At 41.9% G+C, this 117,216-nt stretch overlaps 2 protein-coding genes across 5 annotated transcripts; one reads left to right on the top strand and one right to left on the bottom strand.

The window, feature by feature from the left end:
* Window positions 1–4,448: 4,448 nt before the first annotated feature.
* UBE2K (ubiquitin conjugating enzyme E2 K) lies at window positions 4,449–47,903 on the bottom strand. The gene is made up of 7 exons (XM_064149158.1): window positions 47,668–47,903; window positions 29,667–29,760; window positions 23,295–23,353; window positions 20,869–20,951; window positions 10,674–10,773; window positions 7,160–7,288; window positions 4,449–5,996 (listed from the first exon to the last, which is right to left on the bottom strand). The coding sequence occupies exons 1-7, from the start codon at window positions 47,728–47,730 to the stop codon at window positions 5,922–5,924; spliced, it is 603 nt and encodes a 200-aa protein (XP_064005228.1). The 5' UTR covers window positions 47,731–47,903; the 3' UTR covers window positions 4,449–5,921.
* Window positions 47,904–47,990: 87 nt separating this feature from the next.
* SMIM14 (small integral membrane protein 14) lies at window positions 47,991–116,860 on the top strand. Of its 4 annotated transcripts, XM_064149160.1 has the most exons (6): window positions 47,991–48,286; window positions 48,623–48,696; window positions 80,713–80,823; window positions 105,500–105,548; window positions 112,612–112,760; window positions 113,715–116,860. In XM_064149160.1, exons 3-6 carry the CDS (start codon window positions 80,749–80,751, stop codon window positions 113,745–113,747), a joined length of 306 nt encoding a protein of 101 aa, XP_064005230.1. In that variant the 5' UTR covers window positions 47,991–48,286; window positions 48,623–48,696; window positions 80,713–80,748; the 3' UTR covers window positions 113,748–116,860. The 4 variants fall into 4 exon arrangements, with proteins under 4 accessions (XP_064005230.1, XP_064005231.1, XP_064005229.1 ...); XM_064149161.1 differs by lacking the exon at window positions 47,991–48,286 and having other exon boundaries at window positions 48,590–48,696; XM_064149159.1 differs by lacking the exons at window positions 47,991–48,286; window positions 48,623–48,696 and adding an exon at window positions 62,819–62,973.
* The last annotated feature ends 356 nt before the right edge of the window (window positions 116,861–117,216 follow it).

The following is a 117,216-nucleotide window of genomic DNA, read 5'->3' as shown; positions in this document are numbered from 1 at the left end:
CCCGACCTGGCTACAACCTCCTTTCAGGTAGTTCTAGACAGCAGTAAGGTCCCCCCCGACCCTCCTCTCTTTCAGGCCACAGGACAGACTTCCAAACTGTTCCACTCCACTCAACAGCAGTTAAAAAGCCAGAGAAATGAAGAGCAAGTCCTGGTGCCAAACAACTCCACTGCTGTCACCTCTTCTAGGTTCTACAGCTGAGAAGCAGCGCAGCATTAGCACCCAACAGGCTGCCACCCCCCTGCCCCGAGGTAAGAGCTGTTCCAACATTGTTTCTTCAGCCACAGCCCTTGAAAGGAGCCACAAGACTCTGCCCATGCAGACTGAGCATTCTGAGGCTACCAGAGGAGGCAGCTGTAGCTGAACTCGCTCACACTCCCATTGCACAGCTCAAATTTACACCCTTTCCTCCTTCACAAACTGCTGATGTGCATCCAGAGTGCTCCCCATCCCCCTCTCTCTCCTCACTGACCCGGAGGCAGCGCATCCTCTAACCTCAGCACCTCTCCCAGGTACCAGAAATAAAATGAAAAGCTGTTTTCAGGGAAACATGCATTTATTTCTTAAGCATTCCCAGTGAAAATCAACATATTTTTTAATGTGTTTATTTAAAAAATCATTTGTGTACAAAAGTGTTTGTGGAGGTTTTATTTTTCAAGACCAAAAAAAAGAAAAAAGAAAAAAAAGGAAGGGGAAAAAAAAAAGTCAAACCAAAAACCCACCCCCACCCCTTGCTGCTGCATTTCCAGCCCACCCCTGCATCCTGCACATGAAGTTTGATGCTCAGGAACCAACCTCCTGCAGTATTTTAATTGGTAAATATATATACTCAATTAGAAAAGTCAGGGTTTAGGATGGAAAAGGTAAATGAAAGGCAGGGTTCTCCAGCAGTTGACACCAGTATGATGATGGCAGCAGCCTCCTTCAGCCACCACAACAGAGCACCAGCAGTTGCTGCAAAGGGTTGAACTGGACCACTACAGCATTTTCACAGTACGTTTCCTCATGGCTTGAGTCATGGATCTGAACTTTACATCAGTGACAAATGGCTCAGCACCAGAAGCCACCAGCTAGCTATTTAGATGCCTACGAAGCAGGTAACAGCAGAGAAGGAACATCACAGTACAGTGCAAATGGCCTGCAAGAGTTTGCTTTGTGCAGCAAGAACAAATCTGGAGTGGCTGCCTGCAGAGCACTGCAGCTGGAGCAGCTGAACAAGGAGCAAGAGGTGTGAGTTGTGGTTGGTCTTGTCTCCTGATGGATTGGCTGCTAGCACCAACCACAGAGGGGAAGAGCAAGCTCCATGAGTTACTGCTGGGCTGGCAGTAGAGCTGAACACTATCAAGCAAGCAGTGATTGCACCTTTGCCTGGCCCCAGCAGAAAGCAAAGGGAGGACAGCCACAGTGGCAGAACCATTTTGGTTGGGAAAGATCATAGAATCATATTGAGTCCAACCACTATCTAACTCTGCCAAGTCTGGAGCTAAACCACGTCCCTTGGTATCCTATCTCCCTGGCTTTTGAACACCTCCAAGGATGGAGATGTTAAATAAAGACCATCTCTAAGGTCTTCTCAGAAAGCACTTCAGGCAGCCAAGGAACATCTTCCATGCCTTAGTTCTGTGGTGCAACACGGTATGGTGAGACATGCTTCTGCTACCTATTGAGCTTACTGCCATGCTCAGCAAGATGCTCCTCATCAACTCTACCAGCAGAACCCAGCAGGAAAGGACACCTCATCTACTCCCTGTTTGCTCATCAGCTGACACTGTCCAACCAGCTTTCACTGCGAAATTAGTTGACATGGGCAAGCCTGCAAGTCTAAGGCTAGCTTTCAGGGGGGCACAGGCATGCAGTTAAGTTCCCCCCCCGAGTTGGGAATGGAACACTTCACCTTCACAGTGCATGACCAATGTAGTAAACAAAAACTCCTGCTTGAAGCTGTATTTTGATTGCCCTCCCACCTCCCCAATCCAGTAAGCCACCCACATGCTCTGAAGTGCTGCTCTGATTGATTCACAGCTCCTCAGCTTCCATTTGCATAGTTTCAGAGTTTCTGGTACCCACACCATGTAATGCAGGTTTGGCCTTACAAAGGTAAGCTCCTTCCTGGCTAATTCCTCCTTTCAGACAACCACAGAAAAAAAAATAATTAAAAACAAAAGTCCTGTATTCTTTATGTCAGTGTTACAATACTAATTTACTTGGAAAATAGTTAAATACAATGGTAATTAACAAAGAAACCAAGACATTCCTACAGCGTTAGTACCCAATGGCTCGGATAAATACTGCTGAACCAGTTAGAGTCAAGGCCCCATGGACTCTGTACAGAAGAAACAGGAAGAGTTTGGAAAGCAAAGTGACCAACACCAAGTGCCCACCTGTCCAGAAAGAGATGTCCCCAAGTTTTGTCTCCCAAATAGTCCAGGTTGCCACACAGCCTGCAACCAGAGGAAGCGGTGAGTTTGGGGAGAGCGGGGGCGGGCTGCAGTCAGGGCTTTTGGCACTGGTGGGGAGGCTTTTGGCAAGCAACAGGAAGGGCATTTCTCTGCCTTTTTGAACAAAGCCATTTTGCTCTTTGAGGAGAAGGAGGAGAGAGCAGGGGTTTTGTTCCCCACCACAAAGCAAAGAAGGGAGGCAGGGCTTTGCTGGGTGCACACTGAGCGTTCAGCAGGGAGCTGCGATTGCCGCTCTGGCAATCGGCACCCATCATCTCCAACAGCTCGCTCAGAAAAATGGGGCCATTTAGACTGCAAAAGTCACCCTTTTAAGCTGCTGTCTTGAGTGACAGAGGAGGAGAATGCAGGATTCGTTTGTACTTAACACGTGGGTGCAGTTGCTTTTAATGTTCTTGTCAGGCAGCTGGAGAGGGCTGCGTGGCAACTCCAGGTGTGAGAGTGCACAGGGCCCTGAATATAGTGGGGGGTCAGTCACACAGAAACAGAACTTCATTTGGTACCTACAAACTCACACTGATAACTGAACACCAACAGCAAAGTCCCCAGGGCTCAGCCCCAGCTGCAGTTAAACTAACCTCGTACGACAGCATCCCGATACTCGCCTCTGATCATTAACCAAGAATACAAAAACATTCCTTATAAAGGACTCACATGTCAAAATCCAGAGGGACTTCAGACCACAGATGTTTACTTCATGCTGGGTCGTGTTTCCTTCCCAGCTCGCTTCTTGAGAAGCTTCCCTCCTGCCAGCACCTGAGCTGGCACCGAGCTGTCTTTGCTACCAAGCACATGGATAGAGGGCAAACCCCAGTATTCAACATCTATACACAAAGGGAAAGGGGAAGATGAGTGTTTTGCAGTAGAGAAGAAAATGAGGTAACTCCATGAGAAGTAGAACCTAACAGGGCATTGTTTCAGAGGTGACCAGGCTCACCATTTCCTCTCTTCTCCCCCTCCCCCCTTTGCTGGCTTCCTTTGTCCCTTTACACACTGTTGGAGAAACCTGCTGTTCTTGGAGACGTTTTGTGTCCTCAACAGTGATTTCCAAGTTCTTTCTTTGATTAAATAGCAGCGACGAACAAGGGAAAGTAGTCAGCAAATTCTAGTTACCACCAGGGTAAAAAAAATTAAACAGCAAAGCAGGTGTGATGTAATCAAGAAGTCCTTAGCCTGTAGAACAGAAACGACAGCGACTTGAGATGAACACCAAGTGGCATTTTGCCACGGTTTCCTACCGTCCCTGGTTGTCACCTGGCAAACCAGCTGAACAGTAGCAGCTTCTGGTCACAGAAATAAATAAATAGAAAGGAAAGAAAAAAAACAACTCATTTCCTTTGGCATCACTGCAAATGATTTACACCAACTCAAGAAAGCTGATCACTGACTACACCTTCAAAAGCACTACCTATTAAAAGACTAAGCAAATGCATTTAGTATTGCACTGATATGAGTTCAAAGTGTTTACTGTCCAGGCTCTGAACTACTTTTAAGCTTGGACACATCAGACAGAGCAATACAGGGAACATCCCTGAAGTAGCAAGGTCTTCACAGCTCTGTTTTCTGGTTCTGTTCCCTTACCACTGTGTTCCACATAATGAACTGATAAAACAATGTTCCTGATTTCCTTGAGTATGATTTAGAAACAGACTTGTCTATGAAGTGTGAAACTGTTTCAACTTCATAGCTCCAGAACAACACAGAAAACAAACAAACAAACAAACCACCAACCAAACAACAAACAGGTAGACAAAAGACATGGATTCACCCACCCCATTAAGCCAGAGTTTAGGAGAAAAACAAAAAGTCATGGAAAAAATTACTTCTACAGTACACTGTTTATCCAGTCCCCACGCTCTAGTCACAGGGACTGCTCTGAATTTGTCAGCTGTATTCTCAAAAAGGTTAGCGTCATATTCACAGAGACAATTCCAGCTCTCTTTAAATAGATGTACTAGTGGTGAAAACTGCCAAAACTAATAATGTTCAAGCTTTTGCACTCAAGGATGAAATGTCATTTTAATACGAATTAAAAAGACTGACTGTATGTACAAGCCAAGGGAAGAGTTCAGTTCTTGTTTATCAGAAACATCAAGCCAAAAAAGAAAGCTAACTTGAGAACACACTTCTACTTCTAGCTGCATTTGAAGTATGTACAGGAGATGAAAAAAAAACCCAACACCAACACAGCCTCCATGTGTCAAGTAGAGAAAAAACAAGAGCAAGGATGACTTTCAAAGTACCTGGTAAGCAATCCTTCAACTGAGGCCCCAAAATAAAGCTAGGAAATTGCTGCCAAAAACAGCTGATTGCATCACATCAAGTACTCAAAAGAAAAACTGGCTTCAATTCTCACTACAGCAGAGAATCAGTTTGGGGTGGGGTTTTTTATGTCCTTCAAACCCAGCCAAATCGTATCACCCAGAAGGTACTGAAGAATGTTTTATGTCTATGTAAAACCACCCCCCCTCCAAAAAGAAAGAAAGAAAAAACCAGCTCCATCTCTCTGTGCTGCATGGAGGCAAACTCCTTAGGAGATCATGTAGAAAACAATAATGCATGAAAATCATTATTGAGAACTCAAAAAATACTTTTTTTCCTTTTTCTTATTTTTCCCTACAGGGGAAACTAAACTACTTGCAAATGTCAATGGCACACGTAATACCCAGAGGACGAAACGGAATTCAGCAAGGGTTTTCAGCTGTATGATGTAAAGGAAAGGAGAATCAGGTTTCCCCCAATTAATAAGCCAGAAAGAAACCAGTTTTGAGCAGGTCACCATTTGGAACTTTGGGTTTTGAAAGTCATTTTGGGAGAAAAGGTACAAGAACACTCAAGTATTTCAGCGGTGCTCTCTTCAGCGACCCTACCCTAATATGTCTATTAAGTACAAGCATGCAAATATAGGGCAATCCACAGGCACATAGGATCCAGGTTAAAAACAGTTAAGATAGCTGTGATGAGTGGCACCAACAACTTTTTTTTTCTTTTGATGACTTAACACTCAAAAATGTTTGCTTTCTGAATTACCTAATCAAAATCCTGAAGCAAGTTCCTGCTAGTCTTCGTCACACTGCTAAACACTAAAGTAGGCATGTTTGTTGTTTCTTTTTTTCCACACATCCCCCCCCCTGTTATTTTAGCTGAGCTCAAAGAAAAATTTGGGTTTGTTTTTTTTTACAATATTTAGTAAGAAAAAAAAAACCATAAAATTAAAGTATTTCCCCTTTTTAAATTTACACAGACGTTTAATTAGCTTTATTTACAGAGCGTGTTGGGGGGTTTTTGTCGGTTTGTTTCGGTTTTGTTTTTGTTTCTTTCAGTCTCCAATAGTGCCTAGATAGCATCATCAGGCAAGAGTGCCAGTTTTGAAAGAGAATCTATAGAGAATCCTAGAAATAACAGATGGTGATGCTTCTCCAGAAGGGACAAGCTGGACTACTGAAGCAGCTCTCTCTACATGGCTCAGTTACTCAGGAGTAATTCTGTTGCAGTCTCTACATCCCAAGATTTTGAAGACAAGGCCACTATTACTGCATTCTGCAACGAGAGAAAACAAAAGGCAACAGCATTTTTAGTGCGTGAAGCTGCAGCTCTGAGAAGTGGAATTCACAGGTTAATCACAACACATTAGCTTAAACATTGTTAAATCCCAAATAATCACTGATAGAAAGTTCTTCACGGTGAGGGTGGTAAAATACTGGAACAGGTTTCCCCAGGGATTTGAGGCCCCATCCCTGGAGACATTCAAGATTAGGCTTCATGGGGCCCTAGCTAGCTTGATCATAGAATCATAGAATCAACCAGGTTGGAAGAGACCTCCAAGATCATCCAGTCCAACCTAGCACCCAGCCCTATCCAATCAACTAGACCATGGCACTGAGTGCCTCATCCAGGCTTTTCTTGAAGACCCCCAGGGACGGTGCCTCCACCACCTCCCTGGGCAGCCCATTCCAATGCCAATCCCTCTCTCTGTGAAGAACTTCTTCCTAATATCCAGCCTATACCTACCCTGGCACAACTTGAGACTGTGTCCCCTTGTTCTATTGCTGGTTGCCTGGGAGAAGAGGCCACCCCCCCACCTGGCTACAATGCCCCTTCAGGTAGTTGTAGACAGTAATAAGATCACCCCTGAGCCTCCTCTTCTCCAGGCTAAACAGGCCCAGCTCCCTCAACCTCTCCTCATAGGATTTGTGCTCCAGGCCCCTAACCAGCTTTGTTGCCCTTCTCTGGACATGTTCCAGCACCTCAACATCTTTCTTGAATTGAGGGGCCCAGAACTGGACACAGTACTCAAGGTGTGGCCTGACCAGTGCTGAGTACAGGGGAAGAATAACCTCCCTTGTTCTACTGGCCACACTGTTCCTGATGCAGGCCAGGATGCCATTGGCTCTCTTGGCCACCTGGGCACACTGCTGATCTAGTTGGAGGTGTCCCTGCTTAATGCAGGAGGGTTGGACACCATGAGGGTCCCTTCCAACACGATGCAGTCTGTGAAAAATTGTTTGCAAAAAGGCAGGGGACACTTTAAAAAAGATACTTTAAAACTCCAATTCTTAAAAATAATAAGCAACAGAGAATGATTTGACTTACAAAAGGTCATATGGAAGTAGTGAGTCTACTTCCTTATACTGCTGCCTGCCTGTATTTACACCCAGGAATGTAGCCCTGCTGTAGAGGAGATGTAAGTTTTGAGTACTTACCCTATCAAAGCCCATAGCACAAAGGTTTTCTATTTTTTTGGTGTATTCTGGACTAGAAACTGGTGCTCCAGCATACACATGTGCCCAAAGCCGAGCTGTCTGTTTAAACATTTCTGGATTTTGTTTGTACTACACAAAAGAGAGAGGAGAGGGGGAGAAGGGCAAAGTTAAATCAGCTCAGCAATCCAACCACAAAGCGAGATGATACCACAGCTTTCAAGTCTTCATTCATTCTACAGTCTCTTAATACTGACCCTGCTGCTGGTTTGGAAGTGCACTTGGGAGGTGAGGATTACAGAGAGAATGAACTCGGACAAGCATCTGGTTAAGTGCATTTGGCTTTAGGTTGAATCATGCCTTTTAGCTATTTCGTGTGTACCATCAGGTGCTGCTCCCCACTGCACTGAACAGCAAAGCTATATTTAGCACAGCCACTGAACATTTATATTCAGTGTGTCAGAGCACAGATGATCCCCATGTTAACATCTCCAGAGTGTACATACTGAATCTTACTCTAATCTAGTTCTCTAATCACTTTAAAATATGCCTGGTTTTATACACTGCAAGTTTTTCAGTCAGGGCTGACATTTCACTAGCAGGCTTCCTCCTGAGAATAAGGATATTGATAGCATTTGTGACAAAAGAGGGGCTGAAAAATGGGTGTGTGCCAAACCCAGGAAGCTGCACATCTTTTCATGCATGCTATTAGCCAGCAGAAGAAAAACACCCACCACAAGTAGCATTTTGCCCCAATCTCTTCACTAACAAGTTCTCTAATGAACAACAGAATGGGCCTTATCAGAGAGTCCTCAGCCTGCACCGAGAACTCCAAAGCCAGGAAAGTGGGTCAGCTGTCAGACACTGTACTCAGAAAAGCAAGATGAGTTTCCTGTAATACCAAGTTTAAGGTTTCTGTATTTAAAATAAAGACTTTTCCCTTAACCATTACTCTTTAAGAGAGACAATAAAATTTGGCACAAAATAAGACGACAGAATATTGGGAAAAGCATTAATCATTTAGATGCATTTTAAGGACAGAGAGATAGCTGATTGTCATTAAAAGCATTTTATTCATCCCTGAAAGCAATCATTAAGCCTATAAAGCACTGTCAGAGAGAACACAATACCTTTCACTGCTGTACATTTCATTTTAGCTCTCCTACAGCAACACACACCCACTGCACTGCATTGCATTGTGTGCTCTGTGCAACTCTCACTCACTCTGCTCCGTGTGAAGCAATTTGTGTATCTACTAGCTGATTATTAAGGCATTAAAACGAGTCTGGGAAACAATCTAGCACTGGAAATAACTCACTGTTAAAAATACAGTGGTCGGTAATAAATTTCTTTGGTTGTAAAGACTAGAAAACAGGAAGGATTAAGTCAAGCATCAGCAGCATCTTGAATTACAGTGTTGTTCTGCTCCTAAGAGATCTTTCCCTTACTTATTTTTCACTCTTTTTTACTATTTTGGAGTAAGCCAAGCCTAGAAAGCAACTAGCTCAAGTGTGAAGGATTAGTCATAAGTGCATTTTATTCAGAACTAGTTCTCAGTGTTCTATAAATAAAGTTTCTTTACTTAGATCACCATAACTAATCTAGCTCCACAATGAATTGAGAAAAGCCTGAAGGCACCTTTTGCTGATGCCTCTCTATCAGAAACTTCAGGCAGTCGCTGTGCTTAAAAAAACAACCAGCAACTAGCTGAAAGAGTTTTGACACCAGCCAGCCAGTGTCTGCAAACACCGCCAAATACACTGTCCTCCCTGCCACTCAGCTCAAGAGCTGGCAGGACACTGCCATTTACCTGGACACTGCCATTTACCTGGACAGCTCAGCAGTCTAGCACATAGTTTAAGAAATTACCATGTGTGAAGGGTAACCAATTCCTTTGTGTGTTAGAAGGCAAACTAAGAAAGACACCACCACCGAATAACACCACTTGAAGGAAGTGGGTGTATGCTACCATCTCTCTCAAAGAGGTTATAAGCACTTTCTCCTTCCATATACACAGCTTGTAAGCCAAGGCCAAACCCTGGTGTAATTTTCATGCAGGTATTTGCAGGGAACAGGAGAAACCGAATCCTCCTTGCCATGGTCCCACAACCACCTGAAAGCCAGCCTGAGAATTTGCTCTTCAGAATCAAGGAAGTTTCAAGAAGTCTTTTTGCATGAGAGAAAAGAACAACAAAATACCCCTAACTCATTCCAGCACAAGTGCAGCTGTGAGACTGCTACGATTCCCACATGAAATTCCACCACTGAGGTCAGAAAGGGAAACACCATCCTTGTTCATTACAAAAAGGAAGAAGTAGAATTGTGTATTAAAGAGAGAGTGTGACAGCAGGGGTATGCAGCCAGCAAGAAATGCCAGCACAGGGACACGCCTGGTGGCCTTTGCAATTCTCCCTGCACGCAGCGATCCAGTCTGACAGAACATTTGCTCAGAGCAGCCTTACAGCACTGCAGCACCCCACAAGCAAGCCTTCTGCACTTAGCAGAGCAGTAGCCAGCAGCTCTCCCCCACCTAGCAGTGCAACGGGCTACTTCTTATCTCCATGTTTCCCTCCAAATCCTAACAGATTTGATAGACTCCTAATCTATCATCCTGCACAGATCTTCGGAGGCAAGGAGGGCACACTCTGCCCCTACCCTGGAGGGATATAGATGAGATTGATGACAGGAGAACTTTCTATTTGCTTTGTTCTTTTGTACTGAAATAGACTCTTACTGCCAGTTACTGGGGAAGCCAGGCCAGGTCTGTCTGTCTCTCCCTCCTCCCAGAGTAAAAAGGAAAGCAACACACAGATACTACAGTTACAGAATGGCTGTTCTTATCGTTCCTCAATACTTTGAACAGAGCCATGTAAGCCCTGGTATGGCCCAAGAGCCAACTGACATTTTATTGTTACTACTTTTTATCAGCTATTGCTACTGTCTGAAAAGGAACAAATCCTGCTGATTACAGAATTCCACCGACAGAAGTTTAACTGGTGACTGAAACAGTTATCCCAAGTACCTGCAAAGGCAAAATGCACAGGGTGCTTCATCCAGATAAACTGCTCCTCAGGATTAAATGCAACAGGAATTAATCTATTCATAAAGTACTGACATCAAAGAAGACATTCACACAACATTCATATTAATCTAGAAGAGGAGGTAGGTACCAAGCCAAATCCCATGAACAACATCAAGTTAAAATTCATTTTAAGCATTGCTTTCCTTAGAATTTAAAAGGCAAGTTATACTGGAATTCATTTAACTGTGCTGTTACCTCCTGGTATTTCTGACAAGCTAAATAAGGAACAAAACTAAGAAAATAAACCTCCTGACACTGTAAAATTATTACTGCTTACTCTGGAACTCAAAGAGTAAAGAGCACAAAACAGTGAAGTATCTCACACTTACTGGCAGCTTTCCACCAAATTCTTTATCTCCCCCCCAAGTCTGAGACCTGACCTGAGTTAGTAAAGGGTACAACATTGCTGCAAGTTCAGTCAAGTGAGTATCTTACCTGGTTTGCCACTACTGCATCCTGTGGATCATCTGGTTCTGCAGCTGCCAACAACGCTTGCAGCGATAACAACACCGTTCTTAGAGTCATTGCTGCTGCCCTAAAAGCAAAGATTGCAAAGTGACTTCTCCAGATCCCATGCCTGTGCTCACCTTTGCTGCTGCACTAGTGTCAGAGAAGGCAGGAGAGCACAGACACAGATCCTATGCCAAAAATTGTGATTTTCAACTGCTGCAGCTGTGTGAAGACCATTCTATACATGCATTTAAATAGAGCTTTAAATGTGGGCTTTCTTATTGGCAATGCTTCCTTAAGCTTCCAGAGAATGCAGTCCTTCACCTACACATTTGACCATGCCTATTTAAAAGGACCGATGGAGCAAAAGTCTCTTTGGGGTTTGTCTTGTCCTTCCTTCCTACCGGTAGCAGCACCTCGTGTAAGGGTACTGAACTGGCAGCCCCTCTGTGCTCCCTCTGCTGGCACTCGGCAGAGCCAAGGAGCACACACAGGAGAGTGACCCGGATTTGAAATACTTCCAACAGGTAAAGAATCCTCTGCAGGGCACTGCAACAGCTCTAAATGGCATTTTCAATCCAGTTTAATGATTTACACAGTGAATTACTGCTGCAATCATAAAGCTTGTCTGTTACAAAACAGGGAAAGGAGAAGGCTCTGGGGAAACCTGAAAACCTACATTTCAATACCTGACAGGGACCTGCAGGAAGGCTGGGGAAGGGCTGTTCAGAAGGGCTTACAGTTACAGGATGAGGGGCAATGGTTTGAAACCAGAGCAGGGTACATTTAGGTTGAACATCAGGAGGAAGTTCTTCACAGTAAGAGTGGTAAAATACTGGAACAGGTTTTCCAGGGATGTGTTTGAGGCCCCATTCCTGGAGACATTCAAGATCAGACTTGATGTGGCCCTGGGCAGTCTGACCTAGGTGGAGGTGTCCCTACTGACTGCAGGGGGGTTGGACAAGATGACCTTTGATGGTCTCTTCTAACCCAATCCAATCTGCAAGTGTGTGTGTCAATCTCGGGTTCCTCTCATTTCAACCTGACAACTGCTGGAAGCAGGAAAACTTTCTGGAGTCAGGATGTGCTGTGAAGTTACTCTTTTGCCCCTGTTAAATCAACCCCAGTGAAGGTAGCACAGGTCTGAGAGTCAGAACTTCTAAGTTCTCAGCTTTTATCTTGATCTCAAAGTATATTTAGAAGCAGCAACTTCAATAATTTAGTAAGGGGAAAAACAAGTCTGTTCAGAAATGTCAATAAACAAAAGTAGAAGGGAAAACAAAGGCTGAGGATGCCCCTGCTTACTGCAGAAGAGGTTGGTCTAGATGACCTTTGGAGGTTCCTTCCAACCTAGACCATTCTGTGATTCCATAAGCCTCTGTACTTGTTACACCTTTAAACCTGGCACATTTGAAACATGGTTTAATTATATTTTGATCATGATCATCATCTCTACCATTTCAGCTCTCACACACCAGAAAACAAATAGAACCCCATAGAGCCTGTTTAAGTTCAGCATTTCAGCAGATTCAAGTAGTTTCAGCAGAGTTTGAATTGCTGTGGTGAAGCCAACACACAAATCTGCTTACTCTCCTTAAGTATGAGTACGAAGGTAAGTAGGGAAAATGCAACATCTTAGATTTGATCAAAATGGTCATGGCACATAAAATGCCAGAGGAAAGTTGTGAAATGCAGGCAGCTGATGCCTTACAGAAAACTGTTCAGTTTTCCATCAGCAGAAAAGAATGTCTTCTTTCCAGAAGGCTAAAAGTCAACACACAGGGTTGTGTGGGTGGGTGGGAAGAGTTTTGACCTGATGGTCCAGATACAAAGGAGAGTTAAAAATCTATTTCCAGTCTCAGATTCCAGACATTTCTAACTTCTGAGTAAGAAGCAAGAGGTACCCTAGCAGAGTATACTCTGAACACAGAACTGGTGCTGGTGGTACACAGGAGGTACATTTGTGGCACCAAACACCACATTCATTGAGAGCTGATGTTTTCTGCTCTGCCACTCGCCATTCAAATATGGCATTCCTCTTCCCTAAATCTTCCTACTTTCCAATGATTTTTCCTAGAAAATTCTTTCTTTTTTTTTTTTCAGCTTGATAATCAGGACTGAGCTTTCACAGTGCAGTGCTCTACATGAAAACTCAAGTGAGAAGCATCTCAAGTGACAGCGATTTTAATTAGCACATATTGTCTCATTCCAACTGCCACATCAGCTTGAAGTCCCTCAAGCTGAACTTAGCAGATTTAAATCTTATAAAGAACCTCGTGCTTTTCCATCTGAATTCTCACAGATCACAAAACCTTCACACCATGCAATTCTCTTTTTCCAAATCTATTCCTTTGTCACTTTTTTCCCCCCAGAATCTCACATTCCCTTCCAGTTTAAGTATTTTAGGTTCCCAGTTGAATGTTTCTTCCAAGCCAAAGGATATTGCTTTAAATTGCAAAGAAAGATGAGGATTAACTACTAAGATTATATTTAATCAGATAGTAGCTACTGAAACTCATGCAGTGGTGTGATGAGAGCTATTTAAGAGTAAACTTAAGAGCACAAAGCACCTTGTTTTTCCACACCTAAATCCCACATACAAAACCTCAGTGAAAGAACAGAGAAAGAGTTCTGCTGGTTTATTCTTGTCATTTCCTGTTCTTTGTGCACTCCACTGGTTTACACTGTCTTGAAAGACACCTCATGTACCAAATGATGAGGCAATTCACAGAATGGCTTAGGCTGGAGAGGACCTCACAGATCATCTACTGCCACCTCCCTGCATTGGGCAAAGAGGCCTCTCAGCTAGAGTCATCTGCTGAAGGCCTCATCTACCCTGACTCGACCCCAGGGAGGAGGCATCCACAACCTCCCTGGGCAGCCTATTCCAGAGTCTCATCACCCTCACACCAAAGAACTTCTTCATAAGATCCAGTCTAAACCTACTCTCCCTCAGCTTAAAACTATTTCCCCTTGTCCTGTCACTAGACACCCTTATAAAAAGTCCTTTTCCAGCCTTCCTGTAGGTGCACCCTTTAGGTACTGGAAGGCAGCTCTAAGGTCCCCCTGGAGTCTTCTCCAGGCTGAACAACCCCAACTCCTTAAGCCTATCCTCTTTGCAGAGGTGCTCCAGCCCTTAGATCATCTTTGTGGCCCTATTCAGAGTGATCTCTGCTTGAATGAAATTGAGGGGCACTCTGTGCTGGGTTAAGAACTGGCTGGAGGCCCAAGCCCAGAGAGTGGTGGTGAACAGAGTCACATGTAGTTGGTGGTCAGTCACTAGTGGTGTGCCCCAGGGATCAGTGCTGGGCCCAGACCTGTTCAATATCTTCACTGATGATCTAGATGAGAGGATTGAGTCCAGCATCAGTAAGGCTGCAGAAGACACCAAGTTGGGAGCATGATCTCAAAGGTCTTTTCCAACCTGGTTAATTCAGTGGTTCTGTGACCACATTTACTATTCTAGTGTCATCAAGTGTTCTAGGCCTTACCATGCTTGTATGGAACTAACCAGTTTGAGTTTCATGCAGTGAATTTTAGGAACTGCCACATCCACCAGACATGCTCTAAAGCCTAACATATTTCCCCAGTGCAGTCACTGTACCATGCCAGTTAGTGTCCTTCTAAAGGCAGCCTCACCATGAACTATCTATCAGCTGTAACTGACACAGTAGTTATTTCACTGAATAAAAGCTGTGCTGCACTTTACAGAAACCTTTCTACTTCAGAGCCATCTGAAAGCACTGCCATTATTTAGAGGAGAGAAGATGACATGAAAGGGGTCATGGCCACTTTGGCCACTTTTATATGCAATTTGCTTCCATTTGCACCATACCTTCCAGGAGAGGAACGTAACGTTGGGGAGCAGGAGGCATTACCAAGGACCAGAGATGCTATGGGCTCCTAGATCACATAATCTGCGCTGGCTCCAGCTGCCTCTGGCTTTAAAGACTGCCAGACCCTTTCTGCCCTTGCTCATCTTTTATGTTTGTAGATTTCTATGTAAACCATGCTGGGGCTTGAACTTCTGTTCTGATATTCCCCTTTCAAAATGGGTAATAAACACCTCATGTATCTGGATACACAGCTGGCTGCATGCTCAGAGAACTCAAGCTCTAAAATACTAAGCCTATAGACAAGACTAGTTTGGCTACATATGTAATAAGGCTTAAAAACATATTTTACAACTTATTCTTAAGTCTCATGACTTGAAATGGCATTGAGGCCATATACCTCAAGTATTGTGTTCAGTTTTGGGCACCTCAATACAAGAGGGATGTGGAGGTGCTGGAGCAAGTACAGAGGAGGGCAATGAAGCTGGGAAAGGGCCTGGAGAAGAAATCTAATCAAGAGTGGATGAAGGAGCTGGGGCTGATTAGTTTGAAAAAGAGGAGGGTGAGAGGACATCTCATTACTATCTACAGCTACCTGAAAGGAGATTGTGGAGAGGTTGGTGCTGGTCTCTACTCACAGGTAATTAGTGATAGAACATGAGGGAATGGCCTCAAGCTGCAACTGGGTAGATTTAGACTAGATATTAGGAAAAAAAAATCCTAGCAAGAGTGGTCAGGCATTGGAAAGGGCTGCTCAGGGAGGTGGCTGAGTCACCAACCCTGGATGTGTTTAAAAGTCGTTTGCACGTGGCACTTGAGGATATGGTTTAGGGTGCACCTTGTAGAGTAGGGTTGTTGGTTGGACTTGGTGATCCTGAGGGGCTTTCCCAACCCGAATTTTCTGTGATTCACACCTCATGCATAAGATGGCAAAGTCTTCACTGGATGCAGATGTTTAAAGAAGTATCTTTAAATCACAGAAGAAAACCTTTATAGACTTTCAGCTGCTGGATTTTAAAAAGGGGAACTGAAGCTTGTGATGAAAGGTAAGAAAATCTGGTGCATTTCATGTAACTATTATGTACTCATGTAACGTCTTCTTCCTTTAGGACACCAATTAACTTTCCTGATCAAAGAAATTGGAAGTGTCTCTTTATTTTCTATACAGCTTCATCTTAAACTTTTCAGACATAAATTAAGATTCCCAGAAGAAACTGGAAGGACAGCTAAAAATAGCTTTTCATTTCCCAAGTACCCTAAAAAGCTCTTCTTCTTTCCCATTACCTTCTCTTGGGAAGATTAAAGTAAATGAAGATGACTGCTGAGAACTACATTTGCAGACACCATTAAGTTAGGACCTGCTCCTCATCAGCAAAGAGAAAAAAAAATCTCATCATCAGCACTGGGGGCAAATCTATGACTGATAATGGTACAACACCAAAAAACTCAAAGCAATGCACAACTCCCCCAGAGAACAGCTCTAGAAGCTAGAGAACATGCTGCAAAAAAGAGCTGTATTTCCCTTGAAACAAACTTCCACTGGAAAGATGCATTTCATCTGCATTTTCCAGTGCCCCTCAAGGATTTGGGTTTTTTCCAAATTAGGATCCTGAAAAAAAAATTACTTCCAGCTCTCCTCACACTTTATTTCCAGGTGTGGAATTATGCACAACACTTCATGGAGTTCAGGCAATATCCTTTAGTGACTCCACTAGCTGCATGCTCGGGGGTTAGGTTTTTTCTCTCCTCCTTGCCAAAGGCAAGGTTTAGTATTGGCTCCTGACAGACTGCTGTCTAATCTGATCTTATCTGGAGCCTCACAAGTCTCTTGGAAAATCTGTATTTCAGTGCTTCACCCATACTTTATAAATCTGCAGGCTAAAACTGCTTTTCCAGTCTTTCATCATAGGTTGCATTTGCTCAGACCATCACCTTTGTTACTTTGGACGTTTCCATCCCACCTTCCTTGGAACACAATACTCAAAGTGACTACACTACTCTCACATAAGCCTCATCAATCATAAATAAAAGCCAGACAGAAGTAAAACCTACTATCATCCCAGTATTGCATTCAGCCAGCACATGACGTCACGCTGCCTTTGTCCCATGGCATCACAGGCTCTGTTTTCTCCTAACCTTTACAAGAACCCTTGGCCCCCATCCCCATCCCAAAACGCTTGCAGCCTTGCAAGTTTGGCACCTACAGAATGAAAGGAAAGGCCAATAACATCCACTGATGAGCTGCAGAGAGCTCCCTACAGGGAAGGACTGTCCCTCTGAGAACTTCCAATGAAAAGCTTCCACTCCAAATCCCAGGCTTTCTACTGGAAGTGCAGTTGTTCCAACAGCAAGGCAAAGCTGGGATGCCTCAGAACAAAGACAGCTGATATTTCACTCACACTTTTTGCAGAGGTAGTATCTTTGGGCATTTCCATGAGAAAAAGCATCCCCCAGTTTGGGTGAATGCTGTGGTGAGATCAAAAAGCAGGGCAAGCCAGCTGTGCCCAGCATGCCTGAGGGAAGAAATCTCTTACCTTTCCATCAGCTGAAACAGTCCTAAGAGGATTATGAAACACTGCCAGATTTACTTTTACTTCTTCATTTTTAAAAGGCTAAGTAATTTTCCATTTAGGAAGGTTTTATTTATGTTCTGTACATTCCTCTCTGGAATCAGTCTCTAGTTACTCTGAGATGTAACCCAGCAGAACAACAGCAACAGCTGCAGCCAGCAGATTGCTGCTCCACTCTGTCAGCCAAACGTGGCTACTGGAAACAACTTTTTTTTTTTCCTTTTTAAGTAATATTTATTCTATTTGTGAAATAATTAAGCTTGTTAATCAAGGAGAAAAGCTCTGGGAACTTGTATCAAGGGTCTGTGGAATCTGGAAGGAGGGAGGAAATGAATAAGGCCTTTGAGTGGAAGCTTGTTGGGCAGTCACTATTTACAGCAGAAATACAAGACTGGGCACCCACTAGGGAAAATAAAGAAACAGAAGAAAATAGTTTTGCCACAGTGCAGGGGGCAGGAGGGGGAATAGAGCCTGCTGGCTGAAGAGCTCCCTCTGACAATGCTCATATTCCCTGTGTTTTTCTCAAGACTTTAGAAGAGGCTCAGTGCTCATCAAACACTCTGAACAAACCCCCACACTTTTAGGTGATTACTACAAGCTGGCTGTTGATTACCTATAAAAATTACATTATCTCTTACAATGATGATTTCTGCATCCAACTAAAACTCAAATGTGAATCCCTCCAGTACAGTTGCTTTGAGGAAAAAAAAAAATACTCATTTTTATTTTGGCTGCTAAAACCACAACAGCCAAGAGGGGTTTTGTAGCCATACACACAGCCACAACACATTCTCTTGATAATCACTGCTCAGGGGATTTATGCAGAACAGCTTTCAAGTAATTTACTTCTCAGGTTTCAATGAACAATATTAGATACATCATATATTTAAGAATAAAATTTTGAGACAGAATATTAGAGCCTGGAAGATAAATATAGGCTCCAGTAAGTGAAACCACCTAACAGAAGTCAGATCAGATCAGCATAACAGTATTCCTTTTCCAAAATCATATCCCTATTTTAATTCTACCAGCAAACAGTTGCTGTTTTGCAAACAAACTGGCATAACAGGTATTTACAAATCAAACACGATGAAAATCCACAGCTGCAAACAATTTCAGCACCGAGCATATACTGTGGAGAAAGAATTTCATTAAACTCATTAAAAAATCATTTCAAGACATTGCATTGCAAACTGATTAAACCTCCTGCCAATATGCACAACAATATCTCAACTATGCTCATTAGAATAGAAAATCATCATCATGGGATGGGTGAATAGGGAAGAGAATTCTTTTTAACTATGCAAACACATTAATATCTTTGTATTTGTATTCATATGTAAGTATTTTACCAGTTTATTAACTCTTTAGGAAAGCCTACTAAGTCCCACAGGCCTAAATTCTGTCCTTCAACTCCCACTGACCTCAGTGAAAAACACAGATAGGCACTGGAACTGGAGACTTAACATTCAAACACAGCAACAAGAAGAGCATTATTCAGCTAAGAGCATTACAAATCAACGAAGTGGCACTTCAGTAACAGAGCTTGTTACTAAAAGATGTGAGAAGAGAGACTGAGGAGCTAAATGTATTTTCTAGAATATAGCCATTAGAGTATTTCAGAACTGAATTTGTCCCATTTACCTTTGGCTACCTGGTGAAATCAATTAACTATTAAATTATCAAGGCTGGGGGCTGTTGCTTAGGGCTTTTTTTGTTTCTAATGAAGCTATCATTTTATGTAAAGCATTCTTCAAACCACACATGCAGAAAAATTAAACATGGTCATGTGGCTGTTTCCCAGTTTAAACAGGTAAAACAGTACCTACTGAAGGGCCATAAATAACTTATTAAAACAACATTAACCATTCATATGGGTTAGGAAGGTTTAGGAATTTACTCAGTAAAAAGAGGCTTTTCTATCATAACACTGAAATCCTTCCAATAAGAAAGGCTGGAGGTTGTCACAGGCTTCTTCTTCTCCCAAAGGATGAGAAGCTTTGACAAGCACCTGAAGAATGCTCAAGTGACATGCATTTAGCATTGTATGATGAAAACCTCAAAACTTCCAAACAGCACCACTAGAAAGTGAAAGCATCAGTGCATTAAGATATAAAGAAGTAGCAAAAGGTGGAAGGAAAAGAAATCCAAAACCTGAGCTTAAACTTTGGATAAATTCTTCCTAAGAGAGTATTAGTGATGCTGGGATAGAGTTTCACTTCAAGCATCTCTGCTGCTAGACACAGAAGTTTTGCCTTCCTATATCCTATTTAAACCTTATCCTCAGTGAAATAAGCCTAGCTGGGAGAGATGGCTTTATGTACTCCAGTTCAAAGCACTGAAGCTCATTAAAAACATCCTCCAAAACCTGCTTTGCAAAAAAAAAACACCCAACCCAAACCACACCAAAACAACAACAAAAAACCCCAAGCAAAATCATGACAATGATAACAATAAAAAATAATAAGCCTAGGACAAACCAGCCAACCCCATGACCATTGACTAATCTGGTTTAATCTCTCAGCAAAGCGTAATTGTACAGTGAGAGCAAGTATTCTCCAAAGTAATTGTAGAGTGGAGTGAATATCTAGGTGTAGGAACAATAGGGCACAGATTTGACTGATAGAAAAGTTGTACTATGCACCACAGCATGTATGTTGAAAGATTCTACTGCCTGGAAGAACAGTGAGTGCTCTACAACTTTAAGGGGAGAGATGCAGATTCAGAAGTCATTACTATGATCCTGTGCCACAGGATTTGCATCACCATCTCGCTCTGCAGAAGATGAACACACACAGTGGGTATGTTGCCTGCAAGACCTCAAATCCAAGCAGTGTTATCCAGTGTTTCTCTTTCAAACCCAAATGACATCTGCTTGGTCAACAGCAGTCCTGATAAAGCTGCTGAATTTAGAAGAATTTGAGTGTGTATGGATTAGATATTACTACTGCCTTGGTGCTGTTCTTTCAGAGCAGGCACAGGGAGAAGTAACAAAGATTCATTCCACTCGTGTTAGGCATCCCACAACTGGTGCATGCCCATTATCAAACCACATCAAACATACCGCTTGGAAAAGCAAATGAACAATAGGTTCAGCTGCTATGGTTTGGACTCTTACAGGTCTATTCCAAAGATTTTGGCTGTTAAAACTTTTTTTCAGTATCATTAAGCAATCAAAAGGGAGAAACTAAACAGCAGAAGGTTTACAGAGGTGCAAATCCTAGATATTATCAGTGATAACTGAGACAGAACCAACAGTCAGTCTCCTATTCTCCCTTTCCTGTTGTTGACCTGCTACACTCCCAGGCTAACTAACTTCATACCTTGTTTTAGCTCTATCTGAACTAATTTTCATTTGGAAGTCAAGATTCAGAATGAAGATAAGCACTTGGCTTTTTTTCTGCTTACACCTCAGGTGCCTGAAAGGACAAGATTCAGGAGGCAATAGGTGGTATCTCTTAAACGAACTAACAAAACAATGCAAAGAATTAAACTGCTACAAAATCATCAACAAAAACAAAATGTTTGCCCTAACCCTAGTGTGAGAGTTTTTGGAAGCTGCTGTATGTATGTAATATCTGCTTAGTAGTTTCTAAAATTACCAGCCAATCATTTCATTTGCATCTTTTCAACTCAAAAACACTACACTAAATTACTGTATGCTTTAAGAACACATTGGATTACAAATAGAAAGTGAAAAGCAATATGAGCTGCTGGCTCCCATCCAGGAGAGTGACACATTTCATTTTATACATTTAAATCCACATGAAATCTTACCATTGATCCTTCAGAATATCCAAACAAATGGCCCCAGTAACTGAGCTAATATTAGGATGCCATATTTTGGTGATAAACCGCACCTAGAAGACAAAGACAATGTTTAAAAGCAAAAAAGGGTTGTTAAATTCAGTATATTAAAGACTTTAAATGCACCACATCTAATAATATTATAAAGAAATACTAATTTAGGAAAAATCCAGCTGAAAAAACAGAACTAAGACATGTGACACCACTTATTTCAGGTTTCAAGGCATGAGGTTTCCATGGCCATCTGTTAAACACAGCCTTGTTTCATTCCAAAATAGATTACTGCCCATTTAAGGACTCCCAAACTGATCCCTAACTGCTTTCCCACACACTGTCAGGTGTGCACATCCCTGCATCACACCAAGCCCTCTAGAAACATCCTTCAGCAGTATGATGTGAGCAGGTGGTCAAACACAGACTTCCAACACTGTAAATGCTATAAAGTCCACTTTTAATGGAGGGAAACAAATCCTTTAACTCTTACCCTAAACATTAATTCTCACTGTTTAGCTGAATTGTTGGTAGCTACAGGAGCATTATAAATATTTCCTTGATGAATGCTACTACTGCACCATCCAGTCTCATTACCCACATGCAGAAAGCTCTTCAACCAACAAAAACCTAACTAGATTACAATTCTTTTCCTTTGCTGTTGAAAGGATGCAGTCCCAGCAATCATTCATGTGTTGATCATGTCCACATTTATACACTGAAGTTTATTCTTGCTTTGAGAGCATGAAAACAACTAGTTCAGTTTTGGTTTTGGAGGGCTTTATGTTTTGTTGCTGGGGTCTGTTTTGTGGTTTGTTTTTTAACAAAAGGAAGTCAAAAGCAGCATTTTCTTTTGGAGGTCTCAAAACCCAAAGCTGTCCTCTGACAGGAATATATACACACCTTTAAAAATTCTTTCATTTTCTTGAAGCTTCTTATTTCTGGTTGCATTTTTTTACTTTCATTGACTTTGCCCTGTCCCTCTGTTTTCTCACCATCTACTTCCTCACCCCAAAATCCCGAGTAATTTTACATACAGCATGGATCTTTCAATTTGTGATCTGTAAATCAGTGCAGAGAGCACATCATCTGTCAGGCACTACAGCAAAAGGCTGCACACAAAGGGCCATAATAAAATCAGTGCAATCATGCTGTACAAATAGACAAGACCATAACAGTTCTGCTTTTCAGGACACAAAACAAGAGATCATGTCAGCTGAGCCACTTATTAAACTAGCTCAATTCTCTCAATCACTTTGAAAATGTAAAAAGCCATGTAAATACTAGGTAATTTCTCACAGTGAGTGATGGCTAACAATGGCTGTCAAAGCACATACTGAACAAAATAAAGCAATCTTTCAGCTGAAAGGCAGGGCTACACACAAATAAAAGACCTCCAATTCAAGACCACAGGCTCCAGAATAAGCAGTACTATGCTAGAGTGCAGCAAGCTTCTAACAGCTGTCTATAAGCTTTGGAAATGGAAACCATCAAGCCCTACAGCAGCAATTAAACCATGGTCAACAGACTCATCTTTCAGTCTCTATGACCTGCTTCAGCTCTCCTTAGTTTGAATCCTGAAACCAAGAGATGTTTCATTCAGACTTGGTGTCTTTCAGTCCAGCCTTAAGGAAGTCAAATGGCAAGAGTCATGGAGCTATGAGCTACTGACACTCCTTCCATTTTTCCTCTTCTCTAGTTCCCTTCCAGTGCTACATACAACTGTGAAAACAACCAGGATCTAGGACGTATTCTTAGTTCAAAGACATCTTTTAGACAAAGAGAAAACAAATCAAGAAGCTGAGTCAGACAACTCAGAAGTCTGCTGATTCATCAGAAGCCACTGAAGCAGGGATTAAATCAGGGCACAGGAACGCACAGTTGCAGCTGCATGTGGCTGGAGAGAGCAGTATTCAGACTGATCAGTTTAGGAAGGAAGCTGAATCACAAATTTGAAGTGCTAGAAAGATACACTACAGCTGATAGGGTGGCAAGTTGTGAGAACTGTTTGAGTAGACTCATGTAGCCAAGGATACTGAGTAATTCATTTCACTTTTTTAATGATACTGAGGAGAGAAGAGAGTCATATTCTCTACATCAAGTAAGATATCTGAAAATTGTATTAACTTGCCAAAAATACATCCCATGAGAGTCAATAAAGCACAAGCTCCTCCCCAGAATTCACCAGGAATAATCGTTCTACTCCTGATGGTGTGCAGTTATACATCTTGCATTATCTCTAAAGAGGACAGCTCCAATGCTTGTCTAGAAGAGAATAAATTAATAAAAAAGGAAGATGGGAACTACAAGAGACTACATCCACAAACAATAACTGAGAATACTCAAGGCCAACTTGTTAGCCAAGTTATTTTAAATAACTAACTAAATAAAAGTGTTTACAGTACCTTAGGAGGGTTGAATGGATATGTTTCTGGAATTTTTATCTCTAGTTGATATCTTCCACCTTCAAAAGACAAGAATAAGTTACAAATCAGAACAAGACAACGTTACTCATGACAGTAAAGGTTACATTGCTAGATGGACAAGTCAACTCACAAGTATTAGCTAAAAGATACTTCTACATTCATCTGTTTTATCAATAAAAGTATGTAAGATAGATCTAATAGTCATGGTTGCTTATACAAATCAGAATCTGTATTTCTTCAGTATATTTAAAGGTGTACATCCTTCCCCAGTTTCTTGTTTCCAATGTTCAGTAAAACAGACCAAAGAGATGAAACAATATACCAGAGGAATGCTAAGGATGAATGGGATATTACATTATTTTGACTCTTCTGATCTCTCATACTCTTAAATTTTCTTCAAATTAACTTCAAAATAATTTTTAACTTTCTGGAACTGAAGAACCAAACTAGTTTCACATTACATTTTGGGAAAGAACACAATAAAGAAGACTCCAATGTTACTTCCATTATGTTGTGCATTACTGTCTGAATTATTTACTTCTATTCCAGTTCTGCAGCTTGACAAATTTGGTGGCTTTCTATGATATCACAGCACCAGTGGATAAGGGAAGTGCAGGTGATGTCATCTTCCTGAACTTGTGCAAAGCATTCAACGTGGTCCCAAGTAACATCCTGGTCTCCGAGTTGGAAAGACACAGATCTGATAAGGAATTGGACAGATGGCCACTCTCAAAGAGCTGGGATCAATGGCTCGGTGTCCAAATGGAGACCTGTGATGAGGGATCAGCGCTGGGACCACTGCTATTTAATGTATTTGCTGGTGATATGGACAGTGGGATTGAGGCACTCTCACCAAGTCTGTGGGTAACACCAAGCTGCGTGGTCTGACCGACACACTGGAGAGAAGTGATAGCATCCAGAGGGACTTGGACAAGCTTAAGAGGTAGGCCCAAGCCAACATTACTATGTTCAACAAGGTCAAGTGCAAGGTCCTACACCTGGGTCAGGGGAATGCCAAGCACAAACACAGGGTGGACAAGAAGTGGAATGAGAGCAGATCTGCAGAGAAGGACTTGAGGGTGCTGTTTGATGAGGTGCTTGACATGGGTTGTAAATGTGCACTGGCAGCCCAAAAACCCCCATGTCTTGTGCTGCATCAAAAAATGTGTGGCCAGCAGGTCAACGGAGGTGACTCTGCCTGTGCTGGTTTGAGGCTAATTGGAGTATTTTAATGAGAGAAATTAGAGCATTGACAGTGAAAAGAAAAACAACAGTGACATCTGTATCAATTATAGATTCTGCTGAGAGATATAAACCCCAGAAACATAAACAAAGTCAGTTTGTGTCTCTGGCTGCTGCATTAACCTGTGTGACTCAAACTAATCATTCTTCTCCTAACTCCCTATCTGGCAATCTCACCCCTGCACGTAAGCCTGCTGACATAATGGAGGAGGTGGGAAAAGGAGGGGAGTAGGCTCAGAGCCCTCCTGGGCAGCTTCTGCTGTTTGGGAGGGGTTTTGAATGTCTCTATTACTTTTAATTTGTATATAATTATATATAGCTGTAAATATCTGTATATATTGTATATACATGCTTGTAAATTTGGGCTATGATATAAATATAGCTTCATTCCTTAACTTCAAGCTGGCTGAGCTAGACTAGTGATCGGGGGCCAGGGGGAGGGAAACTCCCCAACTACCACACTGCCCCTCTACTCGGCTACTGAGAGACCCCACCTGGAGTACTGCATCCAGCTCAGTTGCCCACAACACAAAAGGAGGACATGAATCTGTTGGAGAGGGTTCAGAGAAGGGTCACAAAGATAATCAGAGTGTTGGAGCACCTCTTCTATGAGAACAGGCTGCAAAAGCTGGGTCTGTTCAGGCTGGAGAAGGCCTTTTTGTAAGGACCCACGGTGACAAGACAAAGGGCAATAGTTTTAAACTAGAGCACGGTAAATTTAATTTGACATTTGGAAGAAGTTCTTTACAATGAGGATGGTGAGACACTGGAACAGGCTGCCTAGAGAAGTTGTGGATGCCTCTTCCCTGGAAGTGTTCAAGACTGGGATGGATAAGGCCTTGAGCAGTCTGGTCTAGTGGGAGGTGTCCCTGCCCATGACAGGGGCTTGGAACTGGATGATCTTTAAGGACCCTTCCAATTCAAGCCATTCTATGATGCTTCTATAAATACAGTTTGCAGGATTACAGCAGGCAGTACAGGACAGCATGAGCTCAGTGGACAGAAACCACCTTCTACTGGCCTTTTATAAACAATTCTCACTTTTCTCTCCCTGTTACAGCATCACTACCTATGTCTATTTCAGTTACAGTCTTATTAACATCCAAGTTTACCATCAATGCTTGTCTCCTGGAGCAATTTCAAACCATCTCTGCTTGCCCACAGAAGATCATTTGCCAGGCAGCAGTTTAATGACAAAAAGAAGAGAGCACAGCAAATCACACACACCAATTTAGATATTCTGTTTTTATAGAAACTGAAAGTATCTCTTTTCACTTGCATTTTTTTTCCTCAGCCTACTGCTGTTCTTTCAGAAATAAGCCTCTTCCCTCCCTCACTATACGTTGTTACAGTACAGAAATTTCCCTGAATTAAAGCTGAAGTATCTGCAATCTATCTCCTTTGGGATTTCAGGAGTGCTTTTCTCTGTTGCAAAATCACTCCACACAAAACCAATTCTCAAGTAGTCTCAATACAGGCAGCAAGATTCACAGGAAGAAAACCTCAAAGGAATTCTCTCAGCAGTTATATAGTCTGTGGCACCTTTTTATCTGTGCCAAAAATGCATGTTAGCAGCTACTAACACCTCTCACTTTTAAAATGTCCTTCAGTCTAATACACTACATCTGAAACTGATTAGTATCAATTTGTATCTTATACTACATTGTACATCAGTGTTTTTCCCAAAACTGCAGTAACTTGAGAAGATTTAACAGCAAATACAATGGAAGAAAGCTCAATAAACTTATAATAGGTAATGTCTGAGTTGATCATTTGTCTGCCCACAGGACAGTACAGGCAGAGTATTTTGAAGACACATACACCAAAGATATACCATTAAGTTTGCTTCTGAAACCACAGAATCATTTTGGTTGGAAAAGAACTTTAAGATCATTGAGTCCAACATTATTTAACTCTATCAGGTCTGGTGCTAAATCACATCCCTCAGTACCACATCTCTGTGGCTTTTAAGTACCTCGGGGATGAGGCCTCATCTACCTCCCTGGAAGTTCTGTTTCAGTGTTTGAGAACCCTTTCAGCCAGGAAGTTTCCTTTTAATATCCAAACTAAACCTCTCCTGGTGCAACTTTTGCTTTTGTCTGAATTGAAGTGTAATTCAGCAGCATGTTTTCCTAAGAAACAGAACAATCACACTGTTCCTGAGCTGCAAAATTTATGAGTCTCTGTACTATTTTACTGCCACTCTATAAGGTAATAGAAAACTTTCCTTAGACATTATCATTTCCTCTGCTTGCCCTTAAAAGGCAGGCTGTTAGAGCCTTCTGCATTAACAGGCTATTCAAACACCAATTTTTCCACCTAGAATGTGCAAGTCCAAAAGATTTTAAAACTGCCTGCAGTAATGAGTTGTTACTCATTATTTATATAGTCTTGCTGTCATACATGGAAGTTTATGGTGTAAAATACAGGTTTGAACATCTAAAACTGAACAAATATGGGTATTAACTTCTGCAATACTGCAATTAAAATGCAAGTGATTCATAGTAACTTTTCCATGACAGTATTTCTGTGGAATGTTTTTTAAAAGGAGTATGCATATGTAAGGCTTTTTCATAGCTGTTCAACGCTTGAGATTGCATTAAACATTAATGCCAGAGTATTCCTTCTGTACTACTGCAGCATATGTCTCACAACAAGAGTTACAGCAAGTTTTACTACTTGAAGAAATGGACTGAAATCATGCCAGGGGAGGTTTAAGTTGGAAATTAGGAAAGAATTTCTTTTCTGAAAGAGCAGTCAGACACTGGAACAGGCTGCCCAGGGAGGTTCTGGAGTTACTGTCTCTGGAGGTGTTCCAAGAAACATGTGGACATGGCACTTTGGGACGTGGTGGAACGTAGCTGTGGTGGCATTAGGTTGAAGGTTGAATCTGATGATCTTAAAGGTCTCTTCCTACCAAATTAGTTCTATGAAATATCCTATTATAAATGTTGCAGTTACTTCGGTTCTCTTGTGAACTTGGCTTGAGATTAATACCACAGCTACACAGGGTTTAAAACAAAACAGCCAAAACCAAACCTACTAATATAACTGTTGAAAAACTCTAAAGTAAAAGCCAGCAGCCATTAATTTAGACTTTCAAAGTTCCTCCCTCCAAACAGACACGTTTTAACACGGGATGCAAACACGTTTCAATTGGAAGTTATGCCCTGTCTGATAACTGATCAATGTGTGTCGATACTGAAACCAAAATAAAAGCTGAAAACTTTGGCAACAACAAATGGCATCCCTCCACTCAGTCATACTTAAAACCAGTGTCTTGACATCACCTTGAAAAGAATTTTGCAGTAGCAGTTTGTTCTCAGATGCCTCACCAACTGCTGTCAACGGTATCACCGTTCTTTCACCTCACAATGGTCCTAGAATTCCCTCCTGTATCATGGAATTGTCTGGCCTGAACTACTGCATTCATTTGCCTTTCCTCACAGACCATTTCTTGCAGTGCCATTGCTCAGACTTTAGATGACAGTGATCAGTCAGTAACTGTGCAGCATGCATTACTGCCCCAGTCATAAATGTACACTACACACACTGGCATGCCCTTCATCACTGCACGAGGGAATAAATGCATAAAGCTATGTTACAAGAATATTAAATTACTCAAGTGCCAGGAAATGCCAAAAATTGGGCTGCCAGTAAAATTTTTATTTTGCTTCTTGGCCATATGCCTTCTAGATTAAAGGAAGTAATCACATTACTTACTAGATCCTCATCATTAAATGTACTCATATGTAGCTAAGTATGCATGCATTTCACATCAACAAGTTCTACACTGAACAAACATTGCTCATTTTCATTAGCTAGAAATGCTGAGTCTATGAATGCACAGCACTCAGGTTTTGAAACTTTGGTCTAGCTGAGTTAGATATCTAACATTACACAGAATGCAGTTCTTCAGGCAGGCATTCATTTAATTTATTTTTCTACCCTTTTCATTTCAAATAACTCTTGATATATTCTCTAAAAATGGCCAGATTTATAAGCAGAGATAATCCTGACCTAAAGGGGAAAAAAAAAAAGGAAGGCAACTTACCACAGGAGGATTAATTCTGTTTGAATGGAAAAAAATTCCAAACACCAATATCAACACCCACCGCTCAGATGCTTCCCAGTATCCAATTACTTAATTTTGCAACATGTGAAACCTTTCTTCTATGCAGATGTGAAAATGACCAAATGCATTTGCTCAAGAACAAAACAGAATTACCCACTTCCAAAGAGGTCACCAGCATGACCATGTATTTAGGTCCACAGCATGCTCTCCTTCACACTGAAGGCATCAGGGAGGAAGGGAGGGAACTGCCATTATTTTCTAGGCAGCAGAAGAACCTCACAGCTCAAGTTCTGGAGGGGAGCGTCTTTAGCCATTACAGATGCTTCTACCTTTCTACTCCATCCTTTCCAGACTCATTTCCTTTCTCTTCAGCTTCTGACATCTTTCTAGCCCTACCCAATATTTTCTGTTGTGAACCTGTGTCAGGTTTTTCCCTCATTCTTTATCTGCCTGAAGGGGCATTGTAGCCAGGTGGGGGGTGGCCTCTTCTCCCAGGTAACCAGCAATAGAACAAGGGGACACAGTCTCAAATTGTGCCAGGGTAGGTCTAGGCTGGATATTAAGAAGAAGTTCTTCACAGAGAGAGTGATTTCCCATTGGAATGGGCTGCCCAGGGAGGTGGTGGAGGCACCGTCCCTGGGGGTCTTCAAGAAAAGCCTGGATGAGGCACTTAGTGCCATGGTCTAGTTGACTGGATAGGGCTGGGTGATAGGTTGGACTGGATGATCTTGGAGGTCTCTTCCAACCTGCTTGATTCTATGATTCTATGCCCTGGACAGTCAGAATTATACAAATCACACTGCACAGCTTACACCTGCAAATGAACTTTTGACATGGGACAGTCTGTGCCACCAGAGCAGACCTGTCTTCAGGCGTAACAGAAGTTCACCTGAAATATTCTTCAAGCTTAGAATTAGTATTTTCTTTTAAAAACAGCTCTACATTTTCATGTTGCACGTTAATCTGACAAACAAAGCATCTCAAGACATGATTAGAAGTGTACAAAGACTGCATACACAAAAAACATTACTTGCCTTCATACGGTGTGTCCGGAGGTCCTGCAATTTCTCCTCTTAATTCTGTAAAATTCTCATCTACAAGATCTACTTTAATTTGATTTTTGCTCGTCTTAAAAATAAACAGAGAAACAAAGAATCGTAAGTAAGCATTTCACATACAGATTTCCCCCAAAATATGGCATTTTAATTAGAATAGTCATTTTAAAAACTCTAATTAAAACATGAAAAAGAGAGCAACCTAAACTAATCAGCAATCTTCCAGCTGGAAATATACTTCATTAAAAGCAGACTATTTGTGAAGCATCAGAAAATTCAGTAATGCAATTTGTACTGCCACTAAAATAAGCAAAGCAACCCAATGATACAAGATCTACAAAGTTGTATTTTTTATTACATTTTAAAAGTTCCTTTGAAGCATTCATCCTACATACCTTAAGCTACAAAAATATATTGACTTAGGAGTTATTTTTTTCCCCTCTTGTTTAGAGCAATTTAATTAATAATAGGTGATTAGTCTGGTGTCCCCATCATAAAGACACAGAACTGTTGGAACAAGTCCAGAAGACAGCAACAAAAATGAACCAAGGGCTGGGACACCTCTGCTATGAGGATAGGCTCAGGGAACTGTGGTTGCTCAGGCTGGAGAGGAGAAGACTCCAGGGGGACCTTAGAGATGCCTTCCAATATCTGAAGGGAGCTGACAGGAAGGCTGGAGAGGGACTTTTCATAAGGCTGTCTAGTGACAGAACAAGGAAGATGGTTTTAAGATGAAGGAGAGTAGGCTTAGACTGGATCTTAGGAAAAGTTCTTCAGAAATAGAATGATAAGCTACTGGAACAAGTTGCCCAGAAAAGTGGTAGATGTCCCCTCCCTGGAGGTGTTCAAGGCCATGCTGGATGAGGCCTAGAGCAACCAAGCCCAGCTGAGAGGTGTCCCTGCCCATCGGACAATCTCTAAGGTCTCTGCCAACCTGAGCCAATCTATGGTTGTGGCTTTCACCAGAATACAGGAGGACTCCCCCAAACACAGTGCTCCTTATTTTAAAACAACATGATCTAAACACAACACTGGAGTCTTTAAGATCATGATTATCTTTAGAATTCAGGCTGGAGGTACAATTTATTTATAGGCTTAAATTTCATTGTCACCTCCTCAACATTTTCACACCCCAGATCAACTTGTCTACAAAACACTGATACTGCAAGAGAAAACAGACATTTTCCAGAAACTGACACTCAGAACAGTTTAACCAGACCTACTCATACCACTGAATTAGTTTTCCAAGTCCAGTGTTAGTGAAATTCATACAATTATTCCAGTCAGTGACTCTCTTTGGGGATGCAAAGCAGATTTTCTTCTTAGGAAGATACACCACGAAGCTTTCAGAGCTAAGTCACTACATGTAGGTCTGTTCATTCTACTTCCATACACCATGCTCACTGACTGCAGTATAGACTTCTTGAATCCCACGTTACATTTTTCCCCCCTGGTTTGAGCTAGAACAGAACCAATTCTGTTCAGTCATTTTACTTTCCAGGGCAATCTCTCCTCAGTTATTGAACTTTTCTGAAGTTAACAACATGTTTTTGCAGATGGTGTCTGCTTCTAGCAGTGATAACAACCCATGTTTACATTTGCTGCTGAGGATTGGTATGCAGAAAGGCTCTGGCTTGTACTTGCTCCTATGGAGACCAAGGTCACTGCTAAATTATGAGTACCATGCTGAGGGTGCTGTAAGCAAGATGTCACATCCACAGGACAGGCAAGACGGGTGACCCTGAACTGACCAACAAGGGCTCCCATTCCAGAGAGCTTAAGCTCTCTATTTCAAAGGCCAGCCTCCAAGGAAGACTATCCATTCTGCCTTCAATCTCAATACATGCATTCCTGACCCCCGTCCCAGAATCCAGCTCCTGAATCTCGCTCCCATCTGCTGTAAAGTCCAGGCTGGGACTTCCCCAATTCCTGCCTACAGCATCAGTGGTGATGGTGACATTACTGTCAACAGAGGGGTTGGGTTCCATATTTGGTATGTATTTATATGTATTTTTTATTTCATTGTTATTATTTTCATTAAAATAGTTCAAGTTTTCTTTTGCAATTCCTAAGTCTCCCTTATTCCCTTTTATCTTTCCCTTTGGGAATAGAAATAGGTTGACAGAAAGCATCTGTCACTCATCTGGTGGCTGCCCCAAACCTAACCCTTGACACAAGGGCTTGTATCATCTCCTCAGATCCTTTAAAACTGTTCCAACTAGTTCCACACCAAAATGCCCTGTGCAGCTGCACTCATTTTCTTCTTCAAAGTAAATCTGGTTGCTGAGAGCTACGAGAGAAGACTTAAGTCAGATAAAACTGATGGTTGCTGTCAACCAGTTCTTGAATCTACCAAAGATGTGAGCCATTAAGGATGCAGAATTCACAGAACCACACCTGGGACGTTGCTCCCTCCCTTACAAACGTTCTATAGATTCATTTGCCCCCAACAAAGAGTGTGCTCTTCTGACCAGAGATGCTCACAAATTAAGAAAAATCAAAGTTTAAAGTGAAAGTTTCACCATATGAAAGACCTCAATTAGAAGTTTCACTAAATTAATCTACATTTGTCTTTAAAACTTGGGTAGAAACCCTTTGACTCCACAAATGAGGCAGCACCTCCATTTGCACAGTTGAGGCAGAGTGCTATGCTACAAAAAAGCAAAGATTCAACCATTCTACAATTCAGAACACATCATGCATGCCCAGAAATCAAAATCCAGTTAAATATTAAATGCAATAGTTCTGGTTCACTAATTTAAAAAGTATAAACTAGCTTTCTGTTTTCAGCTTAGCATCAGGTCTTGCATTCTATGGTATCAGAGACAGAAAGTCATTACTAGAACTGATGATTTATGTTTAAAACACATTTTATATTTCTCTTCTTTCCTGCTACTATTCATGTAAAGTTGCCTGACCAAGGAGCAACTGAAACAGTGTTCTTCCAAATCTTTGCTTCCATAATAGTGAGCAGCAGCAGGACAGACTGTCCAGAGTGACAGCCCTCCCCCAACAGCCAGGCATTCTACTCCCTCTCTGAATCCAAACTCAATCACAGGCAACACATGCCTCTGGAAAGCTTTTCAATCCCCCTTTTAAGTTTTCTGCTCTCACTACTGCAACTGGCAGCTCATTCCACCACCTCCCAATTGTTAAAAGCTTTAAAACTACAATTTAGGTAACACTATAATCCATTTACGCCCACCTGTGACAGCATTGTTTCCCAGCTTCAACACGATTCTTTAATCTCTGATATTTATTCTCCCCACAAAACACGCAGTATTTATACTTATTTCCCTTTTCAGCCTTAACTTTGCTCTAAACAAGATGAAACTTTAATCTTGTCATATTGATTCTTCCATTTTCTCCACGCCACACCCCACGACCATGTAACTAGCCCTACATAAAAGATTTCAGATGAAGTCTCAGAATGGTGCCATGAACGCTCTTACACTCAGTGAAAAAGCATCACAACCAACATGGCCTAAGATCACTTCTGCCATCATATCAGCACAACACGATCAAGTGACAGAGCCCCAGCAAGGCTTCCCATGGAAGTCTGTGTCCTGCTCAGTGACTGTGCTGTGCTCTCTCAGAGCTACTGCCCCAGTGCATTACCTCTTAGCTCACGAAGCAGCACATTGGTATAAATTGCCAATACAGTTAGCAAGTCACTGTAACTCCTCAGGCATTCTAAAGTCTATTCAGGTTTTCTGCTCCAAGATAACAGCAGAAGTTCTTGTTCTTTGCAAGTAAACCCATAACTGTCCATCTTGAGGATTGAAGTGACAGCAAAAAGGGATGAATTTCAGTGATACTATCTATGGTTAACTCATGCTGCAGTTTTATTTTCTGCTTGGTACTTATCTTCAGTACCCTGCACGCTGTAGTAGCAGCCTGGATATTCACCTTCATATTCAACTTCATGTGACACCACAGCAGCTGTTTTTCATGACAAATTCTTCCTGACTCCATAAATTAGGTTAAAATAATGCAACCAAGCAAAAACCTTGCTGCTAAGCAGAGAGTCAGTGATCCTGGCTTCCCTATTTGAGGGCCACTTTTATTATCCTCAGCTCTAGCTATCCCCATACCCTTATTTCCTTTTTAGAGAACCTGGACGAGAAGTAGCAGGTTGTAGTACAATGTTCCCATGTAAGGATTCATGGAATATCAGGTTCCTACTTAAATCTTATTGCACCCACCATGTAACAAATGCAAGTTTTTTATTTACATAGCTGGAGAACTTTTTTCCACACCATTCTGACAGACTTTTCAAGACGCTACTCAGCTTGACCATGCCAATTCTTGCTTCTTCCTTCATCCCTGGAGCAACAACTAATATTTAACTGTACTGAAGTGATTATTCATCCATTTAATCTAGGGTGTTTTCCTACAACATTTCCCCTTTAATAAGAATCACATAGAATAAAATCAGTTCATATTGGCAGCTTTAACAGTACAAATCCCTGGTCTCCACCAGCATCATCTGAGCTGCCTGCAATGATACCAAAAGAGCTTCCCAAAAGCATGCTTCTGACACCAATGATCTTAGAACAGAATTTATGAATCAACTTGTGAACTCACAAGACAAGCTGATATTCCAGAAGCAGGTCTTCTACAAAGACCTCACTACACTTCCATACCAAGTCTAAAATAGCATTACCCCCTGTTGATTCAGCGACAACTTGGTGACTAAACCACCGGGCTAGCAACTCCTGCAACATGAGCTGTGCCATCACTAGCAGCAGTTACTTCTGTAATCTCCAAGAAGTTAAATCTTGTAACAAGACAATTCCCACTAGCATTTCTTGCCAACACAAAACCATTCCATCAACACCAAAATCCCTTTCTAGCAATCTACAAGTTCAACACTACACCAGCAGAACTTCCCATCATCACACCTGAAAATTATTTTAGTCAAGACTGACAAAAAAAAAGTGTTAATGTCACATATTACACGATGCATGATGGCATTCCTTTTTTTTTCTTCACATTCTACTTGGATTATGCATAGCCATTCTGCCTTCTGATATGCATCCCCTGATTCACATCAACTTTGTCATTTTTCAGACAATCCCAACTGCTGCAAATTTTTAAGCACTGCTATAGTCATGTTTACCTGACTTTATTCTGCTTTGTGGAGATTAAACATGGAGATTAAGAGAGGCAGAAAAGTTGGGGAAAATTCATACAGGGCACTTCCATCCGTTACAAGACACTTATCTCTATAAAGAGACTCAAAAGAATCAATCCTTCATGAAGAATCATTCCCAAAGCCTGGACATTCAATCCCATTTATATCAGTAGCTAAGGATCGATAATATTTTGACTTTTCTTTGCCTGCCTCCTCTGTAAAAGAAATAACCCAGAATTACATTGTCTTGGTTTAGATCTTCCTTGTACAGAACACACAATCCATTCCAGCAGAAACCTTGAAGAGCAAATTCTGCCACTACAAAGACTTTATCATCCACTTCTACTACAATCCTTCTACAGAGCAGCTCTGGACCTTGTAATGTTACTCTCAGCATACAACAAGCTCTCCCTAGTGTTCACCAAAATCTCTATGCCTTAACAAGGAGTACCCCTCAATGAAAGGGTCTGCCTTCTTTCTGCAGCTAATCCACCCTTTTCCTGAGCTTCCCATGCCATCTCCTTCCCTCCTCTCCAACCTGCCTTTAAAAAATAGTGTGTTGTTCATGGCCTATTATCCTCTTCACTCGCCCAGCATCTCCACTCTTAAGGCTTTTCTTTATAGAAGATGAAAAGGCAAAAAGAAAGCCAATACAAACCACAACGTATCAACACCACAGGAGCACAGCAATATAAAAACTGCACTGCTGTTATTTCTCTCCAACATACAAATACTATTTACTACTTAAAAAGAAATCCAAGTTTGATATTGAGATAAGTCTGCTACTGCCTGGAGAGTGAAAGTAGGGGAAATTAATTTATTTTTAGAAGCAAGAATTGCAAGTGCATCAGAATTTTTTATGCTTTCTAAAAAGCCTCCAAATTCTGTAGTTATTTTGACAAGTACAAGAACTATAAATAAAAAAAAAAAACCACCAACTTCAAGTACTTAGCATAAAAATGCTTGTTAGCAGAGCTGGCAATATGTGGAAAGATACTGGTAATTTTAATCAAAAATTAAGAAATAGGATGGGTTTAAATATTGTTTTTCATTACATGCTGGCAGATTTTGCTATCTGTGTTGAACCCTCCTGAGTGGAAGGAAAAAAAGAAAACTAATGACAAACCCCAAAATGCCCTCACATTTTCATGCACCCATGGCTACAAAAGACATTAAAAACTTGGTGATGATGTCATACAAAAAAATAAATGGACTGAAGTTATTCTCGAACCAACCAGCTCTGCTTACTCTCTCCTGAACATTACCTAAGCATTAGACCCTTGGTTCCTGCATAACAAAATTAGTCTAAAGACAAATTTTCTATCAGCATACATTCTAAACTGCTGCACTCAAAATTAAAAAGTAAAATAGATTTGTTGTATTATATTAGTAAGGTTCTGTATTGAAGCTATTAAAAAGAACAGAGTAGTGTCAAAATGAATTATTGCTTATATGCTCTGAGTGTTATCTGTCTGACCTTACATATTCAGACACCATGTACAGAATTCGTATCAAATATCTTTGGGTATAACTGCTGAGATGGTAAATAAGGATTTATGAAAACAAAAACCCACCACACACAAATATAGTTTAAAAAAAAATCATTTAAACAGAATTAATCTGGAATTTTAATTCTTATCCTATTTATCAACCTTTTGCAAATCTGTGGATAAATATTCAAAGTTTGGAGTTTTCGTTTCTTTTGTTTTCTTTCCTCTCCTTTAACTGCTTTGTTTTCTTCTATGCTTTTGCTACAATACCATTAACTGAGCTTCAGCTGTCTACCCCTCCACTGGTAAGTCAGGAATGAAGATCCTAAGAAAAGCTCACCTCTTAGGCTGCTAAGTTGACTGCCAACCGCTCCTCTCATTTCCCTCGCCTTACTACTTCTGCTCAAACCAATACTCTACCTTCTTAACCTTTTGCCACCCCAGAGTAGCTCCAGACAAGTACACTAAACCTGCTCAGCTCACTCTTTTACAGGAAACGTGAAAATAACAAAAAAGGCAGGATCTCTCACTCTACTAGGAAGCAAAGTGCAGGACATAGCCATGCAACAAAATGGCAAATTCAACTTCGAAAACATCAAGCTCTGTAAAATTGTTGGTTTGGGCTTCTTTTCCCCTCAGTCACTGAAATACCAAAGCAAGAAGGTCAATGCTCTGGAAGTATTCATTCACACTCAGTGGAATCAAAGTGCACCTCCAGAGCCTGAGTTTGTTATAAAAAAGAGAAGCAGAAATGTCACATAATTACCACAGTCACAGCTATGAAGTATGTGAACTGCACTATCAGTTGAGATCAGCAGATTACATTTGCATTCTCAGAAAGAGCTTTTGCTGACCTTCAAGCACAGAGCAATGCTCATCTGTGAAGCAATCCAATGTTTGGGCTAGAATGAGAAGAGAGGAAAGAAGCCTGTCTGAAGAACACTGAAGAGCAGCTTTCCTAGATAAGGTCAGTACAAAGAAATGCATTTTCTTAGAACATTCCCACATTCTTTGACCCTACTTTAAGTCTTGAAGTTCTTTTGCATCTCACATTCTATTTCATCTCACTACATTCACATATTATTTATAGAATTAGACCTGGTTTAGTAAAAATGAGAGATCTGCTATATTCTATTTTTTAAATTTATTTACTGATCAATGTGCTATGTTACTAACACATAATTTGCATTTTAATACATTAAAGAAGCTGCAAATATGAACCCTGTCTCAATTCTGTAGTACTGGTACTCAGACTAGAATTTTTACATTTATCACAGTTTTATTCATTAAATGCATCTCGACTCCTCAATAAAATATCTTAATGAGAGATTTAACTTGTTTCAGCCTTAAAATTCCATATTATTACATGTGTTGACATACAAGAATTTTTTTCCTGTCAGAATACAAAATCACAGAAAGTGAGGGGCTGAGACCTCAAAAAATCATCCATTCCAAGTCCCCTGCCAGAGCAGGATCACCTACACCAGACCACAAAGGAACACATGCAGCTGAGTTTTGAGTATCTCCAGAGAGGGAGACTCCACAACCCCCCTGGGCAGCCTGTTACAGTGCTCTGTCACCCTCACAGGGAAAAAAAATTGCCTGATGTTGATGTGGAACTTCCCGTGCCTCAATTTCCACCCATTGCCCCTTGTCCTGGCATTGGGAATCACCAAGCAGAGCCTGACTCAATCCTGTTGGCACTCACCCTTTACACGTTTATGAACATGAATGAGGTCATCTCTCTGTCTCCTTTTCTCCAAGCTAAAGAACCCCAGATCCCTCAGCCTCTTCTCGTAACAAAGATGTTCCAATCCCTTAATCATCTGTGTGGCTCTGTGCAGACTCTTTCAAGCAGTATGTTAACACCTCAAAAATTACAATCTTCATTTTGCAAGATAGGCCTGGAGCATCCCTAAGTTTTAGTAAAACTATTTAAGGTATCTAAATACCAGATCTTGCTAACATTCACTCGTTAAAACACCAGTCTACCAAAAGCTGCAGGAGAGTCTCCTTACATAGCAATTTAAGCCAGTGCTTTTCCCAGTTTGTCCTGGGAAAGCTGATGTAAGTGAGGAGGCAGGATTGCATGCAAGTGTTCATACAACTGCACAGCAAAAACCTGAATTAAAGCTATCTTAGTAAGAAAGTTCTGTCATTTTAATCCAACTCCTTGATTTGATTCACCACAAGCACTGCAAGAGGGGAACACAAGGCTGAAAGAGACTAGGCTGCAGGAGAAGCATGACACTGCTTCTTGGCACTGCCTTAGGACAACTTCAAGGAATTTGGAGACTTCAGTTCTCGTGGCTCTCTAAACTATTTCTGACAAAATTCTTGCATCAGTCACCAACACACGGAGGTGTAACTGACACAGATATGCTGGCATAAGCCCTAAGTGCAGTTACACAATCTTTACTTGTCCCATGGAAGGATAGTGTGGCTAAGTGGTAAAGCTATGCTATGAAAGCCATGGAAGTAACATCATCCTCCTATGACAGACCTTCCCATGCTAGCAGAAGGGCCCCTGCACAGCTACAGCTAACTAGATGAGACATTTATAGTATGTAGAAGCAGTAATCATGTGCAGAAACTGCCTGAATTTAACCTGAGTGCCACTGAGAGACCTGGCATCAGCATGGGCACAGTGCAAAAGACTCCTGTTCTGGACAGCAAAGTTCAGGAAAGCCTACCTGAGCAAGCAATTCTGCAGAACACAAGATGTATTTTCCTTATCTTTTAATGCACAGTTGTGTCTTTGATGCAAGACTACTGAAAAACTCTGCAGAAAAAGTACACTTTAATAATCATTTTGAACTAAAATTTGAATTAGTCATTCTATAAACAACCAAAAAACATTTGATACAGATTTCACAGTCATTTCAGTAAATCTGCCTTACTTAGGTTGCTGGTAATTCTACATATAAAGGAATCAAAGGATTCAACTCACTTTAAATCAATTATGTTAAATCACTCACAGTCCCAGAGCTTCAAGACTGGCAGAAAATAGCTCAGAACAGTGTTTCTGTACTAGCTTCCCATATGGACACCCTTGTTCCAAAGGAAAAGGGCTGCCCTGAACACCCTGAAGGCTCTAAAATCTTCCAGAAAAGAAGCAAATACAACACATCCATCATGACCTCCATTTGCATATGCCACTTTATTTCACAATAATCTCCTATATTTAAACATATCTTAATACAGCAATAACTTTTAAATAATTTCTCAGTTAACTTTCAGCTAAAAAGTGATACACATTTTGCCTGAACTAAGTAAAATATGGACTAATGCATTTCTGGACTTGGTGTTTCATTTTTTTTTCCTTCATAAAACACTGTACTTTAGAATCTGAAGGAATGTCCCCTTAATCTTGATTTTCTAAAGTAATTACACATATACATCCATTAGTCTTGCCTTTCCCAACGTACAAATGATCTTACTGGCTAACAACAGAAACAATGAAATAATGAACAAAAATTAGTTTCCTACATGTCTTGTGACAACAAAGGTAGGATAGCCCCCTCCTAGCACTCTAGTAGAAGAAAATGGCACATAGTATGAGCTCAGCTCTCTTAGATCTAAGCACAGCCAAATAACTTGGAAGTTATACCCCATGAGTGACTGGGGTTTACCGTATTGCCTAAAGCCTAAGTGCTGAATAAAGCTTCTGCAGACAGGGACATTCACACCACTGATCTCCTTGTGAGCACACCTGGAAGACTACAGAGAAGCAGCCCATGGCCTTAGCACAATTCTGTTACAACGAATGAGAGTAACAGACCCAGATCCAGCCCTCAAGGTAATTTTGCTGCCCACAGAGGTACTTTATTTATTATGCAGACATTGTTTTATGAAATACTCGTGGCAAGCATATTCAAGTGCTCCCAATATAAATATTATAAGTATTAATAAATTGATATAATCTGAAGGGAAAATGCTAGATAAGCCAGGAGTGGAAAAGTGGACTATATCCCTAGAGTGCCTCATACAATACTGAATCTCAAAACTCACACTCCCTGCCATGAAAGAACTAAATTGCTAATATTCCTTATCAAAATTGCAGTGAAGTTCTACATAGTTTTTCAGAGACAAAAAGATAGTCTGCATGCTAATGACAAAACTTAACCAAAAGCATTTCCTCATTTTAGTACCTGCAGCCATTATTAATGTGAAAGTAATGAAGTACAGTATGACAACAGTCCTGACTGGGATTAGGATATAAAATGGAAACCATTTAACAGGTGAATAATTTAAGCACTACATTAAGTATCTGCACTAGTTAAACAACTTTAATGCAACTGTTAGACCTCGGACAACTCAGGACTGGACTGTTAACCACCACTTTCTTGCAGTTTTCAGTTACACAAGTTTACAACAAAATGTTAACTTTATTTGAATTTCATACTGAGTAAAATGAACTAACCTTAGGACTTGTACACTTCTTTCCTATTAAAGCCAAACTCCTGGAAACAAGCACAGAAGAATGAATGGGAGAGTGGGAAGTTTAAAGGATTGGCTAATTTCTACAGTCTCTTAGGTCCACAAAGAGTTGTGGTCAGAGGGTATCATCTGGTAACTGCAGTCTAACCCCTAACCCTTAACTAACCCAATCCTGCTCTCTTTGCTCAGGTTTTTAAGAGATAATCAAAGACTACCAAATAAGCATGGCTGCAATGGAGACCAAGCTTTTTGTTTCCCCATTTTCCACTTACTCCCAAAATCTTTAGAATTCTGCCAGTTGATATGTAGACCACTTACTAGAAATCTGGACTCTACTGGGTATGTGTTAACATGAAAAAAAATGCCACTAACTGAGCACAGCACTGAGCAGTGGATCTTGCCTTCCCTTCACACGCATTCCCATTACCTAAATGTGTTAAGTACTTTGAATCATATATTTAAGTAATAGTTATAATGCTGGTGCTTATTAGTATCTATGTTATACTGACCTTAAAACTGCAATGGAGTTATATACATAGAACTTCAAAAACAGCTGTATGGTTCAAGCAAAAAGGAAACTAGTAATTCAGAGAGATCACCTTAGAATCAAGAACAAACAGCAGCCCTTTTAAAACTTCCTAGTAAATAATTCACATTTTGGGTTGAGACAACTATTCCTCAGTTACCAAGTCAGTGACTTAGGGGCAAACCTGTCTGAAGGCAAAGATCCAAGCCACATTATTTTCCAGTACAAACTGGAAGATCCAGACAAACACACCATAGACAGAATTAAGAAAACCAAAGATGCCCAGTTATTGTTGCAGTATCCTTTTAATCTAATTATAGGAACCAGGTCTGAAGCTTCTCTTGCCTGAAATGATAGGCACGGATTGAAATACACAGTAGATAGCAGACAAAGTAAGTTTTTGTAATGGACAAAGGACCTCACAAACCATTTCAGAAAAATACAGCTTGGGGAAGTATTATCTTCTTCATATCTGTTCTATGTTCAAGATCCCAACCCAGAGCTTCTTCAACCTGAAAAACCTGAGTTTTGCATTTACCAGAGAAATTCAACTTCTGATGTGAAGAGGTTTTATTGTAGTCTTAGAACAGTGGAAACCTCTACAGCAAAAAAGCAAAGTCTACTTTAAAAATCTTTTTGTTTACAGGAGAACCTTTTCCCAGATGTGGCAGCAGAGCCGAGGCCTCTGCCTGTTTTTTCTTTCACAAATATAAAACACCCACAGAAATTAAAAAAAAAAACAAACAACATACTAGAAATACAGAATCACATAGAAGGAGACATTTCAGTTGCCTCTAGTCCTAGCTCCTGCTCAAAGCAGGTTCAATGAGAATAGGTTGCTGAAGAAATTGAGTTTTGAACATCTCCAAGAACACAGACCAATCTCACTGGTCTATCTGTTTAAACGTTTGGCTACTATAATGGTAATTTTCTTCCCAGCATCTAGTCAGAATTTCCCATGTTCCAGCTTGTAACCTGTTGCCTCTCATCCTGTCACTGTGCATTTCTAAGACAAGACTGGCTCTTCTCCAGAGCTTCTCATTAGGTATTTGTGGATGACATGAAGATGTCCTCTGACCAGTTCTCTCACCTTCTCACATATCATGGGCTCCAGCCCCTTAACCACCTTCACATGTGCTCTGTTGGGCTAAGTGCATTTTATCAGTGTCCTACACTGGAAAAGACCAAAACTAGACAAAGTACACTAGGTAACAGTCTCAGAAGCACAGAACAGAGGTGAAGAATCACATCTTGGAACCCAATGCCTAATGGTTCTTACTAATGCAACCCAGTACATGGTTGGGCATCGTTGCTGTAAGTGAGAGCATCGGTGAATCACGTTCAACTTGCTATCAGGTCATTCAGGTCTTCTGCCAACCTGCTTTGCTTCCAGTCAGTTTCCAGTCTGTGTGTACTGATGCATGGCTTATTTATTTCCTCCCAGATGCAAGACTTGATACCTACTTTAACTTCAGAAGGTTCCTGTCCACTCATTTCTCCAGCCTACTAAGATTCCTTTGCAAAGCCATCCTGCACTCCAATGCACTAATGCCACCCACATGCTCACTGCTTTATCATGTACAAGCCTTCCATGAGGCTGAACAGAGATGGGTACCAACCTAATAATGTCAGATTAAGAGTTCTCATCTTTACACCTTTTGTAACTTTATACCTTTAAATTAACTAGTTGTGCTCTAGCTTTATTCACACAAACAGTCCCACTAGATTCACTAAACCTCAAGCTGCCTTCACTGAGACTATATGTTTCAACCAAAAGTTGAACATATGTATTACCAAAACATGGATACTGCTTAAAAAAATCTGTAGCTGATTAAGGAACCGTAATAGTTGAGTGCTCGAGGCCTCGTCCCCAGAGACATTCAAGATCAGACTTGACGTGGCCCTGCACAGCCTGATTTAGTTGGAGGTGTCCCTGCTCACTGTAGGAGGGTTGGACAAGATGACCTTTGAGGGTCTTTCGATCTTTGCAATCTGAGAATCTGTGTGTGAATAGAAGACGTCTCACTCCTCTCCATCTGCATTGGTTTTACACAATAAATAGGAAGAAAACAAAAAACATTCACAATTTCCAAAAGGCCCTCCTAGTAACACTGGAGCACAATTACTACTAAAAGTTTCCATCTTCGTCAATTCAGCTTCTAACACCCAAGACCACCCAAAATATAAATAAACTGAAATTGTGAATGTTTTCTGAGCCTGCTTATAGCTTTTCCAAACAGCAAGGGAACTTCAGAGATGTCACTCAGCACCTTAGTATGAACTGCCACAAATCACAAAACCACTACAGGCACTGGTAAAAGCCAACACCACAGCTACTCACCACAACTCTAAATGCCCAAGAGGATACTTGGTATGTTACTTTTCTCCTGTAAAACATAAAACTGCTGTGGGCTCCAGAATACTCACTTCCTTCTTGAAAATGAAGTACTGAAAGTTTTGTCATTGCTTTACTGTCTCCACTTAACCACAATTTTGGATTCAAGCAAGGTACAAATTTTAACCGCTACTTCTGCTATCTGCTCATGCAGATATTCATACTCCACAACTGCAGCTGAGTTTAATTTATTCTCAGCTCTATCTGGGTTTGCCTCCCATGCAGATAAACCTCTGCCTCTTGATATTCATAGGAGAAGAACATTTTGTGCTAGAGATACTCACAACTCTTCTTGCTAGGAAGAAGCTATGTTTCCCAATGTGTTACCCTCAGCACCTGAGTAGTGGCTTCACTGTAAGGTGTCCAATAGCCTCTTACAGATGACCAGAAAACATCTTACTTTTCCAAGTGATGAAGAAACTGGGTGGACAGTTCACCACTGAATCCTTCAATGCTGGCATAAAACAATTTCTTTGAAGTGTAACACCAATGTTCAACTACTACACGAAAACAAATTACTCATTGTATAACACACCTAACCAACTAAAACTACCTCTCAGCATCAGTCTTTAATCATGTTTCTATTCGTTGTTAAATGCCATTCAGATTCCTCCTCTCATAAGATAGCTGCTTATAAAAAGCAAGCAGGCAAGGATTTGGCTACCTACTGCATTTCAGTAGCTCTATTCAGAAATAGCACCAACTAACCTTCACCAAAGCTTTCTCCCACTTACCACTATTCTCCCAACACCTATTTATTGGCCTATCCATCATGCTGAAGCCTCATACTTTTGTTCAAAACATATTCTGTGGTGTTAGAATTCCAGTACATAAAACCAACAAGGTAACAGATGAATGAAATGACAGAATGAGAGAAACAATCAAGTTGAGCAACTGGTACCTTCCTTAAACTAGATTTTGGAAGTAGGATCTGATTTAACGTCCTGCTTATTCATTTCAGAATTTTAACTTGGCTGGTTAAATGTGTTACTACCCAGATTAATTTAACAGCTTCATCTTCACTGAAGATGCTGAACCTCGTCTACCTCAGAATTTATCCATACTTTGAAAAGCACTTCTGATAACGGAATTTTTTTCATCTAATTCAAATATAAAAAAAGATTAAAAATTATAAAGATGTATCTTAAATAAACAATATCCCACTCCTTAAGTTAATGGGTAAGGCTTCTCATAAAGCTAGAAATAATAAAGCAATCAGAGCAAAAATTATTCTATTGCCCAAGTGTGAAAAGACTCTAAATGCCTTTTCAAAATACGCAAGCCCCAGATTCAACTTCAAAATATAAACGATCCTTCATCTCTTATCTCTAAACCAGAGAGTAAGATACTTCAACATTCATATTTTAGTCATTTCCCAGAAATGCCATTTAAGACAAGAAAACAGCAGTAAGCAGTATGGGAAGTATATTTAATCATATGAACAGCAAAGATCCATAGATCTTTATCAACAGCAAGGATAAACAGGCTTTTCAGAACTCTTTATCCACTGATATTTAGAAATGAAATCTGGTGTTTCCAGTACATGCCTCAAATGCAGGAGGAATTAAATGGCATCCATCAGCTCCCTTTCAGAAACATTTCTGGCTCTACCATTTTATTTCAGCCCAAAAGTGAGTACTAGAAGAAAGGAGACCAAATACCCTATGTACTTTTTCCAAGTGTGCCTGCCCCCTCTCCCAGGCATTTGTGCTTATACTGCATCTGCAAGGAAACAGGGAGACTACTCTTCATGGTCAGGTGTAGCTCAAAGCATCAAAGAAAAAATAACTTTAGTGCAGTGATGTGAGCCACTTTGTCTTCAGAGACAAACTTAAAACTTCCAGAAAACCAATTCAGCACCACTATTCATTAAAAAGTTTTGGTTTACACAAGTCACACAGGACAAACAAAGTATTTCTTCTCCTCTGTGATCTGTAGTATTTACCTATACCTCCATTCACCATCTCACTCCATATGTTCTCCTGTTGAGTGATGCTGACACCATAGTTTTGACTGCCTTGGAATGCACAACCATTCACAGAAAAACTTTGCTTTCAACTTGGGAAACCACTGAGTAATGCTGAAATTTTGCATTCCACACTAGGGAGACAGTATATTCTGTCATATGCTGATACAGCAGTATGTATAAAGTGGCTAATATTCATATGCAGCTTGCTACTGTCAGGGAAAAAAAGAAATATCAAACTCCACTGTAATTTCAACATTCCATCATTTTAGTTTCATAAGAATTGTGGTCTTATTGCTGAGAAGCCTTGGGCAGCATAGCAGCTATTTCATAATATTATTTATTTCCAACATTCTGTACTGAGCTTTTCAATGCACAGACTAAACAAACAGGAATAGTGAAAAATATGCTCACTAGATTCAACCTTTATGGTAAGAAAATTTAGCATGGCTTCATCTCTCAAAAAATGCCCTATATAAGTTGTTTTTTTCCCCTACATAAAGGGAAAAGGGTCTTGAAGCGTATAGACAGCACTTGCAAATAAAGACTTTGTTCCCACAATATCAGCTGGTTACATGGGGTAAAAGGCTTAGATTTTCTAGCTTTGGTATAAAGGTAACCACCTAGAAATTTCTCTTGGTTTACATGCGATTCTGTATTCGCTGTGCAATACCTTGGTGAGATCAGCCCGGGTGCTGAAAGCAGCTGTAAAACAAGGCCCTTACATTTTTCTAGGGGCTAGACCAAGCTGCATAGCAACAATGCGATCAGCATACAAGCTAAAAGCACATCAACTACCGCTACCCTAAACGTGTTTCCCTTAAGTCATTAATATATCTCTCTCCAAAAAAAAATTAGCTTCTCAATTCTCCCTCTGCGAATATGGCTCTATTTCTAAAACACTATCTTCTCTAAGAGTTACATACTCACGTTAATATTTCACATGCATCTAACCTGCAACAACATCCCAAGTAGGACGACGGTGACGACACAACCATTAAAACCTATCTGGCTGACGTCCACCAACTCACATACCGACACAGCAAAAGCTGTACTGATGCAACCCTGCAAAGGCTGCTCTGTATTGCCCTAAACTCATCAGAACTTCTCCAGCGTCCCCCTGAAAGTAGTCAGCGGCTCTTGCTGACCACCACATACTTCAGCACATACTGTCCAGGAAGCCAGGTAACCCGATTGCAATGAGTGAGGGTTTAAAAACATGTACCCGAAGGTGAGGGAGCCTGCAGTGGGATAAAGGAAGTTCTGTATTAAAGTAACCTGAATAAACAGGGATTTTTTTCTCAACCCTTTGAAAAAAGAAATGCATTAAAGTGAGCCTCTACAGCCCGAGGCAGTGCTGACCAGAGCGGCGAGTTAAAACCACGTACCCACGGCCTCCCCGAGCCGCTCGGCCTCCCCGAGCCGCCCATCCTCCCCCCCGCGCCCCCGAGGGCGCCTGGGCCCGGCGCTGCGCGGGCGGCGGCACTCACGTGCGTGCGGGGGGACGCGGCACGGGCGCGAGCCGGGGGCCGCGCGCTCCCCCCGCGCCGGGCAGGCCCAGCCCCGCCCCGCAGCCTCCGGCCTGGCACCACCATAGCGGCCAGCGGGGACTCGCGCCGAGGACCCTCGCAGGAGGGCCTGGGCCGCCGGCCCGGCCTCGTCCTCAGGCCGGAGCAACCGCCGCTGCCGCGCTTCCGGGGCCGGGCCCCGGCCGCCGGCCCAGCTCCCTCCTCGGGCCGCCGGCGACTCCCGCTGCCCACTGGGGGAGGGGCTCTGTGGCCCCCCTCCATCCACCCCCCTCCAGGCGACTGCCCGGTCCCGTCTCCCCGGGAATCGCCGTTCTCCTCCCCGAGACCATGGGACGGGCCCACCCCGAGCGCGGGGAGGTGGGGTCGAGGGGAAAACGGGGTCCCCGAGAAGGCCGTTGGGGTGTCCGCACCGTCCCCCACTGCCCACATACTCCCAAACACACACACACGGTGAAGGGTGGCGGCGGCACGCAGAGGGAGCGGGGAGAGGCTCTCACCTCCTCGCTCTTCAACACCTCCTTGAACTCCCGCTTGATCCTCTGCACCGCGATGTTTGCCATCTCCGCAGCGGGCACCCACTCGCCGCTGCCGCCGGGCCCAGCGAGCTTCGCCGTCGCCGCCGCTCTCGCTGTGTAAGTCCCAGTCCCACCAAAATGGCGCCCAGGCCGAGCATGCGCATTGAAGCAGCCGGCTCTGCCGCCGCCACTCAGGAGGGGCCGCCGTGTGCGCGGAGCGGAGAGGGCTTCGGGGCCCTCCGATGGTGGGGGTTGAGTGCTAGCCGGCCAGGGTGGCGGCAACAGCAGTGTACGGTCTCGGCTTCCTCCTCTCTGCTGCCCCCGAGAGAAGGATGCCGCTATCTCCTGAGGAGGCGACGGGAGTTTCGCCCCGGGAGACACCTGTCTGCCTCTCTCTGTGCTTCCCTGCTGCTGCTCACCCTGTCGTGGAGCAGGCGGCTTCCCAGCGGCGGCTGGCGAAAACGTAAGGTGTATCCGCATCCACAGCCCCGCTGCCGCTGCTGGCGGGCGCCAAGGCAGAACTAAGGCGATTGTGTTGTCACAGCTCTGCCGCGAGCAGCGCAGCCCTCCCCATCTCCCGCGCCCGGCCGTGTTGCTGGAGGTAACCCTGAAGCACCAGGCTGGGGAAGGGGGAGAAGGAATGCCCTCGGGAGGGCTGCATGGCACCTGGGCTGGGCCAAACGCGGCTCGAGGTATCAGAGGGAAAGTCTTGAGGTGTACCTGAGGGAACAGCTGGCTCAAGGAGCAGCTGGCTCGTCTTCTAGTCAGGATGCTGCTCAAGAATAACCAGAGAGGTTTTTACATGCCTTGAGAATCTGCCCGACTAGCCTATACAGCAGTTCCTATCTAGTTTTTGCCCCTTATGCTGGAGAAAAACAATTCCTTATACAGCACTCCTCTGCTCCTTGCTCTATTCCCACCCTCTTTTCCCTTGAAGACGCTGCTGCACTCAGGAGACAGAAAACTTACAGGCCCGGCAGGCGCAGAAGCAGGCAACTCTGCGGAGGCAGCGTAAGCAACTCTTTGTTTTTATGGATTCTGATTCTAAAAGTAGAGTAAAAGGGTGAACGTCGTCCCTTTCTAAGGGACTGTTAACATTTTATTGAAGCAGCAAACGGCAAGATTGCCGTTGCTGTCTAAAAACTGAAGCAGGATGTCAGTAACCATCTCTGCTGGTGGTTACTCCTACTGTAGCATGGCATGGAAAAGCATAAGTAGATTTTCAGGGAGGAACATGCGATTACATTTACCACTGTTGTTTCTTCAGGAAGTAGAAACTTTTGACACCTTCAGGTCTATGGAAAATTTTTATAGTGCCTCATCTTAATAGACATCTCAACAAATGTCTGTTTCTGACGTGGCTGTCATATGCAAGTGTTGTTTATTATTTCCATTAGTATACACAGCATGTTTACTGTTGTAAACACAGCAAAAAAAAGTATAGGCCCAACTGATACAAAAATCTGGCAATTATATACAGATGCACATAGTACTTTTTCTCTGCGTTTTTACTCTCCCTCTGGTTTGCCTGGAAAAAGGCCATTTTCCTGCAAGAATGCTGTGCCATGTGCATCTGTTCATCAAATCAGGTCTTCAGACCAAAACCTGTTTTGGATGCAATACACAGTGCAGTTTCTCAGCTGAGGTTTCGGTACCTTTTTGAAAAGGACCCTTTTGCATTAGGTCTGATTTCTTTTTAATGACTTCCTGTGTGATCTTGGGTCCTCATCTTCAGAGTAATTTAGATACCTAAGTCCCACAGATGTGTCTTAAGTGCCTTAGGCTCTCACTTGTAAAATAAGAGTAAATAACTTTTCTCTGCCTCTTAGAGCCCATTGATGAAAGTTAGGTTTATGATGAGCTGAGTTCCTATCAAATGCTACAGACAAAAATTATGAAGGTAGTATATAAAATCTCCAGGTTAAGTGTCTTTTCAGATAGTTCCCAGGAAAAAGCTGAGCTTCTAATACTCAAATAATGCTGTGAACAGAGTGGAAAACATGACCTTTATCAAGTGTCAGAATTCTTTGTGTTACTTTGACTTTATTTGTATGATATAGGTAGTAGATATCCAGCAACACCCACAGTAAAGGGCAACGATTTTCCCTGGTTTGTATCTAGGTTCACTTTCATGTGCTCGTTTGGATTACAAATGTCAAGAGTCTGTAACTGAAAAAAAAATCAAATTATTATGAATTGCTGTATCTCTTTTTCGTACTCAACCCCATTCCTTTCCCTTGTCCTTAAATTGGCATCTTTCATTTCTCTCTCAACTGTTTCATACTTGCCATATACTGTGTTATTTCTCTCTTTTTCTTAAAAGAAACATATAGAAAGGATTTTGAAGGGATTGAACTGAGCTAGAGCAAGTTTTGCCAGGATTCAAATACTGCATAAAATCAGTAGCTTATATAATCAGCATGCTGGGGTTATCATTGTATAACTGCTATACTGTTTTATGCTTCACAGTAGTTTACTGTTTTAAAAAAACAGAGCCTCTTCAGGGTTTTGGGTCAGAACAGGAACATAGACTAACAGCTGTTGTATATGTGATTTGGGTTGTGGGGTTTGATTTGGGTTAGAGTTTATTTGGAGGGAATTTTTCTATGAAAGAAGGAAATGCTTAGAAAAAATAAGAACGTAGCCTCTTTGTGTGATTTCAATGACTTCCATCTCTGACTTCATAATATATTGTACAGTACATTGATAATACAGTCCTGTGTCTATTTCAAGAAAGTTCTCGTTAGTCTTTCACTCTTAGGAAAAGCTATGCACAAAATATGAACTGAACATAGTCAGCTCAGTTTTTGAATTAAAAAAGTTTGCAGTGCATCTGATTTCAGGAGAGAGTTATTTTATTGATGACATCAATTTAGCCATGTACTGAACAGTTCTTTCAGTAGCAGCTTTCACAAACTTTTTGGAAGTTGGTTTATGGTTTTTGTCTGTTGGTGTTCATAACTAGCAGTGTGTGATAACAATTCTGGGTATCCACGGATTGTTTATTTAGGATAGTGCTTTGTATACTTCTGGAACTGTATTAAATGAAGTTCAAACTATTCCTGCAGTAAGATTTACTGCAGGAGGAAGCTTTACAGGATCAGTGCCCATAAAGTTAGCTAAGTTGTTGTAAGACCTTGACCCAGGCTCTCACTATTGAAAGGCTGCCAGTATTCGTTAGCTGATGCTAGGACAACCAGTCATCCTAAACACTGTATCATTGCCCATGGAATATGGGATATATTTTCATGGAAAAGTGGCTGTTGTTCATGTGCAAATTGCACATGTTGGATCCAGACTCATTTGCTGTACATATAGTACAGTCACAGTGCTCATGGCTGTCTAGGAAAGTTTTGAGAGACTCCAAATCTGGTAACATTCAAAGCTAGGTTGGATAGAGCCTTGAGCAACCTGGCCTAGTAGGAGATATCCCTGCCCATGACAGTTGCTGGAACTAGATGATGTTTAAGATGCCTTCAAACCAAACTGTTCCATGATTCTGTGGTTCATCTATCAGAGACTATGGATGTCTCCCAACCCCCGTATTCTGCCTGGAGACCCCAAGATGCTTACAACAGTACTAAGTATGATTAAATTCTTGTTCTTCAAGCTAAGATTCATGTTCATATTTTCCTCATTTCCATCTCTTTATATGAATATGATTTTTTTTGGTTAGAATTACTCCAAGAAAATTTGGCATTCTTGAGGTTGTTCCCTGTAATAAGAAAAAAATGCCAATTTTCAAACCGTAACTTTCTAGCCTCCTGTTCCCCTTTTGCTGCTTCGTGTCTTGCATAACAAGACTTCCTCCATCTCATCTCAGCTTCTTCAGGGAAAAAAAACTCAGGCTTGATCTTCTTCCATTGTGGCTGGAGGATTTCTTACGGGAGAGGAAAGCTGTCTCAGGAGGTCTGTATGCTGCTTTCAAACTCTTTAGAAACAAGAGTTGAACCTGTAACATGTTCCTAATTCTTATTTTGTTTATTTCATGAGGCACCCATGCAAGGATTAACTTTATAGGCTGTGTATTAGGGCTGTGCATTTTGCATGTAAATGTTAATATATGCATGCATAGCAATGATTTATTGAAATAAAGCAACAAGTATTCATAAAACTAGGTTATTTTTCAATTTAACCCCCATTTTCCACCAAACTTACACCTACAGCTCGATGTCTGTCGTGCCAGCTTCCAACAGAGAGGCCTACATGCCATGAGTTGTCTTTTTTTATCTGAATCTTATTTAGCACATTTCAGAGACTACAAATCCATCTAAGTCTGTTTATTGTCTGTTAATTTGTGCTCCTGTTGCGGCAGCGTCTGGATGACTCAACTCATTCCGAAGATTAGCTTTATCATAAAAATAACTAACTGGTTGTGCGAGTTGACCGAGTTTTTAAGTTGTCATCTGAACTTTCCTGTTCCTCCTCTTATTCGTGTCCCGGTCGGGTTGCGCGGGCAGGGGTAAGAGTGCCCTCTCCTGGGTGGAACAGGGCTTCCTCCGGCTTGCTCGCCGGAGCCGGGTCCCACGGCTGGGGAGCTGTTGGCCGGACAGATTGCTCATGGCACGGCTACCGTCTTTTCTAATCTTCCCGTTGAAGGTGCTGAGGAAGAACTTGATGGATTCCTGCAGGCAGAAATCCCTAAAACAACAGAACAGAAATTGTTGGTGTTCCTCAGAGGGAGAGCAAGTATTCACTCACAATCTACACTTTTACAGAATTGTTTTGGTTGGAAAAGACCTTTAAGATCAGAGTCCAACTATTAATTTTATTTTTCTTGTCATTTAGAGGCTTAAATATATATGCTTAGAAAGGCAGTAACTGTAGGAACTAAACATTAGAGTCATCTCAAGTAATTCAGTTTGAATTCATAGGATGCAATTTTCCTGCCTTAGTGGAGTTAGATGAGAAATTACATCAGCTATTGATTTCACATCAATCAATCCATGGCTTAAACAAGATTTAGCAAAGTTTTCATTAAATAAGGCATAGAATCATAGAATCATTTAGGCTAGAAGAGCCCTTTAAAATCATCAAGTCCAACCATTATCTAAGTACCAAAGTCTGCTGCCAGACCATGTGCCTCAGCACCACATTGAAGCATCACATCATGTGCAGATGTTTCTGGTAGTTTAATAATAACACCTTGCTGTTCTTCACTTGCTAAGGGCTTTTATTAGAAACTGACAGGAGACCCTAGACTTCTCATTAATTTGCTGACCTGGCAATATCTTCTAAATTAATGTTACATCTGAAGCTGATGGTTTTGGCAGGAAAACCTAGGTATAAATGGCCCTGCTGCTTTTAAGTCTGTTAGCAAAATTAGTAGGTTTTTAAGCTTCCCCTGCTTTTTGGAGGAGTGATTTTGACCTGGTGGTACACAACGCCTCAGAGTTCTTGCAAAGTGAAAGGAAGCTGGGAATACAGAAATAGATTTCACAGCCTAACCTGAGAATCATTATTATTTGTTTTATGATTATTCAGGTTCTAAGGAAAGAGACAATTTGGCCAGTAATATAAAGCACATAGCTACCATGTTACAGTGCTAGTTTTAAGTATTTTGTTGTTACCAGCTATTCATGTAATAATTTATAGTATATTATCAAATCTCTGTAAGTTGAATTAAATATGGCAGTCTTCATTTCATAGACAGGTACAAAAGGGAGTTAGAGCTGCCTTAAAAGACCAGCTGGACAGCTTTTCCTGGCCAGCAGGATATCATCTTGTCCTAATGTCCTCAGGATTTGTGACTGAATACCAATCCCTGCTATTTTAATTACTATAGGGACTGAAATGAAATTCAGATTGATACTCAGAAAACTTCCATATGTCATCAAAACTGAAGTGTACATGGGCTGCACCCATGAGTGCTGAGAGAGCTGGCTGGTGTTGCCCTACCACTCTCCATAATTTTTGGAAGATCATGGAGAAAGAGAGAGGTACCTAAGGTCTGGAGAAAAAACAGTGTCACTCCAGCCTTCAAAACGGGCAAGAAGGAATACCCAGGAAACTGCAGACCAGTCAGCCTCCCTTTTATCCCTAGAAAGGTGATAAAGCAGCTTGTTCTGCAGGTCATCTGTAAGCATGTGGAAGAAAAAAAGGTTTATCAGTGGTAGTTAACAAGAGGATATCACGTTTGACTAATCTGATGGCTGGAAGTTTTAATTTGTTGTTGAGTTTAATGGTAGCCAGGGAAATACCTAAATGCAGCCAGCAGATGAGAGAGCAGATACACCAGAATTAATATTTTTGATTGATTGCTTGGGGGTTAGAGTCTTTCATTAGAAGCATTGAGTTTAGAATTAGGACTGGAACAGCAAAGTATTGTGAAGCATTAACTGAATGAATATGGAATCCCAAATAAATTAAAAAATAAACCCGTTTTCTGTTAGGGGGAAAGTAAATGCAGTCACAGCCTCATTGCACAGCACTGGCAGTGGTCTTTAACTGCTACAATATTTTCATATTTCTGACAGTGTAGGTAAGCTAACTGCTGGAAAGCTTCACTGTATAGAGAGTGACAGAACCTAGATGAAATCTGGGGCTCCAGAATGCTCCCTTCTGGATCCTGCTTTTCCCTTCAAGGAGATAGACAACACTTAGAGGATGTCTGCTGTAAACTGTCCTCCTACATCACTGTCATGTCTTCTGGGGAGAAAAAGATGAAACTAGACATCTGTTCATGTATGTAACCCAAGACAGAGCCATTAATGCAGGATGCAGACAGTTCGTGTAGGCAATAGTATTGTACAGTACATGTGGTCCCAACTCGGAAATGGTTTCCAGCTGCAAGAGAATATGGATTAAAGATGTCTACATAACCACAGAATAATACAAGAATATATGCAGTAAAATCAGAAATATACTAGAATCTAAACCACAGGGAGAACTTTGCACCATCAATTGTTATGAATCCCTTCAATACTGTCTCTGTTTGGTAAAGCACAAGACTTCTGAGGGATCCTGAAAGGTAGGAAAAGATTGTTGCTTTTAATAAAAAAGAAAACTTAGAGCTCTTGAATTCAGCTATTATTGCTAGATCTAGCAATTCCAAGCTACATCAATTCCTCATTTCAAAATGAGGCTTTTAGAAAGTTCTCACTAGAATTTGAATATCTTTCTAATGATGCCCATCTTGCTAAACCACAGTATAATACATCATGACAGGCACCAAATCCACAACTGTCAGAAGTCTTTTGGAACTGTGTGCAATAAGAATTTACAAAATAGTGAAGTTTGTCACAGATCATCCAGAAAGAGCTCAAGCATGACAGATGGGTAGTTATCAAAAATATTACTGTTGATGCCAGCCTAAAATATCTGCATTTTAGAGACTGGAACCATTTTGTATTAGGGGGGAAAAAGTTTCAATTGCTCTTACTGCAGCAGAATAATAATTCAGAGCTAAATCATTAAGTCTAAATCATTAGTCACTGTTTAGATCACAGTCATGTAAAAAGTTAATTGAACTGCATTTGGAGTCATAGAAACCAATAAAGAAGAATACAAGAATACAAATTAAGACAAGCTAATTTTGATGTGTTTCCTAACTTGTCTCCAGTTTAGCCATGTGGTTAGCGAGAACATTGGATCTGGCAAGTTATTAGAGGACAGCATTGGGGATAAAGTCAGGTTAAACAAACAAGGCTCAAACAGTGTTCTGTTAATGTATTGAGTAATGTGCAGTTTCCCTGAACACAGCAGAAGTAAGCAGTTTCTCTGGGCTTTAAATCTCTGTCAGGCACACAACGTTACGCAGAACAGCATCTAGAAAATCGCTTCTATTCAGTGTCTTTCTTTTCAGTAGTAGCACATGCCTTGGTTTTAGGTGGAAGATCTAGTTTAGATGTGAGGAGTTTCTTATCTTGTACATTTTTCTCAAATGAAGGGTAGCAATTGTAGCAGTTTCAGTGAAGTATAACCCATCTCATAAAATTCCCTGTTACAGCTTCCCTATCTTCCTGACAGAGCGCAGAGAGATCACACTGTAAATTGGAAGTTGTCACCTTTTAGAAGGCACTATTCTAGGCTATCTTTCCCCCATTAGAGGTTAGTCATGCTGGCAGATACTAAATTGTGCTGTATGATTGTCTCTCAGGATTTTGCAGATCCTAACTCTTAGTCTTAGAAATGTCGTAACACTACTGTGTTGGTCCCTTCTCCAAATATACAGCAGACAGAAAAGATATTAACACCAAATAGTGTATATGTATAGTGTCTTCCTACACAAATATTTCTATGTGTCTTACTATCCCTGTATTTTAATATCACACATCTGAAATTTTACTGCCACTGAAATTGTAGTGTAAGTGCTCAGCAGATGCACCTGCTCCTTGATTCCCTCGAGTGGCACAGCATCACAGAACCGCATAATGAGTGAGGTTGGAAGTGATCTGTAGAAAGCTTCTAGTCCATCTGCCCTGTTAAAGAGGGATCAGCCAGAGCAGGCTGGGGCAGGACCATGTCTATTTGGATTTTTAATCTCTCTAAGGATAGACACCACAACCTCTGCCAGTGTTCAGCCACCAGAGTAAAGAAAAGTTCTCTTATATTCATCTGGAGCATGTTTTAGTTTGTGCCCAGTGCTCTTGCCTCATCACTGGGTATCCCTGAGGAGAATATGGCTTCCTCAGTAGTTTCTCTAGAGGACCTGGTCTTCTGCTTTAATGTATGCTTCAAATCTTTCTGTCTTGTTTTTAGTAGTTAATCTCAAACCCCAGTCTTAGGGATAACATCTGTGTCCAGTTTTGACCTTAGTAGCTTAACACAAAGTAACCTCAAGAACCCATTAAACACTGGAAATGTAAATTCACTCTCTGGACCACTGAAATGGTTCCCCTTAATCTGTGCAGTCCTTTTGCAAATATGTCAACTGTGAGACATGAGCTGAATACTACAGAATTCTCTTTTCTTTCCTGACTTGACACTGTTACCAACTTCTGTAAATCACTTTTTTTTTTTCTTCTATCAAGCTACTTGAATTTACAGCTCCTATTCAAGAAGTCTGACATAGCACAGCAAACATCCAGCTGCATCATACCAAGTCTTCAAACAGCAGATGTACACAAGCTAAGACCTTTGCATTATGTTCACACGGATCCTGGCCAGCTGAGAAAGCACTTATTTCTAGTTCACTTGTCAGTCTTTATGTTCTAAGGTCAAACATGAAGAGCATGGTTGAATGTATTACAGAAAACAGTTACAAAAACATACAGTGATAACAAATCAGATTCTTTTCCAGAAATGGTCCATTCAGAGATCCTGCCACATTTTATGTGACAGAATACTGATCACAGAATTGTAGAATCTTTTTGGTTGGAAAAGACCTTTACGATTATCTGCCCCAACCATTATCTAACTCTGCCAAATCTGGCATTAAACGATGTTTCTCGGCGCCACATCTGTGCAGCTTTTAAACACCTTCAGGAATGGGGATTCAACCACCTCCCTGAGAAGCCTCTTTCAGCATTTGATAACCCTTTCAGTCAAGAAGTTTCTTATTATATCAAATCTATACTTTCCCTGGTGCAACTTGAGGCTATTTCTTCTCCTTGTATCACTTGCTTCTAGGAAGAAGAGACGAATACTCAGCTGGTTCCAACCTCCTTTCAGATGGCTGTAGAGAATGAGAAGGTCTCTCAGCCTCCTCTTTCCAAACTAAACAACCCCAGTTCCTTCAGCTGCTTCTCACCCAGACCTGTTTTCCAAACCCTTTACCAGCTTTGTTACTCTTCTCTGGACCCACTCCAGCAGCTCAAAGGGCTGGCTGGCAGAGTTAGGCAGTTTGATACAACTCCTCAGTGATGCATGAAATGTCTTCTCTTTGTTCTCTTTTTTTTCCCTTGGAAAATAATGTCATGGCTTCTTAATGGATGGTTACTCTTAAATTTCAGTCATGTACTGAGTGCTTAATACCAGCTGCAAAACTGCATTATCAGAGTGATTCCAATTCCTGGCCAGAAAAGTTTAACTCATTGCTGTTTCTTAGTTAGATGTACAGAAGCGTTAAAAAAATAAATCCTTTGGCATCTTATTTTTATTTCCTTCTCTCACATAAAATCTACTGGCTTGTATTTTGTGCCTGTGGTTCATCTATTAAAAATGGTTTCTCCTATTAGATGTTCACTTGGAAAATGAACAGGGATTCATTTTTATTTCAAGTCTGAGAATCATTAACAGTTGAGGACTCTGACTCATTCAGAGGCAGTTTCAGACTGAAGACTGAAATGGCTCTGAGCATAGAAGGTGACATGAGATGTGTTCTTCCTGAGTGGCAGCAATTTTCAGATGAATATCACAGTGTTAGCTGCTGGTAAGTTTATGGCTGCAGATAGCTTAAAGCTGTGAACTGCAGTTCCTTAAGAAGCAGTTCACAGTATTTCTCATATTTTCTTTGCAGGAAAGCACAATTGTGCAGCTGCTATTATGGTTTTTGTCTCAGAGGGAAAAGAATTTGTTACAGCTATGTCAGTGTTGGTTCACTTGGACTGCATTTATAGAGAGGATTCTCCAAAATACTTGCAAAATATGTTCCTGATGGAACAGTTATCAATCACAATGAAATTTAGTGGACATTTGCCTCGTTAACTTGTGTGGCTGCTGAGAACTCATTGTTCTAATTCTACAGATCCATTTCAGACTAGTTTAGATGGTATATCTACCAGCAAATGTTATCATTAACAATTCATTGGTTCAGATCTTAGTCTTCTACTTTTAAGTGTTTTGTTGCTTGTTTTTTTTTTTTTTTTCCCAAGCTTTGTAAGTGTTCCAGTTTGCCTGGTTGCATGTCATAGGTAAGTTACTAGTCAATACTTTAGTTAAGTATAAATTAATCCTTGTCATCCCCTCAACTTCAGATTTCCGTCCTCCATTTCCTAGCTTGGAAAACTCATTGGGCAGCTGTGATCTAGCAACATTGCAGCAATCCTTTGTGATCATTTCCCCTGCACTGTAGCTAGCTTATCTCAAAGTCTGTGTTGGTGTGTCAGTGCTTCCAGGAGCACAAAAGCCCTCTGTAGATCCCCTGGCAGTTCCAATGGAGTTTCTTCTTTCTACCAAGATTTTTTTTCTCTTGTTAGGTTCTGGTTGGATCTATACATTGACAGAAAATCTGGTATTGTAAATTTGGTTCAGTTGTGATCACATGACTAAATTTCTGTTAAATTAACCTACGTATACAATACAGTCTTTGTGCCAGCTAGTTCACAGGCTTGCTGCCTAACACCCCAAAGTGCTTTGCAATTCTCCAGTGCTTTGTGAAATGCCAGCCCAGCTGAATTCTAGGAACATTTGTGAGCAACTTTTCTAAGGACTTGGATTCTTTCTCCAGAATTGGACCCTTCCTTCCCAGTGATGCTGCCAAAAGGCCACTCCTACCTTGTTAGATATTTTATAAGCTTTTCCTTTCCACTTCCTAGATGCCATTTTCAGACTGTGCTGCAGATATCTTCCAAGTGGCTCTTTCATACCAAAATTTGTAGTAAATTTTCATGTAGATTCCCTTTAGGAATAGTATTACTTACTCATTACAGACTGCATGCAAGAAAAGAGAGGGTAGACAGAAAAGGATGTTAAGACATTAAGGGGATTTGTCTGATTTGTAGGTAATTTTTCAGATCTGATGAAATTGCATGGATTGCAGAAAAAAATTCTACTCCACAAAATGGATGTGAGCTATACAATACCTAGTGGTATGAGTTACCCAGTAAAGATGAGAAGAGCATCATCAGAAAGAGAATTCAGAATGGGAACAGGATTGTCCCTGGGTGCCTGTGAACAAGTGCATCAATTTTTTGGCAAGTTAGATCCCCAGCATGACTTCTGCTTTTCCATTGCAAGAGTCAAAAAGTTGCAAGCTAGTACTGATGTGGAGTGTGACATCCGTCCGTTGCTTTGCCAAGTGCCCAGTGCTTCCAGATGACAGATATAGAGAATGTCATCGTAAGTTCTGCTTCACTCCAACCCTCCTCCATTGTACAGAGTAGCAACCTGTACACTACCATCTTCTGCCCTTCAAGCAAAGTTGTTTTCCTAGTTTTATCTTGGCAGTTGGCAGCACAATTCTTTTTAATGTGCCAAAAGCAGTGGATTTGCTATTCTGTCTTTGTTACTAGCTGGTCTTGAATGCATTTTGTTCATAAAGTCATCACTGTTTTCATCATAGTTTGACAGTCAGAAAGGAGCCTTATAGAGTGAGTCTGAAAACAGCCTCCACATCAGGATCTTGTTTTACTGCTGTATCATGCACTATGTTTGTGAGTGTAAGGGGGAGCAGATGGCTGAAGCCTGGGAGTAGGAAGCTGAGATAGAATTAGTGCCTGCTATGGCTTGTTCATTTGCCCGTGGCAACTAGGAGGGCCAAATTCTGAAGGATGCTGTGGCAGAATACTTCATGCAAGATACCTAGCCACATTGTACTTGCATATAAGGAGTTGCTAATGTCAAAGCAATAAGCTTCTGTAGCATTCATCTTGTTCCTGATTTCTATTTTCTGTAGCTCTGTTGCTTGTCTCTTCCTTGACAGCATATACTCTGAATTTTGATCCATGAGGATCACTCTTTCATTAATCCATCCTTCATTAGGCCAGTCAGCTTCCCGTGTTTGCAAGTATGCCAAGAGAAACATGTAAGATGAGCAGAAAGAATCAGATAAATAATTGCTATTTTTCTGCCAGAAAGGCAGTGCAAAGAATGTAGAATACAATAGTGGAGAAAAAAAAAATCTTTTTTCCTGAAACCAATCATGTAAAACTATTTACAAACATGCGAAACTTTGCAGTAACATCACAGGGGAAAGAAATAAGAGTAGGAAGGGGGAGCTGCTTGGTGTGCTTGTTTGCATCTCACTCAGATGGCCATCTGGACATCTTGCACCCCTCATCAATGGCCAATTTCAAGAGATTATCAGACATAATGTGAGTTCCTGGGTGGGATGATGTCAGAAATGAGCCAGAAAGATGAGTTTTGAGGAGGATGTGCTTTATTCAAAGTAAGAGAAAGAGACGTCACAGCTCTAGCTTTTGTGTCATCATTGCATACTGCTTTTTTGTAGTTTGCTCAGTCATCGTCTCCATCAGCTCCTGTCTCTCCTTTACAGATTCTTTGCAGGTTCACGTTATTTCTGACAAGGCATCTGAGGCTGCCTGTCCAGCTCACTTAGACTTGCCTGTCCAATTCTCGAATTGTCCAAATCCAGTCCTCAAACAATCAGTCACTATAAGATGGTCTTCTCAATTCCAGCTGTTGCCCCAAGTATGCTTGCCACCCTTTTAAGCAAAAGCAGGCTATTTGGTGTTACCGACAGGGAAGAAAACAGAAATGGTCAGTGCTCCTGCCTCAGCTTGACAGGAGGAACCTTCCTCTCCACTGTTGTGTAGTTGCCATTGCTCTTCTCTCTTGTTTGAGCCAGGACTAGTGGTAAGCTAGTTTTGGAATTTGAGGATCTCAGGTCCATTTTGTAGGACAATGACTAGCTTTGTGGGAGTCTGATGGGCAAGGCTTCTTAACATTGCTGTGAAGCCATCTGTGCTTTCATCTAAGATAGTTTGTTCCCTCAGAAAGGGTTTTCTAAACTTTTCATTTTCTAGGATGGCTGAGAGAGAGGCGGGAGGAAGAATGCAGCTAAGAGTTGATCATTCTGCATCTGACACCATTGTCCTAGGTATGTTTGGCCAGGACTGGTGAAGTACACTTCAAGTGTACCATGATGTTGCCAATGCTCATGGTTCCTGCTGCACTATAAATTCTGGACAGTCTGTCAAGAAACCTGTTCTCCCAAGAAACATTGTAGGCGTACAGTTTCATATTTCCAAATTAAAGATTAAATTCAGCATCTTTAATGGCTTACCAGAGGTTCAGCTCCCTGGACTGGGGAAAACAAGAAGACACAGGCTCTGTGTAGTTCAGCTTTTCTGTGTGATGGCCTGGCTTTGTGTCAGTGCCTGATTTCACTTTGCAGTATTGCCACTGTTTAAGTGTGTGCTAACACATGAGGAAGGGCTGAAAGGAGAGGTAGGATTCACAGCGAGGGCCAGGTAGCAAGGCTAGACAAGACAGCTTACCTGCCGCCTCTCAGAAGCAGCCAGGGCCAGCCCCAAATGACCAGTTAGCCTATCCACATCTTACAGGAAGAGGTGGCTCTATATGCCAACCACGGCTGGGGCATGCGAGGCTGCCAGCTGGCAATATGCTCCAGACTTGGCACAGTAACATAGGCTCAACACCCAAAACTAGAAGACAACTTTCAGAGAAAACTAGCATCAAAGGAGGCTTGAAAGCCCCATGACATCAACAACGAATGATGAGAACAGCCAAGCTTGTCCCCATATGCAAGTCGTATCTGACAGTGAGGTGCTATGAGGTACTTGTGAGAACCTGCAATATCCATCCAGCCTTCCTTTATCACTGTAGTATGTTACACTGTTCTTGGTCTGTGTTTTGAAGGAGTTAAGTCACCCTTGGACAGATTGGAGGACAAGATTTTCTGTCCTGTGTAATCTCCATTGCATTATGGCTTGTTATCAATGTCCCGAGGAGAGGATGTGCTCTATCTTTGCTTTAGAAGCATGACACCCCAGCTCCTCGGCTGATGTGAAAGCCGTGGTCTGAAATCTGCTTTTCCAACTTCATTCCACAGCATCTCAATGGGTATTTCGAGAGGTGCTTTAATTGCTGAGCAGCCTTGTGAGTTTAGAGCTCCCGATCAGGCATTAGGTTTCTAGGTGAGAAGCTAGGCTGTAAATTCCCTCAACTTTAGGGGGTGATGTCTGGGGCCAAGCAACCGCAGTGGCTGTTTGGCGAGGACCTGCAGAGCCCTGGCCATGGGTGCTGCGGCAATCACAGAGGCTCTGGAGGAGCTTCTTTCTCAGCGCCTCCTGAGCGCTGTATTCCTGCGGCTTTATTTACAGGCCAACGCGTTGCTTGACAGTGCCACCCCCGGCACGCTGGGCTACCGCGGCCGCAGCCACCCCTGTCTCAGCCGCGCAGCGAAGACCGGAGGCAGGAGCTCCTGTCCGCCAAGCAGTCTTCCAGCGGCAGGGGCGGCCCCGAGCCTCCCGTGCGGGGCTGGGCGGCCGGGCTGGGCCGCGGAGGGGCGGGAGCAGGGGGGCGGGAGCGGCAGGCACCGCCCCGGCCCCGCCGCCGCCGCCGCCGGGAGCCGGCAGATCCGGGTCTCGTGGCGCGGGCTGACGTGTGGAGCCGGCCCGAAGCAGCGGGGCCGAGCCACGGGGCCGCTTCAGCCAGCCCGCCCCTGCCAGCCTTCCGCGCCCCCGCCACGGCGGACAGAGCACGGTGAGCGGGGTTCGGGGTTAGGGGTGCGAAGCGGGGAACCGCGGCGGGGGAGTGCACGGCTACGGCCCGGCAGAGTCGGGCGGGTTTCCGCGGACCCCTCCCGTCCCTCCCTCCGTCCGTCCGCCGGGAGCGGAGTGGCGCGGCTAGAGGAGGTGGCGGCGGAGCCGGGGCAGCCCGGGGTGTGGGCCGCAGGGGTAACTTAAAGCCTGTTGAAGTACGGAGACGTCCCCGCTGCCTGGTGCACGGGAAGGTAAACACCAGGAAAACCGGAGCCGTTCCGTTCGGTATTAGGCATCGCTCCTCTTTTTTAAACCGGAGGAACACCCGCTTGTCTTTACAGCTGCTCTGATTCGAGTTCTTCTCTCGGTGAGGGGTTTAAGTGCAAAGTGGCACTCTTCTGGCGATTCTTGAGTTTTTAAGGATCTCTCAAGCAGATAGTTTGAGCCAAAGCGGTTTAGTTTTGTCGCTTTAAAGGAGCTGAAAGTGGCATGCTGACAGCAGGCTGTGCGCTCCCAAGCTGCTCCCTGCTTCCTGAAAAGCCTGTGCAACTAAAGTAGGAGAAACTCGGCGATATCTTGGGAAAGATCATCTCAGGAAAAAGATAGCATGACACTCATTAATCTTTAAAGACAGGATTCCTACGAGGAACTCTTCATATGTGTGCTCCAACATGTAATTTATAGTGGATTACATTGGGAAGAGTATATTTGTCTTGGATACCACAAGATACCGTCCGTGGTCATTCCTCTGCAGCTGTCACCATGCTGGGTTCCCCTGAGGTCCCGCCCTACAGCTCAGTCGCTGCCTTCCATGGCAGTTCTGAGGCCTCAGCAGCTAACTACCGCTCCTATATGCATCACCTACATCAAAATCTGTTTGCTGGCAAACACCTGTTTGTCTAGTCAATCTATAGGATCGTTTTCTTTAGATTTGCTGGTGTAGAGACTGTGTTGTATACTGGCTGAGCATCCATGTCTGTGCATATAGAGAAGTCTTGAAAACCATCTCTACCTTTTAGGGGTGAAGGCATCTAACTTTTTTGGTCTTAATAGCTTTTTATGTTAATGTTACTAGTATGCTTACTGGGAAAAGAATGTATCTGCAGTGAGCGTTAGTAGGTTATGCCTTAGAAGGCTTTAAATGCTCATGCTCAGCTGTTAGAGTGCTACCTGTCTGTCTTTATTTCTGTTACTTTCCCAAAGCAAACAGCAGCTCAAAAAAACCCCAACCCAACACCCCAAACCAACAAAACTCAGAACCACCAGTCTTCCTTTTGATTTTTTCCCTATATACAGAAAGAGTGAATAAATGTTTGGTAACTCCATCTAATTCTTGTGACCTGTCAAGATGAAAGAAATCAAGCTATTGTTGTTGACCACTGATTGAAAAGAGTGACCCTGTCACTGAAAGCATGGCTTGAAATGGTAGAAGCAGTTGGCAAAATAAAAGTGGTTGTAATGTTAGCAGCACATTAGGAAGTTCAATCCTAAGTGCTGCTCTTTCCCCTGCCACTGAGATGGGTGAGTTTTGCCCCATTTTGTAAAAGATGTTCTTGCCTAGGTCTAGTGTGGTATAGAATTCTTTGTTTTAAGATTATTTTATGTAAGGTACTGAACAAATGCAAAGCTGTACGTAGATGTGTTGTTGGTCATTCCACATGGTATTATTGCCTGTGCTTTCCCTGGCAGGCAGGGACATCCCTGAAATACTTAGGTTCTGTAGCTCTGAGAAGATTATATTTTAGTCTAGCTGGATATCATTTTACTTACTATATAAATAAGCACAATGAATCTGGTTCTGTGAAATTCCTTGTCCTGTGCACGTTGTACAGCACCTTACCTAATCCACAATCAAATCCATTAAGTGTGAATTGCATCAGCCATTTACATGGTCAGCATTCTGCAGTGCATGTTCTTTCTTTGTTGTAAGGGAAAAATAAGAGTAAATAGAGTTGTTGTTAAATAATCTACATAAAAACAATATCAAAATGCATTATGGTTTTAATTGCATTGTACTTACTGTGCCTGCTTTCAAAAAGTCAGTATTTGGTTTTAGAGAAAGTTAGTTTCTGACTTCTTGTTTTGTTATTAACTTCTCATTTTCTACTTTCATATATTTATAGTTCAGGTTTAGTGATGTGTGAAAATTATTTGCATAACAGGCTTGTAGTAATTCAAAGTCTGTTTGTGTTTCAGAATTTTCCCTCTTAGGTATTTTAGGTCCTTGATGTACATTCTTAAAGACTAAATATTGTGTCTGCTTAAATTCATCGTAGCAGAATTTGGCCTAATGACGTCAAGAGACTTCACAGGGAATGGCATAAGGAAGATCCTCTTTCTTCTTCAAATGTGCATGAATGGAGGCATAGAGAGCCTGACCATACCAAGTATCTGTATCTTTTGAACATTTCTCAGATTACTCATCACAACAAATACAAAAATACTGTGGCAGATGCATTTATATGTAGAAAAATTGATGTCACCTACCCATATTCTGCTTGGGAAGCAGACCAGAGAGCCTGTGAGCCTGCTTTGCATGTGTGCTACTGCATCCATGCCTCACATACATGCTGTTACACTTGGTATTAAGCATACTTTCTATTTGAACTTACTAGGTTTTGGATTGAATTTATTAGCATACAAAGAGCTATTTAGTTGCTGATGAGGCATCCAATTCTGAACGACTCTGAATACTTCTTGGAAGATCCATACCACAGAACCAAATCTTGCAGTCCTTGTTGAGGTAAAAAAGAAAAAAGTTAAAAAAAATAAAAAGGAATTATTTTCCCAGAATAGCTCCTTCAGGTTGTGTGCATTTACTCACCAATAGCTGAATTCCTCAGTTCCCAAGGAGCCTTATTTGAAGAAAAGCTCCTTAACTCTTCATTATGAAGAAGTACATTCAGAGATAGAAGAAAGATCAGTCCGTGTTAGCTGTGTCAGTCTTCTGCTGGACTTTTGTAGCAGTACGTTGGAGGGCTATGGGCCTATCCTCCTCTTTCCATCCCATTACCCCATTCCACAGTATTGATTTTGGGTGAGGCAAGAAAAAGGTCCCTTTAGTGATGGTTGATAAGGCTTTTCATGGAAGATTTGAAGATGTCTCTGCCATGATTGAGTGGTTGTACATTTGCATGGTTATTAGTTGAACAAATATGCTTCAGAGGCTTTACTCAAGGTGTCTAGCTGAGGTTTTTTATAGATAATGGAACAAATTAGTCCCATTTGGGTGGGAACAGATAGAATTATACTTGATAGAAGTTTTCCTTGTTAAGATTAGTTCTGATTCTTCTTCAGCTTTGCGTGCATTATAACCCATGGCTTTCTGGAGCTAAATATAGTTTCATTCTTACTTTATAAAAGTGCTAGAGAAGTGTTAGATCCAAAGAATTGAGATCTCCTAAAAAGAAAATATTTTTATCAGGAAGAACAGATAAGCTGTACAAAAACACAGCACCAACCATTTACGTGATATAAGCAGCTGCAGTGCTTTATTTGTCAAATCCTTGTCAAATACAGACCGCTGGTCTTCCTTGTTCATATATACACATGTATATGGTCATCTGTTTCCTGTTGGTTAATCATTCTTAAACACTTTCTTTGTTTTGTATTAGCAAGGCAGTAGTTTTAGAGAACTTGATAAAATGCTTTATGTTATATATTTTCATGTATTAAAAAGTTAGTGTAGGGGAAAATTAGCTGCCCAAGTGGAAGTACATGAAGATGTGAAATAAAACTGGGGGTTAGCTCTTCAAATAGTTGGATGAAATCAAGTGTGAAACAAAGCTTCCTGGTGAAGATGGCCACAGTTTAACTAATTCCTGTGCAGGTGATTACAGCATCATTTGAGGCTCACTGCTTTTATATTTAGGTGGGACTGAGTAGATGCCACCTGTCATTAAGCACCCTGATTTGAAAACAGAGATGTTTGAAAATATCAGAGCTCCATGAAATGTAGGAATATTCTCTATAGACTTTTCTTGAGCTGTGGAGATTGTTGGATGATTTAGTTTCAAGTCTGTAGAACAAAAGAACCTAAAGATGAAAAGTTCCTTCTTTCCTGTGGGAAAACTGTGGAGACTAAGGTGAGATGCATGTTGCAAACTAATCCTGATCTCAGGAAATGGCACCATAGATTTTCTTGTGTATATTAATCTAACAGATGAAAAAAACAGACTTTAATAATTTGCATTGCACTTCCCTTTTGGTAAATCTAAACTAGTCTGAGTCTAGCCTAAATTAGATGGATGTTATTCTCTGGTAAAAAACTGGGTCATCTTTTAGCTAAACAGATGTAAATAACCAAGCCCAGAAATCCTGTTAATTGCTACAGATTCCCTCTAGTATAAATACTGATTAAAAATATTCTAATTGATAAGCTTCAAATTGTTTACTGCAGGTAGGTAGAAAACCTGATTCAACTTCCATTGAAGTTGAAGACAGACACCCACTAGCTCCAGATAAAATTTGATCTGGCCTAGAGGGGTTAGGAGTAGGGCTGCCAGGGAATACAGCTGCTTTCATCTGAAAATTGAAAATCCTACTATCTTTCACAGCATGCTGCTGCCCTGCTAAATCTGTTTGCTCAGTTGCAAGTTATTAGAAACATATGTCATCCCTGGAGAAAAAAAAAAGAATGAAAATGTTCTAGAGAATTTCAGTATAATTTTGTGCTTGTATATGATGGGAAGTAAGGAATAGTGTATTTTTACATCTTTAAGGATTTAGAAAGGTATTTTATAATCTAAACGATTGTACTCTTGATAAATGAGTCTCTACCTTCACCTTAGCAAGGCCTTTGACACTGTCTCCCATGATATTCTAGTGAGCAAGCTCAGGAAGCGTGGGATGGAAGAGCAGACAGTGAGGTGGATTAGGAACTGGTTACAAGATAGAGTTCAAAGAGTGGCAATCAACGGTGCTAGGTCCAGCTGGAGAGCTGTAACCAGTGGCATCCCCCCAGGGATCAGTGCTGGGTCCAGTCCTGTTCAACATCGCCATCAATGATACTGATGAGGGGACAGACAGACAGAGTCTGCTCAGCAAGTTCACTGATGACACCACACTGGGAGGCTTGGCTGATACAGCTGAAGGCTGTGCAGCCATCCAGCAAGATGTGGACAGACTGGAAAGCTGGGCACAGAGAAACCAAATGAGTTTCAACAAGGACAAGTGCAGAGTCCTGCACCTGGGAAGGAATAATAAACTGCAGCAGTACAGGTTGGGAGTTGATCTGCTGGAGAGCAGCCCTGAGGAGAGGGACCTGGGAGTGCTGGTGGATAAAAAGTTAACCATGGAACAGCAATGTGCCCTTGTGGTGTATTGAGAAGAGTGTGTCCAGCAGATCAAGGGAGGTTCTCCTTCCCCTCTATTCTGTCCTGGTGAGACCTCATCTTGAATACTGCATTCAGTTGTGGGCTCCCCAGTTGAAGAGGGACAGGAATCTGCCAGAGAGGGTCCAGTGGAGGGCTATGAGGATGATTAGAGGACTGAAGGGCATGGCTTATGTGGAGAGACTGAGGGCTTTTTAGTCTGGAGAAGAGAAGACTGAGAAGGGATTTAATAAATATTTATAAACATCTGAGGACTGGTCAGGAGGTGGGGGGGACAAGCTGTGCTCACTTGCTCCTTGTGATAGGACAAGAAGCAAGGGTGTCAGTTGCAGCACAAGAGGTTCCATCTCAACACAAGGGGGAACTTTTTTACTGTAAGGGTCCCAGAGCACTGGAACAGACTCCCTGGAGAGGTTGTGGAGTCTCCTCTGGAGACTTTCAAGGCATGTCTGGATGCATTCCTCTGTGATCTGTGCTAGATTGTGTGGTCCTGTTCTGGCAGGGGGATTGGACTCAGTGATCTCCTGGTGTCCCTTCCAACCGTTAACATCCTGTGATCCTAAAGAAAGATGATGTCTGTAAAGAAAATGAAAAGAAATTATGCTATCTCAAAAAACATCATAGCTCTTGGTTTAGGGCTTCATGTACTGACTTTATATAGTGAAAAAACTTTCACTGTCATTTGTTCAGAAATCACAGTATCACAGTATCACAGTATCACCAAGGTTGGAAGAGACCTCACAGATCATCAAGTCCAACCCTTTACCACAGTGCCCAAGGCTAGACCATGGCACCAAGTGCCACATCCAACCTTGCCTTGAACTGCCCCAGGGACGACGACTCCACCACCTCCCCAGGCAGCCCATTCCAGTGCCCAATGACTCTCTCAGTGAAGAACTTTCTCCTCACCTCGAGCCGAAATTTCCCCTGGCGCAGCCTGAGGCTGTGTCCTCTTGTTCTGGAGCTGGCCACCTGAGAGAAGAGAGCAACCTCCTCCTGGCCACAACCACCCTTCAGGTAGTTGTAGACAGCAATAAGGTCACCCCTGAGCCTCCTCTTCTCCAGGCTAAACAATCCCAGCTCCCTAAGCCTCTCCTCGTAGGGCTTGTGCTCGAGGCCTCTCACCAGCCTCGTCGCCCTTCTCTGGACACGCTCAAGCATCTCAGTGTCCTTCCTAAACTGGGGGGCCCAGAACTGAACGCAGTACTCGAGGTGTGGTCTGACCAGTGCAGAGTACAGGGGCAGAATGACCTCCCTGCTCCTGCTGACCACACCACTCCTGATGCAGGCCAGGATGCCACTGGCTCTCTTGGCCACCTGGGCACACTGCTGGCTCATGTTCAGGCGGTATCAATCAGTACCCCCAGATCCCTCTCTGTCTGGCTGCTCTCCAGCCACTCCGACCCCAGCCTGTATCTCTGCATGGGGTTGTTGTGGCCAAAGTGCAGCACCCTGCACTTTGAGCTATTGAACCCCATCCCATTGGCCTCTGCCCATCTGTACAGGCGGTCAAGGTCCCGCTGCAGAGCCCTTCTGCCCTCCAGCTCAGTCACATCTGCCCCCAGCTTAGTGTCATCTGCAAACTTGCTGATGACTGACTCGATGCCCTCATCCAGATCATCTATGAAGATGTTAAAGAGGATGGGGCCCAGCACTGATCCCTGAGGGACACCACTAGTGACTGGCCGCCAGCTGGATGTGGCACCATTCACCACCACTCTCTGGGTCCGGCCCTCCAGCCAGTTCCTAACCCAGCACAGAGTGTTACCATCCAAGCCGCGGGCTGACAGCTTAGCCAGCAGTTTGCTGTGGGGGACAGTGTCAAAGGCCTTGCTGAAGTCCAGATAGACCACATTTAGAAATGTGCATTTTTGCAAAGGACTGAAGGAAAGAAATTTTTGTTTCTTTTTGCAAAGAGATAAAATGTCTCCAAATTTCTGAATAATTTACCCTCTAGAAAAATCACTTCTGGATAATGGATTATTGCAGGCCACCTGAGCTGTGGTAACTGTCTGGATGCTGACTGTTAGCTTGAAGCAGCCCTGAAGTGTCTCAGCTTAACCTCTTCCTCTTAAGGACCAAGCGAAATCACATTAGCTCACTGTTCCCCAGGGCTAAGAGCATGTCTGGGGACTGTTGCCACAGCTCAGTTGCTCTGCAGCGGCTTTGTTATACCATGGTAATTTGCTCATGAGTTTGAGTCCTGAGCCTCACTGGGTGAGCTTTAAAGTTGGATCAGCTTTGAGCTCTCAGGTTGCTTTGGTACATTTGAACATATTAAACATAATCTGATTCATAAGTCTTGGAACAAGAGTAGAGATGTTTTATGGGTAGGTTACATAGTTTGTTATAGGAGCATATTCTTTTTCCATAGCTAGTCTTTTAAAGTCAATTAGTACTTTAGTGTTGTGAAGCTCAGAAGCTACATGCAGAACACCACTTGGGCAGAATAATCAACAGTAAAGCCATTTTCCCAGTTCTCTCATGAGGAGGCTGGTGCAAGATGCTCACCTCTGCCCATCTGCAGGGATTATCCTTGATTATTGTTTTCCTGCAAAAGTCAACTCCCTAGAGGGCCAGCTCCTCTTTTGTGCTTAGCCAGCTGTTCAGAATCAGGCCTGTCAAACCACTGCAGCACAAGCCTGTAGCCCTGGTTGGCACAACACTGCATGGGTGTCCTCTCAGTGCTGGTGCAGAAGTTTTCTCAGTGAGGGTTTTAGATTCAATGTGTTGCTTCCAGCAATAGTTACTTCCAGTTGCAGAGGTGCTGATTTTAGGATACCGACAATTGTTGCTGGGGAATGAGTAGAGGAATGTCAACACAAGCAGTGGAGCAGTCTGTAATGACAGAGATGCTAACCAAAAGCAGGAGAGTGAGCAAATTTGTCGAGAAGCTAACTCTTTTGCTACTCAAGCAGAAAATTTATTAAAGCCAGGTAGAGGCATTGCCTTACTGAAGAATAAGGAGAGGGCTCCAGAAAAGGTTACTGAGGGGGATCGAATCCAACCCATAACAACTCTGTAAACTGGTTAAAATACAACGTGTTAGTAATTTTACAGAAGATAGCCCACCCTTTTCCATTAGCACATCAAAATTACTAGCTAACTATTAGTCATTCAGTGCTATAAGAATAATTTTGTTGTCCTAGACCACTGTCATAGTTTCCTACAGCAGAAATAAATGTTAAAGAGCAGTTGAAGCACTTAGCAGAAAAAAAAAGGTACTATTGTTGGATAATGCTCCGTGTCACCAGTGTCTTCTCTTAATTAGCTTTCATTTCCAAGAGATAATGTCAGCATTTTAATAAAAGGATGACCAAATGCTGACAGCTGGAGTTTGGCAATAACATTCTGTATCTAATATCAGTAAATGAATTCTGAAATAGTTGGACTGCTTTTTTGGTCCGTGACTGGATGTGCATAATTTGCTCCTTTTTGAAGTGTTTTGCCCAGAAGAAAAGCCACCTGCATGGAAGTAAGTAAATATCTTTTTTTGTGCTCCTCCACACTTGATGGCTCTCCTTTAGCTCCCTTGGGGAATTAAGTTTTGATCACTGACATCAGCCTTATACAATGGAATAATTTTCTCTCATAGCCCCCACTTACTGGGGACTGACATGAAAAGGAAGGTGAGAAATTAAGCTGGAACAATGCAGGGGGTTCTTGTACTCTGAGAGTTGTACTTGACACTGACAAGCCTTGATTAAACTCAACGCAGCATTTGTGTCATCTTCTGTGTTTCCCTGATCAACCATTCTGTGTTGAACCTATACCACTCAGTTTACCTCTAACCTTGGTTAGCCTTGCCCAGTAGTAGTCTTCTGCCAGGTTCCTGATAGGTCTTGCCACCCTTTGAAGTGGTGTGATCTTTTTTACATACTTCAGTGAGAGAAGAGTTCTGATGCTTGGCTGTGAAAGGGCTTAGACTATAATTATAAGTCTTTTAAATTCCATGCTCTGGCTCCTGCTTTGCTGCTCTGAATTCTAGCACTGTCGACAGAGTCATCAGAAGAATTTTCTGACCTACTCAGCAAGTCCAAATGTCCACATCGGGGTGAAAATGCCTGTGACCCAGCAATCTCACAGTATGGACTTGTGCTTTGGGGATCAGGGATGAACCAATGCTTCAGTAGTCTTGGGAGACCATGAGACAAAAAACGTTAGGAAGATCCATAGTGCTTACTTCTCCATTCTGAGCCTGCCCCTCCTCAAAACCCCCTTTGCTGATGGTGGCATGTCACTGTAGTATCCTTCAGTGCCTGGCTCAGCATTTCTGATTTTCTTTGGGTTTGCATTTATTTCTAAGGTGTTGTTTTGTATTAAATTAACATTTGTAAGAATCACCATCTGGATTACACTAGAAAATTAATAATTTACTTACCAAATGGTTTGCAAAATGGTGGCAAAGCTATGCACAAACTAAGGGCCATATGACCACTTCTCTTGTGAAGCTTCTGCTGTTCTTGATGTCTGTGTTGAAACCAAGAACAGCACCAATTGCCTATATCTATGTGCGTGGTTAAGCACTGACTTTTCCATGAGGAGAGGAACTGGCTTTGCTTACTCTGCAGTGAAAAGTTCATCTTGGATCTTGCTAATTATCCTGAGATGTTACAGAGCAAAAATACACTTGCCAAATCATTAGGCTACAGCTGGAAGTCTAGGAAGACGTGCTGATGCTTTCAAGTACAAAATCAGCTGTCTTCCCCTCCCAGCATCTGCAATTATAAGGGAAGAGAGTGGAGAGGATTGCTTTATGCTCTGAAATTGTTGCTATGTCTAGGAACGCTCTTTGGGTATTGTGTCAACCGTCAGAATCATTGCAGCACTTTCCCATAGAAAAGCTCAATGGATGATCTGAACTGGGACAATTAGTTGGAGACAGCTGTAATTGGAGCCACACTTCACTGTGGCAGTGCTTCTCCTGGCAGGGCCCACATTTCTATCCTGCTGTTCTGTTTTGCTGCCCAGTCAGCCAGTTGATTTTCCTTTGTTCTAAAAACTCAGATTTACTGCCTAGAAGGAGGCCTGGTAGAAAAAGGTCATAAATAGTCCTCTAGAGATCTGTGACCTTGAGAAGCTATTAGATCCTGGCTCAGTGAAGCCACCAAGAATGTTGGTACTTGTTTTAGTAAAAATGAGATGGAGCTATAACTGTGGAGGAGATGCTGGGATGGAGTTTCTCTTGAATAAAAGAGGTTAAAATTTACCATTATAAAGCAAGCCAAGTATCATGTTGCAGCATTTTAGACTTAAGTTCTATGAGGGAATATTTACTTGAACTATCTAAATTACAGTAATGGAGGAGAAAGATCCCTGCAATGTTGTGATTACTATCAGTTTGTATACAAGATTCTTCTTTTTTATGGAACCTATTTTTAGCCTTGTTTCAACAGAGGAAATTGCTTTGTGAGGCAAGTTTCCTTAGAAATCTTCAAGCTTATTTTTGCCAGCTCTATAATGCCAATGATTTAAAACTCTCGCATAAAAAAACCAGGCAACTTCTACAGGGTTATTTTACACCAGGCCCATGGCTTTCTGGAGGAGAAAAATTATATGCATGGGTCTGGAGGTCCTCACCTGTTGCCTAGGGATCATGTATTCATTAACTTCAGGCAGAATAAGACATAGCTATTTAAAAATTCTGCTTATTTTTGTCTTTATTTTCTCCTTACTTCTGTAGTTCCTTTTCTGATGTTTCTTGCCTGTTTAAATCACAAACACTTTCATTTTCTTGCAGTGTCCTGTAGTCCTATGCTGTGTTTAATTATTCCCTTCCCTTGCTCTTTTTAATGTCTCTGTTATCAGTTCTACTTTATATTGCTCTGGTGATAGGAAATGTGCTGAAAAAAACCTAGAAATTTCACAAAGATCCTTTGCAAGTAGAATCAACCAATTCTAGCTACACATATCTTTGACTTGTCTTGTTCAGAGAGAACCCGCAAATCCATGCGTATTATTTTTCTCCTCTGTGCTCTAATGCAGTCTGAAGAGCAGCTTGATGCAGAAATCAATAGATAAAATTCCTTGGGTGCCTTACCCACAAACGTTGTGCTAAAATAATAGGAAGTTAAATAATAGGCCAGTGAGTTAGAGGTAATTAGTTCACCAAAAGATTAACAAAACATGCGGGATTCTGTGAGAGTGGACATGCATGAAGTCCAAATGTTGCAGGAGATGGGGATCAACAGGAAATGCATTATATAACAAATACAGAAAATTCTGAGCTTGGCTGGAATTTACTGGATGTGAATACTTAGTCTCCTTTGAGTTTTGGTCACCAGTAAAGCAGTATTGTCCTACTTTGTTATCCTTCTGTAGCTCTTACTGACGTTGCATTAAACTTTATATGACTAGGTAGGGTTCAATGGGTCCCCTATAAGAGGCAGGATCAGGAACTGATTTTGACTAACCACTTCTACCAGAGGCATTTTGAAGAACCCAGAAATGACTCACCTGAGGTGCCACTTGTCCTTGGTGTGGTGATGGTACTGAGGGGAACGGAGTGACCAAGGAGGTGGGGAAAGAGCCCTACTTCTGCTGGGGGAAGTATAGGCTGGATATTAGGAGGAATTTTGTCCCAGAGAGAGTGATTTGCCATTGGAATGGGCTGCCCAGGGAGGTGGTGGAGTCACCGTCCCTGGAGGTGTTCAAGAAAAGCCTGGGTGAGGCACTTAGTGCCATGGTCAGGTTGATTGTCTAGGTCTGGGTGCTAGGTTGGACTGGATGATCTTGGAGGTCTCTTCCAACCTAGTTGATATTATGATTCTATAAAGAGAGTAACTGGGAGTTTAATGAGGACCTGATCACAGCAGTCTCTCCTTGCTTTAACTGAAGCAGATTTCCATCCCTTGGGTTAAAATGGATGCCTCAGTGCCCAGTAGTTTCTCTGGGGCAAGGACTTCGTGTGCAGAATTATAAGGGTGTAGTTCTACACAAGGCAGATGGACAGCACATTTTAGATAGTAGAGAAGAATATTTAGAGGCCCTTTGAAGATGGGAGAGGTTATATATTAGAATCAGACTTGGGGCTTACTGTGAATAAAATAATTAGAGAAATTATCAGATGTTAAAAAACAGCACATGGGTATTGTGTGCAGGTAAACAGGCAGAGAACAGACAAATCCTTTTTATGGAAGCCTGCATCCTTTAGGAGATCATGGAGGAGTATAGGAGAAAGGGTTTCTGCCACTGACAGATAAAAATGAACGTTTTATATTTTTATATTGTTCATACCTTGTATATGACTTTTACCATTTTAACCCTTTACCATTTTCAGAATGCCTGCAGAGGCATAACATGGCATTTGCTTGCTTTCTGCCTTTTTTGTTTTTCCTAATTTTCAACATACTTTCATTTCTTCTGCCACACAGAATCACAGAATCGTTTTGGTTGGAAAGGGCCTTTAAGGTCATTCTCTAACTCTGCCAAGTCTGGTGCTAAACCGTGTCCCTCAGCACCATCTTTCTGCTCTTTTAAACACCTCCAGGGGTGGTGATTCAACCACCTCCCGGGGGAGCCTGTTCCAGTGTTTGAACTGTCTCAGGCTGAAATTAACCCCAGCTTCTTAGGGATATTTGACAATGGTGCTTTGAACTATTGCAGTTGGGTGAAAAGTAATAAGAAGAAGCCAAATAGGGTTTTATTTCTGCTTAAAATAATGTGGAAAGATTCTGTTACATGTCTCAGTACTGTGAGATATTTTGCTGCCAAGGATTTACCTTCAATCTTCAAGAAAATAGCAACACTGTGAAAATATTTCTTAACAGAGGAAAAACAGCCATTGTATGGATCATGTGTGTGTGATTGTCTATGTTTTAAAAGTGCCTGGATCCAAGAAAAAGTAAAAGTAACAGACTTAGTGTTTTGGTGCTGAAGATGCCAGGTTTAGTTCATGATAAATCTGTGGGGACTCTGATTTATGTATCATAAAGAATGAATGTTTATTTGAGTACTGCAGTTACAAACATTTTTACACACTACTTTACACAGAGGAATACAGATCACCAGGATGTGCACTATGACAGTCCTGCTACTCAGCATTGTGCTGGAGTCACATTGGAGGTCATTCATCACATGAAAAATTGACAAAAGTTCTTGCTTGCCTTCATGCTAGAAAGGAATTCAGTTTTGCAATGATTAGGGTGGAGAGAGGCAGAGTGTGTCTGCCAGAGCTCAGCAGCTGCGTGCTCTTTACTCAGGAGAGATGTTGCTGAATTGGGAAACACCATATAGTCATTGCAATAAATTAAAATAGAGAAGAGTCTCCAGGTACAAAAACCCATTCAAATTGTACACATAAAGATTGCTTTTTTGCTCGTAGGGTATATAAAATATAATACACAGCTCTAGGGCTGGGATTGGGGAAGATAATAAAAGAAGAAACAATTGACAGTAATTAGCCAAGAATACTGCTTTTTAATTCACAGAAGACTAGAAATCTGTGGGGTTTTTTCAATATGGCTTCATCACCTACAATGTCAAACAAACACTCAAGTCAAAAGGTAATGATGGGCTTTTATTTTTGTGTTAAATAGAGACTACCCTCGACTTTGCTCCCAAATTACAGTAATTCCTGCTCTGTCCACAGGATTTTAATTTCAGTAGTACTGCTTATAATTGTCACTGTGGGCCTCTTTACACTGCAAAGGTCATATTGACTCTTTCATGCTACATCATATTTGTTCATGTTTAATCATTTTCTTCTTATGCTCTCTATCAGTTATCTCAATTTAGAGACCATAATATATACCTTCTCATTTGTTATCAGTTAGAGCTTTGGCTTATTTACCAAATGCATCTTCCAGCTGTTTGTGAATTAAATTCTGTGCTGGTAGTATCGTGACCAAAATACAGTAATTCAAAGCAAGATAATCAGAGCAGTTGCAGGTATTTGTCATCATCACTTTACCAGCTGTCATTTTTTAACCAGTTACTCTATAAACTCAGGAAAAAAAAGGGGGTGGGGGGGGGAATGATGACAGGAAAGCATGCAGAAAAATACATAAAATAAACCCAGAAGCTCTCACAGTCTTTTTTCTCCTTTTTTTTTTTTTCCTTCAGGTTATGAGGAGAAGAGCAGAGCACACCCTCCCATTTTCTGTGATAGGCTGTATGTAGAAGAAGTGTATTTACAAAAGGTGGAGAGCTGGTGTGACTCTGAAAAGAGGTCAGAACTCTAAGTTAGGCACTGATCTGAGATCAGAAAATTGCAGGACCAGGAGGCAGGCAGGAAGCATGCTGCAGTTCAGGAACAGGATTTGGATAGGAGCGGGCTGCCTAAGAGTGTGCAGTGGAGCCAAGGAATCTTGCTTCCTGGTACACAGGTACACTAGCCTCATTACCAGTGACTCTGGGTCACAAAACATTAGTAGACTTAAGGAGCTGATTACATGGATTAGTTGATATTTAGTATGTTATGTGTTCAAGTTATGTTACAAATAATACAGTTATTAAGCCAATAATGTTTTAACAAGGAATACAGACATGACAGTGTTGTTTTACAAGTGCAAATCATCATGTAGTAGAAACTAGTTCTCTGTAATTTGTCAGCCAGATGTAAAATCTTCAGTTCCCAGAAAAAAAAAAATTGCATAAAGGGGATTGGTTACCTGATGGTTACCTTTTAAAGTAATAACTAACCCAAGTGCAGCATCTTTATCATCAGCCCAGTGCTGTTCCCAAAATGAATGGTCTGTCTTTGGGCCTTTGCTGATGAAAGAGCTTGTGGTAGGCTTGGAGGGGAGGAAGGATAAAGGATAATTCCTGTCAGCAGGTGAGGAAGGAATCTTTTGTTGAAAGCTTGGTTGGCATCTTCCTTGGTAAGGTGTTCTGCTTTATTTTAGCTCATTAAGGTAGTTTGCCATGTACAATTCAGATGCCTTGGGGTAAATTTCTTCTAGATCATGTCCACTTAAGTTTATTATGTATATAACAGATTATTTTTCCCCATTTGTTGTCTATTTTTTTTTTTTGAGTTGTGTGTTCTACAAAGAATGTAAGCTTGGTTTCTTTGATGATGACTCTTATCTGATGTTTTGCTTTCTTGTAACCATATATAAGCACTCTTCTGTTAATTACTGTGACATCACTACATGTCACTGACTCTGAAACTCTTTTAAGTTACAATTAAATATTGCTTAGCAACTTTCAACTTTGCTGGTTCAAATACCTTCTTTTGGATATCAGCATGATGTCCAGGGAAAGCATTCTGTGCTGTTTAGCAACTGGTGCTGTTACCTGTTCCTTGTGCTGAGAAAGGTTATTAGGATAGTTAGAAAGGATATCACCCAGGGAGCTTGTGTAGTTAAACATTTATTCTGTTGCTCTTTTGCAGTTATAGTGGTTCTGAGATAATTTCACTGAAGTCAGTGTAGTAGCTTTATCATTAACTCTCAAAAAGAATACTTGGATCATCTGCCATCATCTGTATGTTGTAGAATGGATGAGAAGTGGGAAATCCACCCATTCTTTGGCAGTTCAGTGCACTGCAATGGTAAAAATGCATGCCTGGCTTCTCTTCTGAATTTGATTACAGCTTCCAGTCGTTGGCTCTTGATCACTTATTCCTTGAAGAACTTCTCAATCCTCAGGTTACTTTTCTGTGCAAAGCCACTTGTGCACTACGTTAAGTCATCTCTCAGTCTTTTTCACATTGGCAGATTGCTCTTTCTTACCATCATAGTAAAAATCTTTTTCTCCATCCCTTATTTTTTTTTTGTTCCTTTTGCTCTTTTTTTCAGTTTTCAGTATTATTTTTTAAAAGTAGAGACACAAACAGACTAACAGCACTGATGTTCAGACTCCATAATGAAGACACAGATAATCACTTACCTTCTTTTACCATCTCTCCACCATGGCAGAGGGTAAGAGAAGAGTGGTGGACATTGGCAGAGGAAGGACTTCTGAAATGCATCTTCTTTTTTCCTCCCTTCTGTAAGAGGGTAGAACTACCATGGTGATACATTCTGCTGAATGAAGATTTCTTAGAGCCATGTAGGTTATTCTTCTGTCTCCTAGTGAGGTCAAAACATTAAAATGCTTATGTGTGATCAAGGCTGTAAGTTTGTATAGGTGCTGACTGCAGAGCACATCTGTTGATTTCAGCACACCCTTCAAATGTCTAGCACCTTCACAAACTACTTTTTTTTTTTTTTTAGGAAATTGAGAGGTTGCATCTGCTCTGCTGCTGCATTTATTGTGCTATCTCACATCAGGGAGGGGAGATTCAGACTATATGAAAGGAAGAATTTTTTTACACAAGGGCGGGTGAGGCACTGGCCCAGACTGCCCAGAGAGATGGTAGATGCCACATCCCTGGAAATATTCCAGGTCAGGCTGGACAGGGCTCTTAGCAACCTGCTGTAGTTGAAGATAGCCCTTCTTACTGTAGTGGAAGTTGGACTAGATGACCTTTAAAGGTCCTTTCTAACCCAAATCATTCTGTGATTTTATGATGAGGGCTCCAGTGCATGCAACACAAGCACAATCCAGCTTTATTTATGCAAGATAACAAAAACACTTGATAATTAGCATAATACAGAACTGATCTAATACATTGTGGAAGTCCTCACCCAAGAGAAATCAATCCCTGGTATGACCACAAGGTTGGAAATGCCTTGCAGTGTGCTACTCATTTTGATCATCAATTAAGTCACTGAGGAAGCTATTGGTAAATAGTAAAGATGCACTTACATATGCTTGACATGTGGGGTGTAAGTGGCTTTAGCAGGTGAGTAACCTAGAACTGATTCCTTCCCATGTCCATTATAGCTTCCTTGAACTTTCTGTCTTGCTGAGTGAACGACCTACTTCTTTGATCTAAAATTAGTGTTTGTATCTCCATTTTTAAACTGTTTTCAAGTACATCCACTTTTTGCCCCTCCTGCTGCTTGCTTTCACTACACAATAAGGATCATTGTTTCTCTCTTTAGCAAAGAATTACTAGGGTTTAAATCATTTTCCTATATGTTGATCTAGAAGGGAGAATGCCAACAGTTTGTAAAGGTTTAGGAGTAGAAGTTCCCCTAACTTTTCAAATTCAATGCACTTGGGAGTCTCACTCTGCAGATGAGAGACTGAAATCTAATCCTCATGGGTTTTGTTTGTTAGCCTGTATTTCATTGTGGTACGTGAGGAACCCTGGGGGAGACACACAAATCCTTGGCAAAAAAAAATATTATTTGGCTCTCTAAGGAAGCCTGTGTGAGGCTTTGCTTTCAGCAACATCAAAATGTAACTGCACATATCAGGCCTCTTCATTCATACTGCCAAAGAAATAATAGGATTACCCTGCTTTGTTTTGGTTTTTCATCCTGGCATTGAATGAACTGAAACTTGATGTGAAAAATAAGGTCAGCTGAAAAAAAAAAAAGAGTCCATTGTCACTTTATTCTTATTCTTCTTAGGTGTTCACAGACAAGTTCAAGTTTATCAAGATAACCATGGCAGAAGGTGGATTTGATCCTTGTGAATGCATTTGCTCGCATGAACATGCAATGAGAAGACTGATTAATCTGGTAAGGATAACATGAGGATATTTGGAAGGGTGGTTATTCAGACATTACTTCAGCTCTTGCAGTTTTGCACTTACTGATGCTTTCGATTCTGCTTATTCAGTTGCATGTTCAGTTAGAATCTGTGCATCTGACATTCTGATGAGCTTTTGAAGAGCTTTCTGTTTATTTCCCAGGGCTGCAGTTTGAAAGCATTGACAGGGTTTCTATTGAAGTCTTTCCTTGTAACCTTTCCTTACTCTGTGTAAAACCTGCAAACCCTTTTGAGTTCAAGGTGATACCACACATAGGAAGTTCAACCATTCATGTGCCAAGAGAACAACATGTACATTTTAAAAACCAACCTTTATGAAATTCTGAAGTTGAGAATCCAGTGATTTTTGGGTGTGGGTTCTGTTTCTTGCTGTCTCGTTGATATGGTTGAGCAATTTCAAGCAAGGTATTTTACGCTGCTGTAACTGTGACCTCTAAAACAGCAGCGATTATTTGCTTCTGCATGGAACTTGGTTCACTGTGCTTTGAATAAAGAGGTGTAAAGTGCTATTTTTTTTTCAATGTATGTTCTTTAAAGGAACATGTACAACTGTGAACTCTTAGCAATTAGGTTAACTTGATTGCAACTCTAATTTGGTTAAGCTATTTTTTTTAGATCACTTTGGACACCAGCTTCTTTTGGTGTACTTCCCTTTGTTGATTTTCATACATTTGTTTTTATTCCATTTTCTTCCTTAGGGCCTAAGTTAATATCTTTTTAAGTTACTGAGTACATCAGCTGCTGAAGGCAGTATGTGTGAAGAGCATCCTCCCTAGAATTGGGCCCTTTTTCAAGAGACTTCTTACCAGTATTTTAAGAAGGTTATCAGGGAAATATGGCATCCACTAGGCTGTGGTAAGAGTAGGGCTAATATATAAGTCTCCAGAGAATGCATGTCTGGGAATAACGAATCAATTTGTGTGCTTGTCCTTAGAATAAACCCACTTCCACATTGCCACAAAACATACTTGTTTTATGCTACTTTGCAAGAAGTACATTTAACTTGCCCTTGCTAATGTTAACGATTGTATGGCCCTGCTTCACCCTGAACAGAAAACCTTGATTGGCCTTGATTGTTACACTGTCTCATCTGGAGAGCCGGAGGCAGAACCTGAAGCCAAGCAGATGCTGTGTGCTCTCAGGGAGCTTGCCTTTTTCCAGAGTTTTTGCTGTTTTCCAGAATTGCTCAGCTGAGAGTACGCAGAGTTCACCACATGTGTCCATAATGCAGCACTGCAGAGCCTGCACCATCCCATTCTTGTGTTGCACCCCTGGGCCTGTGCACACAAAATTCCTCCTGTGGCCACTCTGGAAGTCAAAATAACCCAGACCACCCTGTCTTTGAGGGAGAGCTACATCAGTATCTGCAGCAAAAGGCAATCACCTGCAAGGACAAGAGGAAATAACAGGCACTTATCTCACAGACCACAAGACCCTTGGGCTAAGCATCAAGGCTGGAGTTGCCAAACCCCAGATTCTGTAGTGGGCAGCTGCACCAATGTCCAGAATAACACCAGATAAATAGAGCATGTCGTGCATAGCCAGTTCCATGTGCTTTGTGGGCCTGACACCATTTGCCTTTGGTAGTTCTCAAGTGTGGTGCAGCCAGTGCTCTCTTCATGCTCACAAGCCACCGGAGATTGACTCACTTATTGCTTAACGAACTGCAGGGTTGTTTGGCAGATGGAGGTGCAAGAAGTGGAAGGGACTTGTGCCCATTTGCTGGTGTTACTAGAGTTGTTCAGGGTGGAAGGGACTCCAGGAGGTCATCTGGGTCAACCTACTGTTCAAAGCAGGGTCAACAATTAATTCAGACCATGTTTTCCAGAGCTTTATTCTAGGTGAGTGTTGAAAACCTTTAAGGATAGCAGTTCTACAGCCTCTTGCTGCAGTGTTTGTCTGTCCTTGTGGCGAAGAATGTTTTCCATCTGCTGTTTCAGTTGAATGTATCATACCCTCTGCCATGTACTTCTGCAAAGAGCCTGTTTTTGTCCTCTCAATAACCTCCTTGTATGTACTGGGGAGTTGCAAAACCATCTCTTCTCTGATTTGAAGAAGACAAAATCCCTCAGCCAGTCCTTGCAGAGGAAGTGCTCCAGCCCCTGGTGACCCCTGCTGAATTTACTGCAGCCTGTAAATGTGTAAGGAAGCTGGAGTCTGGATGCAGTATTCCAGATGTGTGTTTAAAGTGCTGAGTGCAGGGGGTTAACTGCATCCTTCTGTTACTCACACATTTGTTAAATGTCAATGCTATTGATACAAGGCCCTAGAAAAGTGAAGATTCTGTGGACAGCAGTTTTCTCTTCTGTGGAGCCGATATGTCAGGACCCAACCATCCAAGTGCATACTTTCCACTTAGAGGCACCATTTCAGAGAATCAGAGAACGGGCTGGGTTAGAAGGGACCTCTAAAGGTCATCTAGTCCAGCTCCCTCTGCAGTCAGCAGGGCCATCCTCAACTAGATCCGGTTGCCCAAAGCCCTGTCCAGCCTCAGCCTGAATATCTCCAGGGATGGGGCCCCAACCATCTCCTTGGGCAACCTGCTCAGTGCTCCATCATTCTCATGGTATAGAACTTGTTCCTAACATCCAATCTAAATCTTCTCTAGTTTGAAACCATTGCCCCTCATCCTATCACTGCAGGTCTTTGTGAACAGTCTCAATTCTTCTTATAGGCCCCCTTCAGGTAATGGAACACTGCTAGTAAGTCTCCCCAGAGCCTCCTCTTCTCCATTTTTTGTGGCCCTCCTCTGGACCTGCTCCATCAGGTCCATGTCCTTCCTATATTGAGAGCTCCAGAGCTGGACACAAGATGCTTTCCCTGCTAGCCCCATATGGATGCTCATACACATGCACTTCCCTCTTTTCCTCAATGTAACATTTGTGCCATATCCCAGTTTTGTTGATTCTAGACCTTGAGTCTTCTGGACACATACTAAAACAGTGGCAAAGGAGCCACCAAGACCAAGCTTCAGAAAGTTCTTTTTAAGTTGTAGTTTGAGGATTCCAGTATGAACAGTGTAGGTGACTTAAATCCAGAGTCAGAAGTGATACAGAGGTCTGTGAGATGTTGTTCCTGGGCTGTTCCATGGTGCAGATGGATCACACTAGTTCTTGCCTTGTGAATGGAAGCAGAGCACTTCATAGATGCTCTTGGGCAGTTACCAAGGCTAGTCTTACCAGTGTGCCTGCTTCAGGAATGGAGTTGATTGCTCAGTGTCCAGCTTCCAAAAAGATCATACCAATTAGCACTTGGAACTGAGGCGTAAGGGAAAATGCCAGATTTCGTCTATCCTAAAAAGCAAAACAGATGCTCCTAAATATTTATAAGAACAAATCACAAGCTGGGATAATTTAGCAGAATCTAGAAAGGAAAAGTCTCAAATGTCTCAGTCAGCAGCCAGACTATCCTCAGGTAACCTGTTTTGCAGGAGACTTCCTCAGCCTTTCTTATTACATCTGTAAGTTTTATGATTTTCATTAGAAAAAACCAAAAGCAACAGCAACCACCAAACAAAACATAAAAAGCTCTTAGAGTTTGCTTTCTAAGCTGCTGTTCTGTCACTTGATCTTACACAACATAAACAATTAGGAGTTTTACTATTTGTTCTAAAAGGAACCCTTGGACACCAGTTCTCAAAGATGCTGAACCCCACAGGTGTCAGTGGAGACTAGAAACTCACTACCTCAAAACCTTTACTCCAAAACCTTTGTGTAATTATCTCCAGACCAAACACTGTAATTCCAGAAGTTCAGAGTGAAGATCCAATTCAACAGAATAACAGTGTAATTATAAGAGATGCCCAAGGCTGGAAATGTACTTTTAGCATTCTTTAATCCAATAATGACATCGTGCAAAAAGCTGATGGTTGACATAGACTTTAATAACTTGCATTTGGGTTAAAGGAAATTAATTTTTCCATACTTACTTGTTTATACCTGAGTGGACAGGAAATAAGAATTAAGGTATGAATAAGAATTAAGGCTTCTGCCACTGAAGGTGTGATGTATTGAGTTATCATTGCATCCAGTTCTGGAGGCCCTGTTACAAGAGGGATGTGGACATGCTGGAGCATGTTCATAGAAGGGCCACAAGGGTAATCTAGAGCAGCTCTCCTATGAGGAGAGACTGAAAGGGTTGGGGCTGTTCAGTCTGGAGAAGAGGAGGCTCCAAGGTGACCTTCTTGTGGCCCTCCAGTATCTGAAGGGGGCCTGCAAACAAGCTGGGGAGGGACTTTTTAGGATATCAGGTAATGACTGGATTAGGGGGAATGGAGCAAAGCTGGAGGTGGGTACGTTCAGACTGGATATGAAGAGGAAGCTCTTCATCGTGAGAGTGGTGAGATCCTGGAATGGGTTGCCCAGGGAGGTGGTTGAGGCCCATCCCTGGAGGTGTTTAAGGCCAGGCTGAATGAGGCTGTGGCCAGCCCAAACTAGGGTAGGGTGTCCCTGCCCATGACAGGTGGATTGGAACTAGATGATCCTTGTGGTCCCTTCCAGCCCTAACTGATTCTATGATCATTACTGCAAATAGAGTTTAAAAATACATATTCAAATAAACAGGATATCTTCTGTAGTCAACTGGAGGGGAATTTTGAATGATGCTACTATGCCAAGGTCAGGAGGAGGTCAGGAAGTCTGACTGTACAACCTGAGGTTGACCTTTTAATCTCCAACCTGTTACTTTTAATTTCTAATTTAATTGGTGTATTTACTTTGAAAGTCTGAGAAAACAGATTTGACATTTGAAATACAATTAGTGGATAAATGAATGCATCATATTTTTTTAATATATATAGCTTACAGTTTAAATCTCTGCTTGAAATGCAGACTTCATTTCATCTTGTCATCACAATTAGTGTTTATACAATGAAAAATGAAAAGCTGTTGGCACTTAAACTCTTCTTCCCCTCTGCTATTAGCAACACCAAAGAAAATTAGAAAAGGAGAAAGATGTTTGTTTTTAAAAAGCCTGACTCTTACTAAGCTCCATGCATTGATTATTTTTCTGTCCTTCATTTCACTTGAGTAAACAGGTTGGGTTATTTTCTTCTTAATTCACAATACCATGAAGGTTTCCGAGACAAGAGACTGTATATTTGTAATGCACTTGATCATAGAATCAACCAGGTTGGAAGAGACCTCCAAAATCATCCAGTCCAACCTAGCACCCAGCCCTATCCAGTCAACTAGACCATGGCACTAAGTGCCTCATCCAGGCTTTGCTTGAACACCTCCAGGGACTGTGACTCCACCACCTCCCTGGGCAGCCCATTCCAATGCCAATCACTCTCTGACAACAACTTCCTCCTAACATCCAGCCTATACTTCCCCGGCACAACTTGAGACTGTGTCCCCTTGTTCTGTTGCTGGTTGTCTGCAGAAGAGACCAACCCCACCTGGCTACAGCCTCCCTTCAGGTAGTTGTAGACAGCAATGAGGTCACCCCTGAGCCTCCTCTTCTCCAGGCTAAACAACCCCAGCTCCCTCAGCCTCTCCTCACAGGGCTGTGTTCCAGGCCCCTCACCAGCTTTGTTGCCCTTCTCTGGACATGTTCCAGCACCTCAACATCTCTCTTGAATTGAGGGGCCCAGAACTGAACACAGCACTCAAGGTGTGATTTTTTTTTTTTCTGCTCATTAGATTAACTAGGAGATATTTTTCACATTCACTGTTCTTAGTACTTATCTTTTACATGCTTTAATAGCAATGAATGCTGAATGTTCTGCCCTTTTGCTGAAGTGGATTTTTCAGGGTTCTTGTTAGTGTCAAAATATGAAATTTTCACTCATGGCAAAATTCTGCAGTCTGGGCACTGTAACTAATGAACAAGTGTCATTTTCAGATATTCCTAGGAAACAATAGAAGTTGAAAATCTTTGGCTAGGACTTGATAAATATCATTTCTAGTATGTAACACCCATAGCAACATCTGTTATGACTTGGTGGTGTTGTGCAACAATTTGTCTATTTTATCTTGGACTCACTATTTACTCTGTGGATATAGCAGATAGCTGGAAACTTCCATGCGAGGAAGTAAGCACAGAAGAAAAGTATCACAAGACATTTCAACCTCTGCAGATACACAAGACTTGTCAAATGACAATGGCAAGTCTGTTAGCTTGTATGACTATCTCCCGTTCAATCTTCTCCATCTGCAAAACTTAGTCTGACAAGAAAGTCAACAATGAAGACCAACAAATGACATCAAATACTGAATGGGAGAGACTGTCAGAAAAGGGGATGGTTGTTTGAAAGACTCACAGTGAAGGACATTCTGTGGTACCCAGAGAAAATTGTGCTGTAGTTGTGGCAGAAGATAACAGATCTCTGAATAAGAAAGTGGCTACATTTAAACCTTTTTATTTCCCTTTTTTTCATTTCTCTTGTAAAATAAAATTTTGGTTGCACTAGGTTACTCCTCTGGACTGCTGCTGTCTGAGTAAGCATGGCTGGTCCATGGAGTGTCCTAGCCCAAGGCTCAGTTCAACTCTAAAAACCAGGTGGAAGCAGGGGATAATCTTACATAAAGCATCCTCCATGAAGCCTTAGACATGTGGATGACTACTTAGAGTGGTCAGAAGGTCTAAGTAAGCCAGTAACACAGATAACTTTGCGTGGTGTAAGTGTCCTCTTTTCTTCCCTTCTGATACAGTATTTGCTTACAGGAACTGTGACTTCATAATCTTCTCATACTAATTTCTGTGAAAATAAGCAATATGTTCTTTAACCCAAAACATTTCTAATCCTCTTATACAAAAGGACCCATTTTGATGAACTGCCAGCAGTTCTACTGCAGAGATTTGGTGGCCTTACAGACCTCTCTGGGGGTGACAGCCTTGTCTTAGTTTTGTTCTCCTGTAGCTAATTGCAAAGAAATGGACCACGTCTGGTAATGTTGCTATATCAGAAGGCTTAAATGTCTCAAAAGCTCTGGGGCATATAAAGAAAGTAATTAGATACTAGTTTTTATTATCTTGTATGCTGGGGTGTCACTAGATTTTTACTGCTAAAGTTACAAATTCTTAAACCATTTCAATGCAGTTGGCTCAAACACTCAATTTTGTCAACCAAGTTTTCATGTAATTCTCCTGGACAGAAATTTTAGAGTCATGCTGTTATAACCTGGCATAGTCTGGAATGGTGTCCAGCATAACCATGAAGAGACTCTGTGCAAGCAGCACGGCATAAACGTGGATGTCTAAACCAGATGTGTGTTACATGCTGCAAATGCAACAAAGCTCTCACGGTGTCAGCATAGCTAAGCCCAACTTAAATGGCCCCTCAGGCAACCAGCAAAGAGTTACCTTACTGATGTGGCCTTCTACTGAAAGCACAGCAGAACTATGCTGAGTACATTTCTGATAATTTAAAATTACCTTCTAAATGTGGAGCTTGCCCTGGAGAATTTCTACACATTCCACAGCACTTAGCTTCTAATAACATACTTTTTTTTTTAATAGCAGTTGCTACTGCCTCTAGTCTTTAGCCCTTCTTAGCCAGCCACCTCAAGAGTAGGAGATTGCATTTTGCTCTCGCCCCATTTTCCAGACCTGTGCTTTCACGTCCCAATTTCTTGGCATTCCATCTGGTTCACAACAGGCATTTCCCAAAAGGTGAACTTAAGTTGCTCGTTGGGACGGAGAAGCAATCATCCTTCTGAGATGCAGGGCAGAAGACTCAATGCACCTCTTTAGGCACTGAGCCCGAAATAATAAAGCACAAGGATGGAGTGGCAGGGTGTGAGCTTGCTCCTGAATGATCTTGCTCCTCTGTCTTCAATTTCTCACTTTCACTGGGTGCTGATGTTACACAGTGTAGAGGCTCTGAACTGTATCACAAGAGTTTGTGCACTGGTAATGGTCTAGATCAAGAAGTATAAATGGGGGCTATTTTCTAGACAGGTAAGTGGGTGTTTATTAGGAAGGAAGGGAAGGAAAGAAAGGAATAATGATATCCACTCAGGTCTATATCCCATGGTGACTTTTGTGTTCATTGTGGGGATTTGACTGAAAATTGGAGGCACCTGTTATTCTTTTTTGTTTGTTTGGCTTGCCTTAGCTTTTTAGTAGTCTGGAAACAGATAGTTCTTAACCAATATACATACATTAAAAAAATCAAACACACACACATACACACATACATACAAAATCTCATTCACACCTCATGACTATCTCAAAGCATGCATAGTGTGAGAGTATTGACTCATAGAATGGTCTGGGTTAGAAGGGACCTCCAAAGATCATCTGGTCCCAACCCCTTGTGCTAGTAAGCAGGGGCATCCTCAACTAGATCAGGATGTCGAGAGCTGTGGCCAGCCTCACTTGGAATATCTTCAGGGATGGAGCCTCAACCACCTCCCTGGGCAACCCATTCCAGTGTAGAAAATTCTGTGTTGAAAATTTTGCCAGCTTGATATTGCAGAAGGCATTAATAGCTGCAACCTGTATTCCAAATGGCTGGATTCTGTGTGGTGATCAGAGCTGTGCTGTAGGCAGCTCCTTTGAGGAAAAAGAAGAAAATTGTGCTTTTTTTCTCAGGCCACACATGGAGTAATCAACACTTAGAGCAAACTGTACTTATCTCTTGGAACTCCTAAGCCTTTTCCTCAAGCCCGTCTACGTGGGAGTGCCCTTTTCATTTGCTAATAGCATCATTTTGCAGAAGATACTCAACTGTTTGGTAAAAACCCTCACACATATTCTGGTTTTGTATTTTAGATGCAAGCTTGCTAATGTAAATGTCATAAGTTTGTTGTCTAGCATTTCAGTCAGAGGTGCTGTGGGCTTCTTGTAATGATCCTGACTGTCACACTGACTCATCCTGTTCTGCTAATTCTGCTTTGCCTACACTAAAAGTAGGATGCTAGTGATATCCCATGTCCTCAGGCCAGCAAAATTATAAAATGAAGTACCAATAAAAAATATGCAGCCATAGGAAAGTGAGGGAAGTGTGGAAAAGGGGACCTATATGATACCAAGGCAAAACAGAAATCACAGTTTAAATGAGGAAATAAAGGAAAGGAAGAATTCTTCTGCAAATCGCCATATCAGGGCTCCTATTTGCACAGTGATCCCTTCTGACTTGTTTTTCTGCTGCATCTTCCTTCATACAATTTCTTATCTTTCAGCATGAAAGGTAATGTTTTCCCTCTGTCATAACTGGCTGGTGGTTCTGGGTCTTAAGAGCTGATTTGTAATCTAGGAATCCTGAAAGATACCAACCATCCTTCTGCTTCATTTGCCACGGGAGAGAAAATGACCTGTCACCTCACAGGCCCAAGCTCCATATTTTTATCACAGACTGATTCTGTCCTGTGAACAATATTTCTTTTGTTTATTTCTGCATGTGGTCACAGAATATGTGGGAGTGGGAAAGGCAGTGCTCACTTTTCCCTTTTTTTGTTCCTCTAAGAGGAGCTGATGTGGTTGAAGAGACAGTAGAGTCCCATCAGTATGCCCTTCTTTCCTCCTTATTTCTCTCCTGTTTTTCTTGGCCAGCTTGTAGCAGAATACTGCATGTTGGTGTCATTTTTTGCATCTTTAAATCTGAACTCTGTGGATAATGCTGCAATTCAATTTGCAGCCCAGCCTGTATTTAGGACTGGCCTATCCTGTCAGAGCAATTTATTTATCCTGTTGCTTACTAAATCATTTCCATACATGGGAGAGAGCAGACATGGCTGCCAGCAGAGCTTGAACAGTGGCTTCGTTCCTCGGAATGCAATCAGGAGTGTGCCACGGTGGTGTCATCTTTGGCAGTGTTGGAGAGAAAAAGCAGAGCTTACAACTGGTCTGAATAGCAAAAAAATCGTGTTCACAAAGAATGATATTTTGACCTTGTTAGCACATAAAATTTCTATCAACAGACTTTATGATTCCATTTTAAACTTACTTTTATTCATGGGATAAATGACCATATCGAATTAGTTATCTGTCCTTGCTTTTCTACTTATCTATCCTCTTCTTTTCATTGCCACCATTATTCATGTCTTATGTCTTTGTCCCCAATTTATCTGTTTCTGTAACACATGTCTCTGGGCTTCTTTTCATCACAATTTTTTCATGGAGCTCTTTTCCTGACCTGCCTCATGAACTTGCTAATTCTTCGTTCCTGTCTTTTATGAGGACTTATTTCTGCTCTGAGCTGTCTCAAAAGTTACTCTAAAAAAATCAGTTATTCTAATTATCTCTACATAAACAATTTTATTTCATCCCATCTGCCATCCACATCAATTTTCATTGATTATTGCATTGTGTTCCTGACACCAGTCCTGTTCTTATTGTTTTGTTACCTCTTTATTACACCATTTCTGGAGTTGGGAAGTGCTTTTGGACAGAGATTGTGTCATTATTTCTTCTGAAACAGTGCAAACTGCTGGGCTGTCTGATCATTGGTATCTTCCTGATAGTTGAATAGCTTGTCCTTTTTTTTTATCTGTCCAATAATTCACTTAACTTTGAAAGTGTTCATACTGGATAGAAAGTCTTAGTCTTTTTTCAGGCAAGATGCTATTAAAATTTAATTTGAAACCTCCCAAATCTATCTGAACAGAGATTGCAGACCAGTCCCAGGGTTTGTGACACTGTTGAACTCTGGGGTAGCAAATTCTGAAAACTCATCTAAAGAGTTTCAGATAACTGCTTTGAAGAGGAAGCAAAGGAACTGACACCAAAATGAGTTTCTGTGAAGGCAGGCAGACGCCTGAATTTCCTTCTCCACAGTAGCGATCTGTGATGAGTGATAAATGCAAAATAGTTTAACTTCTTTCATGGGAAGACTGAAATGATCCTAGTGGCTGGGTTCACTGTTGGAAAAACAAATTAGTTCTCTGTTCAGCTAGATGAAGCTGTTTCACTGGGCTTGCTATTTCACTTGGACTTGAGTGATTTTGCGGAGCATCTAACGTGCAGTAAAAAGTCACACCCTGTTTCCGCCGCACAGTGGCATGTTTGTGTGTCCATGGTAGGGTTGCACATTATAAAACAGAGATTTTACTATCACAAACAAGTTTCCAGAGGCCACTAGCAGTGTCACTTTACTGTGACTGTTCACATTTTGCTCCCAGTTGGGGGAATTGTGAAAAATGATGACTCTCATTGCTAAAAACTCTGCAAACTCCTATCAGAATATGCTGTAGGAGCAGCAGCAGGACACAGGTTTTCAGATAGGCTTGGTGGGTAGATGCTGTTGATCCACAAGATGGCATGTTAAAACTGTGCTTTATTTATAGCATCAGAGAAGCAGGATCTAAACACTGTTGTATTGGTGTGAACTGGGGCTAAAAGCTCTGTCTTTTGGGGGGAAAAGAAATTAAAAAAAGAAACAACTATTTCAGTTTGGCACTAGGAGCCTTTTGAAATGTGCTCTTCATATATTTGCAGTGTGGAATTTGAGTGTCACAGGGATAGAGTAAGGAAAAGCCATTTTCTCTCTTACCACTAGAAGTAACTTGGTTTCTTTTTCACTCAGCATTGTGTTGGGTTTCCACTCCAAATATGTCAGTGGGTGGACACTCATTTGCTGCAATTCATCCACTGCTGCCTCCTATTTTCAGGAATTTAGAGGGGAATTCATAGAAACCAAATGCATATTGACCAAATGTTCCTGTGGGTTGGGCACTAATAATTGAAATTATTTTAACTTAAGCCATTTAAGATTTTAAATGTACTGGGAGAGAATTAAAGCCCACAATTTGATGTTATATAATGTGCAATTTATAATAAGTTCTAATTGTAGTGCCTGCAAGTTTGCACTGCATTAAAGCTAAAACTGTTGCCTGAAAGCTTGTACTGTAGTAAAACTAAAATACAGTGCAAGCCTGCAGGCAACAGTTAAAACTAGAACTACTGCCTCAAGTTTGCATGCACTGTATTAAAATTGACATTTTGTTGCCTGCAAGCTTGCTTTGTATTAAACTTGAAACTTTTGGAGCTTTTTTAGCTCCTTTTTACCTTTTATGCTGTTTACAATTTGCATTTACTTCATTTTGGACAATAGAAGATAAATTAGTTTGGTTTTTGGCCTCTATGCACTTAGCCATTTAGTGTATTTGGATGACAGACTGTGCAGAGAATGTTAAAAGTCAAAGATCCTCTTCATTTAAATGGAACAAAATAATGATAATGTCTATAAATATTTAGTTTCATAACATTTTTCACTCTCTTCTTTTGTTGAATAAGCCCTGATGTTCCACTCACCTAATTTCAAGTGGATTTAAAGAAGTTATTGGGGTTTTCATTAAGAAAATTTCTGGAATGTACTGAAAAATACAAAAAAGGCTGTTGCTGACTTCACATCATGGGTGTCACATCAGGCAGTCAGCTATTAATCTTCCACTAAATTCACAGTTTTGGCTGCACATGGATCTCTGAATATGAATAAGACCAAATCCATCATTAATAATGTTCCCGTTAAGTATGTACAAGTTCACCCATTCTAATGGGCCAGAACAGTCCTCGCTATCAATACTATCTGAGGGATGAGGTGATAGAAAGCAGCCCTGTGGAAAAGGACTTGGGGGGGCTGATGGGCCGAGGAGCTGGACATGAGCAGACAGTGTGAGCTTGCAGCCCAGAAGGTAAATCACATCCTGGCCGGCATCAAAAGGTGCGTTGCCAGCAGATGGAGTAGGAGGGTATTCTGCCACTTTGCTCTACTCTGGTGAGATCTTACCTTGAGTACTGTGTCCAGGTCTGGAGTCCTCAATATAGGAAGAACATGAACCTGATGGAGCAGGTCCAGAGGAGGGCCACAAAAGTGTTCAGGAGGTTGAACAGGCTGGGGGAGCTGGGCTTGTTCAGCCCGGAGAAGCGAAGGCTCTGGAGAGATCTGACAGCAGTGTTCTAGTATGTGAAGGAGGCTTACAAGGAGGATGGAGAGACTATTTACAAAGGCCTGCAGTGACAGGACAAGGTTTCAAACTAGAGAAGAGTAGATTTAAGTTAGATGTTAGGAACAGATTCTTTACCATGAGGGTGGTGGAACACTGGAACAGGTTGCCCAGGGAGGTGGTTGAGGCCCCATCCCTGGAGACATTGAAGGTGAAGCTGGACAGGACTCTAAGCAAGCTAATCTACTTCAGGATGTCCCTGCTGACTGCAGAGAGGGTTAGACTGCATGAGCTTTGGAGGTCCCTTCCAGTCCAGACCATTCTATGATTATATAATAATTACTATTCTGTTCAGAATTTTCTCATTAACTCTGTAGTATTCCCATCCTGAAAAATATTGAGTGTATTTGAGAAGTCTTTTCTGAGGAGAAGAGGAATGATCTCATCTAACTTTTTACCACTTTTCTACAAACTTTCATCCAAACTTCCCCTCCACACTGGAACATAAAATCTAAATACAAAGGGCTGTTTATTTCCAGGCCCTGATAATGGCTCTTTTTTCAGTTATCTCATAATTGAAATGTCTCACATTCATCTTTTTTTTTTTCCCCAGTGGTTGCTCTCTCCCTGCAGTTATCAAGAGAGAGCTAATTGGTAGCAGCAGCATTCTTGTTTCAGCAAAAGGCATCACCTTTCCCAGCCATTCCACTTACGTAAGCGTTTCATACATGTGCCAGAATCATTTCTCATCTTCTGAGTGAGCACAAGGGATCAGATTTGTCTTGGGTTACAGTTAGCAGCCAGCTCACCTGAATGAATTGAGAAAAAACTGGTCTTGCTGCAGCTCGTTTTCCGTCATCTGCTGTGCTTCATCCCAAGAGAACATTTTGCAGCCTAGCACTGAGCTGTTCAAAACAGGTTTGTTACCTGGCTCCCTGGCTTGCAGAGCCCTTCTAGCGCTTCTGCTCTTGGATAATGAGGTTTTGCCTGTGCTTGTAGTCAGGAGGGGAAAGCAAGCATGGGAAGATACTTCAATAGTGACCTTCCAGTACCTGAAAGGGGCTTACAAGAAAGCTGGGAAGGGACTTTTTACAAGGGCTTGCAGTGAGGGAGAGGGAATGGATAGAAGCTTGAGGAGGGCAGTTTTAGACTGGAGATTAGGAAGAAATTCTTTACAGTGAGGTTGATGAGATACTAGGGATACTAGGCAGCATGGATGCTCCCTCCCTGGAGAGGTGTTCAAGGCCAGGCTGTAGAAGGCCTTGAGGTGCCTCTGCCCATGGCCCATGGCAGGGAGATTTGAACTAGAAAGGTCCTCTCCAAGCCAAACCATTCTGTGTATCTGTGAATGTGTTTTTTGTCAAGTGATCTATGTCTTCTTAAAACTTAAAATAAATCCATGGGAGGTCCTGTTCTGACCAAATCTTTTCCAGCACAAGGAGTTTTTGTAAGGAATTTTTATCTGGCTTGCAAGACATGAGCAGTATTTCCAAGAAATATTTGTATTGCTGGCTATGAATGTAGCATAAACTATGAAGTGTTAATTCCTTTTTTGGGGTGAGATCTTTGAATCCATGTGATTATATGATGATATTTTCAATTTAGAGGAGTTTTCTACAAGTTATAAAATCTGCAGGGGTTTCATACTTGTGTTTTTACAATGTAATTTGAGGTTTCTAAATCTACCTTGTACAGTTAGTTTCTAAATCATCCTAAAAAAAAAAAGAATATTTGTTTTCCAAGCCTTAGGCAAAGTAGAGCTGTATGAGAACTCACCATCCTAAGGATAACCAGAGGCTATATGCTGGTACAAGGTTTCTGATCATATACCTGTTACCTATTTCTAGGTACCATATTGTGCTGAAAATGCCTATAAACTTTATTACAGAGTAGGGATTCATTAATTTATAAATTAAGGCCCCCATCAGACTTGAACTCTTACACAAACAGAAGATAATTACGTTGCTGATCTCTTTAAAATGTGGGTATAACGATATCCAGTGTTCCCAGGTCAGGAATTTTTCAGTGCAGCTATTCTAAATGGGTACTATTGCTCACGTAAAACCTCCCCTTTGAGAATGAATTGCCAGATTTGAATATGAAACAACCTCTTACTCTTCTGTAAGGGCAGGAAATATGCATAGTTTGCTAGGTTTATTTTTTTTTTAATAGGTGAAGTAGAAGTCTTTGGGTTGAACTTCCCCCACTGTTGCTTTAACTGTAAAAACAGCTGAAAGGTTTCATCCAGCCTTCTGAAGGAGAGAACTTCTTTGTAGTCTCATTGTATTTTTCAGCAGTTCTTAGTATATTACTGAGAGAATTTGTGATCTACCTTCACTTCCATTTGTTTTGTTTTTTCTTTCTCAAATGCATCAGTTATTGCAAGTCACTATGGTAAAGGACGGAGCTTAGACTTCTCCGAATGTCTTCCTCTTTCAGTTGCTCATCTGTTTCCTTGATGTGGTTTGCATAAAATTAGGGCTCCACACAGCAAATCAGTTATGCCAATACAAGGGGAAATTTAGTTTGTTTGATGTTATTAATGTCTGTCTTTCATAGGGAGCATAATCTTTTCTTCTCTTTCACATTTGGGTATTGACACTGATAATAAACAGATTAGCCTGTTGTGGAAACAAGGGTTGGGATTTGTGACACTGTTGTGGCATAAAACCTGTCAAAAAGCAAATGTCAGTTCTCACCAAGGCAGTGTAACAATTCTGTACTTGGAAAAGCTTTCATTATTAATCTGTGTACTTTACCTAAGCAGAGGTTAGGACCCATTTCCATGATAGAGCATTATAAATCCTCTCTGTCTCTGATAAAGAATCATAGAATAGTCTGGGTTGGAAGGGACCTCCAAAGGTGTGCTAGTTTGAAACTAGCTAGAATGTTTTGGTGAGAAGGATTAGATCACAGTCTATGAAAGAGAAACAATGGTGATGTCTACTTCACTCATAGGCTTGCTGAGATGGATAAGAACAAGACTAAAAACATAGATTAGGGAGTTCGAGCACAGCCTGAGCTCTGAGCTGCATTTCTCTCTAACCTCACCCTCCATCTCTCTGATTAATCCACCTGCTTCCTAACCCCCCTGGCCGATCCTCCATTCTTCCTTGGGGCACAAGGCAGCGTCTGGGGTAAGGGTGGGAGAAGGTGGAAGGGCAGTTGGGAGCCCCTCCTGGAGACTCAGTGTGATGGTTTGGGGGTTACCCCGCCCCCCCACACTTTTGAATTTGCCCCAGCTAACCCAGACGGACCCTGGGAATATAGATGAAGCAATTTATTTACAGCTAGCAGAATTTACAAGCAGCTATTTACAATATATACAGTTATATACAATTGTATACAGAAATATACAAAGGATAAACAATACAAAAGCACAACTCCCCTCACAGAAACCTGAGTCCCCAGGAGGGGCTCTCAAACCACCCCAACACCTCCCCCCGGCCCTCTCAACCTTACCCCAGTTCTCAGGAAGAAGAGAGGTGCAGCCAAGAGGTTAGGGAGCAAGGTTAGTAGGAGCAGGGTTAATGAGATGTGACTAGGTCTAAGGCAAAAGCAAGAGTGAGAAACAAAATGGAGAAAAAGTCTTTCTTCTTCCCAGAGTTCTCAGCGAGACTGTGAGAGAAGTTGACATCAATTGTTTTTCATCTCACTGCCTGTTATCTAGTTCTGTTACCAAAACATTCCAGCTTGCTTCAAACTAGCACAATCCACCCCTGTCTACTTCGCTCAGAGCATCGCTGAGAATTATCCAATCTAATCTAAACCAATATTTACACTAAAACAATATATACAAGTTCAGTTCACACTTCAATCAGATGTAGGTGATTCAAAAGCTCAGAACAGGGACTCCCAGGTGATGTTGGGTTCGTGCTCACGTGCTGTAGATTCTATTGTAGATTCTCTCAGTGTTGGGCGCCGATGTTACCTAGAACAGAAAACTCCTAACAGCTTGAATTTAAACTCTCTCAGCTAGGGTTAAATTTCTCTGTGGAATACACTGGATTTCACCATTCTCCTGCATTACCCAGTAGGTATGACCAGGACCTTCAGCAGAAACCACCCCTCGGACAGGTTTCCCTTCGCCCGAAGGAGAAAATACCCAAACAGTTTTCCCTAACAGATTCTTCTCACGTACAACAGGAACTTTATCACCATCTACTGTTTGGACCAAATCTGATTGTGCAGGTCCTGCTCTATTTACTGAACCTCTACTATTTACCAACCAGGTAGCTTGTGCTACATGTTTGTCCCAGTTTTTTAGAGTTCCACCCCCCATGGCTTTGAGGGTGGTTTTCAGCAAACCATTGTAGCGTTCAATCTTCCCTGAAGCTGGTGCATAGTAGGGTATGTGATAGATCCATTCAATACCATGCTCTTTGGCCCAGTTTTTCACAAGATTATTCTTGAAATGAGTACCATTGTCTGACTCAATTCTCTCTGGAGTTCCATGTCTCCACAAGATTTGTCTCTCCAAACCAACAATGGTGTTACGTGCAGTAGCATGTGGAACTGGATAGGTTTCCAACCATCCGGTGCTGGCTTCTACCATCGTTAGCACATACTGCTTGCCAGAACGAGATCGAGGTAAAGTGATGTAGTCAATCTGCCAGGCTTCTCCATACTTGTACTTTGACCATCTCTCACCATACCATAAGGGCTTGATTCGCTTAGCCTGCTTAATAGCAGCACAAATGTCACAGTCATAGATGACTTGGGTGATAGCGTCCATGGACAAGTCAATTGACCTATCACGAGCCCATCGGTATGTTCCATCTCTGCCTTGATGTCCAGATGAGTCATGGGCCCACCGAGCTAAGAACAGTTCACCTCGGTGTTTCCAATCAAGGTCAATGTCAAGTTCAGAGTTGGTATCAACTTGGGCAATCTTAGCAGCTTGGTCTGCCTTCTGGTTGTGTTGATGTTCCTCAGTCGCTCTGCTCTTGGGCATGTGTGCGTCTACGTGCCGCACCTTCACTGGAGTTCTCTCCAGCCGTGCATCAATGTCCTGCCATAGATCAGCACACCAAATAGGCTTTCCTTTCCTCTGCCAACCATTCTTCTTCCAGTCCTTCAGCCAACCCCATAGAGCATTGGCTACCATCCACGAGTCGGTGTAGAGGTAAAGGATAGGCCAATTCTCACGTTCAGCCACATCAAGAGCAAGTTGAACAGCTTTTACCTCAGCGAACTGACTGGATTCTCCTTCGCCATCTTTCGTTTCGGTAACTCTCCTGGTTGGATTCCAAACCGCTGACTTCCATATTCGCTTGTTCCCAACAAGACGACAGGAACCATCTGTGAACAAAGCATAGTTCTTTTCCTGATCAGAGAGATCACCATAGGGAGGAGCTTCCTCAGCACGAGTTATTTTCTCCTCTGGAGGTTTGGAACAGTCTGTGCCTTCCGGCCAGTTGGTGATCACCTCCACCAGACCAGGTCGGTCAAGATTACCCATTCGTGCTCGTTGGGTTATCAAAGCCATCCATTTAGACCAGGTTGCATCTGTGGCATGATGCGGTGATGAACCTTTGCCCTTGAACATCCAGTTAAGAACTGGCAGTCTAGGAGCTAAAAGCAATTGTGACTCAGTTCCAATCACTTCAGAAGCTGCTTTCACTCCCTCATAGGCTGCTAGAATCTCTTTCTCAGTTGCAGTGTAATTTGTCTCTGAACCTCTGTAACAACGTCCCCAGAAACCAAGTGGACGACCACGTGTCTCATTTGGAGCTCTCTGCCAGAGACTCCAAGTTGGACCATTGTCACTGGCAGCCGTGTACAGAATGTTTTTAATGTCCGGACCAGATCTCACAGGTCCCAAACCCACTGCATGGACTACTTCTCGCTTAATTTGATCAAAGGCTGCTTGTTGTTCAGGTCCCCACTCGAAATCGTTTCTCTTACGAGTCACATCATGCAGAGGTTTGACAATCTGACTGAAACCAGGAATGTGTAGTCTCCAAAATCCCACCACACCAAGAAAAGAAAGTGTGTCCTTCTTACTGGTGGGAACTGCCATGGTAGAGACTTTGTTAATCACATCCTGAGGAATGTAACGGCGACCATCCTGCCACCGCACTCCCAGAAACTGAATTTCTCTGGCAGGTCCTTTGACCTTGTCTCTCTTAATGGCAAAACCTACTTGCAACAGAATGTCAATGATTTTGTTACCTTTCTCGAAGACTTCCTCAGCAGTTTGGCCCCACACAATGATGTCGTCGATGTACTGGATGTGCTCTGGAGCTTTACCTTTCTCCAGTGCATTGTGGATGACTGAGTGACAGATGGTTGAGCTGTGTTTCCACCCCTGAGGCAAACGATTGAACTGGTACTGGATTCCTCTCCAGGTGAATGCAAACTGAGGCCTGCACTCCTTTGCTATGGGAATAGAGAAGAAAGCATTAGCAATGTCTATGGTTGCATACCATTTAGCCTCCTTCGATTCCAACTCATACTGGAGTTCCAGCATGTCCGGCACAGCTGCACTCATGGGTGGCGTCACCTCGTTGAGGGCACGAAAGTCAACTGTCAGTCTCCAGTCACCCGTAGGTTTGCGCACAGGCCAGATGGGACTGTTGAAAGGTGAATGAGCTTTCTCGATGACAGCCTGACTCTCCAGTTGACGAATCAGCTGATGAATGGGCAACAAAGAGTCACGGTTAGTTCTGTACTGCCTATGATGAACAGTTTGAGTTGCAATTGGCACTTCCAGATCCTCTATGTCATGATGTCCCACAACTGCAGATTCATCAGAAAGTTCAGGTCTAACAGACAATTTCAATTTATCATCCTCAATCTCTACAGATGCTATACCAAAAGCCCATTTATGACCCTTAGGATCTTTGAAACAACCTTGTCTCAAAAAGTCAATTCCCAAAATGCAAGGCGCATCAGGACCAGTTACAATAGTATGTGTCTTCCACTCTTTACCAGTTAAACTGATCTCAGCCTGCAACTTAGTTAACTCTTGAGATCCACCAGTGATTCCAAAGATAGATATGGACTCTGTCCCTTTGCAATTAGATGGCAATAAAGTACACTGAGCACCTGTGTCAACTAAAGCCCTGTATTTCCGAACTCTTGAACTGCCAGGCCACCTAATGAATACATTCCAATAGATTCGGTTCTCTCCACTATCCCTTTCCTCCTCCTGGCTGGAGGCAGGGCACCCCTAATGCTGAACATGGCATGTGGGGTGTACACAATGATTGGTGTTGTTGTGAGAGGAACTGCAACTGTTGGAACAATTGCAGTTGCTCTCGGGAGCTGAAGAAGTGACAGCTACTTTCCTGGCATTATTGCCTCTGTTTCTGCCACTCTGCAGATCCCTGACCCTCTTTGAAAGAGCTGAAGTAGGTTTACCATCCCATTTGTTCATGTTCTCACCATATGTGTCACGCAGAAGTATCCACAGTGACGCACGTGATTGCTGCTGTCTGGGTGGAATTTGTCTCCTCCTGGGCTGGAATTGCCTTGCAGGAGGTGGGCGTCTGTTCCTGATGGCAGAAACATTCACCCATTCAGATGATGCAGGAACGGTATCTTTTACCAGATTGGTAATGTTTTTGAGATCCTCCTTCAGTTCTTTCATGCTCTCCTTAATGCCATCTCTAATACCATCTTTAAGCTCTGTAGTCATAGTCTTTATGGCACAGATTATACCAGAATGTGACAAGCTATCCTCTATCTGCCTGAGCTGATCAGTGAATTCACCAACAGTGAAAGATCTTCCATTATCACTCCTTGCTAGGAATTTACTGGCCAAGATGTTAGCATAGGATGAAGGAGCAAGCTTAATAAGCTTCTTCATGAGACCTGTTCCCAAAGGAATATCATCGGGCTCATGAGTACCATGATCTCCATAAAGCACTTCCTTCACAGCAAACTCCTTCAGAAGCTTAATTCCCTGCTCAACAGTGTTCCACTTCTTGGCAGCCCATGGCAAATCATCTCGGGAAGGATATCTCATAGCCACAGCCAACAGAAGGCGTGTCCACAAGCTAACCCTACCAAGAGGACTTGCCAGGTGTTTGTCCACTCCACTCTCCTTAGTGAGTGGTCCCAGCTGCTTGGCAGACTTGTCTCCTACCTGCAGAGCATTAGCACCAATGCCACGGCATCTCACTAGCCAGCTTAGGATTGGCTCACCTGATTCCCTTGTGTATTCCTTCCTAACTTCCCTGACCTCTCTGAGTGGATCCTTGGAGCCTTGGATGTCATCTTCCTCCTCTTCTTCCTGTTGTTCTGGTGGTGCCGGGCCTAAGACAATCTTCCTCATAGCATTCCTAAACTCATGGGAACCATCCTCTCTCTTGGCAGCTAACCTCACAGCACTCCTCTCACTTGAGTATTGTTGTCTCAGCACATCTACAAGGTCTCGTAGACTAACTGCCTCCTCTTCCTCCTCTTGCTGCTGATCACCAGATGTCCCCTGTCTTACATCCTCCTGTGAACCACTCTTTGTCTTAGCTTTTGCCTTAGCAGGTGCCAGAAGGGCCTGAGCAGCAACAGACTTGGATGTGTCTGCTGGAGGATTTGAATCTTTAGGAGTCTGACTTGGAGGGTTTGAATCCTTAGGAGTCTGACCTGGAGCATTTGAATTATTGGAGGTCTGACTTGGAGCATTTGTATCCTTAGGGGTCTGACCTGGAGCTTGTGAGTTCAAATCTGCCTTGCTTTTAACAGGAGGATTTTGGTTCTGGTCTGCTGGCTGGGGGTTTGAATTGGCTGAGCTGGTGTCATTAGGATTTGGACTGACTGGGCTAGCGTTACCAGCACTAGTAGTATTATTAACATTAGTGGGATTATTTGCCTGTCCTCCTGGGATGCCTGCCAACCCTGACTTGTTTTCATTTTTGCTAGGAACATTCTGATTTTGGGTCCCTGCCTGTGCTCCTGAGGCTCCTGCTGAACTCTGCGGCTTGTTTTGGTTATCCTTATCATTGTTTACGTTAGTGGCGGGAACACTGGCTGTGTTCCCAGAACCTACAGAGGAGGGTGGAGAGGCTGGCAAGGGGGAAGCCGATAACTGTGTTCCCTTGTTTTGCTGTGAAAGAGACTGCTTCTGAGACACAGAATTTTCCCTAGCTCTTACAGAAGCTGGTTTTGAATTTTTCACCAATAATGCCAAAATTAATATGAATATCAAAATCATGAGGCAAATATTAAAAATTGTGAGAAGAAAAACAGTTTTACAAGAGCATGTGCCTATGCAAACAGTTGGAATTCCTGTCTTAGGCTGAATAACTCTCATTAGAGCCATATTTAAAGCAGAATTTCCATTGATTGTCACATTATTGACCAGAGCTCCTGTAATGTCCTTGGTAATATTCTCAGAGATATTAAAACCAGCATAACCAAGAATAAAATCACCCCAGCTCCAGAACATATCTGAAACCTTAGCTTTAGCCTTATTATAAGCCAGATCAATGAAATAAGCAACAATTTGACCTTTTAACCAACTAAATGCCAAGAAAACAAAACCAGACCAGAGCAATGCACCAACCAAATACAATAGCTGCTTGATTAGCTTCATCTTAATTCCCAGAGTTAATTTCCACTCACTCCAAAATATCTAGCCCCACGTTGGGAAAGCCAATTAAAAATGTGATGGTTTGGGGGTTACCCCGCCCCCCCACACTTTTGAATTTGCCCCAGCTAACCCAGACGGACCCTGGGAATATAGATGAAGCAATTTATTTACAGCTAGCAGAATTTACAAGCAGCTATTTACAATATATACAGTTATATACAATTGTATACAGAAATATACAAAGGATAAACAATACAAAAGCACAACTCCCCTCACAGAAACCTGAGTCCCCAGGAGGGGCTCTCAAACCACCCCAACACCTCCCCCCGGCCCTCTCAACCTTACCCCAGTTCTCAGGAAGAAGAGAGGTGCAGCCAAGAGGTTAGGGAGCAAGGTTAGTAGGAGCAGGGTTAATGAGATGTGACTAGGTCTAAGGCAAAAGCAAGAGTGAGAAACAAAATGGAGAAAAAGTCTTTCTTCTTCCCAGAGTTCTCAGCGAGACTGTGAGAGAAGTTGACATCAATTGTTTTTCATCTCACTGCCTGTTATCTAGTTCTGTTACCAAAACATTCCAGCTTGCTTCAAACTAGCACACTCAGGTTTCTGGGTGTTGTGTTTCTGTATTACCTTTTACCTTGTATATTTCTGTATGTAAAGGTATATACTGTAAATATCTGCTTGTATATTGTGCTAAGCTGTAAATATAAGCTTCATTCAATTTCCAGAGCCGGCTGAGTCTAGTCTGGGTGATTTCCAAAGGGGTGGGGGGTGTGAGGAATACCCAAACCACCACAAAAGGTAATCCAGTCCAACCCCCTCTGCAGTCATCAGGAACATCCTCAACTAGATCAGGTTGCCCAACCTGTTCCAGTGTTTCACCACTCTCATGGTAAAAAAATTGGTCCTAACACCCAATCTAAATCTACTCTTCTCTAGTTTGAAGCCATTGCCCTTTGTCCTGTCACTGCAGGCCTTTGTGGACAGTCTCTCTCCATCCATCTGTAGGCCCCCTTGAGGTACTGGCAGGACGCTATTAGTTCTCCACAGAGCCTCCTCTTTGCCAGAAAATATCATTAAATTCTAACAGTTACTGTTGCCTCCCATCCTCACTGGGGCAATATATAACCCTGTGGAGAACATGGAATTTGCCTTTTTTGACTCTCTCATCTGTAAAATAGTTGTACTGAGTTGCAGGTTAGCCAGTGTTGACTTCTCTTGCAGTTAGCAAGTTTACCTAGTCTGTAAATCAAAATAGTCATGGCAGTTCCTAAAAGCATTTAAATTTTTACCCACCAGTAAAGAGAAAATGCAGTAAATACATTTTAAAATCTTCTTTTAAAAAATCTTAGGTAGAAAAAGTAAGAAGTGGTAAATTCAATTATAAAATTTTAATTTGACTTCTTGATTCATAATTTATTACAGTCTGTTATGTAAGCAGAGAGTATGTTGATGTTGCTTGGTGTAGATAATGGTAGTAATCCCTGTCCTTTATAAATCAAGTGGAGAGTATCACTGTATGTAACAATATCTACATCACTATAGATTTTTAACTTGGATTTTAAAAGGAATTCAGTGGGAGCAACCTTTATGGAAGCAGTAACACTATAGGTGATGTAAAGGTATTGTGTACATAGTGTTCAGAAAGTACCACACACCTTAAGTGCAGTGCAGTAAAGGATCAGTTTTGGGCTCCCCAGTTCAAGAGAGGCAGGGATCTGCTGGATAGAGTCCAACAGAGAGCTATGGGAATGACTGCAGGACTTGAACAGCTCTCCTGTGAAGAAAGTCTGAGAGACCTGAGGCTGTTTAGTCTTGAGAAGAGAAGGCTGAGAGGGGATCTTATCAACATCTATAAATATCCAAGGGGTGTCAAGATGAAGGTGATGGTCTCCTTGGTGGTGTCCATTGATAGGACAGAGTACAGTGGGTACCAGCTGGAACACAGGAGGTTCCACCTCTACGCAGTGAGACACTTTTTTATGGTGGAGGTGACAGAGGACTGGAACAGGCTGCCCAGAGAGCTTGTGGAGTCTCCTCCTCTGGAGACTCAAAACCCACCTGGATGCATTCCTGTGTGGCCTGCCCTGGGTGATCTTGCTTCAGCTGGGAGATTGGACTCCAGTTATCTCCAGAGAACTCTTCCAACCCCTAATGTTCGGTGATTCTGTGCCTTTCTTTATCTTGTACTTGTGCTCTGACGTTGAACTAAATGATGATTTTGGTAAAAGCTGACCAAGTCTCATTGCTGACTGTCACACCTCTGTTTTTTCTCTGTTTCAGCTGAGACAATCCCAGTCGTACTGCACAGACACAGAATGCCTTCAGGAATGTGAGTAACTGTTAAGATCAGGGACATACAAGTGAAATAAGCAGTAGTGATGAAAATACAGCCTTGCTAGTTTTAAAAGTGCAGCCGTTTAATGTGTTAGGAACATGCTGCATGAAATCAAATACTGCAGCCCTAAAACTCTTATGCAAGATGATTTCTGAGAATCTGTAATGCAGGTGAACATTTGTACATAGAAGCAGTGGATGGATGCAGCAGCACTGAGCAGAATGGAAGTATTAATACACCAACATGACCACTGATCGTGCCTCAAGCATTCCTAAATCTTACTGTTAGCCTCCAGTTTTCCCCTGTGGTGGAAAGTTGAGGGGGGCTTTATTTGTCCTCTTTAAAGTCAGTCAGAGCAGCCTAACTGGTGAACTCTGGATATTGAGCACAAACACCACATGCACACGTTTTCAGCTGAGGCTGAGTGACACTGTCAGTGGTGTGAAGGAGAGGAAGTTCTCTGCCAGCTCTGGCTGAGGAGCTGACTCACACCCTGACTGCATTTCTGTTCAGCTTGGCAGTCATTGAAGCAAAGCACTGATGTGTGCACTGCCTTGAGACCTGCTTCGAAATGCATGCAAAAACTCTTCCAAATGGTGAGCATTACTGGGACAGTCAAATGTCACCAGCATCTGCAGGGAGTCATAGCTGTGCAGAGGTTGTGCGCTAATGTGAGCTTGCCCTGAGGCACTGTTTGCGCTCTTCATGGTCTAGAGGGAACGTGGCCAAATGCTTATAAGTAAAGATGGAGTGGATCTGTTTTTCCTGTATTGCTTTGCCAATTGACCATGTGAATTCACTCAATTAGCTGGCAGCAGGACTACTGTAATTCTCAGGAGGAGCAGGAAGCACCTGAGCACTGTTCCTGGAAGCAAGAGCTACTTGGTGCCTGCGTCTTCTACAGGTCTAGGCGCAGTGCCGTCAAAGTGTCCAGGACCTTGAAGAGAGGGCATGCCTTTCTTCACTTCCCAGTAAAACCTGTTTAGTGATGGGCAGCTAGCTTTGACTGGCACTGTGCCCTCCCAATGTGAAACAGCCCCAGGTTCATTGCCATGTTGGGCTGAGGAAGGGGGAAAGCCATGAGCTGTCAAAGAGAACATCTGAAAAAAAGGAGTGGGGCACACATGTAATAACACTGCTGCTCACTTCCCAAGTTATGATGTCTTGACTTCTAGCACCTCCTCTCTCCCAGATGCACCTACTCTGGTGCAGACTTCTTTTCTCACACACCTTAGACTTCTACATGTGGGTTTTTTCAAAACCACAGGCTTGGAGGGAAAGAGGCAGGTGACAGGAGCTTTCTGTGCCTTAGTCTACAGTCAAAGCCAAACAGTGGTGGGTCGTTCTCACTCAAGCATTAGGAGTCTTGGCTCATCAATATTTATGAAGCTTGTAGGCTAAAGACTACAAATTACTAAGTTCTGCTATGTGTGGGCATGAACCTTGTGGAATAACTTTCATGCTACCAAACTATAGTACAGCGGGGATGTGAGTGGCTTGCAGCAAATGGCTTTCCATCCTGAAAGAGAGCCTTGCAATAACTGTTTGTGCAGATGCAGGCAGTTTGGCAGCAATTGTTCCAAATCAGTAGTTTGCTTCAAAAACCCAAGCAAAAATTATAGACTGAATCCTCTCCTATGTTATTATATTGCCTTAGATTTAGTTCTAGCAAAAGTATTTTTCTGCTGATGCAGTGATACTGTTTGCCTCTTTGTCAGATTGTTTTGTGGTGCTTCTGTGACTCTGTGCTTGGACCAACATCAGCTCTGTAAGAGCTTTCCCCAGGAGGGAAAGACAAAACCAAGCAGATTGCAGAAGCTTCTAGAGGTGTTTTCAGAGGCAGATTAAAACTGTGACAGTCTTCTGTCCATTGCCTCATCCTGTTCTGATGAACTGTGCTGTGATGAGTATATTTTTGAGGTGGGGCTCCTCTTCCCTAGCTCCCCACAGCTCCATTTCCTGCTACTTGCTGATGTCGATTCCTCATTTCAGGATCTTGATACGAAGAATCTTGTTTCACTCCCACCCATTCACTCATTCCTGGGATTTGGTTTTCCTTTTGGAAGCACAGCTGGGAATGTTGCCATACAAAGATTCTTAAGTTGCAAGGTTGTGGAATAGTTTATGAGATGTATGTGGGATTTTGTGGGGGGAAAACATCAAGGCTGTGGTTCAGCCAGTGACCCAGCAGTGGTGTGTGTTATGCTGCTGCTACCAGCTGGACGTTCTCAGAGCACACCCCTTGTTGATTCTTCCTGAGCATGGTGCTGTTTTTTTTAAGTCTGGATTTCAGATCTCTTTTAGATTTTTTGGAGCCAGATCAAAGCAGCAGCACCGAGGTTCCCTCATTTGTGTTTTTGTGTTATTAAGCCCCAGCTCTTACGTATGGTTGTTGGCACCATTATGTTGTCGTAGTGACTACCCTCAGAGAGTTTCCTGCCAGGGTCGGGGCCAGTTCTTTCAGATTGTACTCCTACATACAGGAGGATGTGAGCACTCCTTCAGGGAATATTTGGGCACTCTGTTTGATGGCTGTTCCTCTGTTGCTTCTCTGGCAAGAGTGTCTGCTATGACATCAAAGCGTGTATCAGTCTGATGACTTCTCTCCGTTTCAGTGGGTGCCTTGGAGAAAAAGGGCTGCAAGTTCAAAGTATGTGACACATGTAATATTCTCTTGGGATTTTTTTATGCTCAACAAATCAGAAGGTATTACAGTTTTACTTGAAATGAGAGTGGTAATTTGTTTTGGGATCCTGTCTTAATGCTTAATTCTGAAGCATCTGGCAGTTGCCACATCAGTGTGGTTCATCCAGCCCAAGGAGGATCCCAGCTGGTTCTAGGCTGTTCTGATGGCTCATGGCCCTTTCCAGTCAGCCTTCCATGTCAAAGGAAATGAGGGAGCCACCGCCTGCTTTTTTTTCCTGTGTTCTAGCAATTCCCAGATGTTGTGACCTGGATTTACCACATTTATATTTTCACCACGATTCTCAATGCTCTGCTAGCTTCTGGTCAGAGATGACTCTCAGATGTTGTCTACTCTGATTACAAATTTTTATGCGTTTTCAACTGAGTGCGTATCTGTGAGTCATCTTCAGTTGTTCTCATCCAGGGCAGTCACAGCAGCCTAACCTAACAGTATGAAATGTCTGCCAGTCCTTCCCTCCCTTTTCTGACAATTCCCATCTTTCTTCTTCCACTCAGGTCCTTTTTATTTAAAAAAAAAATTTAAAAAAACTTCCATTTCCTTCTCCCTGCCTTTGAGATTATCACCTCACAGTCATTGTCTGCTGAAGGTTTTCCCTATCATCTGTAAAATACCTCTCTTCATATAGCTTCCTGCCTTTCTTTCACACAGCAGACAAGGTTAAAAACACCATGAAAAGAAGAAGGTACAAGTCCGAATGCATGCTTTTGCCTTTCAACATGCAGATGTTAAACATCTGTAAAAAGCTGGAGATCCCAAAGGAAATATTTCTATCAGGAGAGGGCAGACAAAAAACTACCATATGGAATGCCCTTTCACAGTAAAAGAAATTCAGTCTTTCCCTCTTTTTCTTCACAGTATAACCTCACTCTGAATGAAAAATACCAGTTTAAGAGGAGAACTAAGCTGATGTAAGGAGCATTTAACAAGGGCATTTATTAATTTAAGTATTGTTTTCTTGAGATTTCAGTGGCACAGTCAGGAAGTGGTTGAGTTTTAATATTTAGAAATTATTTTGACCAATGTTTTAGTAGCTTTGATTGCCTTCTAATAGAACATTAAATGAGGTGGCAAACATCTGTCAAGAAAGATTGGGTTTTTCCCCCATTTCTCTCCAAGTGAAGACTAGCTTATGTGGCCTAGTCTCTGTTTCTGTAAGAAAAAGCAAGGCAAAAAATGTGTCTCATATGTGAAGCAACAGATAAGGTACACCATAGTCATTAGCCCACAGTCTCAGGCCAGTTCCTCTTAAAGCTTTCTCCTGAGCAGCCCCGGTGTAAAAAAAGTCTACGTAACCACAGGGACAAAACTGGTCAGAGGTTTCATTCAGAAGTGTGTGGATATGCAGGTGTGAGCCTATGGGACCACATACTCCAAAAATAAAGACTGTGAGCTGGAATTAAAGTTGTGCAGAAAAGCAGGTTAGAGACTGTAAGTTTCATGTCACTTCATGTCACTCAGTGACACAGGAATATGCACTGCTACATTCTGGACTAGCTAGTACCTCCCAGGCACTGGAGATTAATAACCACATCCATCCATCCAAATGGGTAGTGGCAGGGACATTCTTCTGGGAGGTCAGAACAGGACAATCTTCTGTCCATCTGGAAATATTAGAGAATGTCATTCACAAGTGCCTTTATTCTTCAAGGAATCAAAAAAACGAACCCAGTTTGAAATTACCTGCAAAAATATCAGTTATAGGTAAAAGCACTGTAGCTGTGAACTCTAAAAACAAGATTTTCTTTTTCTCCTTCTACCCACCAGCATAAATTCCATCCTGCTTAGTTTCAGCTTCACTCAACTGTTCTTCATCCATAAACTCATCTTATCTGATTATTTTGTGATCTTGGTGATGAAGGTCTTTGTGGCAAAAGATTGTTGCCTTCTCCACATTATTGCTCCCACTAACTGAAACAGCTTCTTGTCTGTTCTTGTTTGTGATGCAAAGCTTTGACATCTCCAGCTATGTGCAATTTTGCTTATTCTCATCCTCTGTCTTATGTGGAAAAATAAAAGTAGCAGAGTCTGAAATGTCTCACATGCTTGTTAAAACGTGGTCATCTGTGAGAGATGTGGGTTTAGTGGTTCTCAGATACTGTAAACAGTACTGTGGCTGGTTTAGTGTTTGGCATGCTGTGATTAGGTGGCACAAGGTCTAGCTGTGTTAGATCAGCTGTTGTCTTGCTTAACTTAGTTCAAAAGATGTTTCAGCACATTTAGTCCATCTAAACCACATTACAATGCAGGCTGGAAGAACTTGTGTCTTGTATGAACACCTGTGGTTGCTCTCTGTGGTTCTTTCTGCTCCCATCCACCACCTGCAGCATGAGCTGACTCTTGTTTAACCATGGACCCTAAATGCAAAGGTTCCAGACTACAGCAAAAATTCTAGGTGGCCTTCTGACTAGTGCCTGTTTCTCTGCATTGTGTGAGGAATCCTGCCTAACAAGTGATCTGAATTTTCATGGTCTACTGAACATACTAGCATGCTTAAAACTTTTGTTATTACATGAAAGTGGGTTCATACACTCCAGTTGTTCTGGTGAACCTGATTTATTGCAGGAGAAGAAGAAAAGAAAAAAAAGATTGAGATGTATCCAATTCAGTAGTGTGGTGATGGAGAACAAAAGTAACAGTTAACAGGGTAAGAGGGATACATTTCTTTCTGCAGGTATTTTTTCAAAGAATTAAGATTTCACTTTCAGGGAATTAAGATTATAGTGCCTTGCCCTGTCTGAAAACCAGAGAATAGAAGTTAGGATTCTGAAGCTGCTTTGATCAGCGTAATCTCTAGAACTTGTCTCCTGGTCCCCGTGTGCATGTACTGGGATGAGCTGCTGACAGTGCAGTGCTCAGGCCACAAAGAAGGGTTCCTGTCATTGCTTATGCACAGGTGTGTGCATGGCCTGACCAGTGTAGGCTGGGCAAGAGGACAGTGTTCTGAACAAGGGGACACAGTCTCAAGTTGTGCCAGGGTAGGTCTAGGCTGGATGTTAGGAGGAAGTTGTTGGCAGAGAGAGTGATTGGCATTGGAATGGGCTGCCCAGGGAGGTGGTGGAAGCACTGTCCCTGGAGGTCTGCAAGAAAAGACTGGATGAGGCACTTAGTGCCATGGTCTAGTTGACTGGATAGGGCTGGGGGATAGGTTGGACTGGATGATCTTGGAGGTCTCTTCCAACCTGGTTGATTCTATGATTTAAACTAGACATTAGGAAAGGGTTCTTTACAGTGAGGGTGGTGAGACTGACACAGGGTGCCCAGGGAGGTTGTGGATGCTCCCTCCCTGGAGGTGTTCAGGGCTGGGTTGGATGAGGCCTTGAGCAACCTGTTCTAGTGGGAGGTGTCCCTGCCTATGGCAGGGGGTTGGAACTGGATGATCTTTGAGGTCCCTTCCAACCTAAACCATTCTAGGATTCTGTGATTGTAAATGGAGTCATGTAAGTACCTTACGTAATTAACTCCATACTGATTTACAGTTCAGCTGACAACCTGAGTTACAGTTTGATTATTTGAACTTATGTTTCAGAGGAGAAAAGTTGTTGTTTTCCAATATGCAGGTATTTGCAAGAGTTTTCTTAATCCAAAATCACAAAGCAGCTATCTCCATTCTGAGGAGATTTTCTCACTTTCATTTCCAGGCTTTGATGTCTCAGCCATTCTGTATGGAAATCAGGTGTAAATTTTTTATCTTGTATTCCTGGGCTTCACTTTTTTCATATGTCTCCTCAGCATTTTTTTTCCCTCCTGACAGATTCATTTTCCTTGATGCTCTCAGAAAACACCACATGGCCCAGCTAATCAGTCATAGAGTTCTGGCATATTGACACTGACCTTAGCTTGGAACAAACTCTCAATAAATAACTTGCAATAGGGAACAAACTTTGCTCTTTTCTTGCAAGAATTAGCATGTTCTCTATGTAAAGCCTGACAACACAGGCTCAGCTTTCATGTCTTTAATCTTATTCCTCTATTTGTTTGAGGCAAAACCCACCAGCATACAGTTGGGGGGGATCCCACAATGTACAGATATTTTGCATCAGATTGGATTTCTTAAAAACAAAGTGCGTGTTTATCATCTGCAGTTCATTAGCAGTTAATGTGAACTGAGAAATACTCATGATAATTCTGAGAATTCCAGTTAAATCTTACTAAATAGATAAAGGGATATGAAATGTGATGAAAAATCATTGTAACACTAAGCAAGAGTTGCTTGTGTCAAAGCCAAAAGGAAGGACTAGTCAGAAAACTCATCAGGTTTTCTTCTGAGACTTGTGCTACATTTTTTGTTCTCATTTTGAGGAAAAAGCTCTGTTGTCACTGTGTTATAACTTGGGTTTTTCTTGTCTGTAGTGCCAGGACCAAATTCCTCCGGTGACAATGGCATCAGCTTTGCCATGATCATGATGGCCTGGATGGTGATTGCGCTTGTCTTGTTCTTACTGAGACCTAGCAACCTGAGGGGATCCAACACAGCCGGAAAGCCAACCAGCCAACACCATGTAAGTGCATCTTCAAGTGCTCTGTAGAGACACTCTACAATAGTTCACATGTATTTTGGATTAATGCAGACACTTGGTCCTTGCTTTTTTTTCATGTATTTTCTTGGCACTCCATTGACAGTGAAAGTTAGTAAAACCAACATGAAAGTATAACCACCAGGGCCAAGTGTGAGGGGCAGAGCAGGCATGGGTAACTAAGTGTGGATAATGGTGTTCTCTGGATATTGACTGTCCCTGGCTAAAACTGCCTCCTGCCTTCTGTGCACAAGGGCAGAACCATAGCTTTGAGAGAAGTCAGGAAACAAAATTACATCATGAAAGTGGGAAAGCAGACTTTGTCCTAGATGTGAGACCATGGAAAAATCCCTACAGTTGCAGGAAATGGTCTTGTTCTTTGGTTCTCATTTACACTGAATATTGAAAGAGACACTGAGAGATGTTTAATTATGGAATGGTTTTGGGCTGAAGGATCATCTAGTTCCAGCCCCTTTGCCAGGGACAGGGTCACCTCCCACTAGACCAGCTTGTTCAAGGCCCTGTCTTTCAACACTTTCAGGCTTGGAGCCTCCACAGCTTCTCTGAGCAGTGCCTTACCACCCTCATGGGGAAGAATTTCTTCCTAATATCTAATACAAGTCAAACTTATTTAGAAGCCATTACCCCTTGTCTTGTTACTCCACGCCTTTGTAACAAGTCCTTCTCCATCTCTCCTGTAGCCCCTTCCAAATACTGGAAGGCTGCTCGAAGCCTGAAGCTGGTGAAACAGCCTCAACTCTGTTTTTATAGCAGAGGTGCTTCAGCCCCTCTGATCATCCTTGTGGCCCTCCTCTGGAACTGCTCTAACACAATGAAACTAAGTTCTAAGTTTTTTTTTATTGCTAAATTCTTCTATATGAAGCACTGTTTCTAATCCTGTACATGTTTTTCTTTCTTCTCCTCCTCTCTTCCCCCTAGGGTCAAGAACCACCAGCCCCACCAGTGGACTAAAGCATTCAGCATTGAAGAAGTTCAGCAGTTAAAACTTTTAATGACCAAATGAACGAAGTGACCAGATTACTCCTAAACCCCATTCAATACTGATTTCTTTTCTCAATTATATAGAGCAGAATTATCATTCAGCAGTTACCTCCATGAACTGCTTTTAGCAACTCTCAATTTTAAGTTAATTTTTGCTTTGTATGCTCTTACAATTCCTAGTAGATTGTAATTTGAATAATGATAAGGCGTCGCAGGGGGTTTTATGGTTGTTACTGTGGACATTCCACTCAGTCTCTTTCTGTTACAACGATCTTCATTTCTTTGCAGTGATTTCTGATGTGCATTGAAAGCAAAAGAAAATCCCTGTGCATCTATAATAATGGAAGGTTACTGACCTTTCTTCAGATTGATCCTCTTTTTTTTTCTCCAGTATGCTTTTGAGAGTTATATTAAGGTTTCAACTATTAACTTAGTTATGTGGTGAAAAAAAAAAAATGAAATGATTTTATATTTGCCCTGGGCTCAGAGCAGCTTTTAATCTGGTCTTTGGACCACTAATATCATTTTCATGGATCATCCACTCAAGTTGCACGAGGTGTGTGTGCACGCACGGAAGCGAATGTGATAACTGCCACTGTCAAAGCTTTGACACGTGTGTTAGGAACTTTACATGAAAGCCTATACCACCAAAAAGATAAATTAATTTAATCTTGTTATATATCTAGGAGATACATCTTATTCAATAGGCTGTCCAAAACAACAATGTGTTCCAAAACCAGATTTGTATACTTAAAGTCTTGATAAAGAGAGAAATTTAATGAGCAGAGCTTGGTAGAATTATCTGTCCTAGTAGTCTTAATAATTAGAGTTAATAAGTTTTTAGCCGTGGCGTAATGAATATTGGACAGGATGAAATCACACCAAGAGATAACCAAGGTTGCCAACTTTTGGTATATGACATATACTAGATATTCATTTTTTTTCACCTGTATGTTATCAGCAATTCTTGACATTTCATCCTTACCTACTGGTTGTAAGTGCAGAACCACAAACCTGCAGGTGACTCCATATGGCATGTTTTTTCCCTCTGATATCTGCGTGTGTGTGGTGTGTTTGTGGGTGTGTATGTGTGGCTGTGCACGTACCTGTGCACACCTCCCATTGTAGCAAATGGGAATGACTTTTTTATGTACATTAATTTAAGAACATTTTAAAGATGTACAGAGAAGCAACACTGTATATTTTTCTTGATCAATTTGAAAAATTGATGAGAGTAATGTAAAGAACATTTTTATGTTACCAACATGAAGCTTCTTTCCATAAAGTTCAGTAGAACAGGCATATGGGAATTCAAAGCCTTACTCTGCAGACCTTCATTTCATGAGGACTTTAGTTCTGGAGCTGAAGGGACTAACTGCTAAGATGCATAAAGGTTTGTATAAATGGGCTCTAACAAAAATCTCACATCAGATCCCACAGCTGACAGATGCAGGGTTTTCCTCCTCAGGGTAAATGGTGGGCCAGCTAAGCCTCCTTGTAAAGGCATAGCGTAGACCTGAAGAGAAAGGCTTCTGTAATTCGATGTAGTTGCCCTTTGAATTTCTGTGGAGGAGTGTGCTCCCAAGTGTAGGAGCATGTGTAAAACCATTAAAAAAAATGTAAATGAAGAAAACTGGGCCAAATGCTCCCGGTGGTATCAGTGCAGCACTGTGTAAAGCAGTGGAGCAGCAGCGGAGACACCGAGAGCAATTGTCCTATGACATGAGTGGTGTACAGGCCACAGACACTGTGTAGAGGTGTCACTGGAACAAGCAGCCTATGCTTGCTTTTTGCCTTCCATGTACGTTTCTGTTTGGGATACTGTTTTGAACAGAACAAGTAATACAGCATCATTTTGTTGCACCAACACAGAAATGATATATAATCTCCTACATTGACCTTTTCTCCAAGGATTTTGGGCCAGAATTCTTCACTATTGGATGCATAAAACAGGCTTCCAACTGATGAAGAAGCCAGCTGAGGCTTCATTTCAGACAGAGCACCACTCCTCATCCTCTTGGAAGCTGGTGAGGTTTACAGCAGATGCTCCTCACTTGTGAGGATCAGCCTCCCTTTCCTTAAATGTCTGTCTATGTGTTTCTAAAACTCACCATGTGCACCCAGCTCTAGCAGTCTTGGCAAGTGAACTTCTCATTCAGATGAATATGTTTTACATTTAAATGAAGTTTTCTTTGCTTCAAATTCCTCTGAGTCATTGTCCCAGTGATTTTATACATGTCTGCTTTCCTCATGTAAATTACTCTTTTAAATTTTTTATGTAGAAGAAAGACATTGGAAATATTTTATTGTGAAATGTTTTACTGAAGAGCCAGGCCAATATCCCACATCAAAATGTATGCCCTTTAAAGTTCAGATACTCTCTCCAAGCTATAAACTTCAGATTGCCACTCTTAAATTCAAACAAAAGCAACTAATTGTAGGACTGTATTTTGCCACTCTTATTCATGTTCAATAGTGCCTTACTCGTCAAGTAGTTGCACTGAAGTCTGTGAGACTACTTTGAGCTAATGTACTAGCAGCAGCTTTAATAAGAGTGGCAGAAATCTGGCCTTTAGTGATGTAATTTGGGATGAAATAGTTGTATTGTGGTTCCAGCTGCTTATGGTCAATCTTAAGAAGTCTGGAAGAGATTAGTGTTGTGTGAGTCTTAAGGAAGGAGGGGTTTAAGCTTGGTTAGTAAGAGATGCAAGTTCTAGCAACTTGGGAAATGCAGAGGGAAGTTTACAATTATACTTTAGCTTACACCTTTGTTAAAACAATAGTATTTTTAGAGTCTGCTTAACACACTTACTAGCCTCTGAAATCAGAAATCATATGTATTCATGTATTGTCTGCAGATCACTTAGCCTTGTAATATTCCTGATTGAGAAAGGAGGAGGGATGATGTGATGTACCTAATGTAAATGGGTGGTATCAAACGTCTGAATTATGCCAAACACAACAAAAAATCATCTGTGCCATTTGCGGTTTCCTGGTAAACTTTTACTGAGTACTTGGATTGGGATAAAGGGCTTGTACTATGCACTTTTTATTGACTTAAAATAAATAGTAATCATTAGTAACCTTTTGTCTTTGTCTCTTAGTCATCCTGGAGGAGATAGGACTGCTCCAAGCTGTCAGTTTCTAAGGTAACTTAAAATAATCTAAAAATGAGTGTCAGTAAAAATAGCATCTGTGGCACCTTTAAAATGTAAACTTTAACTGTCTGAATGGACACTTGCCTTCTGTAGGCATCTCAGGCAAGGCAGAACAAATTACAAGACGTTTTCAAGGCTTAAAGATGCCTTGATGACCAATATGGTCATCTCTGCCTTTTGCTTTTCAAAGTTTTGTAGCCTAGGAAGGTAAAAATAAAGCAGTAAGAAAAGCAAAGGCCAAATATGCTTGTTATGTTACTTTATTTCACATCAAATCTTAC

Source organism: Pogoniulus pusillus, chromosome 9 (genome assembly GCF_015220805.1).
Source record: "Pogoniulus pusillus isolate bPogPus1 chromosome 9, bPogPus1.pri, whole genome shotgun sequence".
NCBI lineage: Eukaryota > Metazoa > Chordata > Aves > Piciformes > Lybiidae > Pogoniulus > Pogoniulus pusillus.
The sequence above is the reverse complement of the archived record's forward strand: the minus strand, read 5'-3'. Positions and strand labels throughout refer to the sequence as shown.

What these genes read in the sequence shown, in the direction of transcription:
- UBE2K (XM_064149158.1), bottom strand. Translation starts at nt 47,730, where the DNA reads ATGGCAAACATCGCGGTGCAGAGGATCAAGCGGGAGTTCAAGGAGGTG. An exon ending in TCCGGACACACCGTATGAAG is followed by an intron (nt 23,354 to 29,666) that starts GCAAGTAATGTT and finishes TGTCTTTTGAAG; the next exon opens with GTGGAAGATATCAACTAGAG. An exon ending in ATCCATTCAACCCTCCTAAG is followed by an intron (nt 20,952 to 23,294) that starts GTACTGTAAACA and finishes TTTGTCTTCTAG; the next exon opens with GTGCGGTTTATCACCAAAAT.
- SMIM14 (XM_064149160.1), top strand. Translation starts at nt 80,749, where the DNA reads ATGGCAGAAGGTGGATTTGATCCTTGTGAATGCATTTGCTCGCATGAA. An exon ending in CACAGAATGCCTTCAGGAAT is followed by an intron (nt 105,549 to 112,611) that starts GTGAGTAACTGT and finishes TCTTGTCTGTAG; the next exon opens with TGCCAGGACCAAATTCCTCC. An exon ending in AGCCAACCAGCCAACACCAT is followed by an intron (nt 112,761 to 113,714) that starts GTAAGTGCATCT and finishes TCTTCCCCCTAG; the next exon opens with GGTCAAGAACCACCAGCCCC.